Source organism: Cydia pomonella, chromosome 17, assembly GCF_033807575.1.
Source record: "Cydia pomonella isolate Wapato2018A chromosome 17, ilCydPomo1, whole genome shotgun sequence".
NCBI lineage: Eukaryota > Metazoa > Arthropoda > Insecta > Lepidoptera > Tortricidae > Cydia > Cydia pomonella.
The window spans coordinates 12,242,547-12,347,670 of record NC_084719.1 but is presented as its reverse complement, the minus strand read 5'-3'; the positions used below and the strand labels follow the sequence as shown (position 1 = coordinate 12,347,670).

At 37.8% G+C, this 105,124-nt stretch overlaps 4 protein-coding genes and 1 long non-coding RNA gene across 5 annotated transcripts; 3 read left to right on the top strand and 2 right to left on the bottom strand.

Moving 5' to 3' along the window:
* The first annotated feature begins 7,036 nt into the window (after positions 1–7,036).
* Positions 7,037–11,911, top strand: LOC133526930 (pro-resilin). Its single transcript, XM_061863790.1, has 2 exons — positions 7,037–7,162; positions 10,871–11,911. Exons 1-2 carry the CDS (start codon positions 7,145–7,147, stop codon positions 11,402–11,404), a joined length of 552 nt encoding a protein of 183 aa, XP_061719774.1. The 5' UTR covers positions 7,037–7,144; the 3' UTR covers positions 11,405–11,911.
* Positions 11,912–18,279: 6,368 nt separating this feature from the next.
* Positions 18,280–67,345, bottom strand: LOC133527140 (chondroitin sulfate synthase 1). Its single transcript, XM_061864028.1, has 6 exons — positions 65,598–67,345; positions 31,639–31,779; positions 28,073–28,253; positions 26,296–26,453; positions 24,479–24,680; positions 18,280–23,708 (listed from the first exon to the last, which is right to left on the bottom strand). Exons 1-6 carry the CDS (start codon positions 66,354–66,356, stop codon positions 22,558–22,560), a joined length of 2,592 nt encoding a protein of 863 aa, XP_061720012.1. The 5' UTR covers positions 66,357–67,345; the 3' UTR covers positions 18,280–22,557.
* Positions 67,346–73,815: 6,470 nt separating this feature from the next.
* On the bottom strand, positions 73,816–85,772 carry LOC133527145 (uncharacterized). Its single transcript, XM_061864039.1, has 2 exons — positions 84,006–85,772; positions 73,816–82,531 (listed from the first exon to the last, which is right to left on the bottom strand). Exons 1-2 carry the CDS (start codon positions 85,500–85,502, stop codon positions 82,406–82,408), a joined length of 1,623 nt encoding a protein of 540 aa, XP_061720023.1. The 5' UTR covers positions 85,503–85,772; the 3' UTR covers positions 73,816–82,405.
* A 388-nt stretch (positions 85,773–86,160) lies between these two features.
* LOC133527146 (poly(A) RNA polymerase gld-2 homolog A-like) lies at positions 86,161–98,650 on the top strand. Its single transcript, XM_061864040.1, has 10 exons — positions 86,161–86,618; positions 86,688–86,945; positions 90,092–90,268; positions 93,232–93,350; positions 93,718–93,895; positions 94,326–94,457; positions 94,904–95,032; positions 96,311–96,440; positions 97,366–97,481; positions 97,697–98,650. Exons 2-10 carry the CDS (start codon positions 86,702–86,704, stop codon positions 97,858–97,860), a joined length of 1,389 nt encoding a protein of 462 aa, XP_061720024.1. The 5' UTR covers positions 86,161–86,618; positions 86,688–86,701; the 3' UTR covers positions 97,861–98,650.
* Positions 98,651–99,269: 619 nt separating this feature from the next.
* LOC133527154 (uncharacterized) lies at positions 99,270–104,148 on the top strand. Its single transcript, XR_009800831.1, has 2 exons — positions 99,270–99,464; positions 99,938–104,148. It is a non-coding gene; the product is annotated as an uncharacterized LOC133527154 (long non-coding RNA).
* The last annotated feature ends 976 nt before the right edge of the window (positions 104,149–105,124 follow it).

Below are 105,124 nucleotides of genomic sequence, written 5' to 3'. Positions count from 1 at the left end.
ATTGCACGATTTGGAGTAAGTATCATTTATTAATAGAGCGCACATCACACGTAACGCATTTTATGCAACGGGCAAATTTATTCTAATATAGACCCTATTTCATTTTAAATAAAGTTTTATATTGAAAGAAATAAAATATTGTAAACACAAAGTTTACTTAAAACGACTTATGTGTTATTAAAAGTCAAATGTGTTGTGTTGTTTCGAATGTGTAAAGTTGTAAACAGTAAAGAAAGCTATGAGATTCACACCGTGCTTAAAATGCTACAGACGATTGTTTTCGGATCAGATACTCGTACAAATTGTATAATTGTATCTCGGATCTAGCTTTTTACACAAATTTGAGAACCGGATGTGAATTTACGTACAATTTTTGTTCTCCAACTTATAAAAAACAATGTACCCTCTCTATGTATCATAACTATTTGTTACGAGTTTACCTATTATGTACTCGTAGCGTAGTATATATGTATTTGTGCGACGTATGTAGGGTCATGAGTTCAAATCGAGACACGTGCTAGTTGGTGACTGTGAAACAGGTTAACAAAAAACTGGCCAAGTGCGAGTCGGACTCGCACAGGTTGATTGATATATTTATTCGTTATAACATAGGTACATTGTATTGGTCTTAGAGGTAAAGCATATTGCGAACACTATGTTTTGCCGCTTGGCGTACGAATTTGTTTTTATATAAAATTAAGTTAACATGCACAGGTCTAAGGTATGCTTCATTAGTCAAATCAATTACAAAAATAATAAATCACTTCAGAAAGATAAACTCACAATAACAATGAAATATTAAAGAATGTCAAATGTCAAAACAATGAAATTTTATAGAACTACAAATAATGTCAAAAATAGAAAAAGAGCTATAAATCATTATCATTCAAAAACTGTTGTATACTATAGTAACATTTCTTGAGTACAATACAATACAAATCCTCTTTATTGCACAACCTCTGAAAAAAAATGTACATGGAAACACATAAAAAACATGAAGATAGAGGTAAACAACAGGCGGCCTTATCGCTACAGAGCGATCTCTTCCAGACAACCTTTAGGTAGTGTAGAACTGAAACTTAAATTAACTAATTAGGAGGTGCAAAAAAACTAAATAGCAAACTAAATTAAAACTAAAATACCCTTAAAATTTAAGTCTACAACAGTAAGACAATACATATACATACACACTACTTACATAATTATATACCTACATATATACAATACTATATAATTCTTGCCAAAAGTGATAATCAGTAACGCGGACAGAAACACTAAGGAAGGGACAGATAATAGTCTTTAAGATGGGATGGGATGGGAGTAGTAGCGTTTTTAACGCCTTCTTAAAATGTGCAATATTTAATTCTTTAATATTGTTCGGAATTCTATTATATATTTGAGGTGCCATTCCTAGCACACTTTTGCGCAATCATAGCTGTTTTACACACTTTATGGCATAATTCATTTTTGTATTGAGATCGTACAGGGAGCTTACGTGTGTCAGCAATTTTATCAAAAAGGTTTGGATTACATTTCACAAAGACAGCCATTTCCAAGATACATAGACAGGGCAAAGTTAGGATATTTAGTGATCTAAAGTACGGAATACAACTATCCATAATTTTTATCGGCTGTGGCTTCCAAATCGGAGGTCGTAGCTTAACGCTTCTCCAGACGCCACAGATACGAGCAACCGATTGAATTCGTTACTCCTTAACGCCAGCAATTACCAAAAACTGCATGCCATTTGTTGCAAGTTGCAGTGGAAGTCTTTAGAACCGTAATTTGTACCAATGAGTTTTTTTCTCGTTAAAACATCAAACCCCATTTTCCCCTTCTTAAGGGGTTAATATTAAAAACCTTTTCTGCTGACTCCTAGTCTAAGATCCTACTTTAAGGGGCTAGGTGCGTTGTCTGTCAGGATCAGGATCGTAGTGACAGGAATGATATCATGACTTAAACGGCTTCTATTCGAATAAATTCGAACAAATATTACTTAATTAAATATTAAGCAGAAGTCTAAATATTTAGCCCCATCATAGTCAAAACTGATAAGGAATAATAGAGTGCCATTCGTAGGTGGATCAAACGATCAATTACAAAATCGTTGGTGGTCGGTAGTAAATAACTTTTAATCATTAATATGGCATTAAGTTTTTCTTTTGTGCAATATAGTTTTAAATAAATAAATAAATATTTATAACCTATTATCATCATTAAAATTCGCAGACTGTGCTAAGACATCTCTGCCACTATAACTACATGTTTTATAAGTAGACACTTTCTTTTTTTGCCTCATTTCATTAGCTAAAAATTTGATTTAACGATAGTCTGTAAAACCGCAAGAGACTAATCGACTATGATCTTTGACTCCTTCTGACATAATAAACGTAAGTTGTGTAGTAGTAGTAGTAGTTGTGTTGTGTATATAGTAGTTGTGTAGTACTAAACATTAGAAAAAAAAATTAAGGTAGCATTCTGAAAAGTTCAGCTCCAGACGCTCACCGTCAACCATAAGCATAGACAAAAGTTGACCATAAATAAGCAGTTAGAGTCCGACCAAGCTAAGTTGGCAACGATTTTGATACCTGTGCGAGTGTTAAATAAACGTTATAATTTGACGTTTAAAATAACACTTGCGCTGTCTGGGCCATCAAAATCACTGCCAACTTATCTTGGTCTGACTCTAAGCATGTACCGGAAGAAACTCGGAGATAGGCGCGGCCAATACGGCTGGTTGACAATGTTGACATCGCCCTTGCGACTTGACGACAGCGCGCTAACGACGCCGCCTAGGGGGAAACCACGAGCGATCCGCGCGCCGACTCCGCGCCGACGCCGGATTGCAAGTTTGGTGACTTTCTTGACACCCTGTTGGAAGCACGGTACTGACAGTTGTCAACGCACCGCTTAGCTTCTGCTGAGGCAAGGCGATGCTGTCTCGATGCCGATAAGTATGCGTTACAGTATGGAGTTTCCTAAAATGTTTAGTGAGCGGGTCGGGTTGAAAGGGTGTCGACATTTTGGTTCCAATCTTTTTAGTGCGCTTCAACCTTAACAGTTCACTGGCGAAACTGGCCCTTTTCACGAAAGTGACTTTTTATACGTGGTAACTATGTCACGGGCTCTTATGAAAACGGATCGAATTTATCTCCAAAGTACGATAAGCGAACGTCAAATTACTGACAAGTGAAATCTGACGAAAGCGCGATCTTATGCATATTTAGGCACTGTAATTTTGGACGCCCCTAGGCAATCTCTAACTGAGCGTTAATAGTGACCCTAAGGCCTAATCCATTTTGCGTGACACGCGATTACATGTATAATTGCTTGCAACTTATATCAACTGACATCTATTAATAAAACAATGTCCCTCGCCGCGTCTGTCTGTCTGTATGTTCGCGATAAGCTCAAAAACTACTGAACTGCTTTTCATGCGGGTTTCACCTATCAATAGAGTTATTCTTGAGTGTATACTGTATTATTTGTTAATGTTTTGTGTAACCCGTGCGAAGCCGGGCGCGACGATAATAATATCTAAGGCTTAATGTTCAGGGACCGTATAAGTACTGTTATTTTAATGATACCTATTACGAATTGCCTGATGCTAAGCAATTGGCGTCGCCCATGGTTCACTACATATATACTTACTTATTCCGTTGGCTCAGCGATCCAAAATGAGACTTGGCCTCCGACACAAGACAGCGCCACTTTTCTCGATCCTGTGCGACTTCCCGCCACTTGTTGACTCTAAATTCGCGCAGATCCGCCTCCACCATGTCGCTCCAGCGCCTCTGGGGCGTCCGATAGCACCTGCATATGATATCATATACCACATAATCAACAGAGAATAATATAATACTGATATGACTAGGTAACAACAACCGGTCTTTTCGCTAAAAAGCGATCTCTTTCAGACAACCTTAGAGTAGACAACGAATAACGGACAACAGTGAACGAGTACTGCCGATATGAGATTATGTAGAGTACGAGAGGGTAAAAGTGAAAAGGCAATGTGGAAAAGAAGACTGTTAAGTTGGTACATAATCAATCACATGTTAAATCTTATGTAAAAGTGATACTTATGTTAAACATGCCATAAACAGTGGAGTACTGCCATAATACCCATATTAGGTACCCACTGCGGTGGTTTTACGAGTGTCAATAGCCACTGAGCTCGTAAAAGCAGTGTACAATAGTATTCAACCATTTGAAGGATTACCACGGTAGCTGTATGTAAGCTTCTTCACAGACATGTAAATAATAATTACTGCTACCTAGCTTTCTTTGTCATTCTACATTGACATTCAGAACAGGGAATAGTAGACTAAAAGCAGTTTGCATAATGATGTTACAAAATTTTGGCATTTATTTATAAAGGAGAGAAGAAGAACCATGAGAGAAGTAGGACCATGAACAGATAATACAATACGATAATTTTATGAAACAAACGTTCGCAATCATCAAATTACTTTATCTTTTGCTGTTGCTGTGGAGGTTTCAATTTTCTACATTTAGCAAGGGCGTTAATTTTTGACGCTTACAGGGACCATACTATGGCTTAACGATGTACTTGCTCACACTGTGTCATCTGTTAGCTTCGACGTTCCGCTAAAAAAGAGTAAAAAAAAAATGGTCGACGTTAATAGCATAAACGCGCCCTTAACAAAATTAAGCGAGAGTTCAATATGCCTTGAGACCTCACTAAGTTATGTCAATGTCATCATTGACAAAGATAAAGTCAGCGACTTGGTAGTCTGTATCACTGACTTGTCTCTGGTTTCATGCATAGTGCGTTCTTTGGTAGCAGACAATGTGACGAGTATTCGCTAATTTTATGTGCGTTATGCCTTGAGACCTCACTAAGTTATGTCAATGTCATCATTGACAAAGATAAAGTCAGCGACTTGGTAGTCTGTATCACTGACTTGTCTCTGGTTTCATGCATAGTGCGTTCTTTGGTAGCAGACAATGTGACGAGTATTCGCTAATTTTATGTGCGTACATGCTCTGGGATTTTACGCAGTAGGGTTCGCATGTACAGAGGAATGCGGTTAAATAAAAAAAATACAGCTTTGGTACAAATTAAAGCCTTAAAATACCTGCCAGGTGGACGAATTTGATTAACAATAAACCTTGACAAACTGAGGCTGTTTGAACAAAAGTAAAAACGCAAACCCTTGCTGACGCTTCTTTCTTTCACGCCTGCATCTAGGAACCGAATTCTACAGCTAATCCTTTGACGCACGGTGTGTGGTGAAAATTTTATTTTTAAGAACGACAATTCTATTCCTTCTGCCTACTAGGAAATAAATTATATTTAAGTTCTTAAGTTCGTAGCTGTGTAACGTCTGTCACCCCCTAGGTGCTGGGAGCCGGGTCACCGGGTGAAGTTGGGCAGCGCAGGATCGATGGATGCCTTTAATCAGCAGGCAACAACTACCCTTTTCTCAAAATGTTGACATGACTTACTTCAAATTAGGTCCGGAAATACTACAGATCAGGTGCGATGAGTGAAGATGATATGTAAAGGAATTTCATACAGCCTTACACACCCAGGCCTGTAACGCAACCTTCTTTTGTTTTTAAACGTCAAATTGTGGCACGTCTTGGCATTCAACCATAAAAAACCTGTAAGCAAAATTCTGTCATTATGTTTGTTTTCTTTTTTTTTCTTTTTTCTTTTTTGTGTTTGTTAAATATTATTTCATGGGTTTAAAGGGGAACAAAAATTTCATTATTTTTGCGCTATGACGCACGGCTTAGGAGATACAGTCCCATAAAGTTTTTTTTTTCAGTCATGCAGAAGTCTTTATAGGGCTGTATCTCCTAAACCGTGCGTCGTAGCTTAAAAATAATCAAATTTTCGTTCCTCTTTTAATACCCTAAAAGTAATAATAACAGTCATCAATCATCATCATCATCCTATTTTTTTTTAATTATTTCATTGCAAGTTTGAGAAAAGCACTATACAAATCATGGCGAGAAACGGGGTTGCGGCCGTCTATATCTACTTGGCCTGCAACCCTCCCTCTCCTCTATAGTAATGTACTATTCTTTTATTTTTAAATAATGTCATGGTTTTATGAGTAGACACACCTAATAAAGTTAGCAAGATAGGCTGCTGTTCCAATCGGCCAAGCTTAACTTCGAAATATTTTTGCGGCCTTCGAAGAGTAACATATTATTGGCGGTGAGTGTAATCTAACTAACGTAGCATAGCGCCGCCGTTTTGATCCGGTGAAGAACCAGCTAATGTCTTAACTTAAGTATTATTTCAAAACAAAAGAAATTATACAGATACACCTTTTGTTATCTGTCATGGGAATTTCCGAAAATTTCGTTATTTACGTTAAAATTCTGCTACAAAACCTATTTACAAATTTCAATGTTTTAATATTTTAGGACTGAATTTATGTTAACCCTACGCTTATAACTCTTTGGCACAGTCTGAGACCAGCCCGCATGATTGTTGGTTTTGTCCAAGTTGATTGCCGTGAATATTGATTTCCATATTACGTGGTGAAAATGCGTAACTTCTCAGCGCTGCAAAAACAATTATAATATTCAATATAGCTTTACCTATACTGATATTATTAATATTTTCTTAAAAAGATATATATTAAATAGATTATAGAGGCAGTTTAGATCTTTTCGATCAGATGCAGGAAAACATATAATATTAAATATATACATCGCGAAGACATAAGTAGATAAATTAATTCATCTGAAATGGATGTTAGTGTAATTTTTGTCAATAAAATGTCAAAATTAATCAAATAAAATGGGCAATTAAGATGTTAAAAAACATGCTAATCGTGCGTGCGTAGCGCTCTGTACGTAAACATAGTTTGTTGGCACATCAATATTTATTCTAACCATCATTAAACCCGCAAATTACTCAACTGGTAATGTTCGTGACCTCCCACCTATCAGTCTTCTAAATTCGAAAAAAAATCGCATAACGCCCTCCAATTAAAAAACTTCCTCGTCCGAGTCTATGGTAGCATCTCCCTTTCTTGCACAACTACCATACCTATCCTTTCTCCGCCCCACCGCGGCCATTTAGCTATATAGTACCTGATACCATCCAAGAACATCACACTACTTCACTAGTAACCGAAGTGACCCATCACTAAGCATCATGAAAGCCTTCGTAGCGGTAAGTCCAGTGCAGTGCCCGTGCCAAGTGATTTAAAAAAAGAACTAAAAAGTGACAAGTGATTGTGACGTTCCGAAATCAAGTTTGACAGTGCATCGGTATTTTAAATTTGGAATCCGATTTAATCGATGATTATTGAAACGTGTTTTGGTTCACAGGTGTGATTTAATTTTTTTGGACTATTTTTATGCACTGAAGTTGATTTCAGAACTTTTTAGTTTGAGTTTAATGACCGACATTCTTACGTTACGATTAAACGAATATCTTACTACTTTATCAACACGGTATATAAGTTAATCCTATCTATTTCAAAATGATGAATAACTTCAGGAAATTTCAGTATTTTAAAACAGCAAGTGTAAGCAATTAGTTTAATCATCTTGACAATGTGTTGGCGTTACTTTAACAATTTTGTTTGAAGCAGTAAAATAATGAGTAATGTTGTATCTCTATTCAAATTGAGTTCACACCATACATCGTTAGTCAACTGTTTTGTCCCATCGCTCAGTACACGCCACACAATACATCATTACCTAACGATAATTGTCTATGGTTTTGGTAATGATGTTCTCTACATACTGCCTACTCTAAAACGTATCGATTATATCTTTCCAGCAGGTCAAAAGTTCAATTGCTTCTAGACATTATTTATGAAGGTAATTTTAATGGCCCTAAAGTTAGCACGTATGTGAAAATAGCGATATTTTATAGGCTCTAACAACATTTTATTAGAAGGTAATCAATTAAGGCTGTAAAAGACGAGATACTAAGGTACAAGCTAACTTTCCGAAACATTAAACTGACAGAAAGTTTGTTGTTCTTCGGAAAATATTATGTCTTTGAAACATTAGTAATGTGATAAATGGATAAAGTACTCATAGGTATATATAAATAAATACATCCATATGAACCGTTTACAGTGTTCATTATGTCACCATTGTGATGTTTTGAAGTACATTTATTAGAATTTGATTTTTTTTTATCAATGGTTTTCAGAACATTATACAATAGTAACGAAATTGAATATATCACTATACGACACATAATGTACCTAGATATCAGTCGTTATTAAAAAAAGAGAATAAGTTTTGTTTTTATTCCAACATTAAATAATGGGACCATCTAGCAGTAACAAAATAAGAAGCATTATCTGAGTACGCATTCGATATCAAGTCAGTACATTCGTTGGATATTTAAGAATAAGGGTTCAGTTTGGCAATAATCCTTCAGTTCCCGCACCGTTCACTGACGCCGTAAACTACGCCAATTATATTCTATTGCACAAGTGCGTGTCTTTACTTGAGCAAGCCTAGCCTGCGGGTCAGAGGTTACGCATATTTAAAACTTACAAACTCTAGTAAAAGTAATTAAACTTCTATGTAACGTTCAAGTAATTGACCATGCGTTGCGAAAGACTTTTTAATAGGATGTTAAGTCAAGAATTCTTAAATAAAACTTAAAACTTAGATTTTTCTAGTAACAAAATGGTATCATATAATAGATTGAACCGATGTCAAGTCTCCCTTAATCTATTTATACTCGTATATCTTATACAACAAATTCCCTCGCCGCGTCTGTCTGTATGTATGTTCGCGATAAACTCAAAAACTACTAAACGACTTTTCATGTGGTTTACATATATCAATAGTGATTCTTTAGGAAAGTTTAGGTGTATAATTTTATAAGACTTCCCCGTGCTAAGACTAAATTTATGATAAAGTTAATTAGCAATATTAGGTACTTGTTGATGTCTTTCGATGAGCTCATGAGCGTTTAATTTTGTTGTATGAATAAAATGACGTGACGCAGCGTAAACAAATGAAACGTACAGCTCGTCTTATATTGAGTGTTGACTTTACGATGTGCTTACGAGCTATGACACATTACATTAGTTATTTAAGTAAAACAGCATGTAAACAGTACTTACGCATAAACAAGAATAAGCAAATTGATTATAATTTGAGCGACTCAATAATTATGTTTACGAATTTTGACACATTTGTTATTTAAAAAATGTAATTAATATGTACTTAGGCATAATGAAGTATAGGCAAATTGATTAAATAGAAAACTTAAAAAGAGATTAATGTAACGCAGAATTCTTAATTCGCTAAAGATACAAGGACACAATTTTTAAAGTATGTATTATGCATACTTTAACTCTTGCATAACAAACTAGGTATTCATCAAATTCCAAACACGAAAGTTCGCTGGTTTAATTCAGAAATCGAACACCGTTTGAATATTAAATTTAAAATCGGTTGAGCGAAATTTTAACAAAAACGATTTTTTATTTTTTATTCCGATTCTTTTAGAAAAGTTAGACTGACTTGGGACCTTAATTAATCAAGTTCACCAAATTTTTAATGAAGTTTTATGCAATTTAAAACTTTTATTCGAAAGTTTGTGATTTTAGGTTACGTATTTAGAATCGATTGCCATGAAATTTTATATAGATAATGTCATATGCATAGTAACTTTCCTTAATGAGTAATTTCTACAATAATAGGTATTGGTGTAAGCCCAAGAAAAAAACATTTAGTTACTTGCTTTTTAGTAATAATATTTTATTTTATATATCCGGGCTGTTATTACCGATCACAAAGTTTATTATGAGAAATCTTCCCATTGTCTGTGCCTAATACATAATCATAGCATGATTGAGCGCCATAGACGTCTCGATCGACGAAAGCTCTGTACTTAATGACACTAGCGTGACTTCCGCCACGGAAGCCTTGCATAACCTAAAGTGCATCATAAGTCCATAGAGTATAGAATTAAAAAAAAAAGTATGTCACTTGAACACATTTAACGATTGGGAAAGACATAATGTTAGACACGTAAATTATTCGTGGATTTTAAAATATTATTTTACCTAAAAAAAATTTTCAGTTGTGTTCTAAGACTTTTTGATTGACTTAATATGAATACAGAATAAAGTTCATTTATTTGTATAGCTTATATTTTTTTAGTGTTTATGAGGGCAAAGATCATCTAGAGCGTCTAACATTTAAACTGAATGCAGCCGTGATGCAACTGAGACACTATATCACCTCAACTCTGACCTTTCTTGTGAACTTTCACTGCCGTTTCCAATGTTGTTTCATCTCGTATTAGACAAAATTTTATCGTTTTTAAGAAAACAAACCATTAAATTTAGCAATAAAATTATAATTGAATAATTACGCTTGCATGTAAGAGCAACGAGTGTTACGTGCGTGACGTGAGGAAAGTAAAATTGTTAAGAATGGCGACATGCTGCCTAACCTTATGCCACTTGACCCAATGCTCGTGAGAACTTAACAAATTTCACTTTCAACTTCACTTGAATATCTTAAAAAACAACTGAAGTCCGTTGGTCAGAGATTATGCAACGGTAGCCCACGTATTTGCATATTATACGGTTTATAGTAGCGGAGACTTACTTAGCAAATAAAATGCTCAGAATTGGAAAGCAAGACAATGCACGTTTCACATAATTTACATTTGCAAGTGGTTGGGTCATAAAGCAATTTAAAAGTGGCATTAGCGTTTGAATTATCATATTTGAATAGGTATAGTATAGTCTCCACTTAGTAACAGTTGACAGTACCCGATAGGTACCATTGACGAAGCGATTTCAATTTCTTTGTCGCGATTGTTATCAGATTTAAACTTGATTTTATATTGATAGTATTTATAGTGTCTAACTAGTTTCATTGTTTGCAGTGCATAGCCCTCGCGTTGGTAGCGGCCGTCCGTGCCGAGGCCCCCTTGTCTGGTGGCGGCTACAACTACAACCGCCCGTCCGGTGGTGGATTCAGCGGCGGCTTCAGCGGTGGCCTGAGCGGTGGCGGCGGGTACCGCGCCGTCTCCTCCGGCTACCAGACCTCCGAGGGCCAGAACGTTGACCAGCAACTCCTCGAGCAAGTGCGCCAAATCCTCCTGAAGGAAGAGTCCTCCGCTTCCTCCGGCAGTATCAGCGGTGGTTTCGGCGGAAGCGCTCCTTCTTCCTCTTACGGCGCTCCCTCGTCCTCCTACGGTGCCCCTTCATCGTCCTATGGAGCCCCGTCCTCCAGCTACGGAGTGCCCTCTTCCGGTGGCCGCGTCGTTGGTATCAATCTTGAGGGAGTCCGTCAAGCCATCCAGGTCGCGCAATTCGAGCAGTCCGGTGGCTCTTCCGGTGGATACCCATCTGGCCCATCCTCCTCCTACGGAGCTCCCGCCCGCGCCCCCTCCGGCAGCTACGGTGCCCCCTACTAAGTCTCTAACAAGATTCCGAACGCAAAATATCGACTGGACCCTCCCGTGATCGGATTTTACCAACTAACAACCGTTACTTCTAGTCCATGCGTAGGTCCTCGATAGCCACTGAACGTTCGGATATTGTTTTATTCGGGCGACTTCGTAAGATCTCTGGAGCGGCCGAATGTTTAATCAATTTGGTCGGCAGTCACGTACAATGTAGGTGATGCCGGCGCCCACCAGGCTCTTGTCTCACCAAATCCAACACTTGCGACTATGCACGCGAACGGGTTGCAACTTCCCAGCGGCCGGCCAGTCGTCATTGGCCCTCGTCCTGGTTATACTGAGAGCATACTGCGGCTCTCAGCGACTGGGCCGTGTGCCAAAACGCGCGAAGTGGCCGGCCGTTGGGCTCAACATTTGTATAAAGTTTATTATAAGTATAGCTTAATATTTTTATAGTTTAAGATTTATTATGTTTTTATTTTTATTTACAAAAAATAAATACATTTCGACACCGTATAACATAGTTTTTTTAGCGCAACTGTCATCTAGCTCTAAAGTTTATTAGAGAACGGTAATAAAAAAATCGTATTTACATTATGTAAAATGTATAAATGCTGTTCTTCACCGACCTTGGAATACAAATCGAAGCAGTGACGCAACTCTCACTATAAGCCGATAATTGTAATTCTATTCGGGGATTGTTTACACCTATTCAATTTATATTCAATCCGTAACTTTACAGACTGAATGAAGATGCAAGGTGTAGAATTAGACCGTTGCATCACCGTAAATGGCGAATGCAAGGCCGGACCACCATCGGAGTGCAATAGTGCACATAGGTCCATGCAACGATACTCGCAATGGTACTCACCTAAATAAATAGTTAAATATAAATATCTTTTAAGTTTTACTACTAAGCAATATGCGTAATGGATGAGGTTAAAACGTATAATTTTTTCTATGTGACCATTAGAAACTAACGATCACTCAAGCTTCTAATGCGTAAGCTGATACCATCGTAAATAGTAGTAAATTAACATTTAAGAGTAAGTACTTCAGTTAATACGAAGGTGAGGTCTAACATCAAGGGATTTGTCAGACACCCTTAGGCTACATATCTCGCCGAGTCGATTACGTATACACAACATGCTTAAGCAATATCGTACGCTCTTTAAAATCGACCACAATATAGCACTTTATTTTTAAATTGTTACTTAACATAGCAGAATGTTGTTCTCATCGCTTCCCGACCACAGACGAGCGTTTGTCGCTAAAGCAATATAAACATCATTTATAAGATAGGTAGATGTAAAAGATTACATTGATATCGATTCACGCGAAGCAAACATTCTGTAAGCGGTGAGATTATAGAGCTTTATTCACATGCGGAAAATATCGCGTGGATCACGCGTGATCTCAACATAAGATAGTATACAATGGAAGAAGGGACTTAAATACATCAGTCGCTTGCGCTGAGATGTCATTAAATAAGTATAGAACCAACAGTCATAATGATTTAAGCGCCTGTCGCACAAAGGTCACTTTTCCTTGAGAAAGACGTATTCAAAGTTAATATCTTTTTACATCTTCAACGGTGGGAGACAGCGATTATGAAAGCAGTCCCACGTCTAATCTGCGATCGCATGATATCGTGTTATGTAATGTTGCATCATGTCGAACAATGGTCAGCGTCTGTCAATTCGGTACATCTATGATTAATATTATTGCACTGTTTTGTTTGGTTGAAAAATAGTTATAGATCGTGTCATTCACGATGAAACGTGCCTTCACTTGTAATGTCATGTTATTAAAGGTTAGATTTGACAAATCTGCGCGTCATCAAGGATAACACGAACTATAAATAAGAGAAACTCTGCTATATTTAATATTACTCCCCCAGCCAAAAATTGAACATTGAAACATAAAGACATCAATGAGCGTTTGGCTTTTTGCACTTCGTTTCGCCTGAACTCTGGGTGCGTAGAAAAGATGCCAATCGTTAACGCTCTGTAGCGAACGAAACACAACTGTCTCTGTCACACTATTACAGAAGAGTGATAGATAGAGATCACTACGCTACGCTACGGAGAGATCGAATTAGTTTTAAATAATTAACTTTAATTATCTAATGAAAATGAATGTATGCTTAGATATAATTTGTGATTGGATTTTAACTACAATATAAATTTGGTTTTTTAAACAAATATACTAAATGTCAATATATGGGGATATGTGAATATAGTAAACCTTATTTTTATATCCTAGATTTAATCACCTAATCTGCTACCCAATCACCAACCAATTTTGAACTAAATCAACAGATTATTTTGAGAAATCAAGCAGTCATTTTAGTAAGTAAAGAAATAACAATTGTGTAAAAACAAGCCTAAGCAGGTGAATAATAATTCACCGATATATATTGGTGATTACCGGTCTTGTTAGGTTTCAGAGAAAGAAAATAGAGGCTCTGTTGCGAATGTCTCATGTCAATATTAGGAAGTCAATTTGAATTTTAGAATGAACATTATAAAGAAAATATGTACGAGTATTACAATTTGTGCATTTTGCCTTAACATATTGATATTTAGATGAGTGTTTAGTAACTTTGGTCACCTAGCAGGATAATGTTATAATGAATAAATTTTGGACAGCTAACAACTAAGCATAAAAACTAGATTTATCAGAAGATATTATAATAGATAGAAATAAGTCAATAAGACTCACCATTCAGCAGCTTTGGCTTTACTTCTTGAACTGATCCATTTCTGTCTCCGTTATTCTGCAAAAATAATTCAGACTCATATATTTTATATTTTATGAATAATACTACTTACCTATGTTACACAATTTGTATATTTTATATAGAATACAATGGAATGGATCGCTACGAACGATTCGCAAAGATGCCAACACAAGACAAGAGTCTACGCATCCAGATATTCAATAGTTAGCTAATTTGTTTAATTAGATATTTCGGTAGACCTGTAGAAAAAGTTTATATATATATATATATACATATACATTGTGCAAGGAGGGGGGGTAAAACTCATTTATACCTAGTTATATAGGTTAAGAATTAGTAACAAAAAAAAGCTATTACTCCCTAAGGAGTTATAGCTTTTTTTACAATCTATAACTCCCACGGGAACAATATAGACCTTTGTCCTTCAGTACACCTGCATGAAATAAGATCTTTTTCGAGCAAGTGTGATGAAATAGTGACATAATCTCTTCGGCCAACACAGGGCGCATTGAAAAACTCATTATTCTATCACGATCTCTTGATTGTATAAATACTACATAACTACAAGATATTGTTGTTAAACATCGCCTGAGGAAGAACCCCCGATGGGTTCGAAACATTATGCCAATATCGACGAATAATTTACGTTAGTTTAAGAGGAAAGGGGACGGCCGTTTCTCCATACAAACGTAGTCCCCTTTTTCCTCTCTGAATATTGACATAATGGGAAATATTTTTAAATAATTTCATGAATATTTAACCATGGCTATGACCCTACGTTTGACTTTTTTCGATATTTTGATTAGCGAAAAACATATTTCATACCTAGGTATTTTGAAATACATCTCTTTAATAATTAAAAATTCAAAAAAAAATCAAACGTAGTGATTAATATACAAACTGAGCTATGAATGATATACAACAAATTGTGTCAAAATATTTCCAATACTGTTAATATCCAGACAGGAAATGAGACTACGTTTGTATGAAAAGGTGATTTCGCGCGAGTCCTAAGCTTTCGTCTTAACCGTTTTTTTAAATATTTTAAGTAGTCAGACGGTTAATTCTGGATCGCATGTCAATTACTAGTATGACCTTACGTAACGTTGCGTGGCGTACAATGGAAATGGCCAACCCCGGTGATTCTGTACACCTATGCTCAATACGATAATTACAGCGAAAGTCAGCTAATGGAGAACAGTTGCTAAACTGTTTGTGGGGAAGTGGGTAAGTAGGTTAAGCTCGAGAAAATATGCAATTTTAATAATACTCGAAGGATTAGACAGTTGTTTTAAATACTTCCGTAATTTTAAATTTAATTTCGACCTACCTCAGGAGCATTATTGAAGACGAAAGTGTCGGGTACGAGACGCAATTTTTGAAATACTTCTCACATTGCCTGTTTGGCATGATATTCATTTGTTAACTTATCTTGAGATTAAGCTGAGCTTTAAATTAAATATATTGTACAAATCTTTGCAGTTTAAATAGTTCAAACATTGCAACAGGAATACGTCCCCTTATTCTTTTAGATGTCTTGTGAAATGCCTCATTTGGAGTTAAAAAATTATATTGAAATAAACAAATACCTATTATAAATTTTTAAATGTACCTAGAACACCGGGCCGACCGGAGAGCCGCAAAGAAGGCAGGCCCATACTCAGATGTTTGGACGGCGTATACCAGGATATCAGGATCTTAGGAGTGACAAGTTGAAGAAGGAAAGCCACGAATAGATCGGACTGGAGCGATTTGCTTGACCAGGCTAAGGCCTACCCGCGGCTGTAGGCCTCAGATGAAGATATTATTAAACGTTAAATTTGTACGTTGTCGGGATAATTAAATGTTTGTTCCTCATAAAAATGCATGGCATACAAATAGCTTATACAGGATGTAAAAAAATAGTGGCGATCCATTTAAGGGCATATTCGCGAATAAAATGTTTTCCGCATCTAAACAATTTTCCTTCTATTTTTTCCTAATCAGAAAACGATATCGAATATATGCCCATAACCGGATCCCCACTATTTTTGCTACCCTGTATATCTTATAACCTTGATTAGGTTATACAAATTGTTCAGAAGTTTCATAACGCATCTTAGTGACGTTACGGACGGCCGATGACCTCCGAAATTTGAAAATCGGCAACGATCGTCCCAGTACTATATAACGTCCGCCGACAGCAGCCAACGGCAATCCTCTAAAATATATTGAGTGACAAAGTTGTACTGTAATTTAATCCTAATTTTTAAAAATAAAACCTTGTACACAAGTCTTCATTGAAGATCCGATAAGGCTACTCTGCTTTATCTATAAAAGGGCTCAACATAAGTTATATTTTTATTCCTGAAATCATTTGGTAAGAGCGTTTGTCGCATGACCCCGGAAGAAAGACGGCTGCTAGAGTGTCGTAGAAAGTCCGTACATATACATACATGTATGTATTCGAGCGGGAGAGACGCACGAGAATACAATACCATGATTCAAATATCATTCTGAACGTTCGAATTGGCCTGTCTAATAGTATAAATAGATGTAATAAATGGTTCTCCCAGGCGCTACATTGTATGCGACTTTTTTAATCGTAAACATAAATTCCATTACACGGCAATAATTAGGTAAGTATTATTTAAACGACGACTTTAACTTTCTCATCAAAGTTACACATAGTTTATTATACAAATTTAATTACTCATTTTTACTTACCTTTCTACTACAATGACTCAATTATATCTGAATATTCACAAGGTATTTTACGAAACAGAGGAAAACCTAGGAAACGGTGGATGGATTGTGTGAGAGATGACATGAAACGAACGCGAGTGAACGATGAGATGACGGGTGACAGAAAGATATGGAAGGAAAAGACATGCTGCGCCGACCCCAAATGAATGGGATAAGGGCAAGCGAATGATGATGATTCACAAGGTATTTTACGCTTTTTAGAATACCTTATAAGGTCTAGTAAAAGTTTGGTGGTTTTCGAGATAATCGAAGTTTTCTGTATTTTTAATATAGCCAGTTTGTCGTTTAGGCGTTTGTCACTCCGCGCCGCCGCTAACTATTCAATATCTGCACCAAATCTGGTGTCGTATAGAAATATGTCAAATATGTCTAAATAATAATAAAAATAAAATTCATTTATTTGGGACAATAAAGAACCTTGGTTTTGGTTATGGAGTGAACCTTCTGTACGTACGTAGCACTATTATTTATTCGTAGCCATATGTATGATTGTTTAAAGATGGAAATAGCATTTTAGAATCAGTATTAGATAAACTATTAAATTAAGAAAGTTAGTCAAACTTGTTTAACATAACTTATTAATATTATACTAAAAAATACAGCAAAGTTTGATTATTATATCAAATAAATCAGGATTCGAACCGCTGAAGTCCCTAGAGAACATTGTCAAGACTACTAATTAATTTTTGGCAACCGTATTGTTATCTAAAAATTCAAAAACTGCTCTCTGAACCTATCGGCCCCAAGCACGCCTCTCAAAGGTCCAGGACTTCATTGTTCTGAACAATCAAAGAATCGTTGTAATAAGCTGCGATTTAATTTTTAGGTTTCAGGGATTGGCGCAGTGTGTGGCGTTTGCGCACGAAACCTGAGACAATGCAGCGGAAGGATTCGCGTCACTTCGTGCACTAAACGCTAGAAAGTAAGGGGCAAAAAGGATTCTTCTACGATACCTGGGATGTGCGGTATTGATATATAAACACATGTGAAAATGGTCATCAAAACGGCTGCGAGGCAGGTCATGTGGAGTACACAACTTGCCTCGCAGCACATCACAGTAGGTACAGGAGCACCTCTATGGGTGACTGCGATTTGTGGTATATACTCCAGCTTGCAACCTCTTGTGTGTGAATGATAAGGATCCCGAAAGAATTTTAGCCATCTATATTTTTTTTTAAAATTGGAACGATTCTTTCTGCTCTGTTAAGTGACGTAACTCTTACAACGTATATAATATACTTATGTAGTAAGTACTCATAGCAGATATAGATCGTGTCATTCACGAAGACGCGTGCCTTGATTCGTAGGTACTCGTATTGTCATGTTATTAAAGGTTAGATTTGACAAATCTGCACGTCATCGTGGATGACACGAACTATAAAGAATGAAAACAGTGCTGTAGACAAAAATAATATTTAATTTCGTACTTTCAATCACTTTCAAATCACATTGCCGTTTCCATTCAATAAAAATATTAATATCAACACAAAAATATAACGGGTCGCGTTCAATTCTAATATTTACCTACTTACGACTAACGATTGGCACTTCACATGTGAGCACATGACATTTACAGCTTATTTACAAAACATGTCGTTTCAAGAAAAAGGACCTTAGTCAGATTAACATGCGTTAAGAGACCCCAGCAAGCTCGGTTCTCCATACAAACTTAGTTACGCTCTCATTTTAAAGTGACTAGCTAGATTGCCCTGAAACTTTGTACTTACAATAGGATATGGTATATCTAGCTGGCTGTAACTAGTTTATGTAGCCTCAGATAGACACCCGCCTGTCATCGGTCCGAATTACTATGAGCGGCTACCTGCAGAAATAAAGACAGAAACATCTGATACAACATTCAAGCGTCTATTGAGAAACTTTTGCTTATTTTGCCCTACAGGGCAAGCAAAGTATGTGCAAAGTTTCATTACAATCAAACACGTAGTTTAAAAATGAGAACGAAACTCTGTTTCTATGGGAAGGTAAAATGCGGCCAGACCAATCGTACCTATCGTGTGCGGCGCGCCATCATGAACCTTATTGAAATACACGAAAGTTGATATTGGGTTGTAGCCGTGCGCGTCAGTTGACGTTTTTGGTCATTGACATACCTTTATCTAAGGACGGGCCTTACGGGTACTAAGAATGGCGCTAGTTCAGTGGTGTCACTCACGAATTCGAGCCAGTCTAACGTAACTAGCTGCGATCAATCGCGCGTGATGCAAACTTATCAACCAATCGCGTTGTGGCGTTAGACTGCATGATTGGCTCAAATTCGTGTGCGTAGACACCGCTGTACTGGCCCCATTCTTATTGCCCGTAAGACCCGCCCGTCAATGTTTTTGGTGGTCAAAGAGTTAACCGTTGATCCAGTAAAAATACTTAAAAAATACTTAAAAGTACTTATTGTACCTAATTTATGATACAAGCCCCAATCATCGTAAAGTCCTTTAACCCGAGGATTCTCAAAAATAGCTTACCTACAATAATTTATTATTATGACAAATGGGACGTTTCGACACTGAAAAGTGACCAGTGAGCGAAACAGAAACGTTAGTTTTTTACGTTATACCACAGATCTGCGTGCCTAGCCAACGTCCCAGTCGTTTACGTTCCGTTGCAAACGAAACGCAATTGTCTCTGTCGCACTAATATGGAAGAGTGATAGAGAGAGATGACTACGCTACGGAGTATAAATGATTAGCACTTTGGCTAGGCACCCAGTACTTACACAAAGTATAAAGGTTAGCGTCCACCGTAGCTGAACGAAGTTTCGAAGCAGTGCGATAGTGAAGACGTCTGTATTATGTACTGCAGGGATTATTGCGAACTTCAAAAGTGCAGATAATCCATTCGTAAGAATTTGCATCCGAAAAATGTCCGAAAGCCCCTCGGATTTTTCCTTGTGCTTTGCTCCGCTATGGTACTTCGCTTAGGTGAATGCTTACCCTTATATGGAGTAGATACGTGAATCTCAAACAAAAACACCAATGTTACCTATCATTATTTATTGTCAATTTGCATCTAACGTTAATTAAATAAATAAATAATAAGAAGTAATTAGCAACAAGTTTTTATTGAAAATAACGTATCTACTATAACGTTTGTGATCTGTTGTGACAATATTATGGTAAATTTAATTAAAAAATATAGTTCTACAATGAATTTGGCCCAAACTTACAGAGAAAGTTGTGACTACTCAGTATAACTGTAGTAAATCTGCAAAAACAGTAAAATGGCGACATGTAAAAGTTAAAATTGCGCAGGTAAAAGTTGTTGAATAAAGTGTACGTATCTACAAATGCTCAAGAATGTTCTGAAGTTTTATAATAAGTAATTATTGCCTTAAAGCGATAGCTTGTATGGAATATATCTTTCGTTCACAACCAGGGTAGGATATATACCTAGAGTATATTAAATTCAAGTAAAACAAAATGAAAAGTTAAAATAGGTATAAATAAAATTCCATAAAGGAGTCTCAAAAAGCCAATGGTTCAGAATTATACTGTAATGTAATGTATCTTTAGGTATTTAAATAAAAGTAAACAAAATCTAACTTCAAATGGCTCCCTAAGCCTGTTGAGGGTAGATGAAAACATTACATGATCAAATAATGTAGCTTAGAGTCAGGTCGGTCAGTGACAGATCCAGGCGGTTTTGTATTTGGTTGGTTAACCAATAAATGTTATAACTACCCGAAAATGTACAAGTTGTTTGTTTACATTTACTTAAATACCTAAAGATACAGAGTTAAGAGCATCGTCACCATTGGTTGTATAACCTCATTAGGTAATTTCGTTTGCTAAAATGAAATAATAAATCAAATACGCTTAATAAAGTTTAAATTTAAGAGCATCACCAGGTATGATCTAATATATTCCACCTTACTGAATTTTAAAACTAAAATTTATTTTACAGTTCTTATAACTACCTATTGTCATATTTAAGGCAGTAATGTTATATTGTTTGTTCTAAGAAGTTATTGATAGTATTCATCCACTTATAATAAAGTACGGTAGTATCGTAGTGAGAATTTAATATTTATTTGTCTAACTATAGGAACAATTATACCTAAGTGAATTTGACGCTGTTAATACATTCACTGCCAGACAAAAAATTAAACAGTAGTCCATAAATCATGCAATATCTATAAACACCCACTAGGCATGTTGACGATGCCACACAACGATCAACACAGCAGCAGTGTACACCGAGCGCCCTGGGCGGGCGCTAGGGTTGAGCTAAGTTTCATTGTCAATAATCCTGTTACTTTTATACTTTTATTGTTACCCCCTTATTCATAAATGTCTACTAAAGTTGACAAGCCGCTAATAATCGTTTGTCCCTTTCCGACGTATTGGTATGATGGAAAGGGACAAACGATTATTAGCGGCTTGCTAACTTTAGTAGACGTTTATGAATAAGGGGCTGTTCTTAGTCTCGCCACTACATGATCCATTTACAAAAGAATTTTAATATAAGAATAACTAAGGTTTAAAAATAGATAATTTTGAAATCGCGCTATTGGAAGCGGCACCAAATAGTTTTCGAAATACCATTAGGTTGAAAGACATACAATATGAATGGATTTCGTAATTTATGACATGTCAAACATATTAATGCATGTCTAAATAATATAATAATTAAAACTTATTTGCTGGTTAACCCTGCTAGTCGTGGCGATGTGTGCCCTCTGTGTGTGTGTGCGTGTGTGGCTCTTTGGCGTAGCCTGTTAATTATCTATGGTTATGTATAGAAACAACCCGCCTCGTAGGTTGTCTGGCATCTGAACAAAAGTTACCAGCGGCCACTAGGCGGGTTCCGGGCAGTAAATGTGTTAATGGAAAAGTGGTTTTTCCATGTTGCTTAGTTTCTTTGATTGAAGGTGAATTCTTATTGTAAGGCTGCGTTAGCACCAGATATATGTACGTGGATACGTAGCGAGAGAAATGTTTGTTAATAACCAATGGTATATCGTCCACTATAAGCTGCGCTAAGCGAGGCTAGGTAAATTATCTGTCTATTGGTTCTTAAAAAATACATCCCTCGTTATACATCCTCGCACATCGCTGGTGAAAATGCAGCCGTGGTAAAATGTATTTTTTTGGAAAGACTACTTTTCCACTAACTTTAATAATTAAATGCTTTGAATTGTTTACGTATGTTCATGGTTATACCGTTTTGACCAAAATATTTAAATAGCGAATTATGCTTATTAGCTATATTATAATGAACAAATTACTAAAGTCGAGTTTTATATGATCTGACTTCAGACTAGGAATCTTTTAGTAAAATTAAAAGCCAGCTTTTCTAAATAACTAAAATAAAAATTGTTCATTACGATAAAAGAAAACTACGCGATGTCATGTAGCATTCCATAAAAGCATCAAACTTTTAATACTTGTGCGACATTTCTCGAAAAAATGTCCAGTTGTTTTATATCTATTTACATTGTTTTCTGAAATGGAATTCTTACCAAACGAATGTCAAATAAAAATACAAAAAATATAATTCAATAAAACTGACTAAAAAGTATAATATACGTTTGACTTTCGTTATAGTTATACCAAATGCAGATTGAGTAGACGTAATTTTAATTACATTTACAAAAATTACATACAACCCCTTCACAAAAGGGGATTCTTAGTTATAAAATAATCTAAACTTGAACCCTGTACTAGCTAGCACCTTTCTCCGCGTCTGGCCACAGCACATCCGGGTGGTTCAACATGTAATATGTCATGTGCTTGTCATTACCATGAGTCGAAGCCTTCGTCCCTAGGCACATCAAAAACTGACTCTTCTCCAAATTCTTATCACAGTCTACCGAGTGGAAGATATGCACCAAACTGTCATCAGGACCTCGATACACAGTCAAATTTGACTTGATCATAGTCTCAAATAATTGAACGTCTTCCAACCCCCAACCCTTAATGGTCAGGTCGAACCCGCCCACCCTTTCAAAGTCCCTCTTAAATATACTTAGTATACCAAAACCGTATTGCCTAAAGTACCCATAGTCGTCATGTATCTCTTTACTGTACTTCAAATTAGTGAGTTCTCGCTCCGATTTAGCACCACTTTCGGAACTGTCCACGTATTTACCTAAATCACTATTTATAACGAACGTTTCACCTTTGAATTTGTTATAGTCCTCTCCATTAACAACGTCTGGATCGTATTCGCTGAACACTATAGGGAAGTACACTTGATTGTATTTGATTGTGTTTATCCTTATCCGCCTAAGACTTTCAAAATTGAACATTACGTCGACGTCTATAAAGAAAACTAAGTCGTCGTCTAAGCACTGCTTCAGTCCTTCGGTGAGCGCGGCGCCTCTTGAAAATGTCGTCGATCCCATTCGGACGACTTTTATCTCTTTCCCGTATAAATCTTTATAATAGGTTATTAGGGATTCCGTATTTCCGTAGTCCAACGGATTCTTACTGTCTAAATATAGTACGACTATTAACGTCACAGCCTCGTCGGTTTTTAGGACAATATCTTCATAATTTTTCATGAAACGTCCGAAGATTTCTTGCCTGCCCATAAGAGGCAGTATAAAATTGATTATTCTATTATACACAGGATACTCTTCTATATCAGCGTCACTCCATTTGAGAACTTTAGGTAGATTTTGAAGCTTCATTAGTCCGGTTTCGAGGGCTTCTTTGACCCCCAATTTCCCGAAGTCGAGGAAGCTATTCTGTTGCTGACTAGACTCGTCAAAGTCGTAGTCCAAGGGGTCCTTTGTATCGGCATTGTCCGACAACTCAGGGTCCTCGCTCGGTGCTGGCTCTCCCATTGGAAGTTCTCTTATCTCCATCCCTGAAAATATAAATCATTTAATCAATTTCATGTTCATTACCGCCGCTTCCTGCAACCGGCGCTGTTGACGGTTTAGAATAACTCGTGAAGGACATTAAGTATCATAATTTGCCCTTTCCTAGGAACTCAACTGTCTGGTGCACTTATTCGACATTATACGAGTAATTATAGTGAAATTTGATGTAAGTGTTATAAGAATTCCATAACAACTTTACGACGACCATCACTTGTACAACTGTAACTCATCGAGACCATCAACTATTAGAATGAATTATTAGAATCAATTACTAAACTATCTCATCAGGAACGGTCATCTACTTCTGACTGCAGCGATCACCTTGCGTCCTCGATACCTCCAGTACGGGAGCAGCAGGTCCAGAATATGAGCAGCATCGTGCATTGGATCCAATCTCGTGTAACCGTATTTTTAAAAGCTTATAATAAAATCATAATTAAACATTTCTTACCAGTAAACATCTGCTGCAGATATACAAGTAAACAATAACATGCCTACTGACTGCAGCAGTCATTTTGATTCCTCGATACCTCCGGTACGGAGCAACCAGGTCGAAGATATGATCAGCACCGTGCAGCGGATACAATCTCGCGTATACTTAACCGTATAAGCTTTTAAAATAATTACTAAATAGTTCTACCACAGTAAACGTTTGCTGCGGACCGCAGCGGTATTCTTGCGTCCTCGATACCTCCAATACCAAAGCAGTAGGTCCAGGAAATGATCAGCATCGTGCAGTGGATAAATTTCTTACCAGTAAACGTCTGCTGCAGATAAGCATGCCTCCTGACTGCAGCAGTCATCTTGCGTCCTCGGTACCTCCGGTATCGAAGCAACAGGTCCAGGATATGATCAGCTCCGTGCAGTGGATCCAATCTCGTGTAGCCGTATAGAAGCTCATTGAAGTCGATTACTCGACCGCGCTGTCTTGATGGCGCATTAATTATTTCCATGACCTGGAATTAAATAGGAATAATATAATCATTTTTGGTGCAAAAGCAAGAAAAGTAGTATAAGTCAATTGTATATGATATTGATCTTAATACCGATCTACGTTATCTAATTTTACTTCCTAAACTACAGTTCCTCTGACAGCCCCAATACTATTCGTCGGCTAGTGGACAAGCTTAATTGTTTTTCTTTGACTTTAACTTTTCGACTAAGTAGAATTTGCATTGGATCGCACTAAGCAAGGTAAGCCTATATGGCATTTGCTCAGACAAAGTGTGTAAACGTCATCATAAACTTTATTTGTCTATGTAATTATGATATAATAATACTCTACACGTTGTTCTGTCAAAGTCGGTGAAGAGTTAGTTTAGACGAACTACAGTCGGCAAGATCCTCAGACTGGGTGATATTATCTCTGCGTTGATGCTCGCCAGTAGGGGATACTTTGTGGCGATTTATTTGTGACATATTAAACCTCTATATCACTCGCCTTGTTAACCGCCGTGCGCTGGCCAGCTGACGAAAAAAAAAATCTTGCGCGGGGTGCAGTCTGCCATAAAAAACAAATGTGAATAATCTACCACAGATTTGTGAACATTTATATAATTTCTATAAAATTATTTCCCTCTTGCGATACTGTAAGCATGTGAAACCGATGTTGGTGAACACCAAAATATTTCTTTGAGTTAATCTAACAAGCCTACATTTGTGATGAGGTTGTATTTTCCGAATCACAGTCCTTAGTGTAAGAATCGGACTTTTTCTGTAAAGTCCGGGGAGTACAGAACTAAGCTCTCCGACCGACAGCGCGTGATGGAGCACGCACGTGGTCGGACGCATGACGCGCTTCGAATCCAATTCCATTCTGAATAAAAAGATATACTGTCAGATGAAAATAGTATTTTATACAATAATGACATAATAGAAAGCTTTTCAGTGGAGTACCGTGTTTAAGTAAGGTACGAGATTGAAAAGGTTGATTATATTATTATTGTATACCATACTTATTCTAAGAGCCATCTAAAACAAAACTTTTTTTAAACTATAAAACCTAAATAAATAATGTAAATTGGTATCTCAGTAGACAAAAATGTAGTACAAAAGACATAAACGCGCGACTATTGTCGCCCGTTTATGTATTTTCTATGAAAGCGCGGCGGCACGTGATTGGTCAAATTCTTTATAGATCACTACAGCGTATCGAAATGAATATTATAGTTGAGTTGGGAACTTGGTAGCCCATACATGAAAAGTTCAAAATTATAGTTTGGTATACGAAAACTTAATTCGACCATTACAATCGACGAGTAAAAAATAAATATACATAAGTACTACTCTTGGTGCCGCGTTGTGAAGAAAAGTGATGTTTTTAAATACTTGTTTTACGTTTTATGCCAGAGTCGAAAACGCGACCGATTCTAATCTAGGTACTTCCTTTAGTTTATCTTTAATACACAAGTTCCATTAAGTTTTTCTATGCTACGCCAAATGTCACACTTCACAATTCAATAGTAAGTAAGGTCCACAGACTGGCTAATATTGTCTCTGGGCGATTCAGCGTTCCTACTTCCAATTAGGGGATACTCAAAAATTTCCTAAAGTATAGTGAAAACAACTTACTTCTCGGATAACATCGTCCAGCGCCTCTTTCAGCGGGGACTCGATCCTTCTCTTCGGGTTGGAGTGCGTGGTGGAGTATATCGACTTACTGATGAAGTCGAACGTCAGTATGTCATTCAGAGTCGTTGGTTGATATCGGCTCATGTCGATTGGTGCACCTGAAAAAAAAATACATAAAATGGTATGAATACTTTTAAAACAAATGAGAACAAGTTAGTATCTAATCATTATTGTGGACCACAAAGTAGAAAAAAATCAGAAAATAATACCCAAATATCTTATTTCATTTAGAATACTATGCCAAAACCCTAATCGGCATATCCCGGTTTTTCGGAGGAAAAGACATACCAGTGCTCAAGTACATAAGAACGCTAAGCACGAAGTATTTCATACATTGACGCGCCATTTCCTTTCTCTTTCGCACGCGCATAATTATATTGCTGTCCCGCTCGCACAGCAGCATTGACCGCCCGCATCATGGGCGAGACAGCAATATGAGTATGCACGTGCGATAGAGATAGAAAATCCTTCCTTAGTCCTTACTTTAGTGATTCATTAAATATCGAGTCAATTGTTAAGATATTGATAGCGAACAATTTCATTTCATAATAACAAATGTGACTCATCCTTGAAGCAAACAATATTAATTAAGTAAGTTGTTAGTTCCTTTATTATCTATTTCACACAACTTAGATTTAATCTTATTGCAACTGTAAATAACTGACATTGACTAATCATTCAGACAAAAATTAAACTCCTAAGTCTCGATGTCCTTTAAAAGGGCAAAATCAAATAAAATTTGGAACTGTAATAAAATAGGTTGTTTTATTCCCAAAGCTCAGTTGCCTTCGACTAGAAAACCACCGTGCAACTTCTTTACCAACCGTCTGAGAACTGAGAAGTGGTAAATCTATAGCAGCATGTAGATAACTAGATATTCCACCACTTGTGGAATAGGGCACAGCAATTCCATCGAATTCTACAGATAACTCACCTAATATGGTATTGTCTCCTGCTTAGTTCCTATCTCCAATTTTTGCGGGGAAGAGAGGCACGTCCCCTGGAAGCATATAGTCCGCCACTTGCTCTTGCGGTACGTGAAACTCCTTCATACACATTGCAATCTCCCTGTGCATTTCTACAGACAACTCACCTAATATAGTGTGGTCTCCCGCGTAGTCCTTGTCACCGATCTTGACAGGGAAAAGAGGCACGTCCCCTGGAAGCATATAGTCCGCCACTTGCTCTTGCGGTACGTGAAACTCCTTCATGCACATTGCAATCTCCCTGTGCATTTCTACAGACAGCTCACCTAATATAGTGTGGTCTCCCGCGTAGTCCTTGTCATCGATCTTCGCAGGGAAGAGAGGCACGTCCCCTGGAAGCATATAGTCCGCCACTTGCTCTTGCGGTACGTGAAACTCCTTCATACACATTGCAATCTCCCTGTGCATTTCTACAGACAACTCACCTAATATAGTGTGGTCTCCCGCGTAGTCCTTGTCACCGATCTTGACAGGGAAAAGAGGCACGTCCCCTGGAAGCATATAGTCCGCCACTTGCTCTTGCGGTACGTGAAACTCCTTCATGCACATTGCAATCTCCCTGTGCATTTCTACAGACAGCTCACCTAATATAGTGTGGTCTCCCGCGTAGTCCTTGTCATCGATCTTCGCAGGGAAGAGAGGCACGTCCCCTGGAAGCATATAGTCCGCCACTTGCTCTTGCAAATCCTTGCTCATTGTAATGTATGTGTGTAGTTCTACAGGCAACTCACCTAATATAGAGTTGTCTCCCGCGTAGTCCTTGTCTCCGATCTTGGCAGGAAAGAGAGGCACGTCCCCTGGAAGCATGTAGTCTGCCACTTGCTCTTGTGGTACGTGCAACTCCTTCATGCACATCGCTATGTCCCTGTGCAGGTCTACTGATAGTTCACGGGTGTCTTGGATACGGAGGTTCTGAAATTATAAGAGGTTTCTATTATTTTTGATGATTTATATATATTTTACCGAGGTTATGATCTACACAAATTACCATGAAATCTAATTTCAAACTGACGTTTAGTCACAACGAACAATAATAAATATGACAGGTTTTTATTTAAGCCAGTTAATGTAATTTTTAGGGTTCCGTAACTCAAAAGGAAAAACGGAACCCTTATAGGGTCACTTTGTTGTCCGCCTGTCAAGACCCTTTATCTCGGGAACGCGTGATATCGAGTTGAAATTAAAACCATATGCTCAGGTCTACAGTCCCTTGAAGTTGTGAAAAAATCAAACTTCTAAATTAACCCAATAAAATACATGATTTCCTTATTATATTATTATTTTAGGTATTATATGCCGCAACAAACGTATTATTTTGACACTCTCAAGGGAGTCAAAATGTATAGGGTACTTTTAACTAAACTAGAACCATGAAATTTGGCAAGTAATATCGTCTTATACTACAAGTACAGGGAAAAAATTTTCAGATGTTATTGGATCCCCTGTGTGTGTGCTAGTGTGTTCAGATATGTTTGAAGCAATGAATTCCGAAACCGTCATTACAGTTGGTATTGGAGAACTTACGTGTATTTAGACTTGGTACAGCGGTGTAGCGCTAAACTACAAACGTCTTTGATGTTTCACGATATTCATATTTCTGTGTTTACGATCATTACATGGTCAGTTATTTTTAGCTAGTCTTGAACTTAATCAACCAGTTTATTAGGCCTTTACCCGATCGGCCTATGGGTAAACTAATAAGAAATAGGTAAATGCTGAAATAGAAATCAGAACCTAAGTCCGAAAAATGAAATAGTAACATGCCAGTCAAGATAATAGATCAAGACTGAAATCGACTTGTATGAAACCGATAGTTGTCCTAGTGATTGTAAGTCGAGTCGTGCCCCATCCCTCCCTATCGACAGCCTTATCGTCTAGAATGAAGCGGATTTAACCAGTTCTGGGTATGAGGATCCTTATCGGATCTTTCCCTTTTAACTCAAAAGTGTGTCCAAAGAACCTAACTACAATCAAACCACGATAAGTTGGCAACGATTTTGATAGCCCAGGCGGTGCACGGGTTATTTTAAACGTCAAACTTCTATGAAATTATGACGTTTACTTGACAATTGCACCGTCTAGGCTATCAAAATGGCTGGCATCTTATCTTGCCCCTTTACCATAAGACATGTTAAACTGAAGTGTAGATCGTATAATACGAGCTCAATAAGAAATTAACTGTTTAAAGAATTAAATGGGTAGGTATATTTAAATAATATTTGCCAGTGACGTCAGTCGCACGCGCCTGTCTAGCTCTCAGAAATAAACTTGTTGCGTAAACAACTCATGTGCAAAGGAAGTGTTGCCTACTTAGTCATTCATTTGTTTTAATTGTTAGACGCCTCAACTAAGTAAATAAAGAGTAGTTTTGTGAGGAATAGCGAAGGTGCACACGGGAGGTGGAATAAATATAGCAGCAACATGCAAAAATAAATCTCTATTTCTTATGTACTTTTTTAAACAGATGATGATGTACCTACTTGCAATCACAGCTTCAATGAATTTAGGACAAATAATAGGTAGGTACTTTTTGTCTAAATCTACGTTGAGAAAATCGTGATCAAAAGCTAATGCAGGATATACAAAATTTACCAAGGAGTAAGCAAGTAAGTAGGTATTGTTTGTTTTTCAGACGATCGAATGAGTACGAGCGTCAAATAATAACAACTAGGTAATACTAACCAAGCAATAACCCAACCCAACCAACTATAAAGTGAAGATTCAACATTTACTTATATTAAGAATTAGAAGTGTCCAGCGTTAGAACTATGCGAAATAAAAATAACCTAGAACTAGGAACTAGGAATGCCTATAAAGATATCATATTTCATCAAGTTCATCGGCACTTGTAAAGGTCAGCCACGTGGCAAAATATTTGCAAAGATTTTAAAATTTAAAACTAGGTTTACATTACGAAAATACCTGTCGTGTCGTTACTTACGGGTTGTGTAAAATGACTCAGCATAGTTGTCTGAGTAGGTACTTAGTTTTAAATTTCGCTTTGTATAAATGTTTTTGCTGTCATGGAGATATCGGTGTTTTGTATTCTACATGAACCTTTTTGTGTAAAGTTATAAGCCTTTTAAATAAACATAGGTTCGTTGTATACCCGGTATTATAGAGAAAGCCAATTGTTCTGCAGAAAGTGAATGTAGGTGTTAAGTGGGTAAGCAAGCGATAGGTATTAAAATGTCTGTTTTATTACTGAGGAGGAAACACATAGGTACTATGAACTGCAGTATTTTGTATCTTGACAACCTTTTATGACAGACATTTATTGGAGAGTTAAAATAAAATGTCTCCTAGCTAAAGTTATAAGCTAAAGTCCTACCCAAATCAAAAAACATCCAAACTTCTGAACACTCTGAACATATACAACCTCTGGTTTTACAAGGTTTTATTTAACTTGCCCTGTTAGTATGTATGTACATATATATACATGTATGTTTGTGTGGGTCAAATCTTGGACGCTAAATTTGACCCACTTCCCGTTTTCCGATTGATCTGAAATTTTGCATACATATGTAAGTCACAATGCAATATTATGGTACCATCGAACTGAGCTGACAAGAGGTGGTGGTGGGAACTGTGATAAAACGAAAGGCAATCTAATTTTGTTAAAGGTTTTTAGAATTGTCTCGGTGAGTATTAGTTGCCTATAGAAAGAAAAGAAAAGTTAAGTTTATCGCTGTATCTTGTATCAAAAATATTTTTTTTGCCATAAACTAACCCAAATCTGACATCATTGTATATCCCGCCTCAATTGTTGTTTACTCTGAATGTCTGTCAAGATAGACCAGTTTGACAGCACTGGCTTCCCTCGAATGCGGTTGACCAAAAATGCATGTTTTGCCAAAATGCCAAAAAAAATTGCCAAATAGTAACTGGGTTAGTTTTTGGCAAAAAAATCATTTTTGATACAAGATAGCATGATCATGACAGATTGTACGAAGAAATTGGAATATCCCCAAAGATTACAGAGTTTCACATTTTTCGAGATACAAAATGAATAAATCAGTTGCAGAGTTCTTAATTTCACTTCAGTGTAGCTGAACGGATTCTGATGATCTGGACTCTGTTACCCAACGGAGCGGCGCGTCGCCATCTTTAAGTACCTGGCACCTGCCAAGCAGCATGATAGGAGCACATTTGGTGGTACGCAGCCTGGACATGTGACAGTGGTCCTCACGGGGTGCAGCGTGATGGCTCGGTGCCAGACGCCTTGTATAGGCACCGACTGTGATGCATGAGTATCACCTTACCCCAGGAACATGCTAACTGAAAGCAAGCGTGTTACCTTAAAGTAAGTGTGCAGTCTGTACATGTGGCGATGGTCCTTCACGGGATGTAGCGTGATGGCGCGGTGCACCTCCCGCCGCTTGAGACGCCCGGTGTACGCTGCTGCACCACTGCCGTTGTGGTGTAGGATCGTTTGCATCTGGAAACGAAAGAGGCTTATGTTAGGCTTTTTCTATTCAAGAATTTTTAAATAAATGATGCTTTATTCCTTTAATGTTTCATATTTAGTTCTCTGCTGAGTTTCGTTAAATCAGTCCATCAATTGTAGTTGATGCAACAGGCATTGTCAATAATAATATCATAACAATGTGCCTATTTCTACCCTCCGTAAGGAGGACAACAATTATCTGGCAATCTTTATTGTATGTTATAGAATAGGTTAATTAAATAGTATTATGATACTACAAATTGATAACGGTGTGCGTGACTACAAATTGATTATCCATCAACAATTTTCCGCCTTCTCGCAGTCATTTGACCAAGGATATCATTCCAACGCCTTTTCGCGCGGGGGCAAAATTAGCACACATGAAACCAAGTATAAGGGAGTCCTCGATACGCCTAGTTATTACGACACTCGAAGTCAACATTCACCGATTTTTCTGAAACCACAGCTCGCCCGCACGCGCAGAAGCAATGATAATGTACGGCCAGTAAACATGCCTACACAAACAAATCTAATTGAACATACAATGCAACCAAAATAATCGCGCGCTCGAGATGTATGTTACACTATACGAGCCAGGGACATTTTCACATGGCGGTTTATCGTTATGCACACACAGATTATCTCATACGTGACGCTATTAGCTTTGACCGTGGTCTGAATGTCAATTTTGTTTGAATTTACAATTATATTGAGCGAAAAATTAAACATCAATATTTATCGGAGATTTCACACTACGCACTTTACATTACTCTAAAGTACCTAATGTAGGTATTACTTACATTATTGTATTTACGAGTATTCTGTGTTACGGCGATAATGTAATACAGCACAAAAAAATAGTAGCTTCGTATACTAGAGTATAGCTACAATAACTTCTAAACCAAAAGCCAATTACTCCTAGCAAAAACACTCAAACATCTTTGCTGGGCACCTGATGGTGATCTAGTAAGTATTTGTACCTGCTCGACAAGCGATATAGCGGCATTAATAATAAATTATAAATAGGTAAATGAGCAGGAACTGAATACAACTCGGTCCTTTATTCAAACAACGAGAATTTTTTACAACTACATTTTTTCAATCAGTATGTAGTAGGTATGGTAATGGTAGGGTTAAAAAATCCGCAGTTAAAATTCTTATTTATTAAACTTTTCTTCGTAATTTGGCTTTCCGATCTCGGCTTCTCGCAATTTATCGAATTTGTATAATGAACGTAATACGTAAGTAACATTGCCTCACTACTAAGATAATCGCTAATCATATGATATGACGTATTGAAGTAGTTACTCTACAGTTATCAAACCCGAAACCGAGATTATAGGATAAGATAAAAACTATCGCGAAGTGGCGCCGACGTGGTAGCTATTCTATAAAGTGGTTCCGATCTATGTTTTCTGCTGTGCACTTGCAACAAACACTAGAGACAAGTACCTACCAAAGTAAAATAAACAGCTAATCTCTTAATCACTTTCAAGGGTCTTTAATGATCAATAAAAAGTATTAATTATAATGCACTTATAATAATAGTCATAAAGCTATCTCATGACCGCGGTTCGCATAGAAATACGTTTGTCCCGAGAAGATATACGGTAGCCGGTAACGAAGTCTTACGGGAATCCCGTAAGATATGATTATGAGTTGCCTAAGTAAGGTACGAGATTGAAAAGTTTGATGATGTCACAATTGTATGTACTTGTTCAATGAGTCATCTAAAATCATACTTTTTTTTACTATGAAACCTAAATCATTAATAAAAATTTGTATCTTAGTAAGAAAAAGTGTACCTAGTAGGTACAAAAGATATAAAAGCACGAATATTGCGCCCGTTTAAGTATATTCTATGGGAGCGCCGCGGCTCGTGACTGGACAATTTTTACTACAGCGTATCGAAATTAATTAGGTATTGTTGAGTTGGGAGCCCACAGGGAGCCCAGACATGAAAAGTACGCAATTATAGTTTGATATACGAAACCATAATTCAACCATTACAGTCGACGAGTAGAAAAAAGCATTAAAAGCATAAAACATGCTGTTTAAAGAAAAGCAAGCCAATACAATAAAAACAGAGATAACACGAGATACCCTAACTGGTGCATCCATAAAATCATACTTTAAATGATAAAAAATTTATATACTATATACTTCGTACTACCTATGAGCTATGTAGGTACATCACACCTATTGCCAAAAAAATATATATTATTAAAATCAAACACGATATTTCAAACACGTCATTCAATGGCCAGTAATCTGACCAGCGAGCTGATACCCTGAACATTGAGGTTATCTGTTGCGATATGGGTTATACATTAATTAATTAGAAATCAATGAAAATAATATTATTATCACATATTATATATTTCGATAAAACATTATAAGTAGATGTATTGTACCGTAGCGTTGGTGAATTATTTCTGTTTCTACCAATGAGCAGGCTAACGGGTTTTAGTGTCTAAAATGTAGGTAGGTAATACTATTTTAATACAATCTAGGTAACCTTACTTCAAGCACAGCGCCAGGTCTTGAGGTCAGTATATACCTAAAGCTCTTTGTTAGATATTTAAATACTTAAGTAAGTAAAATATATGTTGTATATATTGTACAAATACAAAATAATAAAATAAGCTTACTAAGAACTGTTGTTTTAGTTAGGCCTGAACTTGTGAACGTTGTTATGAATATTTGTATGCTACCCATTAGTTTATTTGAACTATTCTACAGTGCCTATATATAGTAGTGTAGTAGGTAAATAAATTATCTAACAACAGCCTAAACTTATTCGACGTTCGGTGTCCAAGCAGTTATAAAACTTATAAATGCGACACAACTGTTGTCTGCAGTCGCATTGTATTAGGACTAGCCGACTAGGGTTTGCAATCCGGATCTGAAATGTATCGAACCTGGATCCGGATACCCGGACTTAGGACGACCCCTGTCTGTTACCTCTTCACGCTTAAAGGATGACTCACGCTAGACCGGCGGGCCGGGGCCGGGTCGGAGCTTCCAGCGCTTCGTTTTCTATGAAAAGCACCACGTGATCATCGATGAGCCGTCATAGAAAATGACGTGTCGGACGCCTCGGCCCGAGCCCGGTCCGGTCTAGCGTGAATTTTTGCACATACAATGACATGAGGTAAGTATATCTAGTCCTATAATTAGTTTATAAAGCTCCAGTTTATAAAACAAACCAAATGGAGCAAAAACAAGTTTTGTATGAAAAACTTAAATTCGCTGTATTTTTTAACAATGACATCTGAAGCTACATTTACTAATTACAGGACTAGATATATCTTATTCAATTGTAAGTAAAAAGTTTCAGAACAATCTAGCAAGTCGTTTAAAATGAGAGCGTAACTACGTTTGTATGGAGAACCAAGCTTGATTTAGATAAAATTTGGCATGGATATACTTTAAGGCCCGAGGGAGAACATATAATTATTAATTATCATTATCATCATTATTCCAGAAGTTAGTTTCATGTAAAAGTTAACTGAAAGAATTCCCTTATGAGTTTAACCTTCGCTTTTACTTAAAACATTGTCATCTTCATTAATTTACATGATTTACAATAAAGTCTACAACTACAATTAAAGAAAAAAAATTAGTAAATAAAGTAAGCAGTTAGAGCGTATCCACATTATCCGATGCGATATCGCATGTCTGATAAAAGTGCCTTTTTATATTTATTTATTCATTGTATAAAAAGGAAGCGCTAGTGCAAAAATAAAAGGGCATCGAGCCATATTTTAAGCACCTGTCTGTCTCCAAGGATCATCCGACATCCGATATCGGAACGGCTAATGTGAAAACGCTCTTACCCAGCTTATTCACAACTGTATATACGTACTACGTAAGTATGAGCCCAGTTCTCGTGAGAATCCGCAACATCTAACATCTGATCTAACCTCATGGCGAGTTTTATTGGGCAATTAATTATGTAATTTAAACACTGCGCTGTAGATCGCACTTGCACTTTTTCTTGTAAGATAACGTATTTATTTATTTTTATTTGGGGATTAACAGCAATACAAGAAGTAATACATAACATAGTAAACAGAAAACATAACCAACAACAGATGTCCACAACAGTACTAAGTATATATGACTCAGGATCAGGACTTGCATGTTAACCTATTTTCAATCTAATAAATTGGGTACATAAATCTCATTAATGTTTTCAACCCGACTAATTCCACCTCATGTTTTTACGGAAAAACCTCTTTAGGGTTCCTAGTTGACTACGGAACCCTAAAAGGTTTGCTGAAAAAATCTGAAGGTGATATATTTTTGGCCGGTACTGTACAATATATATTATTTGTTTCATGGCCATACCTACTACGAGAGAATGCACTTAGACGCCAAATCGTCTGGATTCTATCTACTTCCTAGTGTTTATTTATATATGAATGTAAATCACGTTTCTACACACACTTTTGTTAATCGTATTTACGTATTGATTATTTATAACTTGTAAAACAATCTCGGAGGAAATTATTTTAGAAATTATAGTTGTTAAATTAATGTAAGCATACTAGACAGTGAATTATGAGACAACACAGACAGCTGATTATTGTTTTCTTCAGTAAATTGGAATAGCTATAATTTGATAAATTTGGAAATTACAACAATATTTTTATCTGCTTGTGTCGCTTTTTTGCAGAAGACAATCTAAAATATAATGTTACCTACCTACTGTCATACACATCTTAAACTTTCGTTATTATAAAATAAGATCCGATGACAATGAAGTAGGTAGGAGTGGAATTCACTTCCTGCAAATCTATTCCCAGTCCACTATAACTTTATCTTTTTAAATCGAGAGCGAATAGACATCGTTTAGGTAATCATGTTCCATCCTAGACTGCATCGGCACTTTCCATCAGGTGAGATTGTGGTCAAATGCTTACCTTCCTTCCTAATAAAATATAAAAAAGCGGCCAAGTGCGAGTCGGACTCGCCCATGAAGGGTTCCGTACCATTTATGACGTATTAAAAAAAACTACTTACTAGATCTCGTTCAAACCAATTTTCGGTGTAAGTTTGCATGGTAATGTATATCATATATTTATCAATATCATTTTTAAAGACCTATCCATAGATACCCCACACGTATGGGTTTGATGAAAAAAGATTTTTTGAGTTTCAGTTCTAATTATGGGGAACCCCCAAAATTTATTGTTTTTTTTTTATATTTTTGTGTAAAAATCTTAATGCGGTTCATAGAATACATCTACTTACCAAGTTTGAACAGTATAGCTCTTATAGTTTCGGAAAAAAGTGGCTGTGACATAATCGGACAGACAGACGGACATGACGAATCTATAAGGGTTCCGTTTTTTGCCATTTGGCTACGGAACCCTAAAAAGGTAGTATGACTGGCAGTAAATACATAATAGCATTTTTTTATTTAATTTATTTAGGTAAACAAACAGCCACTACAAGAAAGGCTTAATTATAAAGTATTTTTAACACGGTTTAACAATATGTGTGACCAACACCGTTTACCACTTATTAATTACAATTACTTTGATTATTCGGAGCTTTCGTTTCGTTATAAAACTGGAGCTTAAGGCTCCGGGAGGCATTGACAAGAGAAAGGATAAATATTATTATTATTAAATTATATTATAAATTCATAAAGATATATAACAGTTAACACGGCTTAAGTTAAATATTAACGTAATACTGCACAGTATTACGTTAATATTGAATAGGTACTGTCTTTCGCTTCATATGATTCATATCAGTATTTTGCCTATATGTTAGCTGTTACCTAGCAACAGAAAGTGAAATGATGATAGCTAATCGTCAAGATCGTATCACAATACCCCGATCTACAACTATTCTACGTCTACAAGATAACATTATAGATATGACATGCATGACACACCGCCGCTACCCACACAGAACGTTTAGCTTTCAACAGCTGATATGATCTTTCGAAAGCGAATTCGTCAGTGACACTAGCACTGGTATGGCTGACTATAGTGAGTATGTTTATAATATATCTAATTATTTACAATTCAGTATCTTAACTACATAATAGTAAAACGAACTTTTTATCCGTGTCAAATAATTTATGAACTTATTAATATATAAGATAAATTATAAATTTATAAAAATGGTCAAGAAAAGGGATTTTACAACTTAGTTTTGCTGACAGTATTTCTTTATATTTTTTTGAATGTTTATAATGCCACCGACGCAATATTACTTACGTTTATTTGTTAGACTGAAAATCGTTGAAAGTAGGTACGGTCGAGGAAATTGATTCTTTAGCAGCTTACGGTTCACTTTACATTGGATAGCTCTTAGCATAAGTATATACACTATGTACAACCAAATATACTTGAACCGCAAATTGCTAAAGAATTTCCTATTATTCGCTATTGACTATGCAATTAAGAGGAATTCCTAGTTGCGATTTTCCCATACAAACGCTCTCGACTGATTCCTCCCTGGATTTTTAACCCAGAGCAGTGATTTTTTCAAATAAGATCAATATCATCAATATCTGTGCCGCTATGTTTTGCTTTTTTGGATTATTTTATTTTGAAGAAAGATACAGCCCCTCGAAAATCGCAAAAACGGCTCAATTGAATTGGTTGTAAAAAAAGGCACAGTATACAAATATGACAAAAAATATCCAAAAAATCAAAACATAGCGGCATAGATTATTTCTTTCTCTTGCAGTTTCCAAAATTTCATAAAGATTGATTGCGTTTTGGAGGAGGAAACAGTCGAGAGCGAAACCTCGATTTTTGAGTTTTTTGCGTGTGAATTTCAGTCCGGGCTGCAGTTGTCCTTATCGCACGAATTGGAGGCGGAGACAGTTTCTAAATATACGTACACAGAAGGAATAGTGATGGCCATAACATCCTTATTAGGGATTGCAGAACCGGTACTGTTTTAAAGAACCAGGATTTCCCGGTACTTTCGTAACTGGTCTAATTATTTCATTATTTTAAATAAAACGACAGCATTTTGCGATTTGACCACTTTTCGTATTATAATTTAATAATCACAGTCATGTTCTTTTACTACGTATAATGACAATAAACAAGGCAATTTTTTTTAGAAATATACTTAGTATTTTACATTGCTCACACTTGTGCGTCACAAGTAAAAGATAACTACTTTGATGTTTGCCACTAGATGGCAAATTTAATGCAATTACATTGACGAGGGGATTTATATACTTATAAGTATCGCAGTCGTATTGTATAATCCGCCGTATTACATTACGGCTAGCCGATATCAAAATAAGGGCCATTTTGAAATGCGGCGGTTCAACGATTAAGGTATGTTGGGTAAATACCGGATGCGGGTGAAGAACGTAGGACATTCATTTCTCCCTAATTTGGCTTTATTTTTTAATGTTGGCAACATTGTGTAAGACGCCATTTCATTGCGCCTCGACTGCCAGTGTCCCCGCGTTGCTCAGGGAGTCGGGTTTGTGCTATGCGCAATCACAGAGAGCAAGGTAAATTTCGCGAATTTGAATTCGCCCTATAATTTATTTTGCGTATTGTGATGAAACTGTTTGTTTTTGTAATTGTGTTAACAGACCTAGCACTGCTGTAGACCGGTATCCGATCGTGACCCATCCAGGTAAAGGTCGAAAAGAAACAATCCGATCTTTACCTATTTAAAACAACAGTGATTGTCAAACTTTAAATTTTCTTCAATTTACCTACTGACCTACTTAATTATCACATTTATTGTTTTCTTGATCAATGATCACACTTTCGTACCATTATTTTTATCCAGTTGTATGTATATGTACACTTACTTACTGACAATGTAATTTTTTTAATTTCCGCAACCCAAAGGTTGCCTGGAAGAGATCGCTTTTTAGCGATAAGACCGCATGTTGTTTACCTGTGCTTATGTTTCTGTTTTCTCTTGTATTGTTTTCTTTTATTGAGGTGTGCAATAAAAAGTATTTATATTGTATAGGGATGATGATACATGTTGAATTTTATTACAAAATCGAGTAAAATAGATAGCAAATGAAAATGAGCAATTTTTCGGATACGAACATACGGATGCATATGTAGATGTGCACGCATACATACATAGCTAGTTTCGAATACAAAATAGAGATAGGGCTTCGAAATTAGTTTCCTTAAAATGCTTCAAGAGGGCTCTCTTTTCCTATATATTTACTTTACTCTTTACATACGATCCTTACATTTTATATAAAAAAAAGATTATATATCAACTATATATTATATACATCATTGCAAAATTAAACCAATAAAATCGCAATTTTACTTATTTTCCATACTTCAAGATGGGCTCGCAGTGACCTTGACCTTTTTAAAGAACTATTTAGTCTTTTTGATTTTTAAGTTTGATTCTTATTTTTTTGGCGACCTTCATTAAAAATGATTGGGCACGATTATTTTTTATTTTGATTTTTGTCCCTCCTACTTAAGTACTTAATATATTCCAGTATACGTTATACATTCCTTTCAATAAACAATACATTTACACTTTCACTAAACCTGTACAGTTCACGAGATCTTAAATTGTCAAAACTTCGAAACCTATCTATTATTTTAGTGGTTTTTCTTATTTTATTACTTCGAGTAAACCTTACAATAAGAGGTTTCTTAGCACATTGTTTACTTATCAAATTGCCTTATGAGGTATGACATAGGTATCAAAGTTTGAGATCCACAATTTTACCAATCGTTGTATCAGGGTTAAGATCGGATACAAAAATACGAAAAAAAAACTTTCGTTGACAACTTTTAAGTTTGTAATTATTGGTGGCTGTAATGTAATTTATATACAATGGAGAAGGGCAGACACCGGATCTATTTCTTTATGATACCTTATTCTCTTTCCATTAGAAGCAACTTTTTTTCACCATTCGATGTTCTCCCTTGATGGCAAAACACTCGTTACCCTAACCGTTCTATATTGAAGAATACCAAAATTCAGGCCGAATCTACGGTTATTATTTAACGATTCGCTCCATACTTCAAGAATCTGTCACGTGCTGAGATCTCGAAAAAAACATTTTTTCACGAGTTCTCTCAATTGGTCCCAAAATTGTCCGGCATTACCCAGATTGTCATTGTCATCAAGTTTAGCCCCATCGTACTACAAGTTAAATAGATTGTAGTTTAAACATATATTTATACCTACTTACAAAATTTCACAACACACCATGATCACTCCCAACTTACTGATACGGATAGGTACAGTCAAGTGTAAAAATATGGGTGTACACATCTTACTCAAAAATATGTCCCATAGCATCTTAGTCCAGTGTAATAAGAGCGTAGTACCTTATTTATGAGACGATTCTTTCGATACATATTTTTGCACTTGACTGTACGACGACGACCGAAGCAGGGACATCATTCTTTTTTGCAGTTTTTACCTATATAGTAATTAATAGATACAGTATAATATAAAAATGAAAAACAATATTATGTGATTGTGATTGTTGTTAACAAAAACAACTTGCGTCGGTCGGGCAGCGCAGGATAAATTCCGTCCGGCTCGCGGGTGATGTCGACGGAACGGCGCGCAATGAGCGAGCGTTCGAGTCTCGCGTCTGTGTGCGCGCACTCACACTTAGATAGCTCCCGCTCCCGCCCACCGCAGCGCGACAGAAACATAGCTTCAAAAATTCGAAATTTGAAAAGTTGCTCAGCTAGGAATTGCTCTTAAGCTTCATGTTTAATGAAGTTAAATAATAAATATTTTTGTCCAATAATTTTATTTCTACGTATACTCGACGTAAATATGTTTAAATTTTTTGCCGTATCACAAAGGAGCAAACTACGACCGTATATAAGTAGGTAGGTATATTTTTAAATTTATTATCAAATATTTACTGACAATGTGTGTGGCCATGAAACTTCACTTTATAATGTTAAAATACTGTAAAAAAATTATATTGCAGTTAGCCGAGTGCCCGACTTCTTGTCCCATTGTGTGGTAATCGGTCGCCTTAATATGTGACACAAACGGACGTTAGGATCCCATGTCTACCCCGCTAAGACATTTAAGTATCCGTTAGGACCTTAGCTGTTGCAATAAGGGTAATAATGGTGGATATTTGTTGATGCAGATCACAAAAAATGTCTTAAAAGTATAAAAAATGAGCATAGCTGTGGAACAATGGACCTTAACACATTTAACGAGTAATCTAACGAATTTAATTTAAAAAAACTAATAAATTGAACGTGCTTGCTGCGAAAGTATTAGCTACAAGTGCTACAACACACTGAAAATTACATATGTAAAAGAAAAATAATTTGGACAGAAAGGAGTTTGATTCTAAGATCTTAACGACTTAAACATACTGTGTAACAAAATAACAGAACAGAAAAAATCAAGTTGCCTCAAATACCTACATTTCTTTTTATTTTCGCAAAATAATTTTTCACGCGTCTGGCAAGGACCCGACCAAATGTTCTGGCATATTATTTTTATCACCCTTTAGATATTCTACTTTAACTTATCATAAATTACAGATTGTCTCAAAAGCATTATTTCGAACAAATAAAAAAAAAAAACTGTAAAAAATATAAGGGTTGATTTAGCCCCGCTCCCCTGCAGTCAGACCTTCAGTTTTGAGTTAGAGTATCAGGAGAAGTATGAGACAAATTTTCAGCTGGCCTCAAATACCTACTCTAAAATGTCTTCCAGCTTTCCAACTAACCAGTAAACCTATCATCACTTGACAGAGAGACGTCATAAATATTATCAGACCATATCCTTCCACAGTGAAACAGTCTTTCTCACGCTATTTATACTACGAGTGATTAAATAAAGTGCGTTTGTCTAAAGTACTTTTATCAAGAAATGTTTTTGATAAGCCGTCTGGGCATGTGAGAGACAGAATTGAATTCTGCTTGGAAATGGAAAGTATTTCCACTTGTACAAGTATTTTGTTTCCTGAATGCATTCATTTATTTAATGGTAAAGTGATACTGAAATAAAATGCACCGTGTATACGTTGCATAAATAAGCGAGACTCGTAAAAATATGACAAGAATGTGTGGCCGATTTCGAAACATCGGCAATCACATTTGCATTTGCATTTGGTGGTTGGTAAGGCATTGGCCTTAAAGTCCCAAACATCTTTTGTCACTCTTTCTTGCTACTTATATGCAAAGTTTATTTTAGATTGTTTTTGTCAGTAAATAAGTGGGCTTAACCAGATTAGGACAAGATTAAGAGGAAAGTGGAGGAACCGCGCTAAATCGCCTTTTCATACAAACGTAGGCCTCATTTCCCTCTCTGGGTGTAAACATTATTGACAATATTTTGACATAATTTGTTGTATATCAGCTACAGGTATACCGATTACGATACGTTTGATTTTGTTCGAATTTTTAATTATTATAAGAGTTAGTAGCATTAAATTTTTTTATGATATCTGTTTTTCGCTCCTTATCTTTACAATAATCAAAAATCGAAAAAAATCTAACGCCCCCTGCGATTGATTGATATGCAAGCAAGGGATGATAAATTAAGATAGGCAAGCTGTGATTAATATACATAAAATTATGTCAGAATATTTTCCATAACGTCCAATATCCAGAGAGGAAAATGAGGACTACGTTTGTATGGAGAAGCGGCCTTCCCCTTTCCTCTTCAACAAATACGTATGTACGAAATGAAGAAATGAACCTTCTAGGCATAACTTTATAACTGCTTAAACTAAAAAAAAACAGGTGAAAGTAGACACGCATTTTACGATGTTCAATACATAAGCACATATAGTAAACCACCCCTATAATGGAACAGGCACCAGTAATGGGATGGTATAGACAAATCCTGTAAAACAAGTAATTACCATCAGTTTAATCGCTGGCAACATTTTACCATAAACAAGAGCCATAGAGCTGCTTAAGTATATTTTTTTATTGATATTTGTTAGTTTGAAAATTAAGGACGCCATATATCCCATGACTGGAGCAAAAAAACATAGTTTTAATTGGTTAATAATATTGAAACCAATTGCAGTAGCATTCATTAAATACATACAAAACAGAAAGGCCGAATTGGACATTCAATTTTTAAAGCGTAAAGTGGTAGAAATCTTACAGATGTCAGTGAAATATCAAACATACTCCAAATTTTCTCTTAAATGTCCCATGATTGGTGGCGTTAACATATCAACCTAATTTTATACCTATATACAGCAGTAGGAGGACTGGAGGTGCGTACATAATATAGGCGCTAAATAGCCTTGAAACCAGACCCAATCATGGCTTTCTCGCGTCTCGCGTTCCTAACTGGTTCCTCGACCCAGCTTCTCTGCACTACTTTGTACATCTCGTTACCTGGATTGTTATTGCTATAGCTGATATCCGTTGCCCTTGACGAAACAGAATAATCCCTTACTGGGAACTGCAAACAATTATGAGTTGCCAAACATATTTAGCAGCAAAACGGATTTTTGTGAAAAGAACCAATACTTTTTAGTTCAGCTGGTTATTCAAATGGTGCTCCCACATTGGCTGTTAGTTATAATAATATCGTGTGACAGGGGATAACATAATACAACACTATCAATACTATCGTGCTGTCCCTGTCATGCTATGTTATGTAACATTTTATCACAGCCAATGTGGGTGCACCAAAGAGATACCTATCAAACTGAGACGTTATTTTGTGCTTAACCTTCAAAAGTGCAAGATAAAATTTAAAACATGGTAGGTAAATTAGTTTGATTACAGCCATAATAACAAAATGGGTTATGTCACGAAATTTATGGTCCATCAATATCCCGCTGATTTCGTCGTGAGTGACGACAAAAGACGCTCGTCATCTTTGGTCAATTTAGGTCCAATTTTAGCTGATAATCAAGAGAGCACGCAGCACTTAAAACGCTCATACTCTTAGCAGAAGCATCCTTTGATGATTAAGAGAATTCGATTCTTACATTGATATAATAAAATAAAAATAATTCAGCCTATACATATACGTCCCACCCACTGCTGGGCACAGGCCTTTTCTCATGCGAGAGATGGTTCGAGTCTTATATTGATACTCTATTTTTATTGACAGTACCCTACATGGCTAGGTCATCCTCACTCTGGGTCATCGTCATTAATTTTCTTTCGTTCGTTAATTTATTTAATAATTTAATACTAACTTAATTTTATGGAGACCGTAAAAAGACTTGCTCTAACATTAAATTTAGCGTAACTAAATGTAATTCTATCTCTACTAGTTTAGAGTCGAAATTGGACTTCATAATAAAGTATAAAACAAATAAACTGTAAAATAATCAGCCAACTGGGCCAATCCTTTCAATAAAGAAACGGTTACTTTAATCAAAATGCTCTTGCTTTTTTATAGGCCACCATCTTTTCAGATATGACCTAAATCTATCTAATTCAGTACCCAGACAGACTTGCGTAGATAGTAGATACCATCATTACATTTAATTATTCGGTCATTCACTTGTTTTAATGTACAAATGATAGAGGATTGCTTTTAATTAAGTAAACACTTTATTGTACGAGAGAAAAAAAAATATTGATTACATCAGATAGAACGTAAATACTACACGTACAAAGGCCAACTTATCCCTAAGAGGGATCTCTTCCAGTTAATATACAAATTATTGAAATAAATAATGGAAGAACTTACTTCAATATCAGCAGATTTGAATTACTATCATATCATAATCACCTGTTTTTTAGGGTTCCGTAGTCCACTAGGAACCCTTAGAGTTTCGCCATGTCTGTCCGTCCGCGACTTTGCTCCGCGATCGTTAGTGCTAGAAAGCTGCAGTTTGGCATGGATACATAAATGCATGGCGACAAAATGGTAAATGAAAACTACAAGAAAAAAAATTAGGGCACCTCCTATACAAACTTTTTTTTTTATCTCTTTAACCCAATAGTGTGGGGTATCGTTGGATAGGTCTTTTACAACAAATAAGGGCCTCCGACAACATTTATTTGATAAAATAAATATTTTCTAAAACAATCGCTCCAAAAGAAAAAAGAATAACATACCATATATAACAGTTATATAAAAGGTAATCACGGTTTATATCCTGGTCGATTTAAGTCTAATAATTAGACTTAAATCGACCAGGATATAAAGGATATTAGATATTAACGGGATATTAGAGTATAAACCGATTAGGATATAAACCCTGATTACCTTTTATATAACTGTTATATACGGTATGTTATCCTTTTTTCTTGGACTTTTTTATTAGCCTCTAATACCATATATGTGCCAGAATTGCGGGCTAAGTAGGAGTAACGAATTTAATCGATCGGTCAAATGCAGCAATTTATCGCAAATTGCATGCGATTATTGGTGACGTTTGTAGAGGCCAATAAGATCAAAGTTATTTCCAAACATGTTAAAGAGAGGACAAGTGACGATTCTGTGTCGAGTACCGGCGGATCGCAATCATCCAAGACATCAGAGGAAGCACTTACTTGCCCCCCAGCCGTTTAACAACTTGGTAGTCCAGACACCATTACTTTAGGAATATATCATAGTTATATCGCGAAAAGAGCAACTGAATGTTCGAGAAAATAGAAAGATAACGATTAACTGGAATGTTTGTTTATTTGTTTCATTGTCCCATACGTGCTAATTAGTTTACCTTATACATATGAGACCTAAATGAATGTACAGAGTGATATCAGCTCTAGAGGAATTTCCATTTGCCTCTGAGGTTTGTAAAAGCGTTACAGTAGGAATAATATTTTTCAAATAGCAAACAAAATTTTATAGGGCCTGCAACGCACACTTGAATGACGACGCTATTGGCGTTTATAAGGCGCATACCAGCATTCAGATGTACGCTTATCTGCAACAGTTAAAGAAGGAAATGTGGAAAAGGTCACGCAGTGATTATACTGTCGCACACAATATCTCACATCCCAATCATCTGGAGGAAGCACCCACTTGCCCCCCTAACATCTTGCAGTGTAATCTCGCACGCAACTTCAGACACCCAATTTACCTGTTTCCTCCTCTCTAGAACGTGGGTGTTTACGAGGTGTAAAATTGTAAATGCTATTTTAGGCTTCAGTACCAACGGCAGCATACTAAACTAACCTTTGATAGTTTTTATCTCGTTGCCATAAGGTTTACAAATGGTCGACGATAATATATCAAAGAACTGATAACTGGACGTTGCGTTAATGGCGTACGCGCAGCGCAGGTAAGTCGAGCTCAAGAACGAAATATACTATGTTCTTTCAAGTGTTTAAGAGAAAGTATATAAACTATAGATGTAGTTGTGGCTCTCACATTGCAAATGTTATATAGAGCGCGCAAGGTGCACGTCTGAGGGATGTCAAAATGGTATCAATTAACGTCAAGTTCGAATCGGCCTCGTTACGGCTGAGTTCTAAATCCTATCAAGTACCATATAAGTTAAAATCGGGTAAGAACTAAGAATAACATAGTTTATCTTGCATTTTTTTCCATTTCCATAAATTGCTCTTCTTGTCCCACTGTTCATCTTACTTCGTCTCACATATTTACCAATAATAAAAAAAATCGGTGGCATTATAGGTACTAATTATTCCACAATAATACAAAGCTATGGCGCATGTGTATAATTCCTTAATTACCATATGTATTAGGTACCTATAGAGGTATTCTAGGTATAGCTAGAAAATATCAACACTACAATAAGTACGCTGATAGTTAATATGTAACGACATAAGTAATCAGTTGTTCCTAGGAAATAATCAATTAACATAGATTATCCTGTCATCGTCCATTACAATAAGTAATCATAATCCTAATCTAACCACATATCAAATACACGGATACGGATAGGTTTAGATAATTCCTCATCCTTAAGCCCTACGTCAAGAACCAAATTATCTGGGTGGATTAATTCAAACAATAGTAGCTATTTTTATTACTGTATTGTAAAAGAAAATAGTACGCATAAATGCATCGATAAAGTGTCAATAAACACTAACCTTGAAAGGTTATCTCAGTTCGACTTCCTATCTTATTCACTTACTATATAAATACTAATACCAAGAAACGATAATTAATTGATTTATCCAATTAGTCTGGGTTGTCGGGCCTTTGATGATTGCAGGATATAGGTATTATGACAACATATCAAATCAAACATGGAAATCACACTTGATCTTAATGACACGGAATCGATGGAAAATATTGTAAAATTATCGAAATTATTAATGTTTTTCCTTGTGATAAAATTAATCATGTTAGGTAGGTATAAAATATTTCTTGATAACCTACTCGGGTACATTTTTACGTTACAATCTGATATTAAGTAGTAGGAAAAGATTAATTTTACTATTTATATATATTGTAATATAACTATGTTTATTTATATATATCTTAACCTACCATACAATAAATTGTACTTACCCAAATGGAATGACAAGATCTACGAATTATCCATTTATGTTATTTTACTACAACTTATCACTTGAAATGTAAATGAAGTAAAACTTAACCTTGAGTAAAAATACCGGTTTTGTAAAATTCTAATAAAGTTGTATAATCATAATAAAACTTGAACTGACTAACGGACTAGCTGGAACTTTTTAAGACAAGTAGATGAACAGGACAGGATCAATCTATATGGCCAATTCAATTACATATTGTAAATCTCTTGACTATAAAATATAGAAATATGTTTAAATATTGCCTAGTTATTATTTAACAAAGAAAAACTCGTCTCTATTTTGTGCACTCATAATATTCGCAGGTTGTTCTAATCATAATATATTCGCATCAACGTGCTAATTCGATTTTGTGTACTTCCTAGACATGCAAAAGATAAAGAGAGACAGACAGACAGACAGACCTAATTCAACACATGCAAGACACAGAAGTGTAATGAAATACAAGGCGCATGCATATGACATTAGGGTGTCTCACATTTGTATGGAGAAAAAGTTGTGATATTTTTCGTGACTTCGCTCACGAATCGAGTCTCGAGTACTCTAAAAACTATTTATTTAAATTTTCAAAAGAATCGAATTACGTTTAAAAACAAGTACGAAGTTTGCACAAATTGAAAAGGTAGAGGGAAAACCAGAACCATAATACATAACGTGAAAATTAACTAAGTTCTAAAATAATAAAATATAATGAAATGATACTAAAATCGAATGAAAAAAACTGAATTTTGCGTCTAAAACACGATAAAAATACTTTTCCTTTGGAAACAGGTGGAAAAACTGAAAAATCTTAATTAGAACATTTATCGAGTAACTAAAATCCAAGTTTACTACTAATTTAAATATTTCTATATATTTAGAAGGTTCAGTATCATACTACTCTCCGCTTTGATGGTAGTCGCTTGAACCATTTTCTACCTTTCGATGCAGAGTCGTTGGTTATTTAAGAAAAACTTTGTTGATGTTTTGAAACCTGTAAAGAATTTTTGGCATATAATATTTTTTTGTCAGCGAGAACAAGAAGTCGGATGAAAATCGAAAATTCAGAACAATGAAACACCCTACTTCCCAGTAAATCCAGGTATGTACATATACATAACACGAAAACAACAACGTAAGAAACAAGAAAAGTTGCTGTTCACAAAGTTTAGTACACATTTCGTAATTCAATCTCAATTTGATTTTACAAATTTCACAATAGTCGCGAATACTCTTATGAACTCCAAGTGAAACACCTGAGTAGGTATGTAGGTTTTTCATTTCCATATGCAAATTAATTAATGATACCTGCAAGCTGGAGACTACTAATATTAAAATAAGCCCTATTTATAAAAACTATAATGCAAATTGCACATCGTATTTATTCTCGATGACCTTATTATACTTATTACTTCAATGGCATTAAATAACTCTATTAACAACGAACATTTTCTAACACCCATATCACAAAATTTCAAACATCTCACACTTTCGATTTTACTTGCATTATGTTATGAATCGCAGGCTCTAAATTTGGGCACGCAAGAAGGTCAACGACATGCGCAGTGGCACTGCCCTCTACGCAGAAGAAATTGCCAATCTTCGTAATGAGTTAGTTTGCCCGCTACTTTAAGTTGGTCGGCCAGTGTTTAAGAAAACATACCTAAATTCTATGGCGCTTTAGACTCAAGCAAATAACAGATAATAACAAGTAATTATACCTAATAAGGAATGCCTATGCGGAACATTAAAAAAAAACATTTAGAGAGAATACTAAATTTTATGGCGCTTTAGACTAACGCAAAAAACAAATAACAGATAATAAATAATAACAAGTAATTATATTTTCACCACACCAACTGGTAAAGGCCCTCTTGATTGTTCAAAAACTAGTGAGAAAGTTGCATTTTATCCACATGTGGGTCAAAGTAGTCAAATATGCAAATTTTGAGTTGTTTCTTTATATTAGCTTAGCTGGTAAAATTTACTTTTAAATTATGATTTTGAATTAAAAAAAAATTATTATGTTCAATTTTATTAGATTTTTTTGGTATTTCTTCTCTTCTATCTTATTTATTTTCTTGTATGTCTTGTTTTTTTTGTATATTTTCTGCACCTAATAACTTAGTTATTAAGCCAAAATTGTTACTAACATCCTATGGATTATCGATCTGCAATAAATGTTTTTATTTTTTATAGTTAGTATTTTCCTCGCATTTGTGTGGTGAAAAATGTTGTGTTTCACTCAGAGGCAAAGTTTGTTTGACCCTCGTGCCTTGAAACCCTCGCAACGCTAATGATTTTCGTCTCTCTGACATTGTTGAGTTGTTGACTGTTGATGTTCAACAACTTTTTTCTCAGTTTGCCGCTTATCTTCTACTATGTCACAAGCCGTAATTTTCGGCGGCGGCGCCCGAGACTGCAAATAAGTGGTCATCATGTCTTTTTGACCGTCTGCTTTTATTATTACCCTGTAGCTAAATTGGTTTGCGAGTTTGCGTTCACGACGTAATTGAGATCGTTTTTGCTCAAATGAATAAATAAGCAGGTTTTCCTAGTTCAACAAATTATACCAGTTTCGTGTTATTCATAGGACGTAAATGTATAGATATTTATTTTTATTTTTCATTTCATTTTTTTTCTCCATTCAATCAGCATTAACAGCTAAACCTTACGTGCTAATTGGCATTATATTAGTCTGATACCGTTCGAGAAATGGGCCCCAGTGGCCCATTGCTCGAATGGTAATAGACTAATAATACTAGTCCACGAACTGTCAAGTCGTATGGGTTACCATGGCAACACACTGATTATATTAGACTAATACCGTTCAAGAAATGGGCCCCCGAACAGAGTATCGAGCAGGGGGCCATTTCTCGAACGGCATTAGACTAATAATATTAGTCCACGAACTGTCAAGTTGTATGGATTACGATGGCAAGATACTAGTAATATTAGACTAATATTGTTCGAGAAATGGGCCCCAGAGCTAAAAGTAGTTGCTAGACCTTATCGAACCTTCAATAGTGTAAAAACAATTTAGTAAAAAACTGACCAATGGGTAATTGTAACTCAACAGTTTTTTATACATTTTTCATCACACTTGCTCGAAAAAGATCTTATTTCATGCAGATATACTGAAGCACAAAGGCATATATTATTCCCAGAGGAGTTATGGATTGTGAAAAACAAGCTATAACTACCGAGGGAGTTGTAGTTTTTTTTAATTGTGTCACTATTTCGTACGAACCAAGTAGGTATCTTAAATCAGTTTTACTTTGAATACTGACGTTTATAATTTATTTTCATTGTTTATATTAAAAAATATTAATTTGATTAATTTAATAGCCGTTTTAAATATTTTTACAGAATTTTCAATCGTGATTGAATGCCGGATAGGTATGTGCCTACGATGCCAAACCTGTCAAAGAATGACAATATTATCACAACCTCGTTTAAGTGTTACACAAGCATATACTTAAACTGTAAACCCATTTTACAGTACTGTAAAATTAAAATTTAATCGGTTGAAAAACGCACGAACGGTTTCGCAGTAAAAGTGCAATTTTGTTGGAATCGTTGAAGCATCTGGCTATTCGGATATTTTATGCACTATTTTCCTGTTTAGGGCACTCGCGCAGAAAAGAGCCAGAGTGCTGCCCAATTTCCAATAAGTGATGTATTTAGATTCACCGGGTTAATACACCAAAATGATATATGAATATTATTAATTAGCACCTCTATTAGTGTGATGTATTGAAAATTAAGTGTGTTGCTGTTATTACAGCCAGAAACTACATGATCTTTGAGAATTTTCGAGCCAAAATTTGGTGTGCTACTCTGCAGCGGCGCCACCATAATGATAATTAATGAATTATATGATGAAATGATCTACCTAAAACGTACATTATGTACCTATAATGTTTATTGCTTTACCTGTGCTAGGGACCGAAATAATAGGCATTGAAAGTGGCGCCGCTGGGGAGCATACTCTGCAGCGGCGCCACTTAGTACACATAGATAGAAAATATATTAGCTATTTTTTCTTATGGAAATTGATGTACTCCTGCTGATTATTACGTACGTATTGAAAATAATCATTATTATCATCAATTAGTGATTTTATTTACTTTCATTAATTCCGCGTTCCGCCTAAACGTTATGAGCTGTAAGACCTGTAAGAGAGGCGCGCCGCTCCGATTTTAAATATTTTTTTTTTTTTTCTCAAACTTGCTATGAAATGATGACATGACTTACGTCAAATTAAGTCCGGAAATACTAGGTGCGATGAGTGAAGATGATATGTAAAGGAATTTCATACTGCGTTACACACCTAGGACTGTAAAGCAACCTTCTTTTGTTTTTTAACGTCAAATTGTGACACAACGTCTTGCCATCCAACCATCAACTAGCTTCTACCATCAGTTAGCTTGGTACGGTGATCTGTTGTGCATAATCGTTGCTCAGCAACGGCGGTGGCGCATCGCGCAGGCGCGTGGACTTACGCGCGTATGGTTGTACACCGCTGGTAGAGTGGCGAGCCGAGTAGGACGCAAAACAAATTGACTACATTTTTTTACAAGGCATGCGTCTTCGTGAATGACACGATCTTTAAATATTTATTTGTAAATGTAAACACTGTCTCAAGCTAACAATAAAATGTGTCAAATTATGCCTTTGGTGACACTATTAGGTATGTCGTGTTCGCGGCCATACGATACCTAATCACGCAATAAATGTGCAAGCTATTTCACAATGCCTATTTTTATATTTAAGTACAAGACTACAATACAAACCTATTTAAAACTGCACTATCAGTACATAAATAAATCGTTAATCTTGCCTCCAGGCTTAAAGTAAAGCACATTTTGGTATGATATTTACCTTTGTCATAGCGATTGTATACCTAAATTCTAACATGAAATGTAGGTACGACGAAGTAAAATAATTTCCCTTAATTTTGATAAAATTTTAAAGTAGACAATATAAGCTGCTGATTGGTTAATAGTAAATATGTACAATAAAAATGTTGCAACAGTTAGGTACATGTTCAATAGCGTGTATGCAAGCATTATGTCATTGACTCGAGCTTGTCAGCAATCTGCTGTAAACAAGTTTACTCATATCATCACGCATCAACGAGGCGTTCTACTTGTCTTTTTATACCGCCAACTGTCCTGCCTTTGCCCAAATATTCGTGTTGCATATCTTATCTTCACAACACAACCAGTAAGGAGTCTTGCCAGTGAATAAACTACCTTGAACTTTTAAGGGAAATGAAGTTTGATTCTTTGACAGCGTACGTCATGACACCTATAGTTGTCCTTGGCGCTGTGGGCACGAGTAGTAAGGACGCCCTTAGGCGTTCAAAGGGTTAAAATGTAGATAGAGTCGGACCAAGATAGCTGCATGGCATTAGATCCCCGCACTGTCATTGCTAATGCCAAATTTCTGTGAAACTATGTCATTTATAATGATACTCCCTCACTCTGTTCTTTTTAAAATCGGTGCAAAATTTACTTAGAGGGACTCTTGTTCGTTTTTAGGCGAAAGGTTTTAGCTTGCCGTTTCTGCAAGCGAATATTAGGTGTATTCCCATCTGTCCCCGCCGCGCACAGATGGAAATAGGCGCTACAAATCATTCCCATCTGTGCCCGCCTCTTGTATGGCGGTGGTCACGTGGGGCGGGCACAGATAGGAATACACCAGGAATACACCGAATATTAAGATCGCACAAAAGGCGTCTAAATGATGCGCAACGCAACATGCATATCTTTAATTATGGCAGTTGGTCCATGCCTCCATGGGGAGGCACTGATTTCAAAGAACATGAATAATAGGTAGTTATGTCTAAAAGAAATAAATAAGCTTAGAGTGCTTTTAATATACTATAGTGAGATTTTTCTAACATCACATATTTGACACATGACATTTGATGTTTGAAGTGATGTGGCTAAGACAACATAATATGTCAAATCCAGCAATCGGATCGATTACAGTTACGATTTGTGAGATCGAATCGATTACCTTTATAAAAAAATCTATATTAGGAACCTGCACAGCAGTCATACATGCAAATTATACTGCTAGTGACTACTTAGTATTAGCAAAATCAGGCATTTTTAGGTCCAAAGTCAACTAAATTCAAATAGGTACAAGCAAAGTCAAAGTCCAAAAATACGAGCCAAGGTAACCAGATGTGAAAGAGAAGAATCCAAAAATAAAGCCAGGTGAAAAATACGAAAAGAAACGGAATATGCGCACAGTAAGGCGGAGAAACTTCGACAGACTGCGCATTTGACATTTGACAAACGAATGATTTTGACATCAAATTTGATCCGCTCAGAAATCGACATATTTTTTGCAAATCGTACGGTAAAGATCTATTATTATAATGGATTTTTAAAAGTATTTGTTTAAGTTAATGTTTTCTTAGTTGTAATACCTTATTTTTGTATTTTCTGTAGGTTATAAATGTATCGATTTCATCGATTATCTTTAACTTACGAATATGTTACCCGAATCGAAAAAAATGATTTGGCCACAACGCTGGTTTTAAAAAAAAACACCCTTAGGACGTAAACGTTTGTGCAGTGATTTATTATTGTTAAATACTTCAGATATACGATGCGAAAAAAATAACTATAAGCATAATTACATTCAAAAAGTGAGTGTAGTTTAAGTGGTAACGAAAGACATATTATAATTGCGTGGTATTGTTTTTAATTATGCGAATGGATCATACACATTTACATTATATGGGTGCTGTTATGTGTCAAATATGTGATGTTAGAAAAATCTCACTATAAGTAACTAAGTACACCTACTACCTACCTATTTATATGCAAAGGAACATTAGAGTCATATATAGTTACAGATATAGGTAGTTCTAATTCGAAGGTCTTATTCCGGAGGCTGCCTTAACAGGCTCCAAGGTTCCAGTCTGAATCAACGGAAACACTAGACTACCACAGTACATCCTGTGAGTCTAAACTTAGCCTGACGGAGCTATGAGCTAAAGTCGTTGATTAATATTAGCAATTAAACTAGTTAACTAGTTTAGCCATAAATTCTATTACAAAGTTAATTGTCCTTAGTGACTAAAAGTTTTTTTTTTTTCATACATAATGAAGATACTAACCTGGAAGTTACCGACGTTTATTTAAGTATAATTAGCTTTACTTTATTGTTACATTTTTATTTCTTTTTAAGTAGTAGTCAAATTACTTACTATTACTTATTTCAAATTAGTACTCCTAACAAATAAATTTAATAAAATTATGTTGATATGTTAATAGGTAGATCACCCTTTGGTGAAATAAGAAATATGGTACCTAATACAATGTACTTATTAAAAACATTATTAACTTAGGTATCCCATCGTTACCTTTATAAGCCCTTCTGAGTATGTTAAGTACAAAAGACATCAACGAGATTTTCCCAAAAAAAAAAGTTAATTTGTTCTACAGTGTACTTGGATTTGAATTCGTTTGCGTATTTCCCGTGCTTAGCAACAGCCTCAGACGCCGCACCTGCCTTCATGCTTGTTTGACAAAAATAACAGAAAAAAAGAAGTTTAGTTTAGCTTAGATAAATTTTTTTTAAAGGAAGATACATTATATAGATAGGTATACAAGAGCTACAATAGCAACACACGACCGCAGATAAGTTAATGAATTATTAGTAATAATTTATCACATAGCGATTAAGCAGTACGTTTCAGAATTTAATATCACACTTACTATTCAGATACACTATTAAAAAAAATTGCAACAACATCATCATCTTTGTGGCATTATAAAATGTATCATAATTACTGTTTTTTAAATAAATGTAATTTTTATTTGTCCACTACATGGGTCAACAACAACGTACAGTACGTACAAAAACGGAGATATTCCGAGCTGTCATTAAACCGTCTGAATACCGCCATTGTCCACAATCAGTCCTCCATTTAGGACATCAGGACACATAAATAAATGGAGACATAACGGACTATTGTTCTTATTCAAAGAGCCCGCCTACCATCCGGGACGGTGGCCGGTTTAGGAAAAAACGGAACTTCTCCGAAGTGTGAATAACGTTAACATGTGTTGCAAACTTTACGAACTACTTTATTACCAGAATTATTATATTCCCGAGAATCCGTAAAAGCGCTGGGAGGGAAATATAAAGTAGGGCAGTCAATTCGTTCAATATTAGGTACTTCCTCGTGTTAATTTTAGATTTATAGCATACGTTACTGCACTCGTTAAGATAAGGAGCGAAACGGCGCTGACCCTTCATTATCTTAAGAACTCAATGTTTGAGTGAGGGTGAAACATTGATAGTCCTATAGCACCTTGTCATTGACAATCGATTGCCCTCCATGATAACGATTGTAGAACTCTTAAGAAGTAGACAGCGTTTGCCGCACACCCATTTCTAATGACCGTATGTTGTTTTACGCGGCAAACGCAGCGGTATAGGTTGTGTCAATTCTTGACTCATATCGTATTGTCATGTTATTAAAGTTCGATTTGACAAATATTCGCATCACCGTGATGGCTGACACAAACTATAAGCGCATTGTCATTTTCCCTACATTCCGTGATCGCATGCGTTCACCGCTGCGTCTCGCGTCTATCGCATAAAACAACCGCGGGCGCAAGGCTACACTTTCACCTCAGATGTATAATCTTATGTAAATAAAGAAATAAGTTACCTGGTAATGTTTATGTTATCTAGCAATTAGCATACTTTAGTCATTTAAATAAAATCGTAGCTTAGCACTAGGCTAGTGAAAACGGGTTTCTAATAAGGTTTTAGCTTACGCAGCACACCACAGATGAAACTTAAAGAAGGAAAAAATATTTTTGAAGACCACATGGTTACAAAAATAATCTATACTCACTCTGAGACAATATAATTTATTTAGGTCTAATTTCAAAATCAGTTAAGCTGTTCGGACTGCAAGGCGGTCCATAAAATTGTCATACACTAGAGAATATTAGAAGAAACTTGTTTTTGAAACAGCATCTTTTACCTTAAACAGTTACTCATTAGCCACACTAGCTTGATCCAACGCAATCGTGCAAAGTTATTTAACGCCAACGGATACGAAATATACTTTTGCGCTTATATATGCGCCAAGTGTTAGATCAAATATCTCCGCCAGAGTCGTAGAATATACACTAAATACACTCTAAGATACCGGAATATAATTTGAGAGGATTACCATTCAGAAATCAAGTGACCAGTGACCGTTTAACTGATGGTACAATTTACATACTATATATGTCTTTTAATTTCCATTGCCCACGGAGCTCAAATTTTAATCTACGTTTTGCTACTTCAATCTGCGGAACAACATTCAAATTCGTATAGTTATATTTGACTTGACATTACCTCCGCGTACTTCACCTAGATAGCGCGGTTCACTGCCCCAAGCCGAGATAATTAGTTCGCCATCAAACGGTTACTCAGTCATGGCATAGATAGTCATGGCCTGTGAGCTTAAACCATGCTTGGGGCACGCGCACGATTTTGGCGATCAATGTAGGGTTGGCACTGTTATCTGTGCGGGTTTCCCCAGATTCGTCCTGATTGGAAGACCGACTGAGTCGGGTTTGTAAACTTTCCGGGTTAGATATAATCTGGATTTTATAACTGGTGAAGACGCATATATAAAAATGTATGATGTGTAGGAGCTGAATTTGACAAAATCGCTGTACGAAGAGATTAATTTATAGCAGCCGCTTTTATTTGATAGCATATTGAATACACTACGGTCTTAATAGTTATAAACAAAAAACCGAAACACCGAAAACTATTTCATTTACGGCCATTTGTAGGTCATTGGCAGTTCTAGTAGTGTGGGCAACCCTTTAATTAGGTAGTAGGTATCATGCAGAGTCCAGTTCCCTATGGTGGCATTGTGTTATATTTTAACATTATAGGTAAGTATATTCATTATGTTGGACTTACAGTACCGTAAAAGGGTGCTATTTGGTACGATTTTTGAACAAAAACATTAATAACTCCCCTATTTTATATCTTTATGGTACTTGTTATATTTTTAGTGGATAAAACGCACACTGTTGCATCCTTTTATAATACAACACATGTCTAATTTGTTGGCACAGACCGAGTTATGATTTTTTAAAGAGGTGTCCCAAATAACCTCGTGGTTGGGGCTTTATGGAAATCGACAGGTTGTGTATTGGTTTTAAGTAAATTTTGAAGCTTGTGGGGTTTAAAACCTTACAGGCGCTATTTAAGACACTAAAGGATGAACTCCTTAAGGTATTAAAAGCAGTGTGACCATAAATACATAAAAAGGTGAGACAAAAAAAAATCACAAACTTTTTACTCCAGAATCAAATTTTATTCAATTACTTTCGTAACAAAATAATTTCCAAATCATCTTGAGTATATACCGTGTAAGGTAAAAAACTTTTTCCCTTACGACAATTACGATACGTTCTTTTATACCTTCGCACCATCGTCCTGTTGAAAAGAAATAAAGATGGTCAGCCTACTTTTATACAGAAATGTGTATAGAGGGATATTTGGTACTAGGAACCAAATAACCCCAAAAACTGTCTCAAATAGCCCCATCGCAAAAAAACATCAATTTCTATGTCAAAATAAACGGCTAAAATTATCTAACATCGCTTAAAAAACCCTCAAGGATATGTACTTTAAGATACGTACAGTAAAAACAAGCTTACTCCACATACAAACAAAATCTGAACAAAAGTAGGACGGTCTAAAATTTCGTAAAAAAATTCACTAACTCACCTTCGAATTGTTTTACGCGCGCGTGTGACCTGCTCGGCGTCGCGGCGACCACTGAGCAACTCCGCATTAGATTTAGGGTTGCCAGACCAAGATTTACGTTTCCACCATTGCGACGAAAAAAGATATAGGGACTCAAAACTTATAATTTTTTTAAACCAAATAGCCTCATGGTTCTTAAATAGCCCCAGTTTACGGTAGGTAATTAAAGACTTGATTAATTACTAGGTAGCATCTGCCACCGTTTTACCGAATCTGTTCTCTAAGCTTTTTATACTATTTAACCATCTGTGATGCCTAATGTTCCGTGTCGATTTTGATCGTATTCAAAGGTGATAGTTTATCGACCAGGTAAGTATACCTACTGTTGCTCAATCAGCTTTTTAATGGCAATATTTCTTGCTACTGTCATAACATAAGTACTCCTTAATAAGTATGTTAGCTGTAATTAAAATAAACTATTTCAACCCTAGAAATGATGAATTAAAGCACTAGAATATTATTAAATAATCGTATTGCGCTATAATTTTTGGCCACGATGATATACTTTAAAGAATAATCACCATACACGTGCCTTTAAAAATGAGGGTTTCCCTCAATTCCTCATGGATCCCATCATCAGATCAGAACGAAATTAAAATGGGACCACCATTTTGAAAATTGTACTTTTACTGTTTTTACAAGAAAAAATCTAATGTATAAGTTTTGTTTTTTCTCGCAAGTGTGTTGAGAAACGTCGTATGAAACGCGTGTGCATTGGTCATTACCCACATCGGCTTTCTTATTATATATATACAATATCGTCTCGTGTGTAATGACCAACTTAGCACACTTGTATCATAATGTACTATTATCAAGTCATCTTTTTCACTGGTAATACTGGAAATAGGTAGGTAATTAATAATAAACTATTTAGTTTTTGGATCGCTTTGCTCTTAAATATTCATTAAGTACATTCAAATCAACATTCCCAACGGCTCCAGTTTTGAGAACATACTCGCATTCCGTACTGCATAAATTATTAAAAGGAACCCTAGCGTGTATGAACAAGACACGAACGTCACGCTAGACGGCGCCATATTTTTTAACGTGGGTAGGTATCATTACCTTCTTACCATAATTGTACAACACATGTAACGCGACTCAATGACGAAATATCTTAACTGTGTCAGTTCTACCAGACAGTAATAAAAGTTTTCTTAATGGTTAGTCATTTTGGTTTTGATTTAATCTTTATTTGTTTTACAAGGGGGCAAAGTTGTTGTTTAACCGCTCGTGCCAATATTGATACCCGAGCAGGCGAAATATTCCAATTTTGGAATCTTGAGCGCTGCGAGGGTATCAAGGCACGAGGGTTAAACAAATTTTGCCCCCAAGTGATAAATAAGAATTTTCTCCATATAATCGCGAGGAAAATTCTAACATTAAAATTATCAAAAAAAATCAAATCCAAATAAACATAATAATAATCATTATTTAAAATTCAATTCTACCAGACTACTTACTTACCGTCTATACTCCAATCACAAACATTGGTAGACATTTAGATTAGATTACACTATCCGGTCTATAACTATAATTTATAACAAAATCCCTACTTGTAATGAAGTTTCATTAACATTTTTCAGCTCTTTACGGCTTTCAAAATGTCACAAGTTCCGACGTAATGGACTTTATCAAATATAGTACTTACATTTCTATGATCTGAGACTTATACTTACTTACTTACTTACTTCTGTATATTGATCTTTATCTTAATTTCAAGGTTGTTTTGTTTCCTTTTTAATTTTATCCACCACCACCCCCAAATATCTGCTACGAACAAACAAATTAACTTATTGGAGGGATGTTTTTAGTTAATTTCAATTTGAATTTTGTTGAGGTCATCAGTTACTGCGAATCAACTGTGTAAATAAATTTCAAAGAGATATTTTTTCAAGACCGTTTTTAGGGTTTCGTAGTCACCTAGAAGCCCTTATGGTTTTGCCATTGCCATTGCCGTTAGTGCCAGAAAGCTGCAATTTATTTAAGTATGCATTGATTCAATAGTTTGGTGTATTGTTGGATAGGTCTTTCAAAGTCTCCACAAACCATTTGTTGATAAAAATAATATTTTCGGAAATAATCGCTCCGAAAGAATAAAATTGTGCCTCCCTGCCCCTCTAACTTTTGAACCATGGGTATAAAAATATTAAGAAAATCGTGAAAAAAAAGATAAATAAATACTTTAAATGAAAACTATAGTGAACATGATCGGAACAGTAAGTTTTGACTTAGGTATTGCAAAATATCTTCTCTTGTTAGTAAAAAGTAAAAATAATGGCCCCCGTTTGGCCTGTTCTGACAGAATGGAATCTACGAAACCCCCACACTGACATGCTCTTGGCCGATTTTTAAAAATTAAGTAGTTACTTATCTCTAACACATGAGTATACCCACACTACTCACAGCAAAAATGACAGACACATTAAATTGCATGCCAAGGAATAAGAGTGATGTAAACGTATCCCCTCTTGTTGTTCAAACTACGTTTGCCATTTATGTCCACGTAAAGTATATTTACATTCGACCCGGTTTCTACAATTGTCCGACATTTACAGCACTATAAATTGTAATAAATTGCAACAGAATTGTTTTGTACCACCACTAATACAAATATGTACGCATAGTTTTGACTAAGGAGGCAATTTCAATGGAACCACGATTTAAAGACAAAAACATTTGACGTCGATCGCAGTAAGACGTTTGGTACTTATAGAAAACTGTTGAAACCAGTACCGGTACCATGACTCGCTGACAGGTCAAAACCGACATATACGTATCGAGAACGTAATTTACTTTCTATACATCTCGCTTGCACTTACATGCGAGTACGAGGGAGATGCATAGAAAGTAAGTTACGTTCTCGATAGCGTTTATGCCAGTACCGAACTGGTGGTAGCCACACTGTACATTAGTTAACTCGGACACTTGTCAATATCTAAATACTCATGCACTTAGGTCTATATATTTTACAGTATTATGCCATTTGCTAAAATGAGGAGACAAGCCACAGTTAACAACCGATTATCAATATTTATTTATCAGTGCAACTTATCGAAATTTATCATTTTTATTAGTACCGAGTTACGCGAAAACTACCTCAAGTCTTAGCAGACAGTGTTCAAACATTCGGTTTATCTTATCTCTACTTGTTCCCTATTCTGTTGCGGCAAAGAATTATAAAGCGAAGAACGGACAGAACTTCGTCACAAATGTTAAATATGGTATATAACTTCTTAACGATGATTATATATAACTATTTTATTTTTTAATTGCATACATATAGTATGGGTCTTCAGGTAATAATAAAATTGTGTCAATACCTGATGCCCATATCGGCCATATCAGGTGTGGCAATGACAGATACTTATTTATAATAAGTACATTTTAAAAAAAATTGCCTGTTTCATACATTTTGGCTGTCTGACCTTCACATTTTCTATGGGGAAGAGTAAAATTGTTTTTCGCGATTTCGGGATTGGTCCCATAGTAAAAGCTGCTATAGGTAAATATTTATTACCTATAATCCATCCCGTACATTATTGCAGGTGACTAAATAAACACCCTGTATTTCGATGTTGTTGGCCTAACCTATTTACGTAGGTATTTTAGACGCTATTATAAAAAAAAGAAACAAAATGGACACTGGCAAAAGCAGGGAATTTGTTTACGGAACTTCTTTTTATGAGATACATGATGATTTTGGATATTTAAAGGCATTAGGTAAGTGAAGGAATGAGAAGTATGGCAATGAGACCAGTTTTGAAAGTCCAGACATATTGTAACATTTTTGTCATGTCTGTGTCTGTCTAGTCGGACACGAACTAAGAAACGAGTTCCAAACCCGAGTTTTCTTTCTCTGATGATGCTGCCAAATTATTTATAACACAACAACGATCTGCCAGACCCAAAAACTCGCTAGTTTATTTTATGAATGGCACGGTTGAGGATCCAAAACGGACGCCCATTGTGATTCTAATGGATTCCCTTTGTGATGATAACGGCGTTTGAAAAAAAATACTAACCAAGTAGAAATTCAATCTATTATAATTAAACGTCCAGGTACTAATACGTGTCGTAAGGAAAAATCAAATAATAAAGAAACCCTACCCTCTACAAATATATTCACAGAATATTTATACTATAGGTTTAGTTCAATTAATTTCTTCATTAAGATTATACATACCGGTTGAAATACTTGAGACCATAAACCTCATTGTGCTTTGCTGTAGATTGCCGAAGCTAAGATACCGGTTGGTCGACCCGTACTCCGTTTCACGGATTCCTGTAAACGTGATATGAATGTCTTCCGCATTCCAGCTAACTTTCGGGAGGAACGAGCGTAGATGAGACCGGGGTGGCGTCATAACCTGCGGGAAGGCATGGCAAAGCGCGGCGAGGTCTGGTTGGACCAACTCAAGCGGAAACGAACTCTCAGAGCTGCTGGCCCACCCCAGGAGTCAAGACACATCTGTGTTCGATGCGGAGGTAATACGAGAGGTAAGCAGTTGATGTAGGCTGTAGACTACTTCCTCAAAATACCTCCTTAGTCGCTGCAACTGTATGTTTATAACTAGCTTCTGTCCGCAACTTCGTCTGCGTGGGATGATGATGATGATTGATAAAACCTATGTCCTTTTCCGGGCCTCAAACTATCTCCTTTTTCATCTAAATCAGTTCAGCGATTTAATCGTGAAGAGCTAACAGACAGACAAACAGAGTTACTTTCGTATTTATAATATTAGTAGGTAGGGTTTTGATGGCTGACTTCGTCTTATTTTCCTATATAGGTATTGCATTGAATTTATGTCATTTTACTTTATGAGTGTGAGCGTCTAGGACCCGCCTGGTAATTATTGGACCACATTATTTTACAGTTCGCATTGTTACGTCAAATAGTATGTCAATTTGCCGTATATTGTATTCGCATTTAGTAGGAACCACACAAGCTGATTTATGGAATAGGTACTTAGAAAAACAGAAAATGCAGAAGAGAACATGCGAAAATACGGCTATAGTATATACGGTTAACACTTTCCACTTCCTCTTCTTAACTTCTAGGTCTTTTGAGCCGGTACATTCTCTCTGGCATAAATATTTGTGACATTTTTCCTTAGTAAGATGCAAAGCCGTATTTGTCAATTCATTTCACCCCTCTTCCAAGTTGATTCTTTGAGAGCAAATCACGAGATATTATGCCTATGCCGTGAACCGGTTTCAAGAGACGCGAATTTCAATGGTTTTCGAGAAGACTTGTTTCGTGCAAAATTCGAAACTTGTTTTAATGCAAAGTATAAAACTACTACCTACCAAAGAAAAGGAAATGGACCAGTTTCACGGTGGGTATTGCATCAAAGTTTGTGTTTACACACCAATAATAACGTCCAGTTTGGAACTTATTTACATCTTTAATTAGGCATGGCTATTGTAAATAATAATTGTTTATGAAGTGTCATAAAACTGGTCGTAAATAAAACTAGTGAATAGATAAACCTTGACATTTACGCGCTAAGATGAATACCGGCTCTACTGTTGAGTTTACACTAAACTTGATTAAGTATTGTTAACAATACATACATACAATAACACATAAGGTAGTTACTGTACCTTCGTACCCACTACAATACAGATTTTATTTTATTGTCAATTAATATAATTACAGTGTAAGAAATCGCTGGTGGCCTAGCCGTAAGAGCATGAGCGTATGAGCATCGTTATTGTTATTAAAGTAAACATGAAAAAAGAAGGAATACAAGACGATTTAGAGGGGGGGGGGGGAAGGGATTTGAAAAATATAAAAAAGAAACAAAAATTGATTATTATCAGCCTTATCTTATTTTTTCTTACAATAAGGAAGCCCCCCTTCCTTCAAAAACTAGCAAAAATCGTCTTACGTAATACGTTAATAACGCCTAAGTAGGGGTATCTAAGATTCAAAAGCGACTGGACTGACAATTCAGTCGGTATATACATAGATCGCGGGTACATACTTCTACACAGTTCTGAATATTTAGTTTAAATCTAGACCATTCAAAAACCTTCTTAGGTGAATAGTACCTGTACGTAGCACAGATATTAATTCTATTGCAGCAGCAAACATACGACCACACCACGACAAACTGCAACCCGCAGCTCGCGGCATTGCCTAATCGCGCCACTTTACTTGTTATTCAATTGTACTGACAGCAATACACTTAAGAACAACACACAATTATATCTGACCATTGAACTTATTTGCATTGACATAAGGTTGTAATTGTATCATTCTTAAGATATAGTGTTACATTCAATGACACGAATTGAGTTTACTTCTTTACACGTAACGCTTCTGTTAAAGATAGGGAGATTAAGTAATTCTTTTGCAAAACTGTTGCCCATAATGATCATTGAGAACAGTGAATAGATACCTACCTATCTTCCTAATTATGCTCAGACGTCGGAAATGTGCACCGAGCATTTAAGCATTCAATTTGTCAAACAAAACAATGCTCGTCGTAAACCCGTTACTCATGCGTCATTGCCTCACGTCGCCAAATCAAGTCATGATTACTGCCTATTATCACAACGTCTACTCACGTCATAGCTCCACGTGCATGACACCCCGGCGAACTTCGCCACGCACCGTCCCAGCTCCACATCCTCGTGCGTCGTGTACAGGTGCTTTAAGCAGTACTTCACGTGAGGGGCCACCCTCCTTAAAGTCTCCCTCGACATCATCACTCCCGGCCCACCCATACAAAAATTCTCATTATAATCCAAAGCCAAAGCGTCACGCTCATCGTTAGTTCCTCTACCCGCCTGGCCGATGAACTGTGGCTTCCTACTGTCCACTGAACGCAAAAATTCACCTAACTTATCACCTCTCACGTAAATGTCATCGTCCGCGCGCATAAACCACTCAAACCTATCACCGTACTTTTCGTACATGTATAACAGCATGAGAAACGACTTTTTCTGTGGCGGATAGCTGTCGTCCACATTCCGCAGCGGCACCAGCGGGAGCCCCGGGGCTCGAGACACTTCCGAACTGAAAAACGCTATCCGACCGGGCAAGTCCTGTGCCCACGTTTCCATCACTGCCTTCGCTCTAGAATTCAAATACTGCTCGGCCGTCATCACTCCCACAAACACTAAACTCCTATTGGAATTCTGAATAGTCTCTTCCGGGCTTAAATCTATCAACGCCAGCGGGTCCGGCGATATAAGTTTTGCTGCTTCACACGCTTCTATTGAAGTCCTCGAAGACGGCTTTAAGCAGAGCTTGAGGAAAACCCCGAGGGTGACTCCGGCGACGACGCCCGCCACCAGATGCATCCACTTACTCCTTCGGGGCATCTCGACGACACTGCGGGATCAGTAGTTGCCTGTTACCCGGCGTCGACATGTGCGCATTCCAGGAATAGCCTTTTTATCCCTTTTTTGTAGGCGGGATACATTAGCAGGCGGCTTTTTTGTTCGGTTTTCGCTCCCATCGGCGGGGAGCGATCACATGGTCGGCAAGTGCTCTCGTAACACGAATGTTGTATCCCTATCGGCCGAATATCGGATACGCAGATCTTATCGGTGACGCGGCGAGGCGCAGCGAGTAGCGTAACGCGAGACGATCATGTTGGGTACAAGTTCCGATAGCGGAGCGCTACGGGCATGCGGCTCGAGCGCCGGCCGACGGCAGACTGGCCTGCTTGTAACCTGCAACTTTCTGTCTCCGTCGCCTTCGCACGCCCGGTATTATCTATCCGTGTACTCGTTCTTTAAACTTTAAACGTAGCGCCAGACTATGCATATTGCCGGCATCGGGGCAATCCTGACAGCTGGATTGTTGACATCAGTTTGACGTCGCGAATGCTGCGATACATTCCGAAAGCGTATCTTTATAATACAGGTCAAGAACGATCATTTGGAATGATATCATAATAAAAACTTTTTCAAAAAATGATAACCACTTTGTTTACAACCTCTACCAAGGGGTAGACACGGATTAGAAATAAACAAATAGGCTAATCTACCTACAATAACAACCAAACCCTACATAACATTTACAGAAATCTTTCGCAAAAAATGGCAATACACCTTTTTATCAGAAACTTAAGGAAGCTGGGCCAGGAGTAGCCTTACAACTATTCAAAGATTAACCAAAAAATATCAAAACACTTCTCCAGTTGGCTACCTGTATTAATTCCCACTCCCAGCATGGAAAGCACATGTCTTCTTATACTTTGCTCTTCAATAGTATTCTCTATCTACTTTTGTGAAAACATAATATTGAAAAGCAGCCAATTGTGCCAGATTTCAATGGACTTGATCCATTCACAGCGGTGTGTGACAATGTCCAGTGTCTGCATTGTTTGGGTGATTCACAGTAGGTAGTTACCACCACTATAAATTGGTACAGTCGCTGCAGCTTTATGTCGTTTGCATAAGGATCACCGACCACTTGTTAAACCTTTATGTTACTATTTGTAATAAGAACACTCTCATGGTTTTTGATATTTGTATTTTGTATATTCATATGTTTTATAAGTGTCATTCTTACTTCTCTTTGTGATCTCATTGTGTAAACATGTACTTTACTTATTAAACTATTTCCATATAATCCACGGATTTCTCTCAAATAACAATACCACTCAGGGTTGATGATGATAACTTCTCTAAGATCCGGGAATAGCCCTATTGTTGAGCAGACGGAGGCGGACGGTGCGAACCATGTAGAATTTTACACTTACAATTTAGATTTTAACCATAGGTGGGTACCTTCTTTCAGTAAGCATATAATCTTTGCATATAATATAAAAAGTTACTCTATGTTACCTGTGCCTACCTACTGCTTACTGCAGGGGTTCCCAAAGTGTGCGCCGCGGCGCCCTGGTGCGCCGTAGAAAGTAAAGAGGGGCGCCGTGAGTTCTATCATTATCCGAAACCACAAATATTCGCGGGTACCTCTTTGAGCGCTCGCATTGGTAAATAATATAGCGTCGTGTCACTCTTTTTCGACCGTGATTTTAAATTTACAAGGGCGCCGTTGCGAAATACTAAACTTGTAACTGCGCCACATGTTGAAAAAGATTGGGAACCCCTGGCTTACTGGCTGTTGAAAAGTTTTGCGAATCCGAAAACGGGACAAAATGCAACGCAGGTCTTTCCGTATCTTTGGGGTAGCAATATTTCAGCCATTTAACTCTACTAAAACAACGAAATAGCTACATAGTTGTAATTGTAAAAGGCCTACATCCTACATCTAACCTACGAATGTCGCCGCTATTAGCACGTTGCAACCTCGCAGTGAATAAAATGAGGCGTGCTGGCGTGCTAACCTTTATCGCAGCTCTCAACAATTGTGGTTAAGCCGGAGCAAATTTAGCTTAGGCTTTATTTTTATTTAATTACTTATTGTCTTGTCGCCGTCTCTTTTCCAGCCTCCTGATGCTAGATTACCTATGGTTAAGTACCTACAGCCTTTCTATAGTTCTTGGGATTAGCTGATAATCTAAAACGTAATTACGGTACGCTATGGTTAGATATAAGAAAAACACTGGGCCAAGACTTACAGGAAAATCTCTTAGCGAATCTTCATACCGTTTCTCTTGCCACGAGCAAAATAAACTTTCTCTCTTGCCTATCCGACATGACCTTAAATTAAATCTAATTTTTCTTCGTTTAATAGCAAATGTTCAGAGCCTAAAAATTGTGCCACTTCTAGGTAAGGTGAATAAGTGTGACATACTTTTGTAAAAGTAAACTTTGAACAGATAAATCAACATCATAAAGTTGGGTTTCGGACACTGCCCTAAGGTACAGTCAGCGTCAAATACTTCGTAGCAGTCAAAGTGGCCAAATAGTTCGGTACACCATACTAAATATATGGTGTACCGAACTATTTGGCTACTTTGACTGCTACGAAGTATTTGACGCTGACTGTACAATACGGTACGGTTCAACTTTAGCTGGAAACAATGTGTTTTATGTTATTTAGATGATTAGCGTCGAGTCACACTTCTCCAGCAAAATGAAGTAAGTGTAACTGCATTATTAGTGCATGCTAGAAAGCCCTTTTTTAATTTTAAAACGTAATAACCATGATACTAAACGATGATAATTCATTAATTTGTATCTATATGATATATACCCATACATAGTTACATGATATACATAGTTACTTATTGTCATTTATGATAAAATAAAATCTGGTGGCATATATGTATTCCTAGCTGGGGTTTTTTTTTAATTGATAGTTGGTTTAATTTAGTTAATAACTTTTATTTTATTTAATTAATTTATATGTAAATATTTTAATGTTTGTAATTTGGATATCTGGTCCGAAATAAGTTTTCATGCATTTTTAAGAAAGTTCTTTAAGTTTTTATTATCGAACAAAACAAAAAATATCTTCTGTACTTAATAATAACCGGCCAAGAGCATGTCGGGCCACGCTCAGTGTAGGGTTCCGTAGTTACTCTTCCGTCACAATAAGCTAAACTGGAGCTTAAAGTATAGTAAATTGTTAACCAAGGGATGACACGGTACCTTTCACCCGAGTTAAACAAATAGGCAAATTTGCATAATCAGTACCTAATTAAAGTAAGTCTTTTTACTATGAAGGGAAAACTTTTTGCGATAACTCAAAAACAGCTAAACTGATCATGTCCGCTATAGTTTTCATTTAATGTCTTTCTTAAGCTCTACTTCCACGATTTTTTTTCATATTTTTTGGACCTATGGTTCAAAAGTTAGAGGGGGGGTACACATTTTTTTTTTCTTTCGGAGCGATTATCTCCGAATATATTCACTTTATCAAAAAATGTTTCTTGAAAACCCCTATTAGTTTTGAAAGACCTTTCCAACGAAACCCCACACTCTAGGGTTGAAGCGAAAAAAAAAAATCACCCCCACTTTACGTGTAGGGGAGGTACCCTAAAAAAAATTAAATTTTTAGATTTTATTGTACGACTTTGTCGGCTTTATTGATTTATATATCCATGCCAAATTTCAGCTTTCTAGCACTAACGACCACGGAGCAAAGCCTCGGACAGACAGACAGACAGACAGACAGACAGACAGACAGACAGACAGACGGACATGGCGAAACTATAAGGGTTCCTAGTTGACTACGGAACCCTAAAAAAGTAGGTATTGGTTTTCTCACGATGTTATCCTAATCCTAGTTCTGTTGCATAATAATATTGTGATGCTCAGGGATGCACGATGGATTGGTAAGTCAATGAAAGATCTTGTTAGAACTTAAAAAATATAAAAGTGAAATCAATGAAAGAACATAAACTAACGGTTTATCAAGATTTTATTAAGTTTTATATTATATCATTAATAATATAAGAAATAATTGTTTACGATCCCTGATATGGGGCAAGTGTATCATACAGTCACACTTGCCTCAAGTGAAATAGAAACACTTTCCCAATCACTCACTATTAAGGTTACATTTTTAAATGCATGTACAACTCTTATTTTACATAATTTTTGAGAATTAATAAAAATAATTTGAAAAATAAAAAGCATATTTGATACTTACCTCTTCACAATTAACGGATTTGACGAATTTTCTTAGATTTTTATAGATCGAAGTGCCTCGTGTGAACTGCAAGAAGGTAGGAAGATGTGTGCGGTCATATTATATATTTACATTTATTCATATATGATATATGTATATAAAGATATTTATTTATATATAGTATGTAATAATATATAATTACTTTAGATATAGTTTTAAATTACTCTTTTAGGTATGGGTTAACTGGAAGAGATCCCTCTTAGGGATAAGTTCGCCTTTGTATTATCCAATTATTTTCCATCTGATGTTATATTTATTTTTCTCGTACAATAAAGTGTTTACTTACTTACTTACTGCAACTCGTATTAAAAAAAAATACAGATTTCAAATTGACGATAGTCACACAATTTGCTTGACAACGTCACATGTAGTACTTAATTTAAATAGATCGTTCATTTGCTCATGACAACTGATCATACCAATATAAAATTTTCAAATAGTTTACGTAACATGAAGGCCAGTTACACTTATCCCATAGTTACACTTACCCGTATTGACCTTACTAAGAAGGAACTACGCTATTCTCAAGAATCGCGGAAATGGTTGATTATTAAGTTAGTGTAAACGTAAGCATCCATTGTATTGGTAAAGTGCGGACAAGGCAATGCTAATTTGTGCTTGCTAATGCTCGGGTAAAATTAACGGTAGATGCCTAGTTGGTAGTAAAACTGGAAAGTAAGGTCGCCGTCGGTGTCTGATAACAGTCAAGAAAGTGTGAATACAGGTAATTCATTCTGCGATGAATTGTTACGTGTATTTTATTTTATATCCTCCTCGTATTCTCGTCTTAGTATTTGTTAATATGTTCCTGGTTGCACCCTAAAGTAGCTTTAATAACGTTTAGACAATTAACCTAATCCGAAGAATTAGCACAGGATTTATACGACTATGACTGGAAGGAAAACTAGGCCTTATTGGGATAGATCGTTAGATTTCTTACAACTTTATCCTTCACCGCGAAAAGCCTTTGGTAATCAAATGATAATTCGTTCCAATTAAGAAACTCCGAGACTCCGACTAGAAAGGTGCACGCTTTACCGCTAGCGCTAGGCTACCAACACGCTTCACTTTTTTTTAGGTATTCCTATATCCATAACTTAGAACGTATTAGTGAATAAGCTAACCATTTAAAATAGGCACATATTCACAGTAATTGTTATCAAACGCTCGTATGTATTTACAAACATTAAATAATTTAACACCAAAAATTAAAGCATCTGTATTTAACTACAAAAACTTCACAAAACCCTTATCTTACCGAGACTTCTTGACATTGACCTACTACCGCCGTGCTAGATGATAAAACTTACTAAATTCACGCCTTATTATTCCTTCGTTATTGTAGAAGCATAAGGGCTCCATGAAAAAAGGACCTTATCTTGATAATCGTAAGGTATTCTTTTATTTCAAAGTAGTTGTAGCGTACAAGAGTGAGTTCAGACCACGTGTGCTTCTGACACCATTCTGTGGGATCGTTTTGAAGATAAATGTGTTGTTTCAATCAACACACTTTGGATCTCGGATTAGAGTTTCGCAGCCAAATTGAAAAACCAAACAGGTCGGGAATTATAAATATCACATGTATAAATGGTATGATTATATTGATTATTGTTGTATAAACGTGTGCTCAACGTATTTTATAAGATACGATATATTTCGCATAGTTTTACCCCTCGTACTCGTATTCACCCGCGACGGAACGGAAACGATAAGTATATGCATTTAGAGGAAGAGGCTGTTTGTTTCTTCGTTTGTGCGCGGGAAAGAATCTATTTATGTAAAGGTATGTCCGACCGAAGTTTCGGTTTCGACCTCAGCAGATTTTGATTAAAATTCACGTTTCGGCCCAAGGTTCGGTTTCGGCCAAAACCTGCTGAATCTGTCGGCCGCGTCAAAGCTGTTTTTTCGGTAGTATCCGACCGCAGTTCCGTTCAGACTCTAGTAAAGGATTCAACAGCGATGTCAGCGATGGTACAAGATGGCGCTATATTCTAATTTTGTCGGAGATTTAAATATAGTCATTCTAACTATACCTAAGGTGCGTTTAAATAAGAGAATATTCCTAGTCGGTCTCCTCATTATTTTCAATAGAAAGTAACGAATTTTCGCATACATGAATGAGCACGCTTGTTTGCTTAGATTGCGAGCTCTGCATGAGTTGCACCAATTAGGACTGCAATCTGAAGCAAACATGCAATAGTTAATTGTACAACAAGAGAGCAAAGTTTGATATTTCTTCGAGTTCTGCGGAAATAATGAAATAAGGAACATCAATTGACAGTTCGATCGACATTTTTTTTTAAACTGCAAGATACGTTCCGAATTGCGGATACAACTATTTGTCAATTAAAGTAAAAGTAGAATTATTTACTTTGCCTAACAATTGTGTATTTTTAAATTCATTGTTTTAATTGTATAATAAAATACCTGGGTGAATCAACTTTTTTTTGTTTTGTTATCCTGTCCCGTTGTCCAAGGGACAACAGTGGCACAGTTTGTTTGAAGAGACGTTGTATGCCGTTCTATTAACATGCTTAGTAGGGGGCCCATTATGGACGTTGGTTATAACGACCACAAAAACGCAAGTTTAGTACATTTAAGTACCATAAAATCAGTATTTCAATGAACTTTTGTCCCCTGGACAACTAATCGTAACCATGGCAACGAGTGACGCTAAAAATTTGATTGTGCGTAGGTGGGAACCTACGTAAAATATGGTGTTTTTATTAAATTTTAAACTTTTATTTCATTAATTAATTATTACGAATGAGGACTCGTAGGGTGTTTTGGAACGATGCGAAAATAACTATATAGGTTATAAACCGTCAATATACCGTTGAATTACGTATGCACTTATTTTTGCCTCTTTCTTTTTGCTAATGACGTTAAAGGGACAAAGACAATAGAATCCAAATGTTTCGAACTTGTTAATACAAGTCCCGCACGTTGAAATGACATTCGAATATGTCGAAAGCTAAATCCGATTTTGCTCACTGTTTTTAAGCAGCAAATTACCCTTGTTCCAGCAGTTGACGTGAAAACGCATTTGTCGTGCCATTGGGATGTTTGAAAATTGCGAAATTTCCACATTGAAAAAATTTGTAAATTGAAAGTTTCATTTCAATTCCTCTGAAAATTTGCGAGACCTTTTCCAACTTTTTGGAAATTTTGCAACAACTTGCACATCTATGGATACATCTTAAGATAGAGGACACTTGAAATACCAAAATAAAAATAACTCTTTATTTATACATTATTTCCATTGATGTGAAGCCGAAGTACAAAATCACGCACTCTACCAAGCGTTCACTTACAATTCTTACAATTAGCGTCCAATGGGGTTGGCAACTGTTTAAGGTTTGCATAGATGGCGCCATCATAGCTTGCCCCTTTCTCTATTAGCTTTGTTCTATGAGATTTGGCTTTAAGAGCTTGCATCCAGGCCAACAAATTCCAAAAAAAACAAGAATTTGACACAATTCTAGACCTAGCCCTCCACACTCGTGCGCGAATCGAGGTGCGAAGCCGCGAACGCGAGTGTGGAGGGCCCTCGCGTCGATTTCGCAGATTGTTCACGCCTTCTCGCCTTATTCCCCGTTTTTTGTTGGTATTTGTTTGGCCCGCGTCAAAGGAGACGCGAAGCGCGAACTTGCAAGACCCCACACTCGCAATCGCTTCGCGCCGCGATTCGCTCACGAGTCGGTTAATATGTTAAATTGTCATAACCTTCTATGGCGACTACTTGGTTATATTGGGTGCCAACTTGATCAACCAAAAATCAATTTGACAGTTCCCAGTTTGAATCAGTGCCTTGCCGCAAACTAAATCCGATCAGCTGACGCTTCGGCGCCATCTTGCCGCGAACCAAACTGCGAAATCGTCGTGAAGTTGTGCGAGTGTGGAGTTTACGTCAACGTCGCGGTATGTTCGCTCCGCGAAGTCTAGCCGCGATTCACGTGCATAGTCTGGAGGGGGCTTAGGGATTGACAGGGCAAGCTTTGCTAGCGACATCTGTAAAATACAAACTTCGACGTGCCAACCCAGGCCATCGCAGCTCGGCGTAATGAGCTGCGGTTTTTATGGCCTTTTTTTGAACGCCCAGAGCATGTAAATCTGTTAATAGGTAAAGTTTAGAAATTACCTTTTAAAAGTCAGTTTTAAAAGATTGTTAAAATGCTTGTAGCTAATATTTCATTCAAACTTGAAACCGAAAGAATCTCCAATGAATAAATAAAAAATATAGGGACACTCTTACACAAATTTACTAAGTCCCACAGCCAAGAAGTATTGTGGGTTCTAAGACAGCGAAAAATACACCTTCCTTCCGACGTATTGGTATGATGGAAAGGGACAAACGATTGTTACCGGCTTGTCAACTTTAGAACACATTTATGAATAAGGGGGGAAAATATACAAATACATAGAAAACATCTTTGACTCCGACCCACTAGGCCAAACCGATCGTCAAAATCTTCAATCAACTTTTAAAATTACAAAAAAAATCTAATCTCAAAAACCGCCTCGAAACCGCGTCTCGTATAATTGAGCGACAAACAATACCCATTAGCAAACGTACATTGATCGAGTAAGATGCGTCAAGTCTAAGACATTTGTGCTTCGAATTTGACAGCTAAACCAGTTGACGCTGTAAGTCCTGCACCGTACATTCTGCCTATAGGTATACTTTACTCTTTGCATTATGCGCTCACTCTGATTGTCAAAAGTTGACGTTTGGCATCCAGTGACCACAAAAATATGGCGCATTACAGTGCCATCTGTTTAGGCTGTCAACTAGTGCCATGTTTTTATCTTAGACTTTACCTCTCTATTACAATCGACAACTCTTTGCTATCACTGTCAGTAATATCATACGGCCCGATTCGAACTTTAAGATAAGTCAAAAATTTCCTAAAGATACGACATGTCAGTGTCAAAAGTGACGTTTTTGTTTGAAGAAACGTCACTTTTGACACTGACCTATCTAATCCATATCGTATCTTTAGCAAATGTTTGACGTATCTTTAAGTTATCTACCTCTATTCCTACGTTAAAAATGAGACTGCTCAGTTTTAAGGCGCATGGCACACTGCATCCGATTCGCACGTCGCTCCGATGTTTAAGCGAGACAACGCTATACCCATTTTATAGCGACATCCCGCTCAAACGTCGGGGCGACTTGCCAACCGGATGCAGTGTGATAAGCGCCTAACGCAGAAATAGAGCAGAAGAGAAACCTTGGTACATATTTGATATTACTGATGTTCGTTATTTATTCTCAAACTACCATGACAACAGCACCCTTATTACTATAGCGTTAAAGTTCATTTTCTATTGACGCAACTGTCATCGTAATTTGAACGATTTACTTAATTAATGTTCATTTAATAAATAAAATTGCGTTTGCGACAATGTTAGTGAAATGTCTGTTCAATTTGTATGTAGTAAAGCAGAAAACATCTCATGTCATTGTTACATCTAAAAATGCTTAAATGTCGGTCTATTTATTTTACATTTACGTTAAGTTTCATTTTAGGATAAAGGATTGCCAGTGAGAACGAAATCAACTTCATAAGAAGCGCGGTGCGTGGGGGCAGGGTCCCTTGTACCACGACGTAACACGATGATATATGTATAATATCCTGATAAACAATATTACATTGCTTTTTAATAGAGAATATTACGCAAAACTCTGCGTAGGGGACGCCACTAGCACAAACTGTAAACAAACCGCCTTGATGCATCAATATCATATCGTATCTAACAAACAATCTGTGAAAACTTGTCAAAAAACTGTTTAAGGCATAGTATAGTTATTAGGTATATAAGTTACTCTATGACCTCTGTTTTACGGTTTGTGTTAGTACATTGCAGTTTTACCTACTCCCAATTATTTTCGTTTTCTACAATTATCCATAGGTATCGTTAATATATTGGCTACGAAAATACTTTACATACATGGTACATTTATATACATTGTGATGTTTAAAACAAAACATAAGTGTTTGACCTATAACAATAATTCGTTTTTTAATTTTACGAATGCAATTTCAGTGCATAATATTCCTACAATTTTGTTAACCACAAAATTAACTATATTCCAAAGCATTTAAGTTATATTTTCCAATGGCAATAGTTTGAAATGGTTTAATATTGTTTTCACCTCGGCAGCTCGAACAAGAACTCTCGTCACTCCGGCGGGGAGTGGCGAAAGTGCGACTTTCCTCACTCCAGGGAGTGAGACAAGCTTTCGTCATAATGATGATGCCTTACATTCATGAATGTAAATAAATGTGGTCAACTTTACTCGATGCTGAATTTTTTTAACCTTTAATATGTTCTCACTACTGAGGTGAAAAGTTGTATGGGTCACACGAGAGCAAAGTTATTTTACATCTCGTGTTTTTGAGTCCCTCGCAAGAAAAACCAACTTTCCTCTCTTGTTGCACAAAGAACTATTCTGCCTTGGCCTGAGTGGACGCTCGAGTTGGGCGTGCAGCGGGGCGGGGCGTGCGGCTTACATGTTAAATAAATGCAAGCGTATATTAACGGCCTTAGTACACGCTGCTGCTCAAATCACTTGTGAGGTCTTAGTCTAAGGCTTAAGTGGACGCTCGAAGCGGAGCGTTCGGCGGGGGGTGCAGCGTGGCGTCGGGCTCACAAGTGATTTGAGCAGGCACGCTTGCATTTGTTTAACATGCACGTCGCATGCCCGCCACGTGCATAATAAATTCATGTCATAATAAAGAATTTAAGTTTCTATACACTGGTATCCAGAATTGGATATAGAGGATTGACAATAGTTAAAATAATCTCATTAAATATACGCTCGCAATCGTCAGATTACTCTTACTAATCCTGGATACTGCTGTTACCTTCACATAAAATTGATTTGCCGAAAACTTAAGAAGTGCACCTCGTCTAAGTAATTGTGTACAGAATGAATACGTTCTGTTGTGTGTTTTTATTTAAAATTCAAAAAGTGTAAACGGTAAACCTGTTTACTTTCGCCATAAGACATAATATATCTCCGATATTATCGGAGCAGCCAAGGTTATCTGAAATATCTGAACACGCCTCATGTCAAAGGGAAGTTATTCAGATATTTCTGAGCACCATGGCCAATAGCCGCTCCGATACATCTCACAGCGTCTGTAAATTCACTACTATATTTCGACATAAACCAAAAGCACTTCTTAAATTTCTGAGCTAATAATTTACTAAATGGACGAATATTATTATAACAAAATGCATATCTTCACTTAATGTAGAAATAAATATTTACTATGTACTAAAAATAAGGACTGTTTGGATTTTATCCTGGATACTTATACTGAATTACAATGTAGAAAGGATAGTCGTAAGCATACACTTTTTGGTTAAAGCACGTGATATAGGGTTAGGGCTGATTTCAACGGCACGCGAACTCGCATGCGATTTTAGTTACATTGCGGCAGGGCTGCCAGATCGTATAATTCGATACGAATTCCGTATAATCAAGATTTATGTACTGGCAGCCCTGCATTGAGGACTATTGAGGTTACAACCAATTCGGCCAACCGAGCAAATACCGCAATGTCATGAAACTCACATGCAAGTTCTCGCACCGTCTAAATGAGCTCTTGGGGTGAAAAGTTAATCAATTGGTGTATTCAGCAACAAATAGATAGTGGCGGCCGAAATGACTGAATATATTGGAATGTCTTACGATGTAATGTGGCTTTGGCAGTCACTACAAATATATTAGATGCTGACTGTACACTACCTGCAATAATATGTTACTCTTCGGCCGCAAAAATAGGTATGTGACACGCATTGACATATATATATATCTCTAAGGACAGGCCTTACGGGCACTAAGAATAGGGCCAGTACAGCGCGCGGTGTCACGCACACGAATTCGAGCCAATGGTGCAGTCTAACGCCACAACGCGATTGATTGATCATTTTGCATCACGCGCGCGATTGATCGTAACTAGTAGCGTTAGACTGCAGGATTGGCTCGAATTCGTGAGTGGCACCACTGGACTGGCACCATTCATTTAAGATCAATTCATATAAGAGCATGTAAAATAAAATCGGGTCACATATTTTTGTATCTTAGCGCGGTAGTGAAGCAGTGCAAGATCACTTTCCATGATTGGCGCGCGCGTTTCTTTTTTCGTTCTTATTGGTGAAATTTTTCACTCACACCGCCCTTCTGCCTTACGCAACTCTGGTGGAACAAAAAAGCGCCCCGGTAGTACCTATAAGAGGCATTGCGATAAATTAACGGCACTTTTGAAGCTGGCAACGAGCGCAAAACTAACTGGCAACTGAGATCATAATGCTATCTCCTTTACCCTTGTTAAGACCAACCAACAGTGAAAGATATGGCATTATGACCGGACCCGCCTCTTAGTTTTGCGGCAAGTATAACAAGGTGCTCATAATTATCTGAACATGACTCTAGTCAAGCCGTTGAGACTTGAGAGTGCTTTTTCAAATATTTTACAGTACCCTGATAATAGTGATAATATAAGGAGCGTGCAGCTGTAGACGGCAGCACAGAAGCCGCCTATTATTCATTATTTATGATTTTTAAATTTATGACACTAGATGGCAGACCCTACTATGCAAAATAGAGCCAGCGTTTAGTGTAGGGGGCAGCACCTGCTTAGAAGCGTGAAATATTTTCTCTTTCTATTCGCGGTCACGAGATGGCTAACCCTCCAACATGCACGGTCTCTATAAATATCATGTACCTATGAATTGTATGATGGAGGCGACTGTTCATTCCAAACTACGGAAATTTCCTTTTTTATTACGTAAAGAATACAAATGATTTCGATGTCAGTGCAGTAAAAGTAATTGATAACAGAAAGGGCAAAGATACCATTACTTATTAGCTAGAAGAATTAAGAAGTGAAGGCAATAAAAATAAATAAGCTCTCTACTTTAAGTAGGCTAAGAATAGCATCATACCACAGACAACTGAGTCAGCACAGACGTACGGAGTTCTAGGTTTCTTGACAGCAGTAGATGACGTTCACTGCAGTCTTAGATTTTGGGGTTGGGGGAATTTAGATCGCAAATTTAACCATGTAACCAACTAAGGAAGGTCCGACTGAGTATGGTACCCAGTGTCAAAATGGACTATTTAACAAACATATTTTTATAACACGTGTCACAGACAGTGTCCTATGCCGAGGATGCATGGAAACAGAAGAAACAGGTGGTGCTGGAATGCAGCGGAGTGGCCCCATACAGGGCAATACATCTCGGATCCCCGACAGACCTCCCCGAGGTCTTACTCCATATCAAAGGTTTGATAGTATTCCTCGAAGAGTTGGGCTGGCAAGAATAGCCAAAACCTCTGTCACGCAAAATAGGCGCCAGTCGTCGAGTTGCGGGAAATCGCCCATACCATATTACAATACAATAACCATTTAACCGCTCCGTAAGTCCCTGTTAAATCAGTTGTCTATGACCATACTGAGCAATGACTGCACATTATGGCAGTTAAGTATATACTGATTGGTTGGTACACAAGGAGACTGTTTTATAAACGCATGTAACAAGTAATATAAACGGCAATATTTTTAACATTTATGTTATAGTTAAAGAAAAGTTATTTGCGCCGATGAATGTTATAATATGGCTCTTTTACAATAGATAGGGTAATAAAATCATCAACACCCGGCTTCGCTATAAGTATACTTGACATAAACAATCTTGATTCCACCTTTTTCTACATTATAATTTCAAAGTTTTCCTGGTTTACAATTAAATATTTAATCGAAAGTACTGATTGAATGGTTGAAAAAAGGTTTTATTTATATAATTCCAGAAACACAAAGTATAATAACTAGTTAATCGTACTATGCACTTTGTCGCTCTTTTGTCCCCTTGTATTCCTAACGAAAAAGGTTTATGACTAATCGGTGCAAATTATATTTCGTTAACTATACGCTCTTACTACATGCTACAAGCCTTTACAAGGCGGTCTCCAAATTGAATGCAGATCCGCTAGCCGCTTCGTCGTGCGAGCAGGACATCGGTTACATGCATAGCGCTGTCTCGCTAACACACCGGAGCGGAGCGCGGATCCGCATCGGTGTGACAACCGCGTAAAAAAGTCCAAAGAGCTGGGCTATAACCGCAAAAATCGAAGTTCGTCAATTGCGAGCATTTTTCACTGTCACTAATTACGTATTAGTAAGAGTAAAAGAGAAAGATCCCCGCAATATGCGAATTTCGGTTTTCGCGGTAGGCCCTCTGACATTGAATGTCTAATCTAACATTGGCAGCGCCAGCTCTTATGAATGGACCTGTGAAAATTATTTTTAATAACTGTTAATAATCATGTCACCGCTCAGTCTTAGGTACAGATTCTAGCATAATAATTATTTCGACACACTACCTACTCTTAATATATTATTGAAAATATATCACTCTTTCGCGTCTATCGTTTTACACGATTGTCTATCATTTCGCCGAAAAAATAATCAGCCAGTCGATTTCGAAGACATGTAATAATAGGCCACCATCAGAGACGTTTATTAAAAAGAATACCCTCGAAAAGTTGTAACCGTTTAAAATAATACGTAATGTCTACGAATGGAATGGTGGTCTATACGTACAAGTCAAGTGAGGTCGCATATTTAAAATAACACTTTTTGCTGACCGATGTCTTAATTTTTTTTTTGACGTAATGATAGGTAAGTATTTTATAAACGCTCGCAAAATACATTAAATTACAGGCATTTTTCGTCCAACCACTAAACGTATTATAATTAGGTAAGTATTTTTAGCAAACAGCCTACTCAAATGTGGCCGATGGAGCTGAGCAGTAGGTAAACAATAATTACTTATTTTAATTGTCAAACAATTGTTTCCTACCTCCCTAAGGCGAGTATACAAAAAGGAAGGAATTGAAAAATTCCCACGATTCCGGTAAGCTTCCGTAACTAAGGTTGGTTGGAACGATCTGTCTGGTCGAAATGTTGATATTGGGGTAGATCATGTACAAATGTATACACAAAAGTGGAATTCATATCCCTCAGAGTTTCCTATTAAAAGAATGTCCCCTGGAAGTGTGTCAAATGGTATGGACATGAATAAATTATTCCTTTAATTTACATACATACCAAATTTCAAGACTGTCCAAGAAATTTTGAGGTTTGTTCTATTCCGATTGTGCTACTAGGTCATCTCATGCCTATAAGAATAAGTTTTTGGCAAAAATTTCATTTTGGTACAAGCTTTTATCACTGACTGTACTTTTCTTTCCACATGCAACTAATACTCAATTCTGAGTTCTAAATTGCCTGCTACCTAAAGGTTGTCTGAAAGAGATCGCTTTTTAGCGATAAGACCGCCTGTTACCTGGTTCTATTTTCCTTTAAACTTTATTTGTAGTTTTACATGTATGTAAAATGTATAATTGTTGATGCAATAAAGAATATTTTCTTACTTACTCATCAAGACAATTCTAAAAACCCCAAACACAATTAGGTCACGTTGTTTTATTACAGACTTCCCGTGGCCACCTCCTGCCTCCATCATCAGATCAGCTCGATTGTACCACAATATTTCATTGTCACCCGACTTACATATGTATGAAAATTTTCAGCTCAATCGGAAACCAAACATACATACATATATACATACTAACAGGGCAAGTTAAATAAAAGCTTGTAAAAAGTGAAATTAAACTATATCCGAATTAAGCATAGTATATTTTTCTTTCAAATATAATTATTGGTCACTACTGCTCCATCACCTTAAACGTCTTACGGGCATCCACATATTTTTCTTTTCAATACCGTTTTCCTATTAACCGTTACGACACCAAATCGTCCAATGCCTTGTCTCGGTTAAACTCGTGTTTCGCCAGCGCGGCGGACACTCGGCCTTCTGAAAAGCCAAGGTCCATCAGCTCGCCTAGTATTAGAAGACCCTCGATTACCTGGAAAATGACAACGAAAACGGGTCAACTTATACTGGCATTTAATAAAAAGTTACGTTCGAAATTAGAACCTTCAACTTACGAACCATTATAGAAATGTTCTAATAAAGCAACGTGACTTTGTATATCACTGCCGAGTTCATAAATGCAATGGATTAATGTGAAGAAATGTATACATATTTATGAACTCGACTGTACATTTGACGATTTTGACGTCAAAAATATGTATTTAAATTTTCGCCTTATTACAAAGAAGTAAGCTGCAAAAGTGTAAAAATATCTTTGAAATTGACTGTACAAATGTCGGCAAAACAAATTATTCGTAATAAAACTTCATAGGTTGGTTTATAGCTACTAAATAGGTACCAGAATCCATACTGCTATTTGACAATTTGTGGGCTTTATTACGAAGACATAAGGCTTACTGATGTCAATTAGGGGTAGTAGTAGTAGTACAGTCGCCATCAGATATATCGGAGTGGCCAAGGTGCTCACAAATATTTGAACACACTTCTATAGGTATTGTCAAGGCGTTAGAGTGCGAGTTCAGATATTTTTGAGCAGCTACAACCGATATAACTGATGGCGACTTCTGTTATTAGGTAATACTCGCCAGTAGGCAGTTGTGTATGCTAATTAATGTCTCATGAATAGGACAGACACGGGCATATTCATCATCCAATTATACTTGTGACCTACTTTCTGAACGTCACTTTTTTAAAGAAAATTAAATTCAGGGAAATAGATATTGAACCTGTTTAAAATACCTTACTTTATTTTGGTTATTGGTTATTACTAGTAAAATGTTGAACTGAAAAGCTTGCGCTATTCCTGATTACTGCAAAGTGACATGCAATAATTTATTGCATAACCAAGTATGCTAAAGTATACGAGGATCTACAAAATACATTGTGTATGTGCATGCTTCTTCCTGCAATGTGCAAGATATTATTATACTGATACACAAACCATAATAACAGTTTCTGGGCACGCTTGGGCTACAGACATACATAGATATGACATTCATATAAACATTGTATGATACACGTGCGAATAGCTAATTCGCAACTTGTGTCGATTTAAAACACGCCCTTTGGTGTCTTGTTTTAATTTATCGCCACTTGTTGCGAATTTCCTTCTTTCCGCACTTCTAACGTAAATAACTGAATATTGCTACTTTAGGGCTAAGAGCAATTTTTGCAATCTTCGTTGTGCAAGATATTTTTATATAAATTATGGATAATCTTGGCACAATATTACATTGCAAATGTGTTTTTACATTATTCAATACATTCTCAGTAAACGGAAGGCAATAAAGATAGTGAACCACACTTTCAATTATTAGATAAATGCTCTAGAACAGAAAGATATAAGGTTTTTCCGTGCAAAAATGTTTACTTAATTTATCTCTGCTCTACTTTATTAATTCAGATATTTTGTCTAAATTAATAATGAAATAACTTTAGTATCTCACCTTTTTATCATTATCACCTACAAGCGTACATACTCTGGCAACCCTGTCAAGCGGGAACCCCATGCCATGTATCTTCCTACACATATCCTGGAGCTTTGGAGACAGCTTTTCTAAAGGATTTGGTAGCTGTTCTGGTTTCCGTTTGCTTTTCCTTTCCTTCTTTTCAGTGCTTGAAGATGGTTTTGGAATGTTTGTTGGTGCTGGACTTACATTGTGAGACGACCTTTCATTTGCTCGAAGCCTTGCTAACATGATTTCTTCATTCAACTCTCTAACTATGTCCGGCACACTGCGAGACCGCGATTTGATCTGAGTACTTGTGTTTTCATATGTTTTGTTGTCATCCCGTGCCATGTTTTCAGTTGGAATCTGTGCAGGCATTGGATGGTATTGATGAAAATAATATGGTTGAGGAATGAATGTAGACTCACTTTGTGGTTGGTTTATGTCCGTACTGACTGATAATGGATTGTTATAGTATTGAGGGTTAGCAGGATATGGATTTGTAGGAACATAATATTGATAATTTGGCATGTACATGTTTTCCATTGGCATTTGGTTATCACAGACATTGTCAGCTGGTACATAGTAACCGTTAGAAACGGGATAGTGTTGTGGTGTTATATACATTAATCCAGGGCCCTGCATTTGTTGTTCAGTGTATGAATTGGGTAGATAAGCAAGCCCCTCGGTCTGAGCTTGGGATGCACAGCTCGGAGCTGCAAATGTTTGGTCAGGTATATGCTGCTGTGGATTGCAACTTGTTGTAGATTCTTTCTGACTCTGCAGTATCTGGGCTAACAATTCCATGTCATTTATAGTCTTTAGCTCCACATTATCAAACGGGCTAGAAGTATCATTTTCAAAATCTCTAAATGTAAGGGTTTCTACATTGTGATTATATTGTGGTATTTTCTTAATCTTAGTATTAGTTTTATATTCTTGCAAAGGATCAGGATCATCTAGTAAGCTGTTCTGTGGGTAGTTAGCTTGTAATTGTATAGGTTGTAGGATATTTAGCTCTGGTTCGGGGTTACCGCATGTCTGATAGGTGACTTCAGGAACTGCAGGCTCCGGTTCGGGAGAGTCTTCTAATACAGGAGTAGTATCACAGTTTTTGTCTGTTTTCTCATCAGGAGATATTGCACTTATCTCGTCAGTACTCGGGTAAGACACTTCAGACACGCTGAGCTGTTTAAGTTTTTCCTCAGCCTCGGCTGCCGCGATTGCATCCAATTTCTTCTGTTTGGCTTCCTCTAATAACTGTAAGCGATGTTTACGTTCGTTTTTCTTTGTTTCCTTAGCACTCCGTAGTTCCTTAAGCTTCGACAGCACGTTAGTCTCAAATTGAGTGCAATACACAGCGTTGTCGACCACATTTTGAGCTCGTAGTGGGCATTCGTGCACGCTGTACGGCAGATCTATTCGGGGCGGCCGCTTGTATTTTTCAGAGATTTTCACGGGGACGCCGTCCATAAAATTCCCAAAATGTGACATATCAAAATATCTCCGCAGAGATAATGATTATAATCAAACAATGAGACGACAAAGTTTGTTTCTATTGACTCTAAAGATCACATCGTCCTTGCTCAACGTCATCACTCGGTAGTATGATTAACTTTGCTTTCCCAACATCGACGACACTAAGTTTCGCGTGTTTTGCATTATCACTATAATTAATTTTAATTAATAATGGTCGTAATATTTTTTACACAAAATTCAATTTCTACGTGACAACTATAGTCTCACAATGTCATTGCACTGTCACACTGTCAGATTGACAATAGTTTCGTTTGACAATAGACATGAACGTCATAAAATTTTCACGAGTTAACCATTATAAGTCTGTGGATTTAACCAATCAATGACATATCGGCTATGATATGCCAAGCTGTGATTGGACAAAAATCAGAGAAGTTTTGTTTAATGCATTTATTTATGATTTATTTATGCCAAATGAAACGCTTTCGTACATGGAGATATAAAAAATAATAATCTTATAAGTCCGTGCTTTCGTATAAATGTTTTCCTTGCCACACATACATTTATGATTTAAATAAGCATAGTATATACTAGATTAATCTGTAATCGTAATTTACTACATTTTTGAAGCATGTTTTTGTTATGAAACTTTGGTAGGTATTCGTGCATCATTGAGCTTCTTACGAACTGGCCTAAAATGGAACATGCGAATTTGAAGTTAAAAAAAAAAGTAATCACGTGTACTCTTTATTGACTTCCGCCAGATGTCGCTGTTGTTGCTTCCTTAAATCATGGCGGATTTTTTCACAAATTTACAGATTTTAGCCTGATTCGTGGGTAGATTTTATTACCTATCTTAACCGGAGTCGAAATAATAATAGCTCATCCTATTTGTAAGTGAAGCATAGCGATACGGGCGTCTAACCTGATTCTGACATTGGCCAACATTCGCCATCGACTCCGTGAAGACGTCTGACGGATCTTCTCGAATTTCGGTGGTTCAGTAAATAGATAGAATTATTCAATTTCAGCGTCGCATCGTACGTTAATTAATTTACAACGGTTATTATGACGCAATAGGCGTACGAATAGTTCGGACGCCATCACATTATTTTTACGCTCGAAATACAGGTTGGTATGTGGAAGACAGCATATTAATTCGCCGGTGGAATTTGTAGTAACCTCTCGAGTGTTGTGCAGAAAAAAGAGCAGTGATGAGTGAAGGCGCGCCTATGCTGTACCATGGAGGCGGTGGATTCGGAGGGCCGCGCCAGGGCTTCGCGTCAGGAGGGCCTCTGGAACGAGCGTGCCACTTCCCCGCGCTGGAGCTGCCGCCGGGTCCGGCCACACCGCATCACTCTGAGCGCCCTGCTAAGGACAACACTGCCTTCGGTTACGAGTCAGATGACTCCAGTTTGTCCAGCAATGCTTCAGGATCAAATAAAAGTGGTGAGAAAGGTATGTCTTTGTTTAATTAATTGATCATTATTGAAGGTGTATCTTGCATGTCAATGTCACACTAATTGCATTAGATCTCTGTTCTGAATAATTATCATTGAAATATGTATCAAATACTATATTCAAGCAGCTTTCTGGTGTAAATCTATTATTCATATAGGCAAATATTTTGCTAACATCTCAAACAGATGTCTCAAATATTCTGTTGAATGGAGTGACACACTTAAGGCACAGACTTACATATCTCCGTGTAATTGTACCTATATAAAAATGTATATTTAATCATTAATTACTATATAATGTATTATACTACTATGTTATGATACTCAAAAGTAATTTTAATAATATACAAGGATAGATAATGACCAGAAATGTTACATTTCCGTTAATTTTGAAATTTTAAACTACCCTCTTTTTAAGATACAAGCCTGTTGCTAAGGGAGTTATTTTATAATACCTTGTTAGCTTTGCCATTGGAGACTATTAGTCCACCTTTAAATTATTAATGGTTTAATATTGACAGTAACTAAATTGGATGTAGTTGTTTGTCATACCCTTGCATAGCAGTATTTCGGTTCTGTATCTTATCATTCTTTCTTTTTTGGTGTGAGTTTGAATTAAGACGTCTGCCTATGAAGCCGATGGTCCTAGGTTTGAATCCCGGTAAGGGCATTTACTTGTCTGATGAGCACAGATATTTGTTCCTGAGTCATGGATGTTTTCCATGTATTTAAGTATTTGTATATTATATATATTGTTGTCTGAGTACCTACAACACAAGCCTTCTTGGCTTACTGTGGGACTAAGTCAATTTGTGTAAGAATGTCCCTGTAATATTTATTAAAAAAAAACTGTACAATACCATGTCACCACTAGAGAGTATGACACATTTTGAAACACCATATAAATATTGCAAATTAGGATTTTCTTCTATATTTTATATTGTATAAAAATATCTTGGTGTTCAAATATTGCTAAGCTGGTATAACCTGGTTTGTCAAATACTATGTAGATAACACTCAAATATCTGGCTATCTAATTTTTGTGGCCTTCACACTAAACTGAGATAAATATTACAGATTGTGACATCATCAGTGATCAGGGTTTTGGTTGCCACACCATGGTATATCAATTTAAAATAGTAATAAGGATACACCTTAAAGCCTTTAAACAAAACATTTTAAACTGCTTGTAAAAAATACTTTGTGTTGATAACATATTTATTAAATTTAAGACATTAAATAAGCAGTTATTGAGGTCATTCACCCCGAGTGGCAACCAAAACCCTTAACACTGGACATCATAAAACAATTCACTTACAATACTGACTGAAAAAAATTATTGAATTATTTTCAGTCACTTCAACTGAATTTTTATTTATTAGTAAAGAAGATAAGGTTAGTGAACAAACATATCCCGTCAGTACTCATATTTCTTTTTATGAAGCTATTGCAAATGTTTCACATAATAGCAAGATTCTTATTAGAATCCTTTTTTTATCTACCTTGTTAATATTATGAATGAATATATTAGTTTTAATAGCATTGGTGGCCTAGCGGAAAGTGCATGCTAATTTCAAAATCGCAGGCCTAGTTTACACTCTGGGTTGGAAGGTCAGATGGCAGTCGCTTTCATAAAAATTAGTGCCTATGCCAATTCTTGGGATAAGTTGTCAAGCGGACCCCATGAGCCGTGGCAAAATTGCTGGGACAACGCGAGGAAGAAGAAGAAGAATAAATGTATTATTTTTCTGTTGCATAAGATGCCACTTTTTGATAATTAATCAACATTCCTAAAAAATCTCAAATACCTTTAATAAATCTAAAAGTAAAGCATGCCCCTCTTTCAAAGAATTTAGGTAACATTGCCACCCACACAATTCTTTTAGCCATTTTAGCTGCATTTAGATCTAGACTAGTTCAGAAATGTAAACAGTTACTAGAAATCCACTACTTTTCATTGGCACATGCTTTGGTTGCTTTGCTAAATGGTAATAGAATTTTACAGTACATATGGTGCTACTTTACCGCACTAGTGCGAAAATTAGCATATTACGTTACTGTGTCGAACATTTAAAGGGCCATATGTACTGTAAAACGTTGTACGATACATGTGCGAATAGGTAATTCGCAACTCGTGTCGATTTAAAACACTCCCTTCGGTCGTGTTTTAATTTATCGCCACTCGTTTCGAATTTCCTATTTTTCGCACTTGTATCGTAATGTACTATTGTTTGTTTGAAATATTACAATAACCTAATTCATTGGCTTGGCCTTTTCTCATTTACTTTGGATTGTAGCACCATGTATTACCGTCAAGTTTATACTAAAATACATTACTGGGCAAAGCAACTAATGTGTGTACTACTACAATGTTTTGGACATTTTGGTATTAGGCCAACCACTATCAGTCAAAACTGATTGTAGGCAGCTTCTGGTACCTCCGATTAAAGATCAGGGTTTTTAAGGATAATGATGTAGGTGGTGGTGGTGCCGTGAAGTTTTGAATTGTGGTGTAGGTGATCTGCCTCGAATGGGCACACGACGCCACTGCGCGGTAAGGTGCATAGCACACTGGATCCGATCCGCACGGTGCCACGCTACGCCGCGACGTGGGTGCTTCGCCTAAGATAAATCCAATCATCATTAATAGAAAAATTTCTAGTGATGTTGTCCAACTTGTCCATCTATAAAGAAATTTAAGTAATAAGTTAAAGAAAATCTAAGTTCCTTTAGGTTTGAATGTAAGATAACAGTCTGCTTTCTTAACTTTCCACATTTTTTTATGAAGATGCTTGTCTGGGCTTCTTGAATGCAGTGCCTTTTTTTTAATACCGCGTCGGTGGCAAACAAGCATACGGCCCGCCTGATGGTAAGCAGTCACCGTAGCCTATGGACGCCTGCAACACCAGATATATTACATGCGCGTTGCCGACCCTTTAAAAACTTGTGCCTTATTTGAAAGCAACCCAACACCATTAAAGCCAGTTCATTTCGCAAATGGCCTGTTGTAGTTCTGCTACAATCTCAACATCACTGCTTAAACTCCACTCAAGAGCAATGAAAATGGGTCCCTATGTAAAAATATTTAACACAAAATGACCTTTTTTTCTTATAGTTTTTAATATGAATTGAATTTGTCCCTAGGGGAAAGCGCTTCCAGTGCCTCAGAGCCCAACACATCGCCGCAAGGCTATGCGGTGCGCGAGTGGCGCGGGCGCGCCCGCCGCGAGCCGCACCGCCCGCGCCGCATCGCGCCCGAGCGCTACCTCAACGCCTCCTACCCCTTCCAAGTCAAGTTCACGCCCGACGACTTGCTTAATGGTAAGTCTAGTCCTAATGGAAGAACCCCACTTTATTTTCAGGCTGCAGTATTCGTATACTTTGAGACTCCTATGTTACACATTTTATTTCACCTATTCTACTATCAAGCAGTGTCAGAGCTAGCTCATCGTTTCCAAGCACTCAACGCATCCCACTTCTTTGAAGTATAGACGCAATGATGACTTGTGCAAATGGTAAATGAAAATTACATTGGCATGTGCAAATTTTTAGACAATTATGACAAATGCGTTTAATATTAGTTAACAGTTGTAGGCCTCATCGCCTAAGGAGATACCATCCTCCAAAACGCCTCATGGTAAGGGTAAGATTCGGTAGGATGGTTTCTTTGTATCAACTGATGCATAACTCAAATGAAGGCCATCTAGGACAGCGGTGGCCCGCCGCCGGTCCTTCGAAATAATTAGTATAAGGCTCGCGACGCAAAGGTTTCAAATCAAAATGCATTTTTGCTGCAGTTCTGGCCCACCTCGGATTTTTAAAGTTTGCCCACCACTGATCTAGAATCTCATTGCTTCCCCACCCGAACATTGACCTTAAGCCACTTCAAGGTCAATGATAATTTGTTTATCTCTAGTAAGTGAACATGTAGAATAAACTGCACCAAATATGTTATTATAGCAGACCCAATATCAGAACTTTTCGGCTAGTGGAGTGAAAAAAGTTCACCGGATATTAACTCCACTAAAACAATATAAACTCATTGTTCATGAAAACTACAAATAACCTCGATAAGAGGCCGAATAAAATGTAGATTCTAAGCATTTTTTCACGCATGTTATGATAGTCACATTTGAATGATTAACGTTAAACTGTAAAGCAAATACCTACAGCAAAACATTTGACTGCCCTTAAAATAAATCTTAAACCAATGTAAAAAAAGTTTACCTAATCGTTGGCTGTTTCAGACTCTGCGGCGAAGTATTTGGAATTTCGAGAACTAATTGCTTTAATATTTTACACTATCTTAAAGCTAAGTAATTTATAAGGACGTATTAGTACATTACGATACAAGTACGAAAAGTAGGAAATTCGCAACGAGTGGCGATAAATTGAAACACGACCGAATGGAGTGTTTAAAATTGACACGAGTTGCGAATTACCTTTTCGCACGTGTATTGTATAACGTTTTACATTACATATGGCCCTCCAAATTTTCGACATATGCACGTATTGTGCCAGTTACTGCACTAGGGCGGTAAATTAGCACCATATGTACTGGAAAAACTTATTTTCAATTGTAGTAAATACCTACTGAAATTTAAAGCTTTTGTTCTCCTAGTTCCAATAGCCCTACAGAGCCCTGCCACATTTTACGGTTATTTAATGGTGGTTAATATAACTAGGAAGTACTGTGTGATGCAAAACTATTTACGCTAATAACGCTTGAAAATAATAATATAGTCATACAATCATTCATTATAGGTACAATCTATGACGATAAAATAGATGTTTTGAGTTCATTTGTGTATATTGTTACAGCCCACTGTATAAACGATACAGAAAATTATTATAAAAGTTACGCGAAATGCGACTTAATTGTATTGGCGTCTGAGTGCTATAGTAGATCTGCCTCTTTGCTAACCACCATATAATTAATAATTACCTTCATAGTTAGGGAGAAAAATATTGTTTCAATTGAGTCTACAAAAATATGGTATAAATTAATAGCTGCGTTTATTTGAGCGCTGCAGTGCCTTTGACGTAGAGACACAGGTGCGTCTATAGAGCAACAGCTGCAAGGATACACTTCGGAATACGCAGCCATGTCACATGTTTCCAATATTTTGTTTATTGTTGTGTAAACATTGGCCTCAGTATTTAGGCGTAGGCTTGTTAAATTACTGTTCGAAAGTAGGTTGTCCCAATTGTCCCGTCATCACGTTGTACCACCGACGTTCACTGACCATTTGAACCTTATTTGACAACTTGATTGGTAACACGAATGGGCACTTTATTGTGTTTTTTTTGTGATGAAACTAAATTTGTATGTTTTCTTTTAATATGCATCCTCAAAAAAAAAATGCTTTTAAAACGTGCTTCCCTAATGCCCAATTCATGACATTATTTTTTACCTCCAATAATTATTTTATTTTTAAAATCTAAATCATTTTGACTGCCTATGGCATCGTTACATAGATGAGTAGATAGCTGAGACTTAAAGCAATGTTCTTGATTTAGATCTGGGGGCACAGTAATGCCCCCGCCAAGACGAAGCGCAAACGCACTACCTACCTTTTCTCGAAGCGTTTCGTCGTTTTTTTTCTAACCCTCATAACTTGGGTTTGGATTATACCAGATAAACAAAATTCTCGGGATATAATGTTAATACCTAGTTGACTTATTAAGCATAAAAAAAATCAATTATCATCAGAACCCTTAGTTTAGGGTACTTCCTGAAGTCCTAGGAAGCAAAATTTGGTATGTAGATAGTTTTTGTAATGGGGAAGGATAAAGAATAGTTTTTAACCCCAAAATTATCCCTTAAGGGGGAGGAAAAGGGCGTTAGGCGGAAATCGGGTTGAAGTTTGTATGGGGAATCAGTAAAAAAAGCAGATTGTATAAAAGATGCAATGACGTATTTCAGGATTGTTAATAGTAAATCACCCTCAACCCTTTAAATTAGGGGTTGGAAGATTGTCATTAGCAACTTACAAAAAGAAGTGAACTCCCATCAAAAACATTTTCATGTAATATGTTGCCAAGACGAAACCATATGGCACGCACTGTCAAAAAGTTATCAGATCTCTCGTAGAGCTAAGCTTCTAACTCTACAAGCCCTAGCTTCACAAACTCTACACCTTAGTCAAAATATGTGGCTTGGCCGTTTTGATGGGATATTCTGAAAGTTGATTTGAATAAGGTTGTTCGTAGCTGTTTATTTCTAAAGGACATGGAATTCTACTTTTCTGGACAAATAACTACACAATGAAGTTTTGTTCCAGGATCCAAGTGGGACAACCTGTCACAGGAGATCTGGGACAAATTTGTCAAGTCACAGCAGACAGAGGAGACATTCCGCAAGAAAATGAACCTCTGGAGATACCTCTACGTCACAATAAAGGTAAATTCTTATTTACTTGGACATGTTGATGTTATTTAGAGCCTATGATGAAAAATAAGGAAAGTTGATATGTTTACCTTCCGGTCCTGTCATATAATAGTAACATTTTCCTGAACACACAGAGGATGTGATGACTCAGTGTTTTAATACTTATAATACTTACTATTCAAAGTTATCTTAATGCTGTCCACTGGTAATATTCTCATCCTAAAACTCTCATACAGATGTGCAAGTTTGAAAATTTTGGAAACTTTCTTTATGTTGTATAATTTTCAAAATTTTCCGAAATTTTTTGAAACATTTCCACAACTACTTGTAGATACGTCTATAATATATTTACTCAGATATATCATTGTTATTGCTTCAGTCAATATTCCCGCGCTACGGGCTGTACGTAGTGGGCTCCACGATGTCTGGCTTCGCGTTGGACTCGTCGGACATGGACCTGTGCCTGTACGTGCGCGCGCTGGGCGACACCGAGCCGCGGGCGCACGCGCTGCTCCACCTCAACTACATACTCGCCTACATCAAGAGCTTCGATCGCGGTCAGTACTGTAATAACCTTACCACACGAAGCGAGATCATGACTTTTTACTTGATAACATGAATACCAAAACTACAGTGGCAGGAAAATTTGTAAATTTAAAGAAGGCCTTTGATTAATCAGCCATAATATTTTACCACATTATTGAGTGCGTGAGGACAAACGCATCATCGGTTACGAAGTAACATGTCTAATAGGCAACAGTTAATTAAATTTTACCATGCAAATACCAAGATAAAATAGAAATAATATCCAAGTACTCATGGAATGGCGTGCCACAGGGAAGTACTCTTGGTCCACTCCCCCTCCTGCTTACCGAGTTATATAGTTGTGGTGTCTTATTGAATTGTCCACGTGCAGAAGTTAAGGCTAAATGCCAAATGGTATTCCGGTAGATAAAATGTGAATGTTCCAATTGCGTTTAACCGCAGATGCTGAGCTAATCCAAGCAAAGGTGCCGATCCTAAAGTTCCGCGACGCGCGAGCTGGACTGCAAGTGGACCTGAACTGCAATAATGTCGTCGGTATCAGGAACACCAGTCTACTCTACTGCTACTCCCGTCGTAAGTACTCTCTTCACCTTGGAATTTCAGATTTAGATCCTTCGTAAGCTGCTTTTTGATTAGAAGAAACTACTAAACTTTTTTCACTAAAAATACTCTGGGTGGCGGAGCAAGACACGAATTCATTTCGTAGCCTCCATTGACACTGAGTTGCTTTTAGCGTCAGGATAAAAGTGACGTCGATAGCAAACTCATATCATATATTCGGATTTTGAAAGATAGCTCACTATTTAATACACACACCTTTATTATCAACCACCCTGTATTTAAATCATGAAGGTGGTAGCCGTATTATATTTTGCACATATCTTGGGTTCAGTGATAGCACTGATAGCTGTTGTCTCAATACATTGCATTTTAGGTTATAAATTGTATGGAGATGACAGCTAACACCGTACCTAAGCAATGTGAAAAATATACGATACTGAACATGTAAACTCTTACAGTGGATTGGCGTGTACGGCCGCTGGTGGCGGTGACCAAACTCTGGGCACAAGCACATGATATCAATGACGCGAGGCATTGCACGCTCTCATCATATTCGCTCACGCTCATGGTCATACATTTCCTGCAGTGTAAGTAAATATTTCTCCTATTTCTTATTTTAGAAATTCAGATTTACAATAGTAAAAATCTATTTTTGTAGTGTTGCTATGTTAATTTAGGTAATTGTGTTAATAAAATTGTGTTAGTCTAAATTTTAGCCCAACGAACACACTTTGGAACCAAAAAACATTCTACCGATTATAACGCATTTTATTTCTATTTGATGCTTTGCAAGATTTGTCGGTGTTGGGAAATAAAATTGAATTTATTGTAATTATGCCGTAAGTGGTTTACCTCTTTGCACCTTTTTTGTCATATTAAAGAAAAGAGATGTAAATAGCGCAACGTGATACAAGCCTTTGTTACTACATTTCGCGTTCATGCAGATTCCGCAACAAGCCAAGCAGTATACTAAGCGATAAAGACAAGGGTGTGATGAAAGGATCTGATCGCTTGATGAAGTAAGCGTGTAGTAAGCCAGTGTGCGTGTGTGTTGCAGGCGGCACGTCGCCGCCGGTGCTGCCGTGCGTGTGCGTGTAGTAAGATAGCGTGTGTGTTGCAGGCGCCGGTGCTGCCGTGCGTGTGCGTGTAGTAAGATAGCGTGTGTGTTGCAGGCGGCACGTCGCCGCCGGTGCTGCCGTGCGTGTGCGTGTAGTAAGATAGCGTGTGTGTTGCAGGCGGCACGTCGCCGCCGGTGCTGCCGTGCGTGTGCGTGTAGTAAGATAGCGTGTGTGTTGCAGGCGGCACGTCGCCGCCGGTGCTGCCGTGCGTGTGCGTGTAGTAAGATAGCGTGTGTGTTGCAGGCGGCACGTCGCCGCCGGTGCTGCCGTGCGTGTGCGTGTAGTAAGATAGCGTGTGTGTTGCAGGCGGCACGTCGCCGCCGGTGCTGCCGTGCGTGTGCGTGTAGTAAGATAGCGTGTGTGTTGCAGGCGGCACGTCGCCGCCGGTGCTGCCGTGCGTGTGCGTGTAGTAAGATAGCGTGTGTATTGCAGGCGGCACGTCGCCGCCGGTGCTGCCGTGCGTGTGCGTGTAGTAAGATAGCGTGTGTATTGCAGGCGGCACGTCGCCGCCGGTGCTGCCGTGCGTGTGCGTGTAGTAAGATAGCGTGTGTGTTGCAGGCGGCACGTCGCCGCCGGTGCTGCCGTGCGTGTGCGTGTAGTAAGATAGCGTGTGTGTTGCAGGCGGCACGTCGCCGCCGGTGCTGCCGTGCGTGTGCGTGTAGTAAGATAGCGTGTGTGTTGCAGGCGGCACGTCGCCGCCGGTGCTGCCGTGCGTGTGCGTGTAGTAAGATAGCGTGTGTATTGCAGGCGGCACGTCGCCGCCGGTGCTGCCGTGCGTGTGCGTGCGCGGCCCCTGGGAGGTGCGCGCGGCGCGCCACAACCGCGCCTCACTCGCCGAGCTCTTCCTGCAGCTGCTGCGGTACTACGCCACCTTCCCGTCAGTACTACCTCTTTACCTCTTACTCCATTCTACATAAAACAAACCTCTGGTAAATTTGGTGTCTGTAATTAAAACACAAATGTGATTTGATAACCTCCTCCTTTTTTGAAGACTGTTAAATAACCAAATAATTATTATCTACTTGTGGGACTAAAATATATTAAAATTATAGTTAAAGTTGCGAAGATTAAGGATTCTTGTAACGGATTAAAACGTGAGGAGTGATAACTGGACTAAAATTATGTGAATAGCACGTTTATTATCAACGACTTCTTATATTCAACGAACGTTTAAGACGTTAGCATTTGCCCTTGATACATCTTCAGCTATTGCTTCGAAGCCTACACTATGTACGCTCACGAATCGTCATAACTATTTATTGTGTCTAATATTGTAAACTACCTACTCATTAAGTGAAATGTAAATTTCTTTTGAGTAAATAAATGTCTTTAACCAGAAGCCCATGGTAGTAGGAAAGTAAAGTAAGCTCTGATACAAATCCTTCGTGACAGTCGAGAAATATGGCCGCTATTTTACAGTTCACTGTTTGTTATTCATTCCTCTTGCGTTCCAAAATCTGAACCTTACCTACTCGTAAATTTTTCATTTACGATCCGATTAGAGAAGTTGGAATGATTATTAGGGCTCATTTACACGGTACGAGAAGTCGCATGCGAGTTTCATTATATTGCGGTATTTGATCGGTTGGCCGAATTGGTTGTAACCTCAATATATTCCGCAATGTAACTAAAACCGTATGCGAGTTCGCGTACCATCTAAGTCAGCCCTTAGGCCGGCGCCCCACTGCAGCGCACGCTATGTACACGACCCACGTTCCTATACAAAAACGTGGGCCGTGGATGTAGCGTGCGCAGCAGTGGGGCGCAGGCCTTACGGGTGTATAACTCCGAGCTCGTCGCAGGTACGACAAGATGGCGGTGTCGGTGCGCGCGGGGCGCTGCGTGCCGGTGGCGGCGTGCCGCGCCGCGCGCAGCCACAAGAACGAGCCGCACCAGTGGAAGCTGCTGTGTGTCGAAGGTTGCTTCTTTCACTAAGCGTGATTCATTCAATTTATAACGCGGAAATAAAATATTTAATAAATGTGATTTTTAAAGTGTTTCCAAATTGCCCGAATGCGTGCGGGCTTTCTCGAATACGTACTCGTGTGAATCGCGCGCAAGCTTCGTTACCGTGTAATCTAGATGTACTATCACTTTCTTAGGACACTTTAAGACGCATCAGTTTTATTCCAGAGCCGTTCGACTTGACGAACACAGCGCGCTCGGTGTACGACCCGGAGACGTTTCTGCGCATCGTGGAGACGTTCCGCAGCAGTGCGGCGCGCCTGGCCGCGTCGCCGCGCCTGGCCGCCGCCTGGCCGCCGCACGCGCCCGCGCCCTACCAGCCCGAGCGATGATGCCCGCGTCGGCCCCGCCGCACAGAGTGTGTGAGTACAGTACATCGTGGACACGTTCCGCAGCAGTGCGGCGCGCCTGGCCGCGTCGCCGCGCCTGGCCGCCGCCTGGCCGCCGCACGCGCCCGCGCCCTACCAGCCCGAGCGATGATGCCCGCGTCGGCCCCGCCGCACAGAGTGTGTGAGTACAGTACATCGTGGACACGTTCCGCAGCAGTGCGGCGCGCCTGGCCGCGTCGCCGCGCCTGGCCGCCGCCTGGCCGCCGCACGCGCCCGCGCCCTACCAGCCCGAGCGATGATGCCCGCGTCGGCCCCGCCGCACAGAGTGTGTGAGTACAGTACATCGTGGACACGTTCCGCAGCAGTGCGGCGCGCCTGGCCGCGTCGCCGCGCCTGGCCGCCGCCTGGCCGCCGCACGCGCCCGCGCCCTACCAGCCCGAGCGATGATGCCCGCGTCGGCCCCGCCGCACAGAGTGTGTGAGTACAGTACATCGTGGACACGTTCCGCAGCAGTGCGGCGCGCCTGGCCGCGTCGCCGCGCCTGGCCGCCGCCTGGCCGCCGCACGCGCCCGCGCCCTACCAGCCCGAGCGATGATGCCCGCGTCGGCCCCGCCGCACAGAGTGTGTGAGTACAGTACATCGTGGACACGTTCCGCAGCAGTGCGGCGCGCCTGGCCGCGTCGCCGCGCCTGGCCGCCGCCTGGCCGCCGCACGCGCCCGCGCCCTACCAGCCCGAGCGATGATGCCCGCGTCGGCCCCGCCGCACAGAGTGTGTGAGTACAGTACATCGTGGACACGTTCCGCAGCAGTGCGGCGCGCCTGGCCGCCGCCTGGCCGCCGCACGCGCCCGCGCCCTACCAGCCCGAGCGATGATGCCCGCGTCGGCCCCGCCGCACAGAGTGTGTGAGTACAGTACATCGTGGACACGTTCCGCAGCAGTGCGGCGCGCCTGGCCGCGTCGCCGCGCCTGGCCGCCGCCTGGCCGCCGCACGCGCCCGCGCCCTACCAGCCCGAGCGATGATGCCCGCGTCGGCCCCGCCGCACAGAGTGTGTGAGTACAGTACATCGTGGACACGTTCCGCAGCAGTGCGGCGCGCCTGGCCGCGTCGCCGCGCCTGGCCGCCGCCTGGCCGCCGCACGCGCCCGCGCCCTACCAGCCCGAGCGATGATGCCCGCGTCGGCCCCGCCGCACAGAGTGTGTGAGTACAGTACATCGTGGACACGTTCCGCAGCAGTGCGGCGCGCCTGGCCGCGTCGCCGCGCCTGGCCGCCGCCTGGCCGCCGCACGCGCCCGCGCCCTACCAGCCCGAGCGATGATGCCCGCGTCGGCCCCGCCGCACAGAGTGTGTGAGTACAGTACATCGTGGACACGTTCCGCAGCAGTGCGGCGCGCCTGGCCGCCGCCTGGCCGCCGCACGCGCCCGCGCCCTACCAGCCCGAGCGATGATGCCCGCGTCGGCCCCGCCGCACAGAGTGTGTGAGTACAGTACATCGTGGACACGTTCCGCAGCAGTGCGGCGCGCCTGGCCGCCGCCTGGCCGCCGCACGCGCCCGCGCCCTACCAGCCCGAGCGATGATGCCCGCGTCGGCCCCGCCGCACAGAGTGTGTGAGTACAGTACATCGTGGACACGTTCCGCAGCAGCGCCGCGCGCAACATCTAACTTATTAAGCTTACCGACTTTTAGCTTTCGTAAATAGAAAAGGTGTATATCATTTGTAAACTTTTTTATATGAAAACGGACATATTTTAGATAAAATCGATAAAGACAAAATAATTACAAACACACCACAGTTAACCTGCTCGATGTAAAACTCATTAAATGTAGATTAGAAACGAGGAGTGAGTTTTTCCTGCAGAGTCTTGTTTAACATAAGAATCTAATTCATGTTCCTTTCTCTTGCAAAATGTAAGTTTTGTTTTATGTTTTTCGTATAAGATAGCAAGTTTGTCAATAGCGAGAATGTAGAAGTACCAATTTTTTTTTTCCATTTAATTGTTCATAGTGAGTTTGACGTTTGTCACCCGATGATATAACATTATAACCTAGATTATAAACAAATGTTTTTTTTTTGTTGCAGAACATTTTATGGAGGCTGGTTCTCGATGTTTCCCAAGACTTTACTGACGCGGAACAGTGCATTCCTATGTTGTGTAGTGTACGAGTACGGGTAGTGAACCACTGACGCCCCGCGCGTGACAAGTGCTCTTACGTCGCCCCGCGGCGCTCTAGTCCAGTATTTATTGTTATCGTATACCGTTGTTGACACTAGGAAACTAACCGGAGGGTGCCAGTCTGTCCGAATTGAGCCGCGAATAAAACATAACGAGTTAGAAATTTCACAGGCTGTGATATGCGACTGATTCCCTTATAAATATGTTGTAAGGTAGTGTTGTTACTGATAGCGGTAAGGACGGGTCCAGCGCAAGCGGACGTCGGTTCCTAGAGCGAACGCGCCGCGCTGTTGAATTTACACGTACTATTACAAATTATATACATTTTAATTAAGATAGAGCGAATGCCACTATGAAAAATTATATGTTTACATTCCATAGTGCCATTGTCTGTAACTTTATTTTAAATCATAATTAAGTTATTAAGATGCGAACCTCAGTTTCCAAATGCACTCCTCACATGATCTCGCGCCTGTATACATATCGGAGGTTCGAAGCCGCAGACGGGCCGTGGCGCTTGCATTTGGAAACCGTCGGCGGCCGCCGGCGCCGCCCGCACGTTCGTGTCGGCCGCCACGCATCCCCCGCTGCCGGGCTACACAAGGCTGAGGATTCATTGTTGCGAATATTCTCGAATAGTCGCTCGGCCATCCGCGCAACGATGCTGCCTCACTACGCGTCCTATTATTTTTAATATTTATATTATTTTATGTAAGTTATTTAATGTGTACATAGTAAGAAAGGAGAAAGATGAAGAAAAAATACATATATATGAAATGCGTTCGTTGATTGTGACGTGTAGGGTGCGACCGTTCGCCGGGACTCTGGACATCACAGACATCGCTCCGTCGTTATTGACTATTATTACAAAAAAATGGAATGTTTTAAGATTATGTACATTTTGTGTAAATATACTTTTATGGTGCGTAAAGAGTAAATGACAAAAATATGTAATAAAAAATGATGTGGGGCCCGGCGCGAGCGCTCGTGCTGCTGGTGACTGGTCTGATGTTAAGTTTTTAACGATAACGCACAGAAAATATCCAAAGATTGCTACACTTCTTCCTACAACGCCAGATTCCATAAATACCAGATTTCCAGAATTATCGGATTTCGATACACTAGACTTTTAACACCAAATATGCAGTACCAAAGAGATAGTAAATAAATATGAATCTCATATTTTGGAAATTCGGTATTACTACGTTTTAGGATTGGTTTGGGAAGGTCCAAAGTACATATTTTTAGGAGGCTCATACAATATTTCTCTCTGCGTTATTGTTAAAAATGTGAAACATCGGAAGTCGTGCTATGATGCTATACTGTGGTGCTAGTGTTATGTCACGAGCCAAAAAAAATTCGCTCACTGCGGAACCAGCTATCTAATTTATTTGTAATGTTTATGATATAAACTAATTGGTGCTATTATATTGTTATGTTGCCTTATTGTATAGGCCAAAGCCGCGGCCTCGATTGCTGTTGAATAGGTGCCTAGATTAAGAACTCAAATATTATGCTAGATCTCGAATTCCTACGTCAAAGTAAGGTTAAATTAAGAACGGGCATATCTTTTAAAATAACAGGCACTGTTACCTTTACTATCGTTAGGGATTTGTGCTACATAAACTAATAGTTCATAGTTCATCGGTGCCTAGCGCAAGTGTCGTTGTCGCTCGCAACGTAAAGTTGTTAATGAATTACAAAATTTATGCAATTCTGTTAAGCATTATTGAATTTTACTTAGATGAAGTCGATATTAGTCATTCGATATTAAATGGTTTTACAGTTTCATATAATAAAAGTTGTCGCTTCAAAGTCTAGTGCAGAGTATTATATTAGTATTGTTTGCTAGTCCGTATGTCTGGCGTCGCGCGTGGTACATGCGGCGCCCGTGCTCGCGTCGGGGGTACCTTTTGTTCTATGGCCTTAGCTCTTCTCGGTGGATGTTGACAGGATGTTAAGATTTTAATCATTCGTAAGGAATAAATAAATACTTGCATATCCTGTCATGAAGGAGTAGTTTATCGACGTAAAAACAAACAGCGGTACGTCTCCGGCCGCCGCACTCCACTCGAGCTCTTTACTTTTTGTAAATAATCGCCAGGCAATTTTATAGCGTTATGTATAAGTTTTATATCGATTTTACATTGGCACTCGGCCGCGCTGAATATAAAAGTACAATAAATAATTTTAAAACAACTTATATATGTCTAAGAATACTGATTAGAATAATATTAAAAAGTGTCTCAAAACTGTTTAATTTTTGAAAAGGTATAATAACTTGATGAAGCCGACATCAAAAAAATATAAATAAAAACTAAAAAATATAAAAAAAAAACTAAAAAAAATAAATAAAAACGCCATAAAAAACACAAAAAGAGAAAAAAAAATATTGACTTGACTTCGATCAGAGACTGATCGAACGCCATGTCGTTGTGGCGAAAGGGGAAAGGGAAGGTTTTCACAGCTGAATTCGAGCGCAAAGTTGACGAAAGGTATTATTGTCTACCCGTCAATGTAGCTCATTTAGGTGAGGTGATAAAGATGGGGGGTTCTTTCTAGTTAGTTCCTACGCTCAGGCGGCGGTGATCTTTGTGCCAACGGCATAGAGTTCACTGTCGACTGCAGGATTGTATGCTAGTAACTACTGGCTATAGCCCGATGGTGGAACCGACCTGCTGCGCGCCCTCTCGTGCGCAGGGAGTGCGCGCCGCGGTCGCGTGTCCACCCTGAAGTTTCCCTTTACTGGATGCTCTCGGCCCTCCCACGACTGCGCGGCGGCGAGTTGATAAGTGGAAGCGAGCAAAAATCATGGCAAACTCTTACACCTGGTCGTTGGACGCTGCCGCGTCATGTGGTGGGAACAACGTAACACTTGGCTATTATCTTCCGAATATCTGAAGTCAAGACCGCGCAGAGTATCCACTGAAACCAAGGGAACAGTAACAGAATAAGCTCCAACGACCACAAAGTCCACACAAGCGCCCTTAACAATTTTACCATCCAGCTGCAATAAAGAAATTAGATTTATCCAAACTCTCTTGTTATATATCACGCTGCTGTTTATTGGTGCTAAAGCCGGGTGGCCGTTGAAAGATCCGGTGTATGATGCTTGAGAATTTAAGGAGGCTTTGTTAAAGCCTCGCGGCCTTAACGAGAACTTGAAACTGCCGTTTGTATTAAATTTTTGCTCATTGTTTTATAATTGTGCCAGATATTATCGTCACAGCGTACAGTTTGTTCCTTTGCCGCTTGTCTTCAAATCATCTCTCCAGCCGGGCTAGCACAGGAGTGACGCGACCCGTCCCTCTTTCATTGATAATGTCAGAAAAAGGCGGGTAGTCTATCTCGCGGACGAGATACTGTCGCTAGCCCTACAGAAGTACAAGATCCATAAATGTCAGAATTTTGCTCTATTCCATATTTTAATCCCATATTCCAGGTTTTAGGCATAGTACAATTAAAATAATTTCAAAACCCAATTAAAATAGCCAAAATTTTTCGATTCTGCTCATTGAGTTAGCTCGTTTAGGTCTCGAGATTCACGCTCAGTTTCCATAGTTTGTTGTCGGCCGACAACAACTCATGGCGCAAAAAACTAGTTGTGTGCCGGTTCTATACGTAGTAATAATGCTTCAGATTCTGCTACATGTAATAAAAATGATATTTTAGAAATGAGATATTTTGAGTTGATTGTATTTGTAGGACAAGCGGAAGGTTCAGTCTGGCTGTGAGTTCTCTCAAATTGTTAGGTGTAACGTAATAATTTGTGAAATTAAAATGTACTTAACCTTTATTTTGATGTTCATATAAATAAAGTGCAAAATTATTTCGTGAAAATCGGATGTTATTGGTATTGAGCCAATTGTGTATAATGTTAATATTGTAAAGTATTGTAAATGTACGTAAATCTCTAATTAATAAATAACTATAGTTTTTCAGCCCCAAGGCTTTCAAATAAAATTGTTTTGTAAAAATATTTTTGTCATATTTTTGACAACTTTTGTGTTGCATTTTATTTTATTGAACACAAGTCATTTTATTGTCCTTGTTATACAAATAAATTATTGTAAAGAAAGTATTCTGTAATAGTTAAACATTATACAAACCGCCGAAATGTTTGTTTTCTTTATTCCAGCGTACACTACATTAATAGGGGATATTACGCAAACCTCTGCGTAGAGGGCGCCACTACCACATTCTAAGGGCTTACCACCGAAACACGAAAATTATTATTATTATTAATTAAATTATACTAAATTATTTCGTTATCTGCCTCTCTATCACTCTTGCTTATTCGAGCGATAAAGAGGCCAGTTAACGAAATTTCGATTTTCGCTTTTCGCGGTAGGCCTCTGTAAACAAACCGCTTTGATACATCAATGTAAACTTCTCAAAAAAAAATTTAAGGCATAGTTACCCAAAGAGCATATAATCACTACGTTTTAAGAGACGGGACTTCCATACTAGCGAGTGGAATCCCTTTGTTTCGCAAATCATTACCAAAATGTACGACAAAGAACTGTCAAAGAACCATAGTACCAACATAAGCAATTTAAATAGTGTAGTACGCTACACGCTTGCGTTTCTTATCGATATCGATAAAATGGGGAGGGTTGAAATATAGACTCTTGTCTACAAATTTTGTACTCGAAATCAAGTTAGGATCGAGTCCACATTTAAGTTGTATGTTATATAGTGGATAGTTCTATGAGTGGACTAATACGTGGTCGAGCTTAATGTGGACTCGATTTTTTTTTTAGAACACCTTGTTCTTCACCACTAGGAAGGATCAAAGTAGCACTTTTTTTCCCTACTAGGAGGGATCACTTTTTTCCTCTTTTTGCATACTTCTTAGGTTAAATTATTTAATTTAATTACCATTAATTAAATTTATTTATTTATTTGTACCATAATAATTTCCTCATAGGTGATGTGAAAAGCAGTATGTAAATTTATCACGTGGTAGCAAAAATATTTCCACCTTAGGGTGGTATTCCACCTATCCAATTTCTTGGTCCAATGTCATTGCGTTTCACTCTGTCATTAATCAAAATGTGAGACGCAATACACATTGGACAAAGAAATTGCAT

Bases quoted from the DNA above. Each gene is read 5' to 3' on its own strand.
- LOC133527140 (XM_061864028.1), bottom strand. From the start codon at position 66,356: ATGCCCCGAAGGAGTAAGTGGATGCATCTGGTGGCGGGCGTCGTCGCC. The intron at 28,254-31,638 runs GTAACACGCTTG...TTATAATTTCAG, and splicing joins GACTGCACACTTACTTTAAG to AACCTCCGTATCCAAGACAC. The intron at 23,709-24,478 runs GTAAGAAATTTA...TTATATTTTCAG, and splicing joins TCTGCAGCAGACGTTTACTG to GGATGGAGATAAGAGAACTT.
- LOC133527145 (XM_061864039.1), bottom strand. From the start codon at position 85,502: ATGTCACATTTTGGGAATTTTATGGACGGCGTCCCCGTGAAAATCTCT. The intron at 82,532-84,005 runs GTGAGATACTAA...GTCATTTTCCAG, and splicing joins TAGGTGATAATGATAAAAAG to GTAATCGAGGGTCTTCTAAT.
- LOC133527146 (XM_061864040.1), top strand. From the start codon at position 86,702: ATGAGTGAAGGCGCGCCTATGCTGTACCATGGAGGCGGTGGATTCGGA. The intron at 93,896-94,325 runs GTCAGTACTGTA...GTTTAACCGCAG, and splicing joins CATCAAGAGCTTCGATCGCG to ATGCTGAGCTAATCCAAGCA. The intron at 94,458-94,903 runs GTAAGTACTCTC...AAACTCTTACAG, and splicing joins ACTCTACTGCTACTCCCGTC to TGGATTGGCGTGTACGGCCG.